The sequence below is a fragment of the Impatiens glandulifera genome, chromosome 4, assembly GCF_907164915.1.
Source record: "Impatiens glandulifera chromosome 4, dImpGla2.1, whole genome shotgun sequence".
NCBI lineage: Eukaryota > Viridiplantae > Streptophyta > Magnoliopsida > Ericales > Balsaminaceae > Impatiens > Impatiens glandulifera.
In genome coordinates this window covers 54,736,016-54,880,194 of record NC_061865.1, presented here as the reverse complement: position 1 = coordinate 54,880,194, position 144,179 = coordinate 54,736,016, and the positions used below count along the sequence as shown (strand labels likewise).

At 31.0% G+C, this 144,179-nt stretch overlaps 8 protein-coding genes and 2 long non-coding RNA genes across 17 annotated transcripts; 8 read left to right on the top strand and 2 right to left on the bottom strand.

The window, feature by feature from the left end:
• Positions 1 to 11,493: 11,493 nt before the first annotated feature.
• On the bottom strand, positions 11,494 to 12,411 carry LOC124935423. Its single transcript, XM_047475857.1, has one exon. The coding sequence runs from the start codon at positions 12,409 to 12,411 to the stop codon at positions 11,494 to 11,496; it is 918 nt and encodes a 305-aa protein (XP_047331813.1).
• A 24,915-nt stretch (positions 12,412 to 37,326) lies between these two features.
• Positions 37,327 to 37,902, top strand: LOC124935422. The gene has a single exon (XM_047475855.1). The coding sequence runs from the start codon at positions 37,327 to 37,329 to the stop codon at positions 37,900 to 37,902; it is 576 nt and encodes a 191-aa protein (XP_047331811.1).
• Positions 37,903 to 45,444: 7,542 nt separating this feature from the next.
• LOC124936171 (E3 ubiquitin-protein ligase UPL3-like) lies at positions 45,445 to 70,283 on the top strand. Of its 6 annotated transcripts, none has more exons than XM_047476637.1 (19): positions 45,445 to 45,647; positions 45,731 to 46,710; positions 47,010 to 47,120; positions 47,227 to 47,343; positions 47,442 to 47,612; positions 47,692 to 47,853; positions 48,434 to 48,667; positions 48,747 to 48,868; positions 48,964 to 50,350; positions 51,120 to 51,215; positions 51,608 to 53,113; positions 53,407 to 53,631; positions 53,733 to 53,837; positions 53,951 to 54,031; positions 54,206 to 54,274; positions 54,367 to 54,495; positions 54,592 to 54,717; positions 54,824 to 55,018; positions 70,010 to 70,283. In XM_047476637.1, the coding sequence occupies exons 2-18, from the start codon at positions 45,817 to 45,819 to the stop codon at positions 54,887 to 54,889; spliced, it is 5,601 nt and encodes a 1,866-aa protein (XP_047332593.1). In that variant the 5' UTR covers positions 45,445 to 45,647; positions 45,731 to 45,816; the 3' UTR covers positions 54,890 to 55,018; positions 70,010 to 70,283. The 6 variants fall into 6 exon arrangements, with proteins under 6 accessions (XP_047332593.1, XP_047332591.1, XP_047332592.1 ...); XM_047476635.1 differs by having other exon boundaries at positions 45,722 to 46,710; XM_047476636.1 differs by lacking the exon at positions 70,010 to 70,283 and adding an exon at positions 55,216 to 55,486 and having other exon boundaries at positions 45,722 to 46,710.
• On the top strand, positions 55,032 to 55,486 carry LOC124936174. The gene is made up of 2 exons (XR_007099095.1): positions 55,032 to 55,142; positions 55,190 to 55,486. It is a non-coding gene; the product is annotated as an uncharacterized LOC124936174 (long non-coding RNA).
• A 5,529-nt stretch (positions 70,284 to 75,812) lies between the features above and the next one.
• On the top strand, positions 75,813 to 86,360 carry LOC124936172 (E3 ubiquitin-protein ligase UPL3-like). 2 transcript variants are annotated; one of them, XM_047476644.1, is made up of 18 exons: positions 75,813 to 76,461; positions 76,764 to 76,874; positions 76,981 to 77,097; positions 77,195 to 77,365; positions 77,445 to 77,606; positions 79,339 to 79,572; positions 79,652 to 79,773; positions 79,869 to 81,249; positions 82,035 to 82,127; positions 82,516 to 84,021; positions 84,408 to 84,632; positions 84,734 to 84,838; positions 84,937 to 85,017; positions 85,195 to 85,263; positions 85,356 to 85,484; positions 85,578 to 85,703; positions 85,819 to 86,013; positions 86,164 to 86,360. In XM_047476644.1, the coding sequence occupies exons 1-17, from the start codon at positions 75,826 to 75,828 to the stop codon at positions 85,882 to 85,884; spliced, it is 5,334 nt and encodes a 1,777-aa protein (XP_047332600.1). In that variant the 5' UTR covers positions 75,813 to 75,825; the 3' UTR covers positions 85,885 to 86,013; positions 86,164 to 86,360. The 2 variants fall into 2 exon arrangements, with proteins under 2 accessions (XP_047332600.1, XP_047332599.1); XM_047476643.1 differs by having other exon boundaries at positions 76,764 to 76,898.
• Positions 86,361 to 90,282: 3,922 nt separating this feature from the next.
• On the top strand, positions 90,283 to 92,337 carry LOC124936491 (rac-like GTP-binding protein 5). Its single transcript, XM_047476995.1, has 7 exons — positions 90,283 to 90,507; positions 90,601 to 90,688; positions 90,765 to 90,874; positions 91,028 to 91,091; positions 91,717 to 91,781; positions 91,874 to 91,939; positions 92,039 to 92,337. Exons 1-7 carry the CDS (start codon positions 90,409 to 90,411, stop codon positions 92,153 to 92,155), a joined length of 609 nt encoding a protein of 202 aa, XP_047332951.1. The 5' UTR covers positions 90,283 to 90,408; the 3' UTR covers positions 92,156 to 92,337.
• Positions 92,338 to 96,267: 3,930 nt separating this feature from the next.
• On the bottom strand, positions 96,268 to 106,455 carry LOC124936490 (E3 ubiquitin-protein ligase UPL3-like). Of its 2 annotated transcripts, none has more exons than XM_047476993.1 (20): positions 106,280 to 106,455; positions 106,091 to 106,175; positions 105,033 to 106,015; positions 104,659 to 104,769; positions 104,435 to 104,551; positions 104,165 to 104,335; positions 103,924 to 104,085; positions 103,177 to 103,410; positions 102,976 to 103,097; positions 101,501 to 102,878; positions 100,496 to 100,591; positions 98,621 to 100,123; positions 98,033 to 98,257; positions 97,829 to 97,933; positions 97,641 to 97,721; positions 97,396 to 97,464; positions 97,175 to 97,303; positions 96,957 to 97,082; positions 96,649 to 96,842; positions 96,268 to 96,526 (listed from the first exon to the last, which is right to left on the bottom strand). In XM_047476993.1, the coding sequence occupies exons 3-19, from the start codon at positions 105,918 to 105,920 to the stop codon at positions 96,777 to 96,779; spliced, it is 5,583 nt and encodes a 1,860-aa protein (XP_047332949.1). In that variant the 5' UTR covers positions 105,921 to 106,015; positions 106,091 to 106,175; positions 106,280 to 106,455; the 3' UTR covers positions 96,268 to 96,526; positions 96,649 to 96,776. The 2 variants fall into 2 exon arrangements, with proteins under 2 accessions (XP_047332949.1, XP_047332950.1); XM_047476994.1 differs by having other exon boundaries at positions 105,033 to 106,006.
• Positions 106,456 to 118,877: 12,422 nt separating this feature from the next.
• On the top strand, positions 118,878 to 119,371 carry LOC124933446. The gene is made up of 3 exons (XR_007098969.1): positions 118,878 to 118,963; positions 119,061 to 119,117; positions 119,200 to 119,371. It is a non-coding gene; the product is annotated as an uncharacterized LOC124933446 (long non-coding RNA).
• A 13,284-nt stretch (positions 119,372 to 132,655) lies between these two features.
• LOC124936248 (myb-related protein 308-like) lies at positions 132,656 to 134,175 on the top strand. Its single transcript, XM_047476732.1, has 2 exons — positions 132,656 to 132,960; positions 133,702 to 134,175. Exons 1-2 carry the CDS (start codon positions 132,698 to 132,700, stop codon positions 133,988 to 133,990), a joined length of 552 nt encoding a protein of 183 aa, XP_047332688.1. The 5' UTR covers positions 132,656 to 132,697; the 3' UTR covers positions 133,991 to 134,175.
• Positions 134,176 to 140,543: 6,368 nt separating this feature from the next.
• Positions 140,544 to 142,088, top strand: LOC124936247 (myb-related protein 308-like). The gene is made up of 2 exons (XM_047476731.1): positions 140,544 to 140,893; positions 141,596 to 142,088. The coding sequence occupies exons 1-2, from the start codon at positions 140,631 to 140,633 to the stop codon at positions 142,017 to 142,019; spliced, it is 687 nt and encodes a 228-aa protein (XP_047332687.1). The 5' UTR covers positions 140,544 to 140,630; the 3' UTR covers positions 142,020 to 142,088.
• Positions 142,089 to 144,179: the final 2,091 nt, after the last annotated feature.

Here is a 144,179-nt window from a genome sequence, read left to right as displayed (position 1 = left end):
GACTCGCCCATAAACTTTAAATGGTTAAAAATAAAATTAAAAAAACTATAAGTATGGTTCAAACTTGCAACCTAACGAAACAAGTACAACACTTTAACCAACTAGGCTAATAACACTTTATATTTTAAATTTAACACCAAATTTGATGAACGCGAGACATTTTAACAATATAAGTTCAAATTTTTAACTAACTAATATATATATATATATATAATTAATGATGCTTAACTTTTAGAGTGTCCGGATTGTCGGGTCGAGAAATGTAGTTAATTTGGATATATATGTGAGAGTAAATGGATATTTGGGTCAGATTGTGAGTTAACCCGCCCATAAACTTAAAACGGTTAAAAATAATATTAAAAATGCTATCACATTTTTACCGTAATATTTTTTTCACGATTTTTTATATCATTACCCGTGCAAATACACAGAATACATGCTAGTTATATATAATATAGAGAAATAAGTAATATATATTATTATATAATATCGAGTGAGAAAAAATATATTATTATATATAGAGAAAAAAATTAATGTATTATAAAAAAATATATATAAAAAATATAATATTATATGATAAAATATATATTTTATAATATAAATATATATCCATCCACAAATAAGCCTTATAAAAAACAAAGTTATTAATTGAATATAAAATAATATATATATATATATATTAATTAAATATCAATCTAATTCCTTGTAAACGTAACTTTCCATAAAATTTCCTTTTCATAATATATTTAGTCAAAACTTGCTAGCATATAAATAACTCTCCAATCTTCTTTTCTTTAAACTTTTAACCTAGATCAAATTTAAGATGGAACAATTATCATATTCTTCTCAATATATTTATGTCGAGGTTGAGTTTGATGATACTTCCAAAATTAACGAACTACCCACATATAACCTCTTTCTTTATAGGATAGTTGTTAAGAAAGTATATGGTCGTTCAACTGAGGGCGAATTGATTATTTATGAAAGAGATATTATCCCCGGAGTTTGGAAATATTTAGAACACATTCAAAGTCATGAGATGGCGGTGTATGTTCACGATTGGCTCCGAGAATTAAACGTGCAGTTAGATGAAAGAGAAAAAGTATGTGAAAAGATTAACAACATCTTACGGGAGTGTCCAAACATGTGTTATTTCTCGTTTTACGCCAATCTAGAATACGATATTTATATGATCATGGAAGAGAGTAAATTGACCTCAGATAAGGACGAGAATGGTATTTGCGCAATTTGTTTGGAAAATTATAATATTGGAGATAAGATTAATTCGATGATACATTGTCCACATCTTTTTCATGATTGTTGCATTTGGCCTTGGATAAAAATTAACAACTCTTGTCCTTTGTGTCGTGAACCTATATATATGCATCATATGTATTAGAATTATATATGCATGTTTTTCTTCCACAATCATATAATAGTTTATCTCCTTTCTTTTTTATCTATATATAAAATTATGAATTTTTTAATTATTTAGTTTTTGATGTGAGAAGATAGTCATACTTATGAAATAAAAAATTTATTTATATATATATATATATTGTATTTAAGAATAAATAAACACAAAACCTTGTCTATCAATATATATATATATATATATATATATATATATATATATATATATATATATATATATATATATATATATATATATATAGATTTTGTCCTTCAGATTTCAATACACTAAAATGTTTAATTTATCTTTCTAATAATACATGTGTATTTATCATGCTTATATTTATTTTATCATTATTAGAAAAAAGATAACTAAAATAAGATTTTCGTTGATGGTTTCTTAACAATTTAGTGAATAAAATCTTAAATTTAAAACAATTCATAGATCCTTATTATTAGTTCTCAAACTAATTAAATATTTAGTATCCTTAATAAATTTACCTAAAATCAAGAAATCATGGAAAGAATAAATATATATATGCCAATATTTTCATATTGTAGAAAAAGATAGAAACTCATGCATTACATTACTTTAAATACAAATAAAGTTATTTTAAATACAAATATAGATATAAAAAAAAGTATACAAATAACTATTTTTATTAAATTTTTATTAAAACTAGATAAAAATTGAATAAAAAATAATAAAATATTAGTTTATTTATTTATAAAACCATTTAGACTTAATCTAGTAATGGTAGTCATGGCCCGATCATGGGAGTTCCGGCATATCATATATATTTTAAGTCGGTACAACTAATTATCATTTTAAAAAAACAAAAAAAAAAAGTCGATAAATATCTATATTTATTTTTATAAAAAAAAAAAAAATCAACCAATTAACCTATTAAGCTACAAGTAGAAAAGAGATATTTTACAAAAATAATCTCTCCAAATTACTTTTCAATATATATTTTAAATTTATATAAATATTCTCTTTTCTCATATATATATATATATATATATATATATATATATATATATATATATATATATTTAAACAATATATTGATCACCTATATATATATATAAAAAAAGAACTAATCAAATTGATCTTAAAAGAAAAAAGTTTAACTAATTTCATATTCATCCACAAATCACGTCAAAGTTATTAATTATATATATAAACCAATTTTAATATTAAAATATTGTTTTAATAAGATTTGTTGATCCCTCAGAAAATTAGGATATATATATAAATATATAATTATATCCAAATTCTAATTTAGAAATAAAAAGAAGATACATTTTAAGAATATATATAATTATATCCAATATCTAATTTATGAATAAGAGAACATTATATTAAAGAGGAAACTAATTCCTATTTCTTTCCAAAAAAAACTTCCATAATATAATTAATTCATATTTCTAATTCATTCCATAAAATTTCCATAATATAATTAGTCAATCACTAGCCTATAAATAATATTGTCTTATATATATTAAATATATATCTCATTAATATAAAATCATATGTTTTTCTTCCACTGTCGTATAAGAGTTTATCTAATATGCTATTTTTTTTATGTCTATATATTTAATTACAAATAAAGATATAAAAAAGTATACAAATAATAATTTTGATAAAATCTTTATTAAAACTAAATAGTAAAATAATAAAAAATAACATTTTTTTAAATGGTTTTTGTATATTAAAATAATAAGAATTCTTTAAACACAAAAATAAAAATGACATGAGAATTTTTTTGTATTATACATTCACGTTTATCGAATTAGTAGTTACTCAAGAAAATAATTAACTCACGACGTACTAACTATCTAGAATATCTCAGAAAATGTCATTATAGACACTTAAATTTTATGCCCTCTAACTTTATAACTTTAAAAATCCAAATTTATATAAAATTTATATTTTTTAAAAATTTATAAACGGGCTAATGGCACGTAATTAAAAATAAATAAATAATTCTAAAAACGGACATATTTTCAAATTAATTATATTCCGTACTAATTCTTAATACAAAAAAACAAAGATTATAAAAATATTAGTATAAGTACTAAAATAAAATGATATTAATAAATATATAAAAAACATTTGCAAGACATCATGATTTGATAGATGATTACGCTTTTGAAAATAATTGGAACGTGCGAAGCCGAGGATCAACATAAGAATACTTCTGATGACTAACGGTTCGGTGTGACGAGCTAGTCTCGAACGGTTTCTAATTAGATTTTAGAAACCTAAATACGTTGATAGAGACTTCTGAATAGAGAATTTTGACATAACTTCTCTAACAATTCCAAGTTGCTTAATATCTATTAAAAGCTTTAAATAACTAAAACTTCCTATTTCGACTTCAATACTTGTTCATAATTTCATTCTTATGTTTGGTAACCCCTGAAATTGGTATTGGAATTGAAATTGAAGGATCCAATTCTAATTTTTATGTTTTGTAGACACTTTAATATTAAGAATTTAAATTTGAATTAGAATTCCAATGAAATTGGATATAGTGTAATTTTATACTTCTCAAATTTAATTTTTTTTAGTTCTGAATTGTAATTCCAATTTTTTTTATATTTTTTCAACAAAATAATTTATTTTTTATTATTTAAAACACGATTAAAGTTTTCAATCGATAATATTTATTTTTGGAATTTAGGATGTTAAAATATTGAACCGATATTGGGTTACGTTTAACACGTTTTTTACATTTTTGATATGTTTAACACGTTTTTCACACATTAAACACATTTATCACATTTATATAACGTTTAACACATTTTTAACACGTTTAACATGTTTCCAAGTTTAGCACGTTTAACACATTTTTACATTTTGACACGTTTAAAACGTTTTTTTGACACGTTTAACACATTTTGACACGTTTTTCAATTTTTGGCACGTTTAACAAAATTTTCACATATTTGGCACATTTAACACGTTGTGACACGTTTTTATGTTTTTGACACATTAAACACGTTTATCATGTGTTTTGACTCGTTTAACACATTTTTGACACGTTTAACACGTTTTTCACATGTTTAACATTTTTCACATTTTGACACATTTAATACGTTTTTTACATGTTTAATACGTTTTTAACACATTTAACACATTTTTCACATTTTTGACATGATTAACACGTTTATGTCACGTTTAACACATTTTCACATGTTTAACATGTTTTCACGTCTAACATGTTTTTCTCCATGTTGAACACATTTAACACTTTTAACAAGTTTTGACACGTTTAACATGTTTTTCACGTTTTTGACACATTTAACACTTTTAACACGTTTTGACACGTTTAACATGTTTTCACGTTTTTGACACGCTAAACATGTTTAACACGTTTTTCACATTTTTGACACGTTTAACACGTTTTGACACGTTTTTCACGTTTTGGCACGTTTGACACGTTTTTCACACATTTAACATTTTCAAGTTTTGGCACATTTAATACGTTTTTACATGTTTAACACGTTTTTCACGTTTTGGCACGTTTAACACGTTTTTCACACATTTAACATTTTCACGGTTTGGCACATTTAATACGTTTTTTACATGTTTAACACATTTTGACACATTTAACATGTTTTTCACTTTTTTGGCACGTTTAACACGTTTTGGCATGTTTAACACATTTTTGGCACGTTTTTTACATGTTTAACACATTTTGACACATTTAACATGTTTTTCACTTTTTTGGCACGTTTAACACGTTTTGGCATGTTTAACACATTTTTGGCACGTTTTACACGTTTTGACACATTTTGACACGTTTAACACATTTTGAGACGTTTGATAAATTAATCTGACACATTTACCACATTTTGACATGTTTAATATGTTTTGACTCGTTTAACACACTTGTGACACATTTAATATTTTCGGTACGTTTAATGAATTAATTTATTTTTTAAAATTAACAAGGTTTACTCTCACATTTATTATTTAGTATGAATGATTTAAATATTATTTAAATAATTCATATTAATCTCACATTTTATTTCTTCAACTAATTTAGAATTAAAATATTAAAATAATATCAAAAAATCAAAACTATGTTAAACGAATCAAAAAAAGGTATAATAATGTAAAAGAAATATTAGACGGAGCTAAAAATAAATTAAACGAACTGAAAAATTTAAATGTTTCACAAGTATGTTATAGGGCCAAAATGTGTTAAACATATCAAAAACGTATTAAACATGCCAAAATGTGTCAAAAGTGCCAAAACGTGTTAAATGTGCCGTTAAACATGTCAAAACGTGTTAAGTGTGCCAAAACATGTTAAATGTGCCAAAATGTGTTAAGCATGCCAAAAACATGTTAAAACTTGTCAAATGTGTTAAACGTGCCAAAACGTATTAAATGTACCAAAATGTGTTAAACATGTTAAAATGTCAAAAACGTATTAAACGTACAAAAAAACGTGAAAACATATTAAAAGTGTCAAAAGGGGTTTAATGTGCTAAAAATATATTAAACGTGTCAAAAATGTATTAAACTTGTCAAAACGTGTTAAACATGTTAAAAACGTATAAAATGTTTATACGTTTTTTTGAGCGTAAAATATATAAAAAAAAAATGTAGATTGAGTCAACTATATATTTAAATAAATTTTGAATGAATAATATATAAATATATTAATTTTAAATAAATTATAAATCTATTTTTTTTTTTATAAAAGTAAAATAATATAAGAAAATACATAAATATTAATATATTATAAATGGTAACCTTTGCGAATTTTCATGAAATTTATTGGTTAAATTTTCAAATGGAATTAGATAATTTATAAGAATAGTGGTCATCACTTAGTTACATGTAAGCAAAGGTCGAAAAAAAAAACTGAATAAAAATGAAAGTGATGATGAATGTTATAATTGGAGTCAGACTTTGTTTATAAAGAAGAATTTTGGAAACCGACCTAAGGCGGACGTAGAGGATATAGCGTAAAAATCATTTCTCGAGCATAAATAGACAACGAAACACCTTTTTTTCTTCCAGAAACTATGGTATAAATACGTTTGTACACGTATCATTTTTATTAGTTTTCATAAAAAATTTTGGTAACTCTGATTTTCAAATAAATAATCTTTAAATTAGTTATGCTTAAATGATTTAAACCGGGTTCAGGTTAAATTGTTATTTAGCCTCCCAAATTATTTAAAATTTGAACAAAGGATTAATTATTTTTACATAATTAATTTTTTACTGCTCCAGGTATTTTCAAAATCTTTTAAAAACTAAATGTTTCATTTTAAAATATGTTTGACATGCAAACCAAGATTGAAACGCGTCGAACCTCGAACCATCCCACTATAGGATTGACTCTAAGTTGATAGAAACTTCTAAATAAGGAGTTTTGGCATAGCCTTCTCTTACAAATCCAATTCAATTGTAAGTTGCTTAATATCTATTAAAAGCTTTATGAATAAAAAGTAACTTCCTAATTCGACTTCAATACTTGTTCATAATTTCATTTTATGTTTGGTAACTCTAGAATTTGCATTGAAATTGAATGGTCCAATTTCAATTCTAATTCTTATATTTGGTAGACACTTTAATATTAAGAATTGAAATTTGAATTAGAATTCTAATGGTATTCAATATAGTGTAATTTTATACTTCTCAATTCCAATCTTTTTAGGTCAGAATTGTAATTTCAATTTTTATTTTAATATTTTTTCAACAAAATAATTTATTTTTTATTATTTAAAACACTATTAAAGTTTTCAATCGATAATATTTGTTTTTGAAATTTAGGATGTTAAAATATTGAACCAATATTTTTTTAGTTGAGTAAGTTTAACACGTTTTTCACGTTTTTGACATGTTTAACACGTTTTTGGCACATTTAACACGTTTTTATACATTTTTGACACGTTTTCACATTTTGAAACGTTTTTCATGTTTGTGACAGTTTAACACGTTTTTCACGTTTTGGCACGTTTAACAAGTTTTTCACATATTTGGCACATTTAACACATTTTTGACACGTTTAACACATTTTTGACACGTTTAACACATTTTCACACGTTTAACATTCTTCACGTTTTGACACATTTAATACATTTTTCACATGTTTAACATGTTTTTGACACGTTTAACATGTTTTTGAGACATTTAACACATTTTTACATGTTTAACACATTTTTTCACTCATTAAACACGTTTATGTCACATTTAACACATTTTTAACACGTTTAACACGTTTTCACACGTTTAACATGTTTAACACGTTTTTCAAATTTGACACGTTTTTTACACGTTTTCACACGTTTTTCACATTTTGATACGTTTTTCACGTTGTGACATATTTGGCACATTTAACACGTTTAACATTGTTCACGTTTTGACACATTTAATACGTTTTTTACATGTTTAACACATTTTTTACACATTTAACATGTTTTTAACTTTTTGGCACGGTTAACACATTTTGGCATGTTTAACATGTTTTTGACACATTTTGACACATTTACCACATTTTGACATGTTTAATATGTTTTGACCCGTTTAACACACTTATGACACATTTAATATTTTCAGTCCGTTTAATGAATTATTTATTTTTAAAAATTAACAAGGTTTACCTTATTTAGTATGAATGATTTAAATATTATTTAAATAATTCATATTAATCTCACATTTTATATATTCATCTAATTTAGTAATTAAAATATTAAAACAATATTAAAAAATCAAAATTATGTTAAACGGATAAAAAAAGGTATAATAATGTCAATGAAATATTAGACGAAGTAAAAAATAAATTAAACGGACCAAAACTTTTAAATGTTTCACGAGCCAAAACGTGTTAAACATATCAAAAACGTATTAAAAATGCCAAAATGTGTCAAAAGTGCCAAAACGTGTTAAATGTCCCGTTAAATATGTCAAAAATGTTAAGCATGCTAAAACATGTTAAATGTGCCAAAATTGTGTTAAATGTGTTAAAATCGAGTTAAAACTTGTCAAATGTGTTAAACGTGCCAAAAATATATTAAATGTGTCAAAATGTGTTAAACGTGTTAAAATGTCAAAAACGTGTTACACGTACAAAAAACGTAAAAACGTGTTAAACGTGTCAAAACATGCTTAATGTTCTAAAAATATGTTAAACGTGTCAAAAATATGTTAAACGTGTCAAAAATATGTTAAATGTTTATACGTTTTGTTGTGCGTGAAATGTACAAAAATAAATAAAAATAAATGTAGATTGAGTCAACTATATATTTAAATAAATTTTGAATGAGTAATATAAAAATATATTAATTTTAAATAAATTATATAAGCTAATTTTTTTTTATAAAAAATAAAATAATATCAGAAAATACATAAATACTAATATACTATAAACGTATAAACGGTAGCCTTTGCGAATTTTCATGAAATTTACAGGTTAAATTTTCAAATGGAATTAGATAATTTATAAGAATCGTGGTCATCACTTAATTAGTTATATGTAAGCAAATGACGAAAAAGAACTGAATCAAAATGTAGTCTAATTAATTGAATAAAAATGAAAGTGATTCATGCATATACATCAAATAAATCTAAACAATTAAAATGAGATTGATATTTATGAATTTCTTAAACAAAATATTACTACTAATATCCATTGATTATTTATGAAAATTTTATTTGGACAAAAAGAAATAGTAATACACTACTCCAACAATCATTATTGTCTTGATGACAATCTTAAAACAAAGACATAGAGGTTGTTCAACTCTAAAATTTACAAATTATATATTATAAGTTGTGGAAATAATATCTGGAAATCGCATTGTACGGAAGCGAATCAGTCGTCGCCGAAGTGGTGGATAACATTTCTAGTCGTGAGTAAGGTATGATCGATCTAACATCTTCTGCAAACCTCGTTTAAGATCATCCGCATAATTTTTAACTATGTATCATTGGCAATTCCAGCTGCTATATATAGATCCCTGACTGATCTCAGTTATACATTTCTTCTCTATGTCTATGAAAGACTCTCCATCCGTCTTGTTTTAAATATATACGTGTTTCTGCTATATTCTCGCTCGTTGAGTGTCAATTTTGAAGCGTTATGCTTTCTCAATTTCTAGATGTTTAGTTTCTTTAAGCTTTGAGTTACCAGACTGTGAGGTTGAGATCGGCTTGATTTAATACTAATTGTGATTTCACAAGAACATGTTATTCCTCAAATCAATAGAAATATATGATTATGTTCTGTTGAGTTGATTCTATTACTACACATTTTGACTAGGAGATTGCATTGCTGATAGGGTAACAACTATGTTTGTGTTCGGTTGAATAATCCATTGAATGTAAATGAGTAATATAAATGATAGATAACCACTATTATTTGTAATTTGAAATCTTTTTTGAGTTTTTTTTAATTCTAGAGGTTAATTTCAAACGTGAATTCTTTTAGGCATTTTTACATCTCTTATACAAGAATTAGGTCATTCCTACTTAATTAATCGAAACGAAACATTGAACTATAAATTTCAACTTTAATTTCGGAATTTTAGTTATATTTCTTATGCTTAATTCTAAACTTATAGGGCAAACATAGATTTTGTGATTATGAAGTGAGAAAATGGGGAATTTACTGAGTTCATTCCTTTCCGGATTTGGTAATATTTTATCAGCTCTATTTGTCTCTCCTCTATATTTTCTTTTAGGAAAGTCATGTATAAGGATGACAATTTTAAACCGCCCCGTAAAAATCGAACTGAATTGCCTCATTTGGGACGGTTTTTCCCTAAAATCAAATGGGGATGGGGAGAGAATGATATTTGTGTCTCCCGCCCCGATCTCATCCCGATTCTGCCCCGAACACTATATTTTATAAAAGTAATAAGTTTGTTTCTTTATAATAATATAAAATTTCAATATATTACAATATATATTATATTAAAAATTTGCTTATATAATTATTTTATTGTATAATTTTATTATTTTTAAAATATATTTTATTAACGGTACCCTACAGGGATTCTCCGAAACCGAACAAACCCGAACGGGGCAGGGATGGTATTAAAAAAATCCCTGAAATAAAAATGGGGCAGGGATGCTAAATGCATTCCCCTCCCGAATCGCTCCATTTCCATCCCTAATTATGCAGATATTTAGTTTTGGATCTAATTGAACAAAGTCTTTTTTATGGTATTTAGTTTTATCATTTTTAGCTCAATATGTGGAACAACTTGTGATTTCATCTGTTACATAGAGAATTTTTATATTAGTCATTTGTTGAACCTAGTTGTTGTCTCTGTTCTTGTATATCTTGGTGAGTTTTCAAAATGTTGGTTGGGGAGTTTGGTTTTACTAATAATCTTGATTCATTCATATCATATCATTTTTTTTGGTTGGTGTTAGAAAATTTGGTTTTACTAATAATCTTGAAATAGTTGTAATTTTCAATATGAATTACTAAATCAGAACTGTATTTTATCTATTGTTGAATTTTGTTTCATTAATAATCTTGAAATAGTTGTATTCTTTAATTGGGGAGTTTGATTTCATAATTTTAAGACAATTGTATTTTTCATACAATATCAATATTTAACTATCGATGGTTAAGTATTTTATCATCTTAATCATTGATTATCAATATTTAAATATTATGTACTTTATGATCACTAATAATATTTTACAGTTAGATCTAAGGAATTAGTATGATGATTAAAGATAATGTTAAAAGAAGATTTTTGGAAAAGGGAGAAAGTTATTATCAATATTCAAACTTATATTTGATTTTTTTTTTTTAATTCCTTTTATGAGATTGGATAATTTATAATTAACAAAAAGAAATAAAAATAAAAAAATCCAAGAACAATAACGATAATAAAAAAGTGTTTATATATGAGACATTCAGGTGCAACCCTAACTCAAAAGTTTTAACTTGATAAATGTATACTAGCACTATTGTTCAAAATCAAGATTATACATGGATCAAGAACTTGCTGTATCTGTCTGTCTCTGGGTTCAACAAAACAATTTTCATCTAACTATAATTCAATAAAAAAAAATATCTAACTTAACTTAACTTAGGCTTGGTAGAAAATGGGCACAGCATTTGGAATTTGAGCCAAGGTGTTAGAGTAGGAATACATTATAAAATTCCATCCATTGCATCCATGGTTATTGCTTATAAGAGTCGCCGTCTTTTGTTTGACACCATCACTCACCAGATTGTAAGAGTAAACCTTTTTGTTTTCCATTACAATAACCAACGTCTTTTCATTCATTACTGTAAAACCGACAACATCAACATGCTCTAGTATTCCAATATCCGAGAGTGTCTTCCTCAAAATCTGAACCCACTCTTGTTTCTCACCTTCTTTATTCCATACCCATATTGTGAATTGGCCTTTACAAAACTTAACAAGACACATCGTCGTCGTCTCGCACTTGTCCCATGAAAATATTTTCATTCGACAAGTACTGTGGTTTCGCCCTTTATTTGCATTCCTCGGTAATCTCAAATATTGTGTTTTTTCCTCTTCTATATTGTAACACAATATAAAGGGGAAATAATATTCACTCTTACGCGTGAAACCACCGTAAAAGTCCGACAAAAAACAAATACAATCATCGAAGAACACATGATTTTCCACGAATAAATTTCTTTCTCCAATATCAATACCTCGTTGACTCTTCCCTCTCCACTTCTTTTCTTCAAAGGAGTATACCATTAACTTATATATTGCATCCCAACCATCAATATCTATCATAATAATCATAAGAAAAGGATCGCCATTATTATGATGACTGAACACAACCTTTAAATTATTATCTTTTTCTCCTCTTGACAAACCAGAAGGTTCAGATACTTCAACCTTCATTCCAGTGGCCGGGTTAATGACCACAAAAGGTTCGACATGATTGGGTCTCCTTTGGGAAGTTCTACAAAAAAGAAGACCACCGCTCGATACAAGCAGTCGAACATCTCTCAAAAACTCCATAGATTGTGGTTGAATAACCGAGCTTAATTGTTGGTCTGTAAGAGACAAAAGATTTATTCTGTCCTCGTCGGGAATGTGGGGAAAGTGCAGTACAGTGTTTGCTTGAATAAAAAATTCACTATCGTCCTTAAGTATCATATTTTGTACTTGTCGTTTACAAAATGATATGTCTTTCATAAAATTCAAGCATTGTTGGGAAGTTATTGCCAACTTGAATATAGATTTTGCAGTCAACCATTTAAAAATCTCCCATGCCAACATGTAGAAAGTTATTTCATTTAAACTAGTCATAACTTCTTGATCTGTAATTGAGAAAAAAAATACAAATAAAATTAGAATATTGAATAAAATTAGAATACAAATACCCAAGGCTGTGTTACTGATAAAATCAATGAAATTAAAGGAGGTATGCAGGGATTGGTTTCTGATCCTCGGGTTAGCAAGGACATAATTCTGGAATTAGGCTATAATGATGTGCTAAAAGAGGATTTTCCAGTTCGTGTTTCTAGCTAGCATTGATGGGAAGAAGGAGGGTTCTTCAGGATTTGGTTGTGGTTCTGGTGTTGTTTCTGATATGCTGAAAACAATGGATTGCTTAGATCTGTTTAGCTTGAAGGATTTAGGATACATAGATGTTGATCAAGAAGGTACTAGGCTGGATTTTGTAACAGTAACTGATGGTACTGACTCTGATGATGATGTGTTTGCAGTATGCTGCTAATGTTTCTAAAATTATTGCTGGAAGCAACAACTCTGCATATGGAACTACAGATTTAAGCTCTGCAGATTTTGAATGGATTGTTGTGATTAATGGGAAACTTCAGCAGGCTTCAACTGAGAAACAATTTCTGTTGAATTTGTGCAAACTGCTGTTACTAAAGATACATACAGGTGGGGGACTAGTTTCTAGCAATGCTGAGGGAAATCCTCCCAACGTACCGGGAACAATAGCTGAGCATGATTTTAATGGATACCCAAATAATTCAGTTACCATAATTGCCACAGAAGTAAAAGGGAAAGACAATCACATTTATGGAAAAGATTCTACTGCTACCGGAGATAATTCCCAAGGACAGTCAAGTGATGTTGAGAATGATACTGGAAGAAAGAAGTGTGCAAATAAAGATGTTGATTTAAACTCTGCAAAGGTTCTTGGTGATGGGAAATTTAAGCAAGATTCAATTGAAGGACATGCTTCTGATACTGTTGCGGTTAATGATGTAGAGAGGGGTCAATTACTGGAAATAAACTGCAGGATCTTGCTGCATGACATCTTCGGAATGTACATAAATTAACAAATGGGCATAATTCAATTACTACAGTTGTTACTAGAGTAAAAAGGAAAAATAGTTTCATTGATGCTAAAGGTTTTGCTGCTACCGGAAATAATATGCAAGCACAGTCAAGTAATACTGAGAATGAAAGGAAATGGAACAGGGGAAAAACTGAGATTGCCAATCTTGCAGGAATGAGAAATCAGATTAAAAAAAATGTTGTTCCAGATTCAAAGATAAGAGTTAGTAATGAGCAAGGAAAGAAATAGTCAACTCAAGATACAATTTAATGTCTATTATCTTCAAGATTGGAATTTGCTCAAGAACGAGGAGTATGATGAAATGGTCAGCTGGTCTGTTAAGGCATGGAAGGAAATGGGAAAATGTACAAGGATAAGGGTCTATCCTGCCTTTCCTGCCATCTTTCTTGATTTGATTTGGGAGATTTCTACAATGGCAATAGGGGTGCCTTAGAAACTCTTTAACTGAGATACGTGAAAGATATTGTGTATTCTTGCACCAGCTCCTAGCTCCCGTTTGTAAGCCACATTACTGATCCTTTCCAGCACTTTGAATGGTCCAAAAAAATTTGGAGACAGCTTGTGAAAGCATTTTCGGACAGATAACTGTCTGTATGGCTGCTGTTTTAACAGCACCCAAGCTCCTACCTATAATTTCACATCTGTTATTTTTCTTACATTGCACTTGTTTCATTCGGTTGTGTGCTCTTTGCAGGTGAAACTTCGGTAATTGGAGAGTTGCTTCTCGTACAGAGAGAGTTAGATCCACTTCTTCAACTTTTGAATCCCCAACAACATATGGGATGTGAATTGGTGGAGGATACCCATAGATAGCTTCAAAGGGTAAAGTTTTGATGACTGAATGGAAGTTGGTGTTATACCACCACTCAATCAATGACAACCAATAACCCATTCCTTGGGGAATTGTCCAGCCATACATCGTAGGTAAGTGTCTAAACATTTGTTTACAATTTATGTTTGTCCGTCTGATTGAGGATGATATGCTGTGGACATAGATTGTTGCACCTGCTGTATCTTCAGAAATTCTCGCCAAAAGGTGCTGAGGAAAACCTTATCTCGATCACTGACTATAGATAGGAGCATCCCATAAAGTTTGGAGACGTTGCTGAAAAAAGCTTCAGCGACTGTTTTGGCTGAAAATGGGTGTCGCAAGCTAATGAAATGTGTCATCTTGGACAGTTTGTTTACCACCACAAAAATGACAAATTTTCCCTGTGATTTTGGGAGATTTTTTTATAAAATCAATAGAAATTGATTCCCAATATCGATTTGTGATTGTTAATCACTGTAACCTGCCTTTATATGCCATATTGTCTGACTTATTCTTTTGACATGTCTCGTAGGTTCGAACAAACTCTGCACATCCTTAGTCATTCATGACCAAAAGTATATTAGCTGTAATTTCTTTTGTGTGACCAGTGAGCCTAAATGCCCCCTTCTGCACCACAATGTATTGCAGCTATCAGTGTGGTCATTAGTTCATCGTTTCGTCCAACTACTAATTTTTCTTTTCTTCTCAATGTGTCATCGATATAAGTGAAATCTGGGTGAGAGTTAGGTTCTGAACTTATTTCTTAAACAAGCCTGACTAGATTTAGATCTGTTACATAAGTTTTTTTATTTGTTTTTGCACAGCTGTATGGTATACCGAAATTCCTGCGCATTGAATCCTATTATTTCTCCTGGAAAACGCATCTGCCACCAGGTTCTCTTTCCCTTTTTATATTGTACTATACTGTAAAATCATAACCTACCAATTTGTAAAGTCATTTTTTTGTGCAAGAGTCTGCACTCTTTGTTTTAACAGGTGTTTAAGAACTTTATGATCTGTTTTTATCACAAATGGTTTATATCTGAGGTAGGTTCTCCACTTTTGTAGAGCAAACGTCAAGGACATTAATTCATTTTCATAAGTTGATGATGGCAGCTTCCAAGATTCAATAGCTTTGCTGATAAATGCTATTGGGCGACCTTCCTGCATCAATACCGCACCAATGCCTGCTCCGCTTGCGTGCGTCTCTACAACAAATGGAATCTGAAATTTGGGCAATGCTAGAACAAAAGGAGATGTCATCATCTGCTTCAGCAACTGAAATGCGTCATATGCATCTTTGTTCCAACCAAACTATCCTTTTTCAGCAGGGAAGTAAGGGGTCGAGCAATGCAACCGTATTGCTTGATGAATATATATGGTAATACCCGGTTAAGCCTAAGTACCCCTTCAGTTGCTTTGCTGATCGTGGAATGGGCCATGCGCTAATTGCTTCCAATTTCTATGAATCTGCAGTTATTCCCCTTTCGTCCAAAGTGTGCCCCATGAATGTAATTTGACTATAGTTTTGGCTGCATTTTCCTTTATTTAAAACTAATTGATGTTGTTGTAATGTGAGTAATACATATTTCAGATGAAATAGGTATTCCTTCCAATTTCGACTGTAAACCAGAATATCATTAAAGAAAACCAGAACAAATTTCCTTAGAAATGGCTTCAACACATCATTCATCAAACTTTGGAAGGTGGAGGTGCATTTGTCAAGCCAAATTGCATTACCAGGAACTCATACAGGCCTTTGTGGGTTCAGAATGCAGTCTTATGGTTGTCTCCTATGTACATCAGTATTTTGTGAAAACTAGATTTCAAATCCAATTTAGAAAAACCTTGGATCCATACAACTCTTCCATCAGTTCTTCTATCACCTGAATTGGAAATTTGTCTTTAATGGTGGTTGAGTTCAGGTGGATGAGTTCAGCCTCCTATAGTCGATATACATCCTCCAAGATAAGTATTTTTTCTAATAAACACCTCGAGAGTAGCAAATGAACTATGACTCTTTCTAATTATTCCCCTATCCAGCATATCATTGATTAAGTTCTCAATTTCTAACTTCTGTAGGGCTAGGTAGCGATATGGGTGTAAGCACACAGCTTCGGTGCCTTCTTTTAGTGTGATCTGATGATTGTGCTCTCTTGTTGGTGGTAAGCCTTCTGGTTGCTGGAACAGGGTGCTAAAATCATCAAGCAGCTCCTAGAGATCTTCAGAAACCTCTTCTTAGACCTTTGTGATAAGTGCAAAGAACTGGATTTCATGCTCTTTTTTTCTTGTACCATGGCAATAATCATGCTTCCCTTACTTAACAATTTCTCTAACTGGTAATCCTATATAAGGTTGATTTGTGTCTGGGGTATTCCTTGAAAGATAATGGTTGTACCCTCCCTTTCAAAAGAAATGTAAGGTTTTCGAAATTACAAGATGAAGTGCCTAAAGTGATTAGTCACTCTATGCCTAACATCATATCATAACATGTCGTAGTAAGAACTTTCATATTCACTTGGTAATCTTTACATTCTATAGACCATTTCAGGTTTTTGTAACGCTGGAACAAAATAGGGTTGAACAGTCTGCCATTTTTACCAACAACATTTGGGTTTTCATGGCCTCGTGGCCTATATTCCTTAGTATCCTGATGTTAATGAAGTTGTGAGTGTTGTCTGTATCAATAAGGATCACCACCGACAGACTCCCAATTTTGCCCCGGATCTGGAGAGTTTGGAAATTTTTGGAACTAGTTAAGGCATGCAGGTAAATGACAGGTTCATCCACTGGGTTGAGCTGCAACACTGAAGGATCGTTAACAACCATTTCTTGAACTAATCCGCGGATATCTGGTAAGACATCTTGGTCATTAGCCGAGATCATGAATAATTTTGTTTTGCACTTGTGATTTGGATCCCATTTCCGGTCACATTTGTAACAAAGGCATTTCCTCCTTTTCTCATGAAATATAGCAGGTTCTAATTGTTTCATCGATCCTTGATTCACATAGGAAAAAGATGTATGAGGATTGCCTGAAAAGGAAGTCCGGTTGGTACTTGACCCGACTGGTTTGAGTAGTAAAGGGGCAGTTTTACTATACAATTTCCCTCTGCTCCACAGGGATCTGTATATTGATTCTTGGGCTTTGGCAATCGACATTGCTTCGTGCAAGGCTTCGGGATTTCTAGTTTGATAACATCTGCAATCTTCTCGTTCAGGCCTTCCAGGTAACATTCTATCACGTACTCCATGGGAAAGTTAAGCAATTTCTAGGAAATATTTATGTATTGCTGATTATAATACAGAACTAATTCTTCATCTTGTCATGGGTGCATAAGTTGTCTCATGGGGGTGTTAGAGGGACCAAAATGCGCTAAGAGGTCCCTCCTGAACACTTCACACATCAAGATTTCCCGATAATTGCGTTGTTACAAGTAGGAACTATACCACATTCTGGCGATGCCCATAAAGTGGATGGGAGCAATGTCTATCTTGGCTTCATCCTCCGTCTTATCAACCCTAAAAAAATTGTTCTACGGATATGAGTCAGCCCTCTACTTCAGTTCCATCAAATCGAGGGAAATTGACCTTGGTGATCCAGGTTGGAGGAATATTTCGGATGTTTCTATCAAGTGGAGGATTCTAACGACCATTACCCTCGTACCTCCTATGGCGGTTTTCTTGGCCAAGAATACTAACTTGTTCTTTAGTGGCCATCATACGAGTTTCAATGTCATTGAACCTATGATTCATTCTAGTGTTCAAATCGAGAAAGGAGGCAGTTAAGGATTCGATGGAAGCACGAAGGGCATCTAGCTCTAACTATTTTTGGGTTTCTACCATGGTAGGATTGTCTGACTCTGATACCAAGATGTTACAGGTTATGATTTGATAAGTACTAAATTATATGAATTTATGGCAGCGGAAGCAAAGTCTTCAAGAAGAAGAAGAGATTTGAAAAAAAGGAGAAATCTGTCTATTGATTAACAGCCAAGAAGAAGGAAAGGTACATAACAATCTTTTTGATTTTCCATATATTGATAAAGAGATTTGGGAATTTTATACCAAAACATTAACTATTACATAACTTTCCCACATATTCACTATTTCCATAACTATCTTCCATAACTACCCACTACACAAATAGTTACTAACTTCCATAACTGTCAACTACCCCACTACACATAACTGCACATACAATATAATTAAACCTATCATATAATTATACATGTAACATATCCATGCATATAGAAAGTAAGAAATTGGCATTCAACCAACCCTTAAACTAACAAGAATATGTATCGAGGCATTTCATCGAACACATAGAGTGAGAGAAATCTCCAAATAGGTTATACAATGAACAATGTTATTCAATACAAACGACTCAACAACACACATATACAATACTCTATGAGCCGAGAAACTAGCTCGGAATCTCGATTGGTCACCGCACCAAAATCAGTGAATGTAGGAAGAAGGAGAATAGAGATTGCATAAGAAAGAAGAGAAAAAGAACTTACTTGGAGCGGAGACTTCAGACGTTTGAAGATGAACTTTGAATGTTGACGGCCGAATGGAGGACTATGAATGAAAACCTAATTTTGAAATTTGAGTTGTTGATAGTCGAATGAATTTAGGATTTACAGAGCCTTACACTTTTTACTTTTTAATATTATAAAAATAAAATAAAAAATTCATATTATATGCTCGAGTAGCTTAACGAGTACTCAAGTATATAATTACTCGAACTCGGCTCAATTATGTAACGAGTCAAGCTCGATTGAGTCCCATATTGTGAAAGACCTTGTATATTTTTTTGCTAAGAGAGATTTTGAAAACTCTATGACCTTATTTAGATTTTATTTTCTTTATTTTACAACTCTATTTTAATGCTCTTTATTAAAATTTTAATAATATATCCTAATAAAACTTTATATTTCTTAAAAAATATTGAAAATTTAAAATCTCAACTTCTCATTTAATAGAATAATAATAGTAATAGAATAAAAAAGGTCATTGAGCGTCTTTTCTTTCAATATTTTCCACAACATATTATCACTATATATCACTAGGAAATTTTATGTGCGATGTACACGGAGGATAAGATTAGAAACAAAATAAATTTAAAAAATTATAATAATATTTATTCAATGTTTAAAATTATTAAAATAAAAATATAACGCTCTCATTTCATATTTTATTCACTTCGATAAAACAACTTATTTTCTCACATGTTTCATCACATATTTTTTCCGAATGAATCTCTCATCTCGTGACTTTATACTTTCACTTTATCAATCAAATATCTAATTCATATTTTTTAATAATTAACATCGTGACCTCACACTTTGGTCAATCGAATATTTGATTCATATATCTTTAACCACTTTCAAATGATACCGGTCTATTATCCATCGGCAAACCACATCACAATCACACTTGGTTAAAGGTTGTACTTGTTTTGTTAGGTTGCAAGTTCGAAACATAAAAATAACATTTTTAATTTTATTTTTATCGTTTTAAGTTTATGGGTGGGTCAACCATTTCAAATGATATAGTTCTATTATCCATCGGCAAACCACATCTCAGTCACACTTGGTTAAAGGTTGTACTTGTTTTGTTAGGTTGCAAGTTCGAAACATAAAAATAGCATTTTTAATTTTATTTTTAACCGTTTTAAGTTTATGGACGGGTCAACCCACAATCCGACCCAAGTATCAAATTACTCTCACATAAATATCCAAATTAACCACAACTCTCGACCCGGCAATCCGGACACTTTAAAAATTAAGCATCATTATATATATATATATATATTAGTTAGTTAAAAATTTGAACTTTTATTTTTAAAATGTCTCGCGTTCATCAAATTTGGTGTTGAATCTTAAATATAAAGTGTTGTTAGCCTAGTTGGTTAAAGGGTTGTATTTGTTTTGTTAGATTGCAAGTTCGAAACATACAAATAACTTTTTTAATTTTATTTTTAACCGTTTTAAGTTTATGGGCGGGTCAACCCACAATCCGACTCAAGTATCCATTTACTATCACATAAATATCCAAATTAACCACATCTCTCGACCCGGCAATCCGGACACTTTAAAAATTAAGCATCATTATATATATATAGATTAGTTAGTTAAAAATTTGAACTTTTATTGTTAAAATGTCTCATGTTCATCAAATTTGGTGTTGAATCTTTAATATAAAGTGTTGTTAGCTTAGTTGGTTAAAGAGTTGTTCTTGTTTTGTTAGTTTGCAAGTTCGAAACATACAAATAGCATTTTTAATTTTATTTTTAACCATTTTAAGTTTATGGGCGGTCAACCCATAATCCAACCCAAGTATCAATTTAGTATCACATAAATATCCAAATTAAGCACATCTCTCGACCCGACAATCCGGACATTTTAATAATTAATCATAATTATATATATATATATATTAGTTAGTTAAAAATTTGAACCTTTATTGTTAAAATGTCTCGCGTTCATCAAATTTGGTGTTGAATTTAAAATATAAAGTGTTGTTAGCCTACTTGGTTAAAGGGTTGTACTTGTTTTGTTAGGTTGTAAGTTCAAAACATACAAATAATATTTTTATTTTATTTTTAACCGTTTTAAGTTTATGGGCGGGTCAACCCACAATTCGACTCAAGTATCCATTTACTCTCACATAAATATCCAAATTAACCACAGCTCTCGACCCGGAAATCCGGACACTTTAAAAATTAAGCATCATTATATATATAGATTAGTTAGTTAAAAATTTGAACTTTATTGTTAAAATGTCTCGCGTTCATCAAATTTGGTGTTGAATCTTAAATATAAAGTCTTGTTAGCTTAGTTGGTTAAAGAGTTGTTCTTGTTTTGTTAGTTTGCAAGTTTGAAACATACAAATAACATTTTTATTTTTAACCGTTTTAAGTTTATGGGCGGATCAACCCACAATCCAACCCAAATATCAATTTACTCTCACATAAATATCCAAATTAAGCACAACTCTCGACTTGGCAATCCGGACATTTTAAAAATTAAACATAATTATATATATATATATATATATATATATATATATATATTAGTTAGTTAAAAATTTGAACTTTTATTGTTAAAATGTTTCGCGTTCATCAAATTTGGTTTTGAATCATAAATATAAAGTGTTGTTAGCCTAGTTGGTTAAAAGATTGTACTTGTTTTGTTAGATTGCAAGTTCGAAAAATACAAATAGCATTTTTTTTTTAACCGTTTTAAGTTTATGGGCGAGTCAACCCACAATCCGACCCAAGTATCCATTTACTCTCATATAAATATCCAAATTAATCACATTTCTCGACCCGGCAATCCGGACACTTTAAAAATTAAGCATCATTATATATATATATATATATATATATATATATATATATATATATATATATATATATATATATATATAAATTACTATTACATGATATACACTTAAAAAACTAATTTTCTTCTAAAATCATTTTTTTAAATCAATGTTTTATCCAAAAATAAAATAACCAGCAAAAATAATTAAATACATAATTGAATAGGTAGAAAATATCAATTTCATAAAGAGATCAAAATTAATGATAGACAACTTTTAATAGAAATAATAAAAAATTATTTCACACCTTTTTAAACTTAAATTTACAATAGTAAAAAGAACACATTTGCCAAAAGTGAAATAAAGCTCATGGTGACATTAATATCACCAAGAGGAGAGCAATCAGTGAAAGTTATTTATATTACCGAGAGCATGAGGTAGTTCTCGGTGATAAGTATGAGCATCTGGTTAAATCCCAGATTTGTGTTAGTGATGATGCAGGATTTCATTATAATTTATTCCCTGTTTTTGTTATATCATATCACTGAAGAAATCAGCTTAGATTTGTGTTTAATGGTTTTAATTTTTTACTTTGCTTATTAGGATTATCTATAGTAAGTAGAAGTATATTTGATGGAAGATGAAAAGTAGGGCAGTCGATACTCTATTGTAATTCTTAACTACTTAATATTAAAAGGTATTTCTAGAAAATCATTCAGGTATAAGAATTGTTGTGATTTCAAATTGGTATTTGATTTTGGTATGTTTACAATATTTTTGAGAACTATAGTTATTACCTACATGATGATTACATTCTTAAAAGGATATGGATTTACATCCAGATGATGTTTTATTGTCATAGTTATTCTAATAGGTAAATCATCCCAAACTTTTTCTTGGGTTTAGTTTGTTACTGGTTTCTCTCTGGGAAGGATCATTAACATAGCATCAATTATGGGTTTGGTTAGGAATGTAGGACAAGCCAATTATAGTGCTGCAAAAGCTGGTTTAATTGGTGTAACCAAAATTTTCACAAAGGAATGTGGAACTAGAGGCATTAATGTCGGTCAATTTTTCTATTTTTGTTTCTGTTCATCTGAAAATTTTACTATTTGAAAATCCGATGATGATTATTTTCTTTGTGAGACAGGTTAATGCAGTAGCTACCATTGGTGATGACATTGAGAAGAAAATATTACAAATCATCACATTAGGTAATGAAATGAAACTAGAATTTTCTTACAATTTTTGTCACAATGACATTGAAAATCGTAAAAAAGGAAAATTTGATTGTTTCCATTAGAGGATTGTGATAAGTGAAGATTTTATTGTTTTATATCAAGTTTATAAAAAGCAGTACATAGAGCTATCAAAGTGGATTTGATTTTATTCACATAGTTGTTATTGGGTTTTACAGAAAGGTATGGTCAGCCTGAGGAGGTCGTTGGTCTGGTGGAATTCTTGTCACTCAATCCTGTCTAAAGTTACATCATCGAATAGTGATGTAGGAATAGTGATGTAGATTGTCTCTTTTTATTGATCTTCTTGTAGTTGAATGAATCAAAGAAAGGGATAATTTTATGCAAATAAAGATATATGTAAGGTAAAATTTGAAGAAGTTCACTATGTCTCTGATTAACATTACCATAAAAACTATTGAATTTTTAAGATAAATGAGATTTCATATATTTTGTGATGTGTAATTGTTCAATTAGTCTTTTTGTTGGAAGATAAACAACCCAATTGAGCCTTTTCTAATCCATGGTCAGTCTGTCATCTATATATATATATATATCATATTTTAATCCATATGTGATCATCTCTTTGGGAGAAACCAATTTAAAAAAAACCTCTACTCTCTCCATAAAAGATTGGAATTATTAGTACTCTCGGCAATAATATTATCTCCGAGAGCATTAAATGCTCTTAGTGATATTATTTTCTTCTTTACCGACAGTCAAATTACCGACACCTTCCGAGAGCATTTGTCACCTTCGGTAAAAACTATCACCGAGGGAAAATAGGCTTTCACCGAAAATTTTTGTCCTCGTTAAAAATCATTTTTTTACTAGTGTTAACTTATATATATTCTTATATTTCAATTAATAACAATGAATATAATATTATAATTTATCATATTTTTGTTTAATTGTTTCAACTACCTCTTTTAAATAAATTTAACTAATTAATTATTTTTCTTCTCATTTCAATTTTAAGTTTATAATTAAACCTAAAATATCACTCAACCAACTTTTCATCTTCTTTAAATATCAAATTTATCATTTTTGAAGAATGTTACACCGCACTTATGTAACTGGACCGACCTTGCGTATATTACGAGCGGAAGCCTTTAATATTTGACCCGACTATGGAGAATTATGAAAAGGACATCCGAAGCTAGGGTTAAGGTAGACACTAGCAAAAGAAGGGTCAATGGCGACAGTAAACACCGTCGATAAAGAACCTTTTATCGTCGCTAATTATCAATAGCAACAGGAAAGCCACCTGTCACCAGCTATTGCTTCTGTCGCCATTTTTTTAGCCACATGTGACATTACCGTCGCCATCAAAAATATATGCACATCAAATTACCGTAGTTAAAAGTGCTATGACAAAAATAATGAATTTCACTAATATTATTTTTAATTACTAATTTTTTATTTATTTCTTTTTAATATATGCACATCAAAATATTATAATAAGAAAATTATACATTTATATATATATATATATTAATTTAATTCAACTACAAATATAAAAGTAAAAATTAAAGAGAAAATGAGAACATTCAAAGGGGGAAAAATAATTTTTAAAATCATGCCTTAATTATTTGAATTCTTCATCAAATAACTTATTTGCTGCAAAATCAAGACAATAAGAAAGTTCATTATGTTAAGAATACCTTTTAGTGGAAATATTGAAAACAAAATATAATTATTATAAATACTTGATCAATAACTATTTAAATAAAATAACTTAACATAACATTCTTTTTCCTTAAAAAATCACAATATCACAAATATATATAACTTATATGATATGATCGGGATCGCCGACAGAGGACCGGGGTCCGGCTAAAGGAGAACGCTTACACACTCACAACGGTTGGTACTAATCCGGTTATAGATTAATATCGGTCTCAACACCACACAAGTTGTCACAAACTCTTGAACCAAGTTCAAGTGCGGAAGTAGTTTGTTTGAACTTGAAGCAACACACACGGATTGGATAATAAGAATGAATGGAATGAAAAAAGAACACAACACAAGATTTATGGATGTTCGGAGATAAAACTCCTACGTCACCCCTTCTTCTCGACCTCGAAAAGGATATTCACTAAGAATATTCAATCACACTTTACAATACGTCAAATAACCGAGGCTTATTTACTGCTCGTTATTGACTTACAACTCTCACACAGAATGAATATAATTGTAATACACTTTGATACTCTTGAGCAGATTTGAAATGTAGAACAGTAGACTTAATAGATTTAGTAACTCTCTAAAAGACTGTTTTGTAATTGTGACTTCACTTGTAACTGCTTTGTGACCTTGTGTAACCCTTGTTTCTGTTCTTCAGCTTCTCCTTTTATAGTGGAAATATGACAACGGTCATATTTCTCTTTCAACGGATACCTGCATGGTAATCCTTGAATCTGATTGGTTTGTCAAAAGGAGCTGTAATGCATTAAATGTGGTTGATGCTTCCCAAGAAATAATACAATCGGCCAATTTGTCTTCTATTGAGTTTAACAGTTGGTCGGTTGGACAGATCTCTACTCCTTGGAGGCTGCTTTTGGACTTATACCAAAATAGGTATATTTGTTCACTTGACAGTCTTTTGCAGTTTACCGTCTATCAACAGACTTGTATCAAATAGGAAATAGCACAGTCTGCATATTTGAAAATCTCCTTCTGCCTATTCCCAAAGAGAACTTATTGCATCAAAATGGAAACTTCCATCAGTTCCATATCTTTGATTTGATCTTGATTAATCTTCCCATTAGGATTGTACGGTCATTCAGGATTTTCCAGGAATTGAACCAACCGGACATCATGTTGGTTTGCTATTTTGACCGGTTGACCGGTCCTACCGTCGAGGAGAAGAAACTGATTTTTAAGGAAAAGTTCACCAATCCTGAAGTTGAGCCTAACCGGTCTTCTACTGAAACTTATAGGATAGATTAATTTGGGAGTTCAGGTTTGTGCTGCTTTTCTGATATCGGTTTGACCGACCAATTTGAGAATATGACCGCTCCCAGCTTTTCCTACACAAAAGGTTGAGTTTGATTAAGTTCTTTAGATAGTTAATTACTTATTAATTAACCATCTAATTTATCTAACATTATATACTTGGCTAAATAGTATTTTCAATATAATCAAAGTTACTTATTAATAAGGGTTTAACAAATAGCTTTCATTTGTCATGATGTTAAGCATAACACAAATATACATGTAGCATTATTATGTCTCAACCTAATCACACTCATATATCAATAAGAACCATGTTTGTGACCTTCTTTTTCATCAATTTGACAACCTAAATGACAAGAACAACTACTAAGAAATCATGTACCCTTATTTTTCATCAATATCACAACCTAGATTATAAGAACAACTACTAAGGAATAAAAACATGTAACTTTGAAAATAAAAATATATTTGATACCTTGTAATAAATATCCTAAAAAAATATATACATAAATGGACTCTTTTAATCTTCTAATACTGAAAGCAAGCAAAAAAATAGAGAACAATTAACATAAATTGTTTGCACTAAATAAAAAAATGCATGCTTTTTGAGGGGATCTCACCTGATGATTCACTGGATTCAAAGCACTCAGCATTTCCATTAAAACATCTGTCAATCCATCAACATTCTAAATCTCAGACAAGCTCCATATAAAACAAATATTAAAACTCTAGCCAACAACACAAACAAGCTCCATATGATACAAATATTAAAACTCTAGCCAACAACACCAACAACACAGACAAGCCCCATATGAAACAAATATTAAAACTCTAGCCAACAACACATATAATAACTAACCCTGAAATAAAAAAAATATTCATGGAACTGAGGCATGTAAATTAACCTATCAAATAAAGAATAAATGTACATTATTAATGTTCAACTAGACAACCAGCATGTTACACCTTTTACATGGTTCTTTAATATGAAATTAGTTACAGACCTCATGTTCTATAGCTTTTCATCCACAGACAAAATATTTCAAAAAAGTATAAACACATTCTCTAAACCGAGGCTCTAAACCAAGATAAAAATCAGGAGAAGTTTGAATATATAGAGAGAAACTTAATGTATGAAAACTTCCTTTATGGTATGTCAAGTAAAGGACAGACAAATGAAAAAATCAAAAATCATAAGTGACAAAGTATGGAAAATAAATAATGATATAGATGGACATGTCAGCATTACCTCATTCCAACAATATCAGTCTGAAGAGAGGCCTGACCAGCTGCTTATTCATATATACTGAGTGAGGGTAAGCTGCAGAAGGAGGGTGACTAATTGATTGGGTCTGTGTTGGAATAAATATCGACACAGTGTTCTCTTCTCGTGGAGGAAATTCCACTCCAGTAGCCTGCAATTTACAAAGTATCTAGTGAGCTTTAAAAGATAATGTATAATCACACATACAAATTATATTTTAGATCATGATCCAAATTATAATCTATTTTGTTTTTATTTCATTTGGTATATAGACTTTTTTAACGATCATGATCATATTATTATTTTGAACAAGAAAGTGTTATGATTCCTTTGAAATTTTTTGGAACAAGAATAGTAGGGATTTGACAAAAAAAAATAATATGTGCAAATAAAAGACTCTCATCCAAACCGACAAAGTGTCATTACTCAAGTTTGATACGAAAAGAGAAACTGAACATTTGTGCACTAAGTCAATATGACAAAAGAAATTTGAAATTCGTGAAAAACATATCATGAACCGAAAAAAGTGTAATTAATGCATTTACCCTCAGTTCAATGAAAGCACCATAATATTGGGTAAATTTCCCTCTTGACCCTCCTAAAGCTTCTTGCTATGTATCAATCAAAATCAATATATTCTCTCTTATACTTAAATCTGGCTACATAGTATAAGATAGTAGCCACAGTGTTAGTATCAAAAACATTTTTGCATCTATAGATGAGTTCTAGAGTAGGAGGTGAAAGAGTAGAGAGAAATAAGAAAGTAGAAATTACACCTTCTTCTTTACTATCTTCACCATTTCAGGTAAGATATCTCACTCAATAATTTGCTGAAAAACATGCTCTTGAAATTTTTAATCAGGTCTCCAATACCTAGTCAATGTATTTAAAATTTTACCACACTAGCTTCCCGTATCTTTATTTAGGAAGGAAAAAATATTGTATAAAGATGCTCACAAAAAGAGAAGTATTGGGGTTTAGGACTCTTACTGCCCAACCATTTCTTTAGCAGCTTCCGAACATCTTTTGCTTGCATACAAGCAAGAACACAGAGTAACAAGGTACATAAATCGTATCATTTTCACAAATCAAATGAAACCAAGAGAATATATGATGCATAATTAGTGAAAAAAGAAAGAGGCAAAGAAGAGTACCCAAGAGTAGGATCCATGTTTATGATGCCACATAGCTCAATGTTGATCGCCCAGTCTGGACCAATCAACATATCACTCGTTAGTCATTATCCTTTCAACACATGCGACTGCATTATTAACCATATATGCGCTATCACTAATCTTCCTAAAATCAAGCAAAATCCAATTCACAACTTAATTCTCTAAATTACGAACTCATAAACTCATACAAACAACAATTACCAAGGAAAAGGATGATCCACCGGAAGTGCTACGGTTTAACCTAAATTGAACCGAGAATCTAGCAATAACTCAAATCCTAAGTCGATGAAATGATCCTTAACCACACCAATAACAAGAAAGAGAAACTCCTTCGACTAAGACAATCAATAAAGAAGATGATCAAATCAACAAAGATGATTAGTTCTTTCCAAAATGCCAATTGCAGTTTGTAATTTGTGAATAGGACCAATAAACCCTAGGTGAAAGTGATCGAAGAATTATGATTTCTTCATTCTTTCTGAAGATATAATTGGATAACCAAACAAATTTCTTATGTGAATATTTAAAGAAGAAGGTCACAACCCTGAAGACTAGCCAGGGATAAGTTGGAAGTAGTATAATTTGGGATACTTCTCTTCCAAATACTGCCACAAATTGTTCCAAAATCAGAATTCAATCAAATGATTGAATCTAAAGCAATAAAATTGTTAATTACAAACCAGAAAATTTTGAAGAGAGACAAATAGGGGTGAGAAAACGGGTAAATTCAACCCGTATTACCCAACCCATATTCAACCCAAATTAAATTTACCTAACCCATAATTCAACCCATATTATATACTAATATAGATTGTGTATGGGTTGAGTAACCCAAATTAATTTTTTATTTTTTTATTTAACATGTATTTGACTCGTTTAACACATTTTTATTCGCTTAACACGTTTTTGATATATTTAACAAATTTTTAACATGTTTTCCACGTTTCTCATATTTTGACACGTTTAACACGCTTTACATGTTTTTGAAACGTTTAATACATTTTTCACTCGTTTAACACGTTTTTCATATTTTTGGCACGTTTAACACGTTTTTGACACGTTGAACACGTTTTTCATGTTCTTGGCATTTTAATACGTTTAACATGTTTTGACAAGTTTTTGACACGTTTTTCAAGATTATGACACATTTAATACATTTTTGACACATTTAACATGTTTTCACGTTTTTGAGACGTTTAACACGTTTTTAACATATCTAACACATTTTTCACATGTTTAACACGTTTTTGGCACGTTTAACACGCTTTGACATGTTTAAAATGTTTTTGACATGTTTTCCACATTTTCACGTTTAGCATGTTTTTACACGTTTAACACGTTTTTGACACGTTTAACATGTTTCTCACATTTTAACATGTTAAATACGTTTTTCACACGTTTAACGTGCCAAAAACGTGAAAATCTTGTTAAACGTGCCAAAACGTGAAAATGTGTTAAACGTGCCAAAAACGTGAAAACGTATTAAACATGCCAAAACGTGTTAAAACTTGTTAAAATGTGTTAAACGTGCAAAAAAACATGTTAAACATGTCAAAAATATGTGAAATATGCAAATACTTGTTAAACGTGTTATAATGTCAAAAACGTGTTAAAAATGTCAAAAACGTGAAAACGTGTTAAACGTACCAAAACATGTTAAATATGCTAAAAATATGTTAAATAAGCCAAAAACGTGTTAAACGTGTTCAATTTGTCAAAAACGTGTTCAATGTGCCAAAAATGTGAAAAACGTGTTAAACGTGTGAAAAACGTGTTAAAATGTCAAAAACATGTTAAAAATACGAAAAACATGAAAAAAAATATGTTTAAGGTATGAAAAATGTGTTAAACGTGTTAAACATATCAAAAATGTGTTAAATATGTTAAAGTATCAAAAACGTGTTAAACATGTCAAAAACGTAAAAATTGTGTTATACTTGTCAAAAACGTGTTAAACATGTCAAAAACATGTTAAACGTGTCAAAAACGTGAAAAACGTGTGAAAAACGTGTTATGTATGAAAACGTGTTAAACGTATGAAAAATGTGTTAAACATGTCAAAAACGTGTTCGACTTGAAATTGGAAGATGATTAGTTTATATTGAATTAATAATAGATAATTAAATTAAATTTTTATAATTTGGGTAATTTAGGTAACCCTAACCCAACCCAAATTAAACTCAACCCAACCCATACTCATCCCAACCCAAATTAATATTTTGGGTTTGGGTTTAGGTTGGGATTGGGTAACCCAAATTATGCTCACCCCTAGAGCCAAATATCTAAGGCATAAAATACCATACTTTTAATACTAAGAAAGTAAATATATAAAATTAGTTAAATGAACAAATGCATATAATACATTCTTCTGTCCATAGAGATTAGTTAAATTAGTTGGATGAACAAAGTTTAAATCAAATGAATTTGACTCGAAAATTTTCCCTTTCTTCAAATCCAAGCGAATTCAGCAACTACACAGCTAAATAATCGAATATGGGATACCCCACATCAATATTTTCATCTTAACTCAACCGTCTTCAATTTCACTCAAAACCTTCTAAGTATTGAGTTGTTTATAATTGTAGCAGATTTTATTTCTATAAGCACGAAAAAAAATCAGAAGAACTCCAATAAATATATATCCTAATTTAGATTAAAAATTATAGTTTATATCACCTCTCAAAGATGGCTAGTATTTTTCGTTCATCGTCATTAGAAAACTCTTATTCCCTCTTCACGCTAGAAGAATAAAAAACTAATACAAAACTAACACAATGAGTCTTCTTCTTCATGTTATTATACTTTTGGTTCATTTGTGAAGCATTAATGTACACATAAAACAAATATCATAATGAACATTTTGATTACTATCACAAACATCCACAACTTGAGCAAACTCTTTTATTAATCTAGCATTTTGTTTTCTAATAACCAAATGTATACCAAATAATAAATATTGGAAATGTACTGTATTATTAGTATGTTGGTCTTTAAAGAGTCTGCACTTAATGTAAGAAGATGTTAAAATTTGATTCATTGTGAAGATTTTTCATTATCAAATACAATAAAACCTCTGTTTCAAATATATACTTTTAACATTGAAATTGATTGAATAGAAAATGAAATACCAATACTTAAGACAACAAAAATCATGTCAACAGAAGAGTGTATAAGAAATTATGTGTATTTATATTGACAAATCATGTGAACTGGGTGTGTTTGATGGGGGAATTGGAATTGGGGAATTGAAATTCTAATTCCAATTCTATAAGAATTGGCATTGAATTAAAATTCAATTCCTATGTTTGAAAACATTATAGAATTGTAATTTAATTACAATTCCTATGTTTGGGAAAATGATAGAATTGAAATTCAATTCTAATTCCTATGTTTGTAAAATAAAATATCGGTTCAAAATATTAACTTCTTAAATAAGTTTTCACGTTTTTGACATGTTTAATACGTTTTTGACATGTTTAACACATTTAACAAGTTTTTGACATATTTAACACGTTTTTGACATGTTTAACACGGTTTTTACACGTTTAATACGTTTTTGACATGTTTAAACACATTTTGACATGTTTAATACGTTTTCACACTTAAAACACATTTTCACACGTTTAACATGTTTTTCACGTTTTTGGTGTGTTTAACATGTTTTTGATATTTTTAATACGTTTAATATGTTTTTCACACGTTTTGACATGTTTAACATGTTTTCACGTTTTTCACACGTTTAACATATTTTTCACGATTTTTGCACATTAAACACGTTTTTGGCATGTTTAACACGTTTTACACATTTTTGACACATTTAACACGTTTTTCACATTTTGGCACGTTTAACACGTTTTTCACATTTTTGGCACATTTAACACGTTTTTGATATTTTTAATACGTTTAACATGTTTTTTACATGTTTTGATAAGATTAACACGTTTTTACGTTTTCGGCATGTGTAACATGTTTTTTATATGTTTAACATATTTTTCACACATTTAACACGTTTTTGGCACGTTTTACACACTTTTGGCACGTTTTACACATTTTTGGCACGTGTAACACTTTTAACATGTTTAACACGTTTTTGGTACATTTAACACATTTTTGGCACGTTTAACACATTTTTCAAGTTTTGGCATGTTTAACACATTTTAAATATGTCACAAGTGTGCTAAACGGGCCAAAATGTATTAAACATGTCAAAATGTGGTAAATGTGCCAAAAATATTCAAGCGTGTTAAACATGCTAAAAATGTGTTAAACATACAAAAACGTGGTAAACGTGCCAAAAACATGAAAACGTGTTAAATGTGTCAAAAACATGTTTAACGTGCCAAAAATATGATAAACGTATTTAATATGTTAAAAACGTGTTAAACATGTCAAAAACGTAAAAATGTGTTAAACATGCCAAATAAGTGAAAAACTTGTTAAATGTGCCAAAACGTGTTAAATGTGTCAAAACGTGTTAAATGTGTTAAAAATATGTCAAACGTGTCAAAAACGTAAAAAACATGTGAAACGTGTCAACAACGTATTGAACGTGTTTAATATGTTAATAACATTTTAAACATGTTACAAACATGAAAACGTGTCAAAAACATGTTAAATGAGTCAAATATGTGAAAAACTTGTTAAACGTGCCAAAACGTGTCAAAATGTGGTAAATGTGTCAAAAACATGTTAAACGTGTCAAAACATGTTAAACGAGCCAAATATGTGAAAAAACTTGTTAAACGTGCCAAAATATGAATAATGTGTTAAACGAGTCAAAATGTGGTAAATGTGTCAAAAACATGTTAAACTTGTCAAAAACGTATTATACGTGTCAAAAACATGATAAACATATTTAATGTGTTAAAAACGTGTTTAACGTGTTAAAAATGTGTTAAACGTATCAAAAATGTGTTAAACATGCCAAATAAGTGAAAAACTTGTTAAACGTGCCAAAACGTGTTAAACATGTCAAAATGTGTTAAATGTGTTAAAAATGTGTCAAACGTGTCAAAAACGTAAAAAAACATGTGAAACGTGTCAACAACGTGTTAAACGTGTTTAATGTGTTAATAACGTTTTAAACGTGTTAAACGAGCAAAATATGTGAAAAACTTGTTAAATGTGCCAAAACGTGAAAAGCGTGTTAAACGTGTCAAAATATGGTAAATATGTCAAAAACATGTTAAACAAGTCAAAAACATGTTAAATGTGCCCAAAACATGATAAACGTGTTTAATATGTTAAAAACGTATTAAACGTAACGTGTAAAAAACGTAAAAACTTGTTAAACGTATCAAAAATGTGTTAAACATGCCAAATAAATGAAAAACTTGTTAAACGTGCCAAAACGTGTTAAACGTGTCAAAAACGTTTTTAAAATATGTCAAACGTATCAAAAATGTGTTAAACATGCCAAATAAGTGAAAAACTTGTTAAACGTGCCAAAACGTGTTAAACGTGTCAAAAACGTGTTAAAAATGTGTCAAACGTGTCAAAAACGTAAAAAAACATGTGAAACGTGTCAACAACGTGTTAAACGTGTTTAATGTGTTAATAACGTTTTAAACGTGTTAAAAATATGAAAACGTGTCAAAAACATATTAAACGAGCCAAATATATGAAAAACTTGTTAAACGTGCCAAAACGTGTTAAACGTATCAAAATTGTGATAAATGTGTTAAAAACATGTTAAAACATGTTAAATGTGTTAAAAATGTGTTAAACGTGCCAAAAATGATTAAAATGTTTAATGTGTTAAAAACGTGTTAGATGTGTCAAAAACATGAAAACGTGTTAAACGTGTCAAAAACGTATCAAAAACGTATCAAAAACGTGTCAAAACGTGTTAAACGTGCCAAATATGTGAAAAACTTGTTAAACGTGCCAAAATGTGAAAAACGTGTTAAACGTGTTAAAAACGTGAAAGCCGTGTTAAACGTGTCAAGGACGTGAAAAACGTGTTAAATGTGTCAAAAAATTGTTAAACGTGCCAAATACGTGTTAAACGTGCCAAAAACATAAAAACGTGTGAAAAACATGTTAAACGTGTTAAACATGTTTAATGTGTGAAAAACGTGTTAAACATGTCAAAAACGTGAAAACGTGTTAATTTGGAATTACAATTCCGACCTAAAAAGATTTGAATTGAGAACTCTCAAATTACACTATATTGAATTCCATTGGAATTCTAATTCGTATTCCAATTCTTAATATTAAAGTGTCTAACAAACATAAGAATTGGAATTGGACCCTCCAATTCCCAATTCCAATGTTAATTCCAATTACAGAGTTATCAAACACACCCTAAGACAAACACTTGGCGCACATACTTAAATTTCTCAGAAATTTGATATTTGTTATCTAACCAGAGCTAGTTGGTGCTTTCTAGAATTTAGAAGGAACATGAAGTCCTCTTCAAACTATAAATGTAAAAGACCTTAGAAATAATTAGAAATAAATAGATGAGAAAGATGATTCAAGGAAGAAGAGCGTATCTAATGATGGTTGATGTAGTCATCAATGTCGACGGATGTTGGCTAGATTAGCCGTTCGAGGTCAACGACTGTAGAAGAATTCATTGCGAGTTGCGACAATAAAACATGCGAGAAGAACATTCTTATTTAATAGGTATATATCTAAAATACAATTACATAATTAAGTTTATTCAATATATATAATGTATAAAATCATATAGAATAATATTAAATTAATGTAATAATTAGAATTATTTATCCCATCAAACAATATTTCATATTTTAACTTATTATAATTATTATTTTTTTACATAAATATAAAAATAATTTTATAGAAATAAGTGATTATTATATATATATATATATATATATATATATATATAAATAAATAAATAAACTATCTTCATTAAACTTGACGAATTTATTCGAATTTGAGTTAAAATTATAATTTGTGTTATTTGAAAATAATTATTTTGAAGAGGTATATAATATTTTTAGTAAAATTACTTTAAGTATATTAATATACAAATAAAAAAATAAAAATTTAAAATATAAGATATTTTAGTATTTTGTTTAATAATTTTAATGATATTTAAAAAAAAGTGTTAAATGATATTTTTAAATATAAGTTATTTAAATAACCCTTACTCATCCCAAAAACTAAAAACTGTCCACCTACTTTATTGTAAATTCAGGTAGTTCCAAGTGAAATTAATTAAACATATTAATGTCTTAGAATTTTAAAAATAAATTGTAATGGATAATGAATAATTACAAGTTTCATGGTAATTGAGTCAATCCTAATGGAAAATTTTAATCCAACAAACAAATATGAATCTCTAATCATTTCTAATTTCTAATTGATTCAAAATTTTACTAATCAACTAGTTTTTCCTAAATTTAATCTAATAAAAAAGATTTCTTAATAAAAATTAACAAGTTAATTTGGTATTATTTAGTTAGTTACAGATATTAGGCATTGATACACATTAATTTATTTAGATAAGAAATTGGTTTATTTATTTAATTGTTTTAACTATTACTATCTCTTCAAATCAAATAATTCCAAAAATTGAAATATAAAGGTAAATTTATATTTAGGGTTAAAATTTTAGAAAACTAGTTTCCAAAAATTTAGATGGATTTTTTTTGGATTTGAATTAATTATTTGGAAATTGCATCAGATATAAATAGTTTACTTATAAATTATTTAACCAAAATTTTCTCTAAATAAATGAGTTAAATGTATTTTAAATAATTTTGATTAAGTAATAGATAAAAAAAAATTGAATTTTAAATAATTTATATATATATATATATATTTGTAATAAAAAATAATATCATAAAATATAAAAATAATAATTTATTATATAATTTATATTAATAATATAAAATTATTATGCGCTTATTATATGTTTATAATATTTTGGTAAACAATTTAGAAGAACTAGGGGACAATAAATTTAAATATTTTATTATATAGTCTTAATTATTAACTTATGTAAATAAAACTATTTAAATAATCTGATGATATCAGACAAGCCCTTATTAACTATATATTAATGAAAGTTACAGTGTGTAATGAGCTAAAAAAATATATATATTAAATATCAAAATCTTTCCTCTTAATCGTTAAACTTATTTTTTTTTAATTTGGTGTATTATTTTAAATAAATTTTAAATTAAGATTATTCAAAACAGTGTTCAACCATATATTTCATATTTCTTTGACAATAAAATATGTTTTATTTATCATAATCATAGTTTAAATTTAAAATAAATTTAATTATTTTTATATTTAGGCATGACTCAAGTTATTAATATCTTTAAATTTTAACTAGATATATATAATATATATTAGAATGTCAATATATAATAAAGAAATGTATATTTTAACAATATATAAATCACCTATAAAAAAAAACTAATCAAATTGATCTTATATTACAAAAAAAATAAAGTCCAGCTAATTTCATATTCATCCACCAATTACATCTTATATAAATTAACCTGTATTTATAAAAACAAAGTTATTAATTATATATAAACGAATTTTAATATTAAAATATTATTTCAGTAAGATTTGTTGACATCCCTCATAAAATTAGGATATATATCCAATATCTAACTTATCATTAAAAGAGCATTATATTGAATAATAGGAAACTAATTCCTATTTCTAATCCTTTCCATAAAAACTTCCATAATATAATTAATTCCTATTTCTAATCCTTTTCATAAAAACTTCATAATATAATTAGTCAATCATTAGCCTATAAATAAACCTTAATTCTTCTTTCTCTCTACACTTTTAACAACTCTAAATTTGTAATATCAAATTTTATGATGGAACTATTTGCGCGTTCTTTTCAACATATTCATGCCACCATCAAGTTCGACGACACCTTCAAAATTAATGAACTACCTACATATAGCATCTCTCTTCATATGATAACTATTAAGGAAGAATGGAGTCGTTCAATAGAAGGCCAATTGATGATCGATGAGGAAGATATTGGCCCAGAAGTTTGGACAAATTTAGAGCACATTCAAAGACATGAGATTGCAATGTATGTTCAAGAATGGCTTCGAGAGTCAGATGTGCAGTTAAATGGAAGGAAAAAAGTAGGTGAAAAGATTAATAATATCTTACGAGAGTGTCCGATCATGTGTTACTTCTCGTTCTGCGCCCGTTTAGAATACGATATTGATGAGATCATGGATGAGAATAAATCAATGGCATCAGACAGGGAGGAGAAAGATATGTGCGCGATTTGTTTGGAGAATTATAATGTTGGAGATGAGATTAATTCGATGCACCATTGTCCACATCAATTTCACTATGGTTGTATTAAGAATTGGATGAAGATTAACAATTCTTGCCCTTTGTGCCGTGAACCTATATTGTCTTATATGTATTAAATATATCTCATTAATATAAAATCATATGTTTTCCTTCTGCTATCATATAAGAGTTTATCTTTTTTGTGTTATCTATATATAAAATTAAGAATTTGTTATTTTATTTTTTTGTTATCTATATAATTAAATACCAATAAAGATATAAAATGTATACAAATAACAATTTTGATAAAAAAAAAACCTTATTAAAACTAAATAAAAAAATTATTTTTTTAAATGGTTTAAGTATATTAAAAATAATAAGAATTGTTTAAACACAATAACAAAATATGATATGAAAAAAAAATTATTATACATTCAAGTTACCCAATATATTATCGAGCTCTTAGTTACTCAAGAAAAACAATTAACTCCCCGACCCAAGGGCGGAGCCACCCATGGGCTAGGGTGGGCTCCAGTCCCACCTAACTTAATATATTTTTTTAATTATGGTGGGTTCTACCCAATTAAATTAAAAAAATAAATAAAACAAAGTGAATAAAAGTCCCTTTAAAGAATGATCAAACTTCTCATCCGGTTAAAATATTTTTTATTATGGTGGGCTCCACCCAATTAAATTTAAAAAAAATAAAACAAAGTGAATACAAATCTCTTTAAAGAATGATCAAACTTCTCATCCGGTTATTGTTATATTATTATATTATATAATATAATATATTATATTATATTATAGTTTTTTTTATAAATATGCACAAAATTATTCTTTTTTTTCTTAAACGTTTAATACATTCATCAAATCTTCCGAACACATATGATCGATGATTGTTACCGGAGGAAGTGGAAGTTGAACTAATGTTACGCATTGCAAGATCGACTTAACTAAAGACAACTTTATACTTCTTAATGTTGATCACATCTATCAACTTGCTGAGAAATTCTATCATCTAGATTTTGATGCACAAGATTTGCACAACTTGAGAACACAATATGCTCACTATGAGCTTGACATGCCCGTCAATGAAAGATTTCAGAATTTATCAACTATTTCTGAATTATGTCGAAGATTAGTTGAGACAAATAAGTCAAAAACCTACAATTTGATCGATATGTAATTTTATCATTTGTTATAATCTATGAAATATAGCTATATTGTTTACTTATACTAATATATTTATTTAATTGACAGGTTGATTCGTCTTGTTTTAACTTTTTCCGTTTCTATAGCAACAACGGAACGAGCATTTTCAGCTATGAAGCTCGTGAAAACAACTCTTCGTAACAAGATGGAAGAAAAGTTTTTAACAGATTTTATGATCGTCTATATTGAACGAGAGTTGTCTGAAAACATTGATAATGATACAATAATTAAATAATTTTATTTTAAGAAGAATAGAAAGGCACAACTTCAATAATGTGTGTTTTAAATGTTTTGAATGTACTATTTTGTTTCATAATTTTATAAAGTAAATGTTTATACATCTTTTATTTTATATGTTTGAATTTATTAATTTATTGTATCAATTACATGGGAAAAAACGGAGGATAGAAAGATAAATATGAGATGCAAGTTGGAGTCAGCCCCAGGTAATTTTTCATCCTGGCTCCGCCTCTGCCCCGACCTACTAACTATCTACAATAATCTTTGAAATCGTCGGTGTAGACACTCAAATTTTACACCCTTCAAATTTATAATTTTAAAAATTCACGTCTATAAAAATATATTTTCTAAAAATTTATAAACGGGATGATTGCACGTAATTAAAAATATATAATTAACTCGAAAACAGAATTGCGTCGACCAATTTTCGAATTAATTATATTCCGTACTAATTCTTAATAAATAAAGATAAAGATTATAATAATATGAGTAAAATGATAATAATAATAATAATAATAAATAAATAAAAATATTTTTTTTTCAGAAAAATAATGGTCAAAGTAAAAAAAATAAGGTAAGCTAATTTGGTCTTTAAAAACATTGTAAGACATTGTGACATAGTTTTCTTACTTAGCTATTCTCGACTAAAATCCGACAAATAAAATAGGGTGTTTTGAGAAAATTTGGAACTTTTGATAGAGTTCACAGTTTGTGACAAATAATACATTGAAATGACCGCACATAAGAATACTTTCGGACTGTGACTCACGGCCCGTGTGACGAGTTAGTCTCGGACGGTTTCTAACTGAATTTTAGAAACCGTCGAATAACTACTCCTGCATCATAATCGCGGATAAATATATGATTGGCTTCTAAAGACGATCATAACCTATGGAGAGAGTGTTTCAATATATAGTCTTCTCTTACCATTCCAAACGGTCATATAAAGCCGTTACTAATATTTATTATCTGTAACGACTTTATAAGGCTGTAAATGTTATCGAGGATAGTCTAACGAGATTAACACATACTTTCTCCATAAAGTTTCTTTTCAACATTGTTTATGTCACCTCCCCTGATTTCTCTTCAATGACAAGCATCAATATTCATTTTTCTAGTCTATATATTGCTCTTCCCTAGGGCGTTTAGGGATTTGAAGAAGAACGTCTCAAGTTGCAGAAACCTTTTATCCACGAGTAGGAGTGAGCAAACGGGTAAACACAACCCGTATTACCCAACCCATATTCAACCCAAATTAAATTTACCCAACCCATAATTCAACCCATATTATTTACTAATATGGGGGTTGGGTATGGGTTAGATTGAGTATGGGTTGGGTAACCCAAATTATTTTATTTTTATTTTTTTATTTAACATGTATTTGACTCATTTAACACATTTTTATTCGTTTAACACGTTTTTCACGTTTTTGACATTTTTAATACGTTTTTCACACGTTTAACACGTTTTTGACACGTTTAACACGTTTTTGGCCCGTTTAACACATTTTTGACACGTTAAACACGTTTTTCATGTTTTTGGCATGTTTAACACGTTTAACACGTTTTTGACACGTTTGACACGTTTTTGACACGTTTTTGACACGTTTTTGACACGTTTTTTCACGTTTTTGACACGTTTAACACATTTTGACACTTTTTTGGCACGTTTAACACGTTTTAATACGTATAACACGTTTTGACACGTTTAACATATTTTTCACATTTTTGACACGTTTCACACGGTTTTGGCACGTTTTGACACGTTTAACACGTTTTCGACACGTTTAATACATTTTTCACATTATTGACACATTACACACGTTTTTCACATTTTTGGCACGTTTAACACGTTTTGACACGTTGAACACGTTTTCCACGTTTTGAGACGTTTAACACGTTTTGACACATTTTTCACGTTTTCGACACGTTTAATACGTTTTCGACATGTTTAATACGTTTTTCACACATTCAACACGTTTAACACATTTGACACGTTGGACACTATTTTCATGTTTTGACATGTTTAACACGTTTTTAACACGTTTGACACATTTTTCATGATTACGACACATTTAACACATTTTGACACATTTTCACGTTTTTGGCACGTTTAACACGTTTTGACATGTTTAACATGTTTTTCACGTTTTTCACATTATTAACACGTTTAACACGTGTGTAACATGTTTAACATGTTTTCACACGTTTTTGGCACGTTTAACACGTTTTGACACATATTCCACGTTTTTGGCACGTTTAACACGTTTTCCTCGTTTTTGGCACATTTTGATACGTTTAAAACGTTTTTGACACGTTTGACATGTTTTTCACATTTTTGACACGTTTAATATGTTTTTCACACGTTTGACATTAAACGTGTGAAAACGTATTAAACGTGTCAAAAATACCAAAACGTGTTAAACGTGACAAAAACGTGTTAAAACTTATCAAAACGTGTTAACGTGCAAAAAAATATGTTAAATATGTCAAAAATATGTTAAATGTGTAAAACGTGTTAAAATGTCAAAAACGTGTTAAACATGCCAAAAACGTGAAAAACGTGTTAAACATGTTACAAACATGTTAAACGTGTTAAGAATGTGAAAAACGTGAAAAACATGTTAAACATGTCAAAAACGTATAAAATGTACCAAAATGTGAAAAACGTGTTAATGTGTGAAAAACGTGTCAAATATGTCAAAAACGTGTCAAATATGTCAAACACGTGTTTAATATACCAAAAACGTGAAAAACATATTAAATGTGTGAAACACGTGTTAAACGTGTGAAAAATATGTTAAACATATCAAAAACGTGTTAAAATGTTAAAAACGTGTTAAACGTGCCAAAAACGTGAAAATCGTGTTAAACTTATCAAAAACGTGTTAACGTGTTATATTTGTCAAAAACGCGTTAAACGTATTAAACATGTCAAAAACGTGTTAAACGTGACAAAAACTTGTTAAACGTGCCAAAAACGTAAAAATGTGTTAAACGTGTGAAAAACATGTTTTAAGTGTGAAAACGTGATAAAAATATTAAAAACGTGTTAAACGTGCCAAAAACGTGAAAATCGTGTTAAATATGTTTAAAACGTGTTAAACGTGCCAAAAACGTGAAAATCGTGTTAAACTTATCAAAAACGTGTTAACGTGTTATATATGTTAAAAACGTGTTAAACGTGCCAAAAACGTAAAAAAAGTGTTAACCTTGTCAAAAACGTGTTAAACGTATTAAACATGTCAAAAACGTGTTCAACGTGACAAAAACGTGAAAAACGTGTTATTAGTGTGAAAATGTGTTAAACATGTCAAAAACATGTTAAACGTGTCAAAAATGTGAAAACGTGTTAAACGTGTCAAAAATGTGAAAACGTGTCAAAATGTGAAAACGTGTGAAAAACGTGTTAAACGTATGAAAAACGTGTTAAACGTGTTAAAAACGTGTTAAACGTGTGAAAACGTGTTAAACGTGTGAAAAACATGTTATAAGTGAAACGTGTTAAAAATATTAAAAACGTGTTAGATGTATGCAAAACGTGTTAAACGTATGAAAATATGTTAAACATGTCAAAAACGTGTTCGACTTAAAGTTGGAAGATGATTAGTTTATATTGGATTAATAATAGAGAATTAAACTAAATTTATATAATTTGGGTAATTTGGGTAACCCTAACTTAACCCAAATTAAACTCAACACATACTCAACCCAACCCATATTAACCAACCCAAATTAATATTTTGGGTTAGGGTTGGGTTTGGGTAAACCCATATTATGCTCACCCCTATCCACGAGTCCATGAAATCGAAAGTGCGTTTATTTTGATTATTATGTAATGAACAATTAGGTTGCCGTTACCATTTGATTATTGTGTATTTCTTGGTGTCTCAGACTTCTAAATACAAACTTTACCGGTTTAGTTTTAGGTGAGAAGCTAAATGACACGTTTAATGAGATTAAGAAGGGGAATCCATAGAATAGGAGGTCGGGCCTGGGGCGTAAGCAGCCATGTTTCTCTTTGAAACCAAATTTGATGTTTGGTGGTTTTGGTTACATATAAAATTGACTGACATGGCTTGATATTTGATTTCATTCACTTGACAACCAGCCAACTGCAAGTCTGGAACCAAGTTTGGACATTGATCAACTAGAAGACCGGGAGGATTATTTCTTGGCATGTGAAAAGCTTGAAAGTAAGTAAATATTACCCAATAAACATGCTCACGTTGATGGCCAAATATTGACGTCCTCTTGTGGTGGCGGACCCAAAAATATTTTCTCGGGGGCCAAATGTATATACATAGTAACCTAGCATTTATTTGGCGATCAAATAAATGCATTTTCTAATTAAAATTTTACCTGGTAATTACATAAAAATACTAATCAGCACGATTACTACATTATTTTTGTCCATGAGTCGGTACAGAAGAAGACAAATTTATTCTACGAGATTCTATTTCTTGGATGAACTATTATCTGATAAATACTAAATACGATAATTAATTGGTTGGACGATAATTAATTGGTTGGAAATGAGCATTATCCTTCTTGCACGAACATTTATACTAATTTGATAAGGGTATTACCACCCGTCAGCTCGATGAACTAGTCGCTGAAACTTCTGCTGCTTTGACAACGAATCATCCTAATTATGCCTCTCTTAGTCCCCTCCCTATGTATTCTCTTTATTATCTATTGGTTAGTTTTGATATGTTAACCTTTTATTGGCGATTGGATGTTCCGTGAGTGTTTTGGCTAACGGAGCTAACGCTTGGTTAGCTGATCTGGTGTCATTCGCGAGCATTCTGAAGCGTTGGATGAGTATTCGATGCTCATCTCTAACATACGCGGTTTCAAATGTACCTATCTCACAAGATTTCGGGTACATTCGATTACGAATTTTATTTTTATTTTAAAACCTTAAGGGATTGTTTGAAATTGATTTTTCTTTCACATTTTTGTCTTTAATTTTAAATCTTTTTAAATACACAAAATATTAAAATAGACAAATATTTTACTAATTTTTTTATTTATTTATTCTATTATATTTTTAAGGATAAATAAATAATTATGGGATGAAATAGTACCTCATTTTATCTTAAATTATTTATTTTTATCTTTGATTTTTTTTCTAAAATTATTTTAAAATAAAATAAGTAAAACATTTATTCCAAATATATTTTTTTTTTTACTATTTTCCATAATTAAATTGATTAATTATTACAATAATTAATTGTTTTAATTGAGTTTTTGTCATGGAATTATTATTTTAATTTTATTTATTTAAAAATAATTAATTTAATTTTATTAATTGGTGTGTAGATTTTGAGTGTTCACACCAATTTATTTTTCTTCTTCATTTATCACAAATGTACAATGAGCAACAAATCTTATTAGTTTTATCTGCATAGGGTCTATAAATGAAAACTATGTAAAATGAGATTGAAACATTTGATTAAAGTCCTTTAAACTATACAATGACAGATCCAAAATTCAGAGTTTGGGTGGGCTCCAAATTTTTTTTTTTGGGTGGGCTTAAAATAATAACAATAAAATTTTGATTAAAACAAGTGAATAAAGATAAATTTTATCATCATAAACAAAAAATAAATATATTGATTTTTTTTAACAGTTAAATGATAAAGTCATATTTTCACCGTAAAAAAAAGAATTCGGAACGGGCTGCCTACATAGATCCGCATATGACTAAAGATTCAAACGAATAAAATTTGAAGGAAACAAAAACACTCAATAAACTAATTGTATTCTTTAACAAATTCATTTATATGTTTTCGCGCCATGTCATTTTTAAATTATAGTTAACCGTTATAAAATTTATCCATTTTTGAATAAACTTATTATATTTTTTAACAAATTCATTTACATATTTTCGCGCCATGTTTTCGCGCTATGTCATTTTTAAATTATAGTTAACCGTTACAAAATTTATACATTTTTGAATTTGATTGATACGTTTAACTCGATAAGTAATTGATATACATGTTTTATAATTAGAAAAGCATTATATATTTTTAAAAATTCAAGAAATCAATTTCAATTTAGTAAGTTTTTATTAGGAATCTGGTCATAATCATAATAATTTATTTTTAAAGTTGAGATTTTTATTTTATTTTCAATGCTAATACTAAGATTAGCCCATTTTCATGTTTCTCTAGATAAAATGAATGTGAGCTCAATTCAAGGGAAAATAATTCACAGACCAAAGAAACAAAAACAAGTTCTAGGTTTTCTCTCTTTCTCTCTCGTACTATTTTACTCTGCCCCTTCTCCTGCCTGTCTAAATCCGATTACTCTGACGACCCGTTTCATTTTCATTGATAGGATCTGCAAAGCCATCCACCTCGATCGATCGGCGGTGTTTTCTCATTTTGGGTTGAAGTTTCGAATTCCATTTTGATTCTAAGGTTCTTCATTTAACCATTTCAGAGTTTCTTGGTGTTCATTTCTGTGTTGATTGATCGGATTTGTTTATTCTTAGGATTTTCAGATGAACAGTAATTGTGGAAAAACGATTGTTTGATCGCCGTTCATCGGCGAGTTGATTAGCGGTTCTGAGTGGGGTTGAGGTTTTTTATGGAAACTCGGAGTCGGAAGCGGGCGGAGGCTACCTCATCGGCCCCTTCTTCCTCTCCTGTTACCCGTTCTAGTAAACGAGCTCGTACTTCTGCCGCCGCTGCTGCTGCTGCTGCTGCTACACCTTCACTAGCTGTATCTACAACGTCCAAGGTTGCTGTCACTGTCACTACATCCGATCGAGGTCGATCAATCTCAACTAGGTCTCGTGGTGGTAGGTCGAAAGAGCTATCTGTTTCATCTACTAAAATGGATTCGACAAATGAACCTTCGGGTTCTGGAAACCGCGGAGGGAGAAGAGGAAGGAACAACCCTGCGGAGAAAGGGAAGGAGAAAGAGCATGAAGTTAGGGTTAGGGATAGAGAAAGAGAAAGGGAGATTGAAAGGAACATACTGGAGATGGAGGCTGGTGCGGATGAAGATGATAACGACAGTGAAGGAGCTGCTGGCTTATTGCACCAGAACTTGACTTCTGCAAACAGTGCCCTTCAAGGTCTCCTAAGAAAGTTGGGTGCTGGATTAGATGATTTTTTTCCTCCATCAGCCATTGCTTCATCCTCTCAACAGAATGGGAGGCTTAAGAAGATTTTATCTGGGCTGAGGAGTGATGGAGAGGAAGGAAAGCAAGTGGAGGCATTGACCCAGCTCTGTGAGATGCTTTCCATTGGGACTGAAGAGTCACTCAGTTCATTTTCTGTGGATTCCTTTGTACCAGTCCTTGTTGGGCTTCTTAACCATGAGAGTAATCCGGACATCATGCTTCTAGCTGCACGAGCATTAACTCATCTCTGCGACGTGCTTCCATCTTCATGCGCGGCAGTTGTGCATTATGGTGCAGTATCTTGTTTAGTGGCTCGGTTGCTGACGATCGAGTATATGGACTTGGCTGAACAGGTTATTTCTGAGAGAATATTTGAATCATAACTCTTTATTCTTATTTTTTCTCAGTTGTTGCTGAAAACGAACAAATTTTATACAGAATATAATAGAGCATTACCCAAATTTAGAGGATTAAGTGAGAATATTAATTAGCAAGTATGTATATGTTCCTGAAAACTAGAAGACCTAACCCATTTATTGAGTTCCTGAGTATTGTGAACACATTTTCTAAACAGAAAAGTAATGAAATGAACTATGAAGATCATAACATTACTATCAATATCTCTTATTACATTGTGTTTGCAACTCAACAGTCACTGCAAGCATTGAAGAAGATTTCACAGGAGCATCCAACTGCTTGTTTAAGAGCTGGTGCTCTCATGGCTGTGCTTTCATATCTTGATTTCTTCTCTACTGGTGTCCAGGTAGGTTTAAATCCTATTCTTAAGGTGGATATAATTTTTTTTGCCAAGTTTTCATATTATCATATTATACTAATTTGATTATGAAATTATATGTTTCATGTTCTAGCGTGTAGCATTGTCTACTGCAGCGAATATGTGTAAAAAACTCCCTTCAGATGCTGCTGACTTTGTGATGGAAGCTGTTCCATTGCTGACAAATCTCCTTCAATATCATGATGCAAAGGTTTTTTTCTTGTTTTAAGGCAATAGTTCAAATTTATATTGTTTGGCTACGTTTTAAGATTCTCTTTGAAACATATTTGTTTGCTGCTCAATTTATAGGTGCTAGAGCATGCTTCAATCTGCTTGACTCGAATTGTTGAGGCATTTGCATCCTGTCCTGATAGGCTGGATGAGCTATGCAATCATGGTCTGGTTACTCAAGCTGCCTCACTGATTTCAACAAGTAATTCTGGAGGTGGACAAGCATCACTTAGCTCATCTACATACACTGTATGTTTGATTCCTCTCCTTAATTCTCATTGCACAGTTTTATTAATACGAGGGGTTTTAATCTTACAAAGATGTTCAGGGCTTAATTCGGTTGATTTCCACATGTGCTAGTGGCTCGCCTTTGGGGGCAAAATCTTTACTGCTCCTTGGAATTAGTGGCATCCTTAAAGATATATTATCAGGTTCAGGGATGGTTGCTAATATGTCCATTTCTCCTGCTTTGAGTAGGCCACCAGAGCAGGTAGGTGGTTCATGTTCTTTATTTCATTTTACTTAACATGTATGCTTACTTGCTTAGATTTGAAGATGTTGGACCTGTGGCGTCATCTTTTATATGTATAATAGCATTTAGTTTTTGCTTTGTAATTGTGATCTGCGTGCGAGAAAAATTCAAAGTGCTTTTCAAAGGCAAAGTGTTCGATTGGGCTGTGGTATTTCGTATTATATTTAACTTAGTGATTGCTCATCAGTTTTCACTGCGTAATAAAATGTGTTTTCTGCATACCTAAACCAACCATCTGGTTATAGCTCTCTTGCTTCTTTTCAGACTGTTTCAGTATAATGAAACGGGAAATAAATATCATATAATTCTGAAGTAATATTGTAATGTCAATCTGTAGTATGGACTACTTATGTCATTCTATTAACTGAATCAGTTTTGTTGATCCTTTATCTGTTTAGTTTTAACTTCACATCTATTATTCCATTTTATTTTCATATTTTCTGTTTATTTCATAATAAATGTAGATGCTTTTCTTGTTTCTAGTCATATGATTCTCGGTAATCTGTAATGTTCATCTGAAAATTAACGCGTTATCTAGATTTGTGAGATTGTGAACCTTGCGAATGAGCTTCTTCCGCCACTTCCTCAAGGAACCATATCTCTTCCATCCAGCACTAATCTATTGACCAAAGGATCTCTTTCAAGGAAGTCTAGTAAACAGGAGGACACAAATGGAAGCACTGTTGAGATTTCAGCTCGAGAAAAGTTATTAAATGATCAGCCGGAGCTTCTGCAGCAATTTGGGGTGGATCTTCTTCCGGTTATGGTTCAGGTTAGCCTTTTGGAATTCTCATTTCATCCATTCTTTTGACTGAATCCGTCATATAATAACATTATTGACTGTAATACAGATATATGGCTCTAGCGTTAATAGCCCTGTCCGCCACAGGTGTCTTTCCATTATTGGAAAGTTGATGTACTTTAGTAGTTCAGACATGATCCAAACTTTAATGAAGGTGACAAATATCTCCAGGTATTTCTTTTGTTCCTTTTATGCATCAGATGCATACAAGATCCTTTTTGTTTGATGCTGGTATTGATAGTTGCCCCTTTTTCATTGACTGGTAGCTTCCTTGCGGGTGTTTTAGCATGGAAAGATCCTCAAGTCTTGATTCCTGCTCTTCAAATAGCTGACATTTTGATGGGAAAACTTCCTGGAACTTTTACTAAGATGTTTGTGAGAGAGGGTGTCATTCATGCTGTAGATATCCTTATATTAGGTGGTAGCACAATTGCCTCTCCTGCAGAGAAGGATAGTGATTCTGTTTCTAAAACAGCATCACGCTCTAGGCGATCCCAGCGCTCAAAACCAGATTTGCATGGTACTGATGATTCCAAAATTCCAGTTTCCACTGTTGGTTCACCTCCTAATTCAGTAGAACATCCAACTGGCAATTTGAGTATGCGGGTGACAGTAAGTGCATCTGCCAAAGCTTTCAAGGATAAGTATTTCCCTTCAGCCCCTGGTTCCAGTGAAGTTGGGATTACAGATGATCTTGTGCATCTGAAGAATCTTTGCTTGAAGTTAAGCTCTGGTGTTGACGATCAAAGAAGTAAATCAAAAGGGAAATCTAAAGCTTTTGTGTCTAGCAGCTTATCTGATATTCCTTCTATTAAAGAGGAGAACTTGATTGTTGTGGTGTCTGAAATGTTGTCGGAGTTGAGCAAAGGGGATGGTGTCTCGACTTTTGAATTTATTGGTAGTGGTGTTGTAACAGCATTACTGAACTATTTTTCTTGTGGATATTTCTCCAAGGACAGGATTTCAGAAGCTAACCTTTCCGTGCTTCGCCAACAAGTTATACAGAGATACAAGGCATTTATCACCATTTCTCTACCAACCAGTCTTGATGAGGGGAGATTGGCACCTATGAGTGTCTTAGTTCAGAAGCTTCAGAATGCGTTGGCCTCACTGGAAAGATTTCCAGTTGTGCTTAGTCACTCTACACGATCCTCTGGTGGAAGTGCGCGACCTTCTTCTGGTTTAAGTTCCTTAGCACAGCCATTTAAGTTGCGTCTTTGCAGGGCCCAAGGAGAAAAATTACTCCGTGATTATTCTTCCAATGTGGTACTTATTGATCCATTAGCAAGTCTTGCAGCTGTAGAAGATTTTCTTTGGCCTCGTGTACAACGTAACGATTCCAGTCAAAACCCTTCACTCTCTGCAAATAAATCTGAATCAAAGAGTACACCTACAGGGGCTAGTGCTTCGAATCCCTCTTCTGATGGTCGTCGTCATTCCAGTCGATCCAGAACCTCTGTCAATATTGGAGAAACAACAAAAATGGATTTATCACAAGAGAAAAAAGCTGGTTCATCAAAAGGGAAGGGTAAAGCTGTCCTAAAGCCAGCCTCAGAGGATCCAAAAGGGCCTCAAACCAGAAATGCCCGTAGAAGAGCAGCTCTTGATAGAGACATACAAATGAAGCATACAAGTGGTGATACAACTTCTGAAGTATGCTTTCTTTAACTCTATGTACATGAACAATTTCATGGACTTGTTGATTTTAATTCTGTGGAGTTTTCATCTTGGAAATACCCATTTCCATTTTAACATAATCATCAATATAGAGACAATATGGTTTTGCAGTGTGATTCTGACATGGAGATGATATCATTGTAAATTTTGTTGTATGCTCTGGTTGTTTTTTCTGCACTAAGAATTGTCCTAGGAATCTATTGGTTGGAGCTTTTTACATTACCATGTGTTGGTCCTTTTCACTTCTAAAGATCCACTTAAGATTGTCCTACTTCCTTCATCACAATGGCTTTCCTAAAGTTCAACGTTCTCAATGTCTAGAACAACTTCTAGATTATCATAGCTACCCTGCTAAGGATAAGTTGGATTGAGTATTTACCTAATTTTTTATTCCTAAGTTTCATTATCATGGATGCATGCACCTAAAAGGGACTGTTTGGATTTCACCACGCAAATCAAAACTGCTTCTCATTGGAGTGAGATCTTGAAAATGCTAAGCTGGACACTACTTCAAAAGGGTGACTTATTGGGAAAATATATGGATATTTTGTTGCAAGATTTAGCATTTCTTCGTTTTTTTTATACTGTGGTGGTCTTGATAGAACATGATCAGTGCTGCCTTTATTGTTGTATAGATAAAAATACTTTTGAGAAGTTTATTTAGAAGTATTAGAAGACCTGATCATTTGACTCATCTGATGTTTCATTCTAACAATATGCTTACCTGGTTTGGCCTGATATGCAGGATGATGAGCCAGATGTGTCTCCCATTGACATGGATGATGCCCTGGTGATTGAAGATGATGAAATCTCGGATGATGAAGATGATGACCAAGATGATGTATGTCAATGTATTGCATTATGCATTTATTTTTGAACTGCATTTCTCTGGCTAACGGATTCTTAGTCATTGTGAACTAAATTATTGAAGTGGCTTGATTTTGCAATATTCATCTGATAAGACTTTAGTGCTTCAAGGAACATATTTGAACCAAATTTTACATTATTCTCAATATGCCCATGAGGAACTTGGTGTTAGTATTTTCTTTTTCATGTAATATTATTTGCTCTCTGTTGATAAAGAATTCCCATGTGGATTAATGGATCGTAATAGAAATGAACAGACATCTATTCTTGCATGGAAAAAGAAATGGAAAGAATGAATTGATTGACCAGTCACTTAGCAGGACTGGCTTATTGTTTATAGTCTGATGCTGTTATCATCAATTTCAGGTACTACTTGACGATTCCCTCCCTCTATGCATGCCTGACAGAGTACATGATGTTAAACTCGGGGACCCAATTGAGGAAAATTCAACTGTTCCTGTGACAAGTGATAGCAAGACCAACCCTGCTCCTGGTTCCAGTAGTAGAGTTGGTGCGGTTAAGGATTTCGATTCTACTGAGTTTAGGAGTAGTACCTCCTTTGGTTCAAGGGGTGCAATGTCATTTGCTGCTGCTGCCATGGCCGGGCTTGCATCTGCAAATGGTAGAGGAATTAGAGGAGGAAGGGATAGATTAGGGCGTCCTTTGGTTGGTTCAAACGATCCTCCCAGATTGGTATTCTCTGCAGGTGGAAAGCAGCTCAATAAGAACCTGACAATATACCAGGCCATTCAACGTCAGCTTGTTGTGGATGAGACTGATGACGAGCGCTTTACCAGCAATGACTTCATATCTAGTGATGGAAGTCGCTTTTGGAGTGATGTTTACACTATCACGTATCAGAGGGCTGACAATCAAAATGAGAAAGGTCCTGCTGGAACATCTAATTCTCCAAGCGCATCTAAATCTAGCAAAATCAATTCAAACTCCAATGCGGAGCCACCTCATCGTGTGTCATTACTTGATAGTATTTTGCAAGGGGAGCTTCCTTGTGATCTTGAGAAGAGCAATTCTACCTACAACATTTTAGCACTTCTTCGTGTCTTAGAAGGTTTGAATCAGCTTTCTCCTAGATTGAGGGTCCAAGCATTAATGGATAGTTATTCTGAAGGAAAAATATCTAACCTTGATATTCTTGGTGTGACTGGGGTTAGAGTCCCTGGAGAGGAATTCATTAACAGTAAGCTTACCCCAAAGTTGTCTCGTCAAATCCAGGATGCTCTTGCACTTTGTAGTGGAAGTCTTCCAGCATGGTGTTCCCAGCTGACAAAATCATGTCCTTTCTTGTTTCCTTTTGAGATTCGGCGTCAGTACTTATATTCAACTGCTTTTGGATTATCGAGAGCGCTACATCGTTTGCAGCAGCAGGGTGCGGATGGTCATGGATCATCCAATGAAAGGGAGGTGAGAGTTGGTAGGTTGCAGCGCCAGAAAGTTCGTGTATCTCGTAACCGTATTCTGGATTCTGCTGCAAAGGTTATGGAGCTATATTCGAGCCAAAAGACTGTTTTGGAGGTAGAGTATTTTGGTGAAGTTGGTACAGGATTGGGTCCTACTTTGGAATTTTACACCCTTTTGAGTCATGATTTACAAAAAGCTTCACTTGGAATGTGGAGGTCAAGTTTTCAACCTAATAAACCTCCTACAATGGAAGTTACAGATATTGCTCACTCTCCACTTGGCTTGTTCCCTCGTCCTTGGGCACCAAATTCTAATACATCTGATGGAAGCCAATTTTCAAAGGTGGTTGAGCATTTTAGATTGCTAGGTCGTGTGATGGCTAAAGCTCTTCAGGATGGGAGACTTTTAGATCTTTCATTCTCAACAGCTTTTTATAAGCTTGTCCTCGGGCAGGTATTCAAGTTTTCCATTTAAACATGTTACCCTAGTCCCTAGCACCTCCATGTCATAATCTGTTTTTAACAATTTAGTTATCTAAATAATGAGTTGTAGAATAAAAGCTTACAAGATTATCAGATTGAAATAGATTTTCAGATGCTATTTTGAATCCCCACTGTAAAAAAAAATACATTCCTTTTTTTTATAATAATTTTGAGCATGACGACCAATAAAACTTGGTTTCTGTTATGATTTGAACATTAGTAGAAAATAATATGCTTGTAACTACTTTCTTGGTCCCTCTACAGGACCTTGAATTGTACGATATTCTTTCTTTTGATGCTGAACTGGGGAGAAATCTACAAGAATTGCAAACCCTAGTATCCAGAAAACATCTTTTGGAATCTTCTAGCAGTCTAACTAATGAAGATACTATGAGCTTACATTTTCGTGGGGTTCCCGTAGAGGATCTTTGTTTGGATTTCACCCTTCCTGGCCATTCAGACTATGTCCTGAAATCTGGAGAAGAAACTGTAATTGATCAATCTCTCTTTGAAAACTGTTTCGAACTTGTACTTTTATTGATCACTTGAGTCTTGATGATGCTACTAATTCAATATTGTATGTATGCCAGGTGGACATTGATAGTTTGGAGGAATACATATCCTTAGTTGTTGATGCCACCGTAAAGACAGGGATAACAATGCAAATGGAAGCATTTAGAGCTGGATTCAATCAAGTGAGTAACTTCTGTGTTTACTATTTTATATATCTTGATAATAGGTCCATTTGAATTGTTTTGTAGTGCTAGAATCTGACAATTTTTATTAACTTCTATGTTGTAATTATCAGGTTTTTGACATTTCTTCTCTACAAATCTTTTCACCCCATGAATTAGATTATCTTCTTTGTGGACGCAGAGAATTGTGGAAGGTAATCTTTATTTATTTTTATTTTTTATTTTAAAAAAGGTCACTTTTCATTAAAAAGAAACGCACGATGCTTTCAATCGTTGCAAAATTTTTATTTTGATCTTCTTTCAGAGAATGAATTCTATAGTAAAGCTTCCATGATTTATTGATGTATATATATTCTCTTATTATGCAGGCCGAGACACTGGTGGAACACATCAAATTTGATCATGGTTATACCGCGAAGAGCCCTGCGATTGTTAACGTATTTCCTACTAAATTTTCTTCTGATTTAGATTGAGGAGTTAATAATAGTTTGTACTATCATCTGATTTCTATGGTTTTATGTTATTTTAGTTGCTGGAGATTATGGGTGAGTTCACTCCAGAGCATCAAAGATCCTTCTGTCAGTTTGTTACTGGTGCACCTCGCCTTCCACCTGGCGGTCTGGCAGTTCTGAGCCCCAAACTAACAATTGTCAGAAAGGTTTGGAAACATGGACTTATTTGATTCAGAATACTTTGTTGTATTATTTGGGGTCTTCATATTTTTTTTTTGTTTTTTTCTTATGATTTATCGCAGCACTCATCCGTGGCTGGAAATGCATTGACCAGCAGTGGCAACGGAGCATCGGAAACTGCAGATGATGACTTGCCCAGTGTAATGACGTGTGCCAACTATCTCAAGCTTCCTCCATATTCTACCAAGGTAAATTACTTGTATATAAATGGGCAGAACCTACACCTGAAGTTTGTGCCAATCTGCTTAGATATTAATGTGTATATTTCGAATTGATTGTTTTGTTTGATGGTAGGAAATCATGTACAAGAAGTTGCTTTATGCAATCAATGAAGGGCAAGGATCCTTCGACTTGTCATGAGCAAAACTAATTTCAATATGGGTTTTGTACATTCCATGGAAGAGATTTCTGTCATTTCCTAATTGGCCTAATCTTTAGCTAATTACACAACATCTTAGTCATCTCCCCAAACCAAAATGATGGATATAGGTACGTATTTACCTTTTCTTCAAAGTGTGCGATTAATGATATTAGGTTTCTTTTGAGTTTTTCCCGTGGCCCATACCATATTTGCGGTGCTGTGAATCTGTGAAAATAATTTTGCTGCTAAAAGGTGAACTGAATGTTGTTCTTTCCCAGGAATAATTTTGCTGCTAAAAGGTGAACTGAATGTTGTTCTTTCCCAGTTGGAAGATGGATGGAAGTTTTCCATGGTAGTAGGGCTTGGAAAGAAGGAAGTTGATGCTGTAATTGTGGTGCAATTTCTGGTGTAAATAATAAATAGTGAAAATGAGATTTCATCAACTTTTTATTTTAGTTTTAAATCATGATACTATTTGTTTGTTTTTTTTCTTAGGTTGATGATGATACAAAGTGTGTTGATGACATGATTTTGGCATGTCCAATGTTTTATGAATTTAGTAGAGTTACAAAATCATTTAAACAAGTTTTGTTGTTTAATATTAATCTACAAATGGATTAAAAATGAAAATTGCTCATTAATTGGGTTTGATATAGGATATGATTTTTCTAATTATTATTTCAACTGGGGTTTATTTCTTTATTTGATTAAGGTTGTTACATTTTTTTATTTAAATTTTATCTTTTTAAATTCATTAATTTCATATAAATAATGTGAATTTACATTTATATATTTAAAAAATATGCATATTATTTATTTGAATTATTAATATATGAAATCGATTTTATAATATAAATATTTTTAATGTTATTTGTTTGTTATTTTTAATTTTTTTTATATTTAATTATTTAATAAAATAAATATATATAATGAAAATCAATAATATATATATATATATATATATATATATAATGAAAATTAAATCAAAAATTTTATATTTAGTTTAAAATTTAAACGGTTCTAACCTAATTTTTCGTAATTTCTAGATTTTATATAAAAGAATACTTTATTAAACTAATAATAAAAAATCTATAAACCATTCTAAATTTAAAATTATATTCAACAAATTAATAAGAAATGATCAACAACTTTTACAAACTAATATATATGGCTTAATACAAAATAATTTTAATCTAATAATCAGTAAAAATTTATCTAACTTAGCCTTAGCAGAAAATGGGAACCCCCTTTGGAATTTGACCCAAGGTATTAGAGTACGAATACATTGTAAAATTTCGACCCGGGCATTGATGGTTCTCACATATTAGAGTTGCTGTCTGTTTTTCCATTTTAAGATTGTCACCATCACTCACTAGATTGTAAGAGTAAACTTTTTTGTTTTCCATTACAATAACCAACGAATTTCCATTTATTACTTTAAAACCGGCAACATTAGATAGCACATGCTCCAATAATCCAAGATCCGAGAGTGTCTTCTTCAAAATTTGAATCCACGGTTTTTCACCCTTTTTAATCATTTTATTCCATACCCATATCGTGAATAAGCCTTTACGAAACTTAACAAGACACATCGTTTTGCATTTGTTCCATGGGAAGATTTTGAGTTGACAAGTTTTGTGGTTCCGCCCTTTATTTGCACGCCGGGGTAATCTTATAATTTGTGTTTTTTCGTTTTCTACATTATAACACATGATATAAGGGAAATAATTTCCACTCATACGCGTGAAATAACAATAAAAGTCGGACAAAAAATAAACACAATCATCGAAGAACACGTGATTTTCCACTGTTAAATTTCTTCCTCCAATATCGATACGCCGTTGACTCTTCTCTCTCCACTCCTTCTCTTCGAGTGAGTATACCATGCATTTATATATTGGATTCCAATCATCATTATCTTCCATAATAATCATAAGAAAAGGATCGCCATTTTTATTATAATTGAATATAACCTTTAAGCAATTATCTCTTTCGCCTTTTGACAAACCAGAAGGTGCAGATACTTCGGTCTTCATTCCAGTGGCCGGATTAATTATCACAAAAGGTTCGACCGAATCGTGTCTTGTTTGGGAAGTTCTACAAAAAAGAAGACCGCCGCTCGATACGACTAGTTGGACATCTCTCAAAAACTCCATAGATTGTGGTTGAATAACCGGGCTTAATTGTTGGTCTGTAAGAGACAAAAGCTTTATTATGTTCTCGTTGTCAAAGTGCAGTACAATGTTTGCTTGGATAAAAAATTCGCAATCATCCTTTAGTATCATATTTTGTACTTGTCGTTTACGAAATGGTATTTCTTCCATAAAATTCAAGCATTGTTTGGAAGTTATTGCCAACTTGAAGATAGATTTTGCAGTCAACCGTGTAAAAATCTCCCATGCCAACACATAAAAAGTTGTATCATTTAAACTAGTCATGACTTCTTGATCTGTGATTGAGAAGAAAAAAAATACAAATAAAATTAGAATAATGAATAAAAAATTTTAATAATCTAAAATTATGATTAGTAATTTTGAAATTTTATAATAATTATAATATATATTTCCAAACAAACAAACAATCATACACTTACCTCCTTGTGTGAAATACTTCTCCTGATAAATTGGTTTATTTGGCTGAAAACTTTACTCCAAGTTGTTGAATAAGATCGTAAGTTTTTGTATGAAAGAGATGAGAACTTGCTTCTTTTTATAGAGGAAGAAATTATTTGATTCAAAGTAATATTTTATATGCGGAATCTTTTTCAAATAAATAATATATATATATATATATACATAATTTCTATAAATTTCAATTTAACTTCCAAATATATATATAATGTATTCATTCTTTTCGAATAATTATGTTGGGTGAAATATTGAGAATAAAATATTAGAAATTGTTCTTTGAAACCAAGTATCCTAAAGTCTTTCTATACTTTCTAATCATTGGAGGAATATATTGTATTTATCATTATAATAATTTAGATTTAATTATTTTTATATTTAAAAGTGACTCAAGTTATAAACAATATCTTTTAATTTTAACTATATATATATATATACTAAATTATCAATATATAATAATTTAGAAATATATATTTTATTATATGCTTAAAAAATATATATATTCAAATTTATATATTATATTGATAAAATATTATTATAATATTATAAATTTTGATAATATTATTATTAAATTATATTAACTTTTTTATAAATCAAATATAATGTTTATAGACCTAATTTATATAACTCAAGAAATAATCATTAAATATATTTTTTCTCTCTTATTCTAAAATTATATTTTTCCAAATATAAAGTTTAACTCATCTCATATTCATCTACTAATCACATCTTATAAAATTGATATGTATTTACAAGATTAAGATATTAATTATATATATAAACCAATTTTATTATTAAAATATTGTTTCAATCAGATTTGTGTACAGCCCTCATAAAATTAGGATATATATAAATATATAATTATATTCAAAATCTAATTTAAGAGTAAAAAATAACATATTAAATATAAATCTAATTCTTTTCCATAAAATCTCCTTTCCATAAATAATTAATCAATAACTAACATATCAATAAACCTCCATTCTTCTTTTCTCTACACTTTAATCATTCCAAATTTGTAATCTCAAATTTTATGTTCGTTTAATAAAAAGAAGAATCAATTGTTCGTTTAGGAAAAAGTTTAAAGTAACTATTAAATCAAATAAGAATTTACGTATAAAATGTTAATTTTAATAATAAAAAATAACAACTAAAAAAATAACAAAATAAACATTAAATTTCTAATGAAAATGACCCACCAATCATCAATCACAAAAGTTCTTAAGGGTGATTTTGAACTCATTTGAAATCAATAATAATAAGGGATAAAAAATAGCAAGTCGAGCAAATCAATTAATGAATACCGAAAATTTATCTTTGTCTGAGAATTTATAAGTAATGTCGGAAAAAATTCTTCTACTAACCATCTACAATAAGGTCAAAATAGTTAGAACAATATCAAATTGAATCTCGATTTGAAAAATTTCAGCACAACAACGAAAAACACTAGGCTCAATATCGATTTATTAAGTTTTAGTTAGCAAATAAAACTAATCTAAACACGAGATAAAATTCGACTTTAAGAACTAATGAGATGGTTTGATAAAAACGAAAGAAGGGACCTTTCATGTATGAAATCGCTATAACAAAATAGATGGTTGATGATGATTATGGCTAGAATGAAAAAGATTCAATGGGTTTCGCTCCTTAGACGGGTTCCGGAAGTGTAATGAGTTCATTAACATATCAACAACATTCATTTTTAAGAGAGGGTCTATGTTCATGTGAAGCCGAGGAAAGTGGAAAGCTTATTTCCAGCAAAGTTTGGAACGTTATTCGAGAGAGAGGGCAGGTTGTTGGATGGGCTCCACTTGTTTGGTCTTCGAAGGTCATCCCGAGGCATGGTTTCGTTCTTTGGTTAAGCTTTTCATGTGAGACTTAATTTACGGGATCGTATACGAAGATACATGGATATATCGGATGTTAGCTGCCTATTATGCGAGGAGAACGAGGAGTCCATTTATCACTTACTTAGGGGCTGCCCATTTACTAAGCTAGTGTGGAGTGAATTTGTCTCGACTATGGGTTTATTTAGCTTTCTGGGAGCGTGTGAGGATATCAAAGTTATTGGCCTAAACAAAGGGAAAGACAATAAATTTCCAGCGAATGTATTCAAGTGCGAATTTCTTTCAATAGTCTACTATCTATGGGATGAAAGAAACACGCGAGTATTTAAAAGAGTTCGTAGAAGTGTAAGCGATGTTTGGAGTGATATTGTGTTTGATTGTGGAGCGCTTATAAAGACTTGTAGGGGAATTCCTGAGGGTGAGCGAGAATGGAGCCTATGTCAAAAATGGAGAATCCCTTATGAAAAAGTCACTAGTCTCGAAAAAGTCAAAATGAGATAAAAGATCAAGTGTTTGATTGTTTGTAATTTATTTGACTTGTTTCTTTGATTTTTCGAACATTTGATTATTCTAGGTTGTTAGATTAAAGCAAATAAACTATTTTCGGTTTTTTTCTTCTTTTTTAATTTTTTATAAAAAAAAAATTAAGTCGTTTTCCAAAATAAAAATTCAAGAATCATACCAGTTGCCTCGACTGTGAGGGTGATTGATAATGTGGAAATGAATGATTTAGGGATAAACGTTATTCTCAAATCATATCGATTGTTGTGAGGTACAAAAATGTCAACAAAAAAAATTAAGGAATAAACCATTATTCTCAAATCTCATCCTTAATTTTACGTATCTTCAATAATTCTAAATTATCTTAACAAGTTTGATGCGTTATTCCCTAAAATTATTCTCTTGACATTTTTATACCAAAATTATGGTAAAGTTTGCTTATCGAGAATGGTCCTGACTGGTGTCCCTTAGTATTAAATTTTGCCTTTTAAAATATAACTATAACTTAACATTAAAAAAAAGTACCAATATAAAATATTATGAATCATATACTAAACAAATACATTATTAAATTAATAACATCAATCATAATGAATTATTATAAAATCACCACCAATTTTCAATTCATCAACTTTGTTTGATTCTTTATTTGTCGCAAATGTACAAGGTGCAACCAAATTCCAAATGAAAAAACATTTATAATGAAAAAACATTTAAAATGAGATTATAATTAAAAAGATGATCTTATATTTTTTTTTTAATTTAAGAAATCCATTTAATTTAGTAACTTTTTATCAGGTTTCTGTTCATAATCATTATGATTCTTTTTAACGTTGAGATTTTTATTTTATTTTAAATACGAAGATTAGCCTAATCTCATCTTTCTCTATATATGATGAATGTGAGCTCAATTCGAGGGAAAATAATTTCGATTTTCTCTCTTTCTCTCTCGTACTATTTTACTTTGTTCGACGACCGTTTCATTTTTATTTTACTTTGTTTCTCATTTTTATTTTGAATACAAAATTATGATCCAAACTTTAATGAAGGTGACAAATATCTTCAGGTATTTCTTTTGTTCCGTTTTAAAAGTATGTTCCTTTTTGTTTGATGCTGTTATTGATAGTCTTAATCGATAGCTTCTTGAGTGTGTTTTACCATGGAAAGATCATCAATTTTAATAAAATATAATAATCTCACCATAACAAAACAAAATATTTCATAGATCAAATCTAGTAAAGATATATGAATTAATAATAGGATACGTTCATAATGTGTAAAAGAAATAATAATATATAATTGGTTCAATAAAATAATTTCAATGTAATAATGTAATAAGAAATTTATTTAATTTAGTTTTCGTGAACCATGAGACTTTGAAATTTGAGCAAGTTAGTTAGAGTAAAAATGCATTATAAAAGATTTTTTTGGTGCATTTATGGTTCTCGCATAAAAGAGTCGTCGTCTTTTGGTTGTCCATTGTTAGATCGTAAGAGTAAACTTTATTGTTTGTCATGGCGATAACCAATATTTTTTCATTTATTATTGTAAAGTCAACATCATATAACACTAATATTCGATAATGTTTTCCTTAGAATTTGAACCCACGGTTTTGTCACCCTTTTCAATAATATTATTCCATACATATTGTAAATAGACCTTTACGGAACTTAACCAAAAACATTGTCTTGCACTTGTTCCATGAGAATATTTTGAGTCGACAAGAACAGTGATTTTTCCATTTATTTGCTCGTCTCGGTAAACTCAAAAAATTTGTTTTTTCGTTTTCTATGTTGTAACACAAAATATAAAGGAAATAATTTTCACTCATACGCATGCAATAATAATAAAAATCCAATAAAAAATAAATACAATCGCCGAAGAACACGTGGAAAATCATGTGTTCTTCGATAATTATGTTTAATTTTTATTGTTATTTCACGTATGATTGCAAATTATTTCCTTTATATTTTGTGTTGTAACATAGAAAACGAGAAAATACAAATTTTAAGATAATCGAGAGGTACAAATAAAGGACAAAATCACATTACTTGTCGACTCAAATATTCTCATGAAAAAAGTGCAAGTCAATGTGTCTTGTAAGTTCTAGAAAGGTGGATTCATGATAGAAGTTAGAAATAAATTATTAAAACGGGTGACAGACTTGAGTTCAAATTTTGAGGAAGACATTATCAAATATTGGATTACTGTAGCAATATTTAAAGAAATATATGTAAAAATATTGGTTATTGTAATGGAAAACAAAAGACGACAACTCTATTATACGAAAACTATGGATGGTGGACAAATTTTACTCTAAAATATTGTTTCAAATTTGAATGGTTGTGCTCCTTTTCTACAAATACTAGATTAGATACAAGTATAAAATTTGTATTCATTATTACAAGGAAATTGTTTCATTGAACCATATAATATAATATTCTATAGTGAAAAATGACTGCTCTTTTTATTTTATTGTAATATAGTAGCTAGTCCTAGTTTGTTTATTATTATTGGGAAAAACATATATTCTATTCCCTACTTGATTGAAAAACTTAGGAGCAGATAAAACACAAGTAAAAACCGAAATAAATAACACAATGCACACACGATATTTGTACGTGGAAAACCTCCTCAAATCAAAGAGTAAAAACCATGGGACTTTACGTTCAATTCAAACTTCACTATAATCAGAGTCGGGAATACAAACAAGGTATAACAACCTTTTAATACCGCAGAAAGATAAAAGGGAATAACAAAAAAGATATAACATTTGGTCCCAAACAAGTCAAATAAAAAACTCAAATTAGGAAGAACCTTTAAGTCCCAGAAAAATTCCGTTTGAATCTCCGATCGTGAGTTTGGTGAACCTGCGTGGCTGTAAGCGAAAATTTGCTACAAGATTTTCTCTTTCTTCCTCTCTTTTAATTTTTGACTTCTGTTTCTTGATGACGGCAGCCGCTCTTTAAATACTATAGCAATTAGGTTATAACATAACCCTTTAAAATATTATAATACCCTTAATAAATTAAAAGTGAACTTGAACCACTATTGGGCATTTTTATAGTTGGGAGCCCAAATAAAACTCAACAATCTCCCCCCTCATAACTATGGGAAATATGTTGTCAACCCAGCGGTTGAACAACAAACTTGAACTTGCTTTGAGGTAGTGCCTTAGTCATCATATCGGCGCCATTATCTTCTATATGCACTTTTTCTAAAATCAACAACTTTTCATCTAACGCATCCCGTATCCAATGATATCTTACATCAATGTGTTTAGATCTATAATGAAATGTTGAACGCTAGATAAATAGACTATCACATAGAAACATATATATAAATATAAATATATATATATATAAACTAATTTTAATATTAAAATATTATTTCAATATAATTTGCTACATTCTTTATAGAAAAAATATACTTTTAAGAAAAAATATACTTTTAAGAAAAAATATTTATAATTATATCCAAAATTTAATTGATCATTAAAAGAACGTTATATTAAATAAAAAATTAATTCCTATTTCTAAACTTTTCCCTAATAACTCCATAATTTAATTAGTCAATCACTAGTATAGAAATAAACCTCAATTTCTGTTCTAGAACACCTTCAAAATTAACGAACTACCCACATATAGCTTATCTCTTCGTATAATAACTATTAAGGAAGAATGAAGTCGTTCAGTCGAAGTCGAAAGAGAATTGATGATCATCGATGAGAAAGATATTAGCCCATGAGTTTGGACATATTTGGAGCACATTCAAAGACATGAGATTGCAGCGTATGTTCAAGAATGGCTTTGAGAGTTAGACGTGCAGTTAAATGGAAGGAACAAAGTTGGTGAAAAAATTAACAATATCTTACGGGAGTGTCCAAGCACGTGTTACTTCTCGTTTTGCACCCGTCTAGAATATGATATTGATAAGATCATGGATGAGAATAAATCAATGGCATCATATAGGAAGGAGAAAGATATGTGCGCCATTTGCTTAAAAAATTATAATGATGGAGATGAGTTTAATTCGATGCTACATTGTCTACATCAATTTCACTATGGTTGTATTAAGAATTGGATAAAGATTAACAACTCTTGTCTTTTGTGTCGTGAACTTAAATTGTCATATATATATATATATTCGATATATTTGATTAATTATATGTCTTACACTATCATATGAGATTATCTATTTGATTAATGTAAAATTACTTTATTTATTTTTTTTTGTTATTTATATATAAAATTAAGAATATGTATTAGATATATAATATATTTGATTAATTATATGATTTTCTTACACTTCATAAGAGATTATCTATATTTGATTAATGTAAAATCTTTTTATTTATTTTTTGTTATTTATATATAAAATTAAGAATATGCTAATTATTTAAGCATTGAAGTGGGAAGATGTGGTCATAATTATGAAATAAAAATAAATATATATTTTATATTTAAGAATAAATAAACATAATTTGTCTTAATTTGTCTATATTTTATTTTTATCAAAAGATTTCCCAGATTTCAATAATCACCAACATAAAAATGTCTTATTTTATATTTATTCATGCTTGTATTTATTTATTATTATTTTAGAGAAAGAGAAATAAAATAAAGTCATTGATCCTTTTTTAAGGATTTGGTGAATATAATTTTAAATTTAGAGAATCCTTTTATTATTAGTTTTCCAATTAATAAAAAAAATTAATCTTAACAAATTTAAATAAAATCAAGAAATTATGAAAAATGTTATATATATATACACAAAATTATTTTAACATGTTAGAGAAAGATATACATTATATTACTTTAAATACAAATAAAGATATAAAAAGTATACAAACAGCAATTCTTATAAAAAATCTTATTAAAATTTAACAAAAATTGAAAAAAAAATAACAAAAACACTATTTTTTTAAAAATGGTTTCATATATATTAAAAATGACAAGAACCATCTTAAACCTAACAAAAAAAAATATGATATGAGAAAAAAAATAGAATATATTCACGTTACCAACATGTTATCGAACTCGAAAGTTCTTGAGAATAAAGATTAACTTTTCGATCGACCCATCAGTTTCCTGAACGAATCTCAGAAATCATCATATTTTGAATGATACATATTGTATGACTATAAATGTTAAAATTCGTCGATTTATGTACAAGATTATTATGGAAAAGTTGGTAAACATTGTTTTGACTCAGCTCTAAGATGACTGGCATGAATGACTTCAACACAACTGTCACTCTTAATTATAGACAGATCGATCAACAAAAAAGAAGAGTAAACCCCTTATAACCTAAAAAGTCATGATTAATTCTCAACTAACACCACCAAAAATCATATGGAATAATGAAGCAAAATCAGTCCTAATGAAAATATAAAAATATATCATTTCTCTTGTTCCACTTCCATAAATGAAAAAACACTTAAAATGGAATTATAATTAAAAATAATATTATATTTTAAATTCAAGAAATCCAAACTTATTAGAAATCTGTTCATAATTATTATAATTCCTTATAAGAAGATTTGCCCAATGAATCTCATCTTTCTCTATATAAATAAAATGAATGTGAGCTCAATTCACAGAAACAAGTTTTAGGTTTTCTCTCTTCCTCTCTTCCTCTCTTGTACTATTTTACTTTGATCGATCGACGAGCCGTTTCATTTTTCATTTATAGCTAGGCTGTGTTTCTCATTTTGAGTTGAAGTTTTGAATTCCATTTTGATTCTAAGGTTCATCATTTATTAAACCTTTTCAGGGGGGTTTCTTGGTGTTCATTTCTGTGTTGATTGATCGGATTTGTTTATTCTTAGGGTTTTCAGATGAACAAGAATTCTGGAAAAATGGGTGTTTGATCGCCGTTCTTCGGCGATTTGATTAGCGGTTCTGATTTGTTGAGGCATTTGCATCCTGGCCCGATAGGCTGGATGAGCTATGCAATCATGGATGGGCTGGTTACTCGAGCTGCCTCACTGATTTCAACGAGTAATTCTGGAGGCGGACAAGCATCACTTAGCTCATCTACTCTACATATACTGTATATATGTTTGATTCCTCTCCTTAATTTTCATTGCACAGTTCTATTCAATTAATATGAGGGGTTTTAATCTGAAATTAACGTGTTAGGTAGATTTTTGAGATTGTGAACCTTGCGAATGAGCTTCTTCCGCCACTATCTCAAGGAACCATATCTCTTCCATCCAGCACTAATCTATTGATCAGCGGATCTCCTTCAAGGAAGTCTAGTAAACAGGAGGACACAGATGGAAACACTGTTGAGATTTCAGCTCGAAAAAAGTTATTAATTGATTGCAGCAATTTGGGGTGGATCTTCTTCCTGTTATGGTTCAGGTTAGACTTTTGGAATCCTCATTTCATCCATTCTTTTGACTGAAATACAGATATATGGCTTTAGCGTTAATAGCCCTGTCCGCCACAAGTGTCTTTCCATTATTGGAAAGTTGGATGTACTTTAGTAGTTCAAACATGATCCAAACTTTAATGAAGGTGACAAATATCTCCAGGTATTTCTTTTGTTCCTTTTATGTATCAAATGCATACAAGTTCCATTTTGTTTGATGCTGGTATTGATAGTTTCCCCTTTTTCATTGATTGGTAGCTTCCTTGTGTGTGTTTTATCATGGAAAGATCCTCAAGTCTAATAAAATATGATAATCACTCCATGACAAAACAAAATATCTCAAAGATCAAATCTAGTGAAATATGAATTAATAATTGGATCCGTTCATAATCTGTAAAACAAAATACTAATATTTATATATGGTTCAATCAAATAATTTCAATGTAATAATGTAATAGAAATTTATTTAACGTAGTCTTCGTGAAAAAGGGACAGCCTTTGAAATTTGAGCCAAGTTAGAGTAAGAATGCATTATAAAAGATTTTTTTGGTGCATTTATGGTTCTCGCATATTAGAGTCGCCGTCTTTTGGTTGTCCATGTTAGATTTTAAGAGTAAACTTTATTGTTTCCCATGGCGATAACCAACATTTTTCTATTTATTATTGTACAGGTAATCTAATATTTGATAATATTTTCCTCAGAATTTGAACCCACGGTTTGTCACTCTTTTAAATAATTTTATTCCATACCCATTTCGTAAATAGACCTTTACGGAACTTAATCAGAAACATTTTCTTGCACTTGTTCCATGGAAATATTTTGAGTCGACAAGTACGTTGATTTCTCTCTTTATTTGCATGCCTCGGTAATCTCAAAAAAATTGTTTATTCGTTTTCTATGTTGTAACACAAAATATAAAGGAAATAATTTTCACTCATACGCGTGAAATAAAAATAAAAACTAGATAAAAAATAAACACAATCACCGAAGAACACGTGATCTTTCACGGTTAAATAAAAATCATCGAAGAATAGGGTGAAAATTATGTGTTCTTCGGTGATTGAGTTTATTTTTTGTTTGACTTTTATTGTTATTTCACGTATGATTGCAAATTATTTCCCTTATATCTCGTGTTTCAACATAGAAAATGAAAGCACAAATTTTGAGACTATCGAGACATACAAACAAAGGGCAAAACCAAGTTACTTGTCAACTCAAAATATTCTCATAGAAAAAGTGTAAGACAATGTCTTGTAAATTCTGAAAAGGTTGATTCATGATATGATTGGTAATAAATTATTAAAACATGTGACTTATCTTGAGTTCAATTAGGAGGAAAACACTATTGAATTACTGTAGCAATTGATATAAGATGTTGTCGTTTTTAAATAAATAAATGCACCATTCAAATTTGAATGGTTGTGCTAATTTACTACTAATACTAGATACAAATATAAAATCCGTAATTATTAGAAAGAAATTGTTTTGTTGAACCATAATATTATTTCATAGTGTGAAAAATGATTGCTCATTTTATTTTATTGTAATATAATAGTCCTAGTTTGTTTAATACAGGTTTTGGAATGTATCCTATTATTATATAACATTTTCACTAGATTTAATCTTTTAAATAAATAGTCTGGCTACTTTAATACTTTAGTAAGTACAAAAATATATTGGAGTATATTTATGAATAAAATTGGATTGATATGACTATTTTAACAAAGTTTTGCCTGAAATATTTTAAGACAAAAGAATTATTTTAATAAGGTTTTGATTATGCAATCATGGGCTCACTGATGTCAACGAGTAATTCTGGAGGCTGAAAAGCATCACTTAGCACATCTACATATACTGTATGTTTGATTCCTCTCCTTAATTCTCATTGCACAGTTCTATTAATACGAGGGGTTTTAATCTTACAAAGATGTGCAGGGCTTAATTCAGGAATTAGAGGAGGAAGAGATAGATTAGGGCGTCCTTTGTTTGGTTCAAACGACCCTCTCAGACTGGTATTTTCTCTGCAGGTGGAAAGCAGCCCAATAATAACCTGACAATATACCAGGCCATTTGGAGTGATGATGAGCGCTTTACCAGAAATGACTTCATATCTAGTGATGGAAGTCGCTTTTGAAGTGATGTTCACACTATCACGTATCAGAGGGCTGACAATCAAAATGAGAAGGGTCCTGCTGGAACATCTAATTCTCCAAGCGCATCTAAATCTAGCAAAGTCAATTCAACCTCCAATGCGGAGCCACCTCATCGTGTGTCATTACTTGATAGTATTTTGCAAGGGGAGCTTCCCTGTGATCTTGAGAAGAGCAGTTCTACCTACAACATTTTAGCACTTCTTCGTGTCTTAGATGGTTTGAATCAGCTTTCTCCTAGATTGAGGGTCCAAACATTGATGAATAGTTATTGTCTCGATAAATCCAGGATGTGCAGTGCAGTGGAACTCTTCCAGCATGGTGTTCCCAGTTGACAAAATCATGTCCTTTCTTGTTTCCTTTTGAGTTCAAGTTTGTGGACGTTGAGAATTATCAGGTTTTCGACATTTCTTCTCTACAAATCTTTTAACCCCATGAATTAGATTATCTTCTTTGTGGACAAAGAGAATTGTGGAAGGTAATCTTTATTTGTTTTTATTTTGTATTTTACAAAAAAGGTCACTTTTCATTAAAAAGAAATGCGTGATGCTTTCAATCGTTGCAAAATTTTTATTTTGATCTTCTTTCAGAGAATGAATTCTATAGTTCAGCTTCCCATGATTTATTGATGTATATATATTTTCTTGTTATGCAGGCCGAGACACTGGTGGAACACATCAAATTTGATCATGGTTATACCGCGAAGAGTACTGCTTGTTAACGTATCTCCTACTAAATTTTCTTCTGATTTAGATTGAGGAGTTAATAATAGTTTGTACTATCATCTGATTTCTATGGTTTTGTGTTATTTTAGTTGCTGGAGATTATGGGTGAGCTCAGTCCAGAGCATCAAAGATCCTTCTGTCAGTTTGTTACGCCTTCCACCTGGCGGTCTGGCAGTTCTGATCCCAAAACTAACAATCGTCAGAAAGGTTTGGAAACATGGACTTATTTGATTCAGAATACTTTGTTGTATTATTTGGGGTCTTCATATTTATTTTTTTGTTTTTTTCTTATGATTTATCGCAGCACTCATCCGTGGCTGGAAATGCATTGAGCAGTGGTGGCAATGGAGCATTGGAAACTGCAGATGATGACTTGCCCAGTGTAACGACGTGTGCCAACTATCTCAAGCTTCCTCCATATTCTACCAAGGTAAATTACTTATATATAAATGGGCAGAACCTACACCTGAAGCTTGTGCCAATCTGCTTAGAATATATTGATATTAATGTGTATATTTCGAATTGATTGTTTTGTTTGATGGTAGGAAATCATGTACAAGAAGTTGCTTTATGCAATCAATGAAGGGCAAGGATCCTTCGACTTGTCATGAGCAAAACTAATTTCAATATGGGTTTTGTACATTCCATGGAAGAGATTTCTGTCATTTCCTAATTGGCCTAATCTTTAGCTAATTACACAACATCTTAGTCATCTCCCCAAACCAAATTTTTGGATATAGGTACGTTTTAACCTTTTCTTCAAAGTGTGCGATTAATGATATTAGGTTTCTTTTGAGTTTTTCCTGTGGCCCATACCATATTCGCGGTGCTGTGAATCTGTGAAAATAATTTTGCTGCTAAAAGGTGAACTGAATGTTGTTCTTTCCCAGGAGGAAGATGGATGGAAGTTTTCCATGGTAGTTGTGCTTGGAAAGAAGGAAGTTGATGCTGTAATTGTGGTGCAATTTCTGGTGTAAATAATAAATAGTGAAAATGAGATTTCATCAACCTTTTGTTGTTTTAGTTTTAAATCATGATACTATTTGTTTGTTTTTGTTCTTATGTTGATGATGATACAGAGTGTGTTGTTGACATGATTTTGGCATGTCCAAAGTTGTATGAATTTAGTAGAGGTACAAAATCATTTAAACAAGTTTTGTTGTTTAATATTAATCTACAAATGGATTAAAAATGAAAATTGTTCATTAATTGGGTTTGATATAGGATATGATTTTTTTTAATTATTATTTGAAGCTGGGGTTTATTTTTTTATTTTATGAAGGTTGTTACATTTTTTTTATTTAAATTCTATCAGTTTAAATTCATGATTTTCATATAAATAAAGTGAATTTACATTTATATGTTTAAAAAATTTGCATATTATTTATTTGAATTATTAATTTATGTAATTGATTTTATAATATAAATATTTTTAATGTTATTTGTTTTATATTTAATTATATAATAAAATAAATATATATAATGAAAATTGAATAAAAATTGTATTTGGTTTAAAATTTGATTACGATAGCAATTGCTATTAGATAGTGTTGTTTTTAAAGAAATAAATGTAAAAATATTGGTTATTGTAATGGAAAACAAAAGACGACAACTTTATTATACGAAAACTAGGGATGACGGACAAATTTTACTCTAAAATATTGTTTCAAATTTGAATGGTTGTGCTCCTTTTCTACAAATACTAAATACAACTATAAAATTTGTATTCATTATTACAAGGAAATTGTTTCATTGAACCATATAATATAATATTTTATAATGAAAAATGAGTGCTCTTTTTATTTTATTGTAATATAGTAATTCTAGTTTGTTTATTATAGGTTTTGGTATCTTATTATTAAATATATTTTCACTAGATTTGATCTATTTCTTAAAAGAAATATGCATAGCTACTATAATAATTTAGATTTGTAAGGACAAAAATATAATGGAGTATATTTATGAATAAAATTGGAATGTTATTACTATTTTAATAAGGTTTTGACTAAAATATTTTAAGACAAAAAAAAATATTCCTTTTTTAATTCTTTAAATATTTTAATATTCCTATTTTAATTGGATTGATCTTGGGTATTTAAGATTTAATAATATGCATATTAAGTCTCCTTTTTTTTCCTTAAATATTTTTTAAGTGTATTTTAGTAAAATAAATTTAAATAACATATTTTAAAAACAATTATCAAATTATGTGAAATTTACCTAAAAAAGCACTTAAGTTCATAAATTAACCCTGAAACTTAATTAATATAGAATGAGGGGTAACAAAGAGAGATGAACAATTTATTATATTAGCCAAAAAAAACCTAAATTTTATGTGCTCATTCTAAATTACAAAGGAAGAACACTAATAATAGTTAAAATACTTATTTAGATTCTCCAACAACATTTAATTTTTCTTTATCGTATTTTTGCACCATTTTTTAACATATTAGAATCACCTATATTTTTCAGTCATTAATTGTATCATCATTTTTCACCAAACAATTTATTAATTAAGTTTCATTACTTGAAAATTTGTAATTATAACACAATATAATCTTGACTGTGCGTAAAATTTCATACTTTTATGAAGTTAAAACTATTTTATTTAAGGTTTATAAAAGATCTATGCAAGAAAATATAACTTATTATATATTATAATATTTAATTAAGTCTCAAAACAACACAAAGCTCGTGAAGAAAATATGTTTAAGAAGTAGATTTATTAAAAAATAAAAAAGTGAAGCAAATTAAAAAATTAAATATAACTTATTAAATTTTAAATTATATATATATTTTTATATATTTGAATTCTTTTTAAATATTTTTATTTTTAAATATTTAAAAAAAAAGGTTATAATGAATCCCTTATAAAAATAATAATCTTTTATTTAATTTATGTGATTTAGAATTAATAAAAAAAAATTATCCTTGTACATTTATAAAATTTAAATCACATATAAAATTAGAAATAATTTTATAAATATATAAATATTTTATTTAATATTTTCATGACATATAACCATGTCTTTGTTGTATTTTAAAATAATTTGATAATATCATACCAGCTTATAGCTTATGAGTAGACTAATATTTTAGTATCTCTTAATAATTAAACTTAATTTTAAGTTTAGAATATTATTTTATATTATTTCTCAAATATTCAAAATAACAACTTGTTAAATTATTTAATATTTATTTGATAATAAAATATATTTTATTTATTATTATCATATTTAAATTTAATTCTATATTTAATTATTTTTATATTTAGACATAACACAGTATAACAATATCTTTTAATTTTAACTAAATATATATTAAAATATCAATATATAATAATTTAAAAATATGTATTTTAACAAAAAAGAAAATGAATCACTTATAAAAATAAACTAATCAAATTAATCTTATATATTACCAAAAATAAAATTTGATTAATTTTATATTAATCGACGAATAACATCTTACAAAATTTTAATATGTATTTATGAAAACAAAATAATTAATTATATATATACATATATAAACTAATTTTAATTTTAAAATGTTATTTCAATATGATTTGCTGACATTCTTTCTAAACAAATGATATTTTTTAAGAAAAAATATTTATAATTATATCCAAAATCTAATTTATCATTAAATGAACGTTATATTAAATAGAAAATTAATTTCTATTTCTAAACTTTTCCATAAAAACTCGGTAATATAATTAGTCAATCATTAGCATAGAAATAAACCTCAATTTCTCTTCTCTATACACTATTAAACACCTTCAAAATTAACGAACTACCCACGTATAGCCTATCTCTTCATATAATAACTATTAAGGAAGAATGAAGTCGTTCAACCGAAACCGAAAGAGAATTGATGATCATCGATGAGAAAGATATTAGCCCATGAGTTTGGACATATTTGAAGCACATTCAAAGACATGAGATTGCAGCGTATGTTCAAGAATGGCTTCGAGAGTCAGACGTGCAGTTAAATGGAAGGAACAAAGTAGGTGAAAAAATTAACAATATCTTACCGGAGTGTCCAATCACGTGTTACTTCTCGTTCTACGTCTTTGTGGAAAACGATATTGAACGTGTTACTTCTCGTTCTACGTCTTTGTGGAAAACGATATTGATAAGATCATGGATGATAATAAATCAATGACATCAGATAAGGAGGAGAAATATATGTGTGTGGTTTGTTTGGAGAATTATAATGATGGAGATGAGATTAATTCGATGTTACACTGTCCACATCAATTTCACTATAGTTGTATTAAGAATTGGATGAAGATTAACAACTCTTTCCCTTTGTGTCGTGAACAAATATTCTCTTATATGTATTAGCTATAGTTTATTATTAGCTATATTTTATTAATGTAAAATCATATGTTTTTCTCACACTATCGTACAAGAGTTTATCTGTCGGGTTGTCTTAAATTTATTAAATATATTTGACTAATTCATTTTTTTCTCACACTATAATATAACTCCTTATATTGTTTTTTATTTAAGTTTTAAAGTGGGAAGATGTGGTCATGAAATAAAAACAAATATAATATTTAAGATTAAATTTAACAAAATTTGTCTTGATTTGTGTATATTTTGTTTTTTTATCAATTTTTTTCCTCAGGTTTCAATAATGAATCAGTAACATACAAATGTCTTATTTTGTATTTACTCATCCTTGTATTTATTTATCATTTTTAGAGAAAGAAAAATAAAATAAAGTCTTTGATCCTTTTTGGTGAATATAATCTTAAATTTAGAGTAATTAATAAATTCTTTTATTATTAGTTCTCCAATTAATTAAAAATTTAATTGAACAAATCCAGCGAGATCACTTTGCTGAATTAATCAAGAAATCAAATCGAAAGTAAATTGTAGAGAGAAGGCAGAGAAAACTTATCAACTTCATTGATCAATCGGTTGTTGAAGTTACAAAGTGTCAATCGGTTAAAACCCCCAAATTAGTTTTTACTAAATTAACAAATAGCCCTTACACTTTATATATATTACAATTTCAATCAACTTAAAACATTATATTAAAATATTAACATATACTTATTTATTTGTATTACAATTACAAATTTACAAATCTTCTTGATCATTTAGCTTGATATTAATCCTTCATAAATTTATCTAAAATTAAGAAATTATGGAAGGTGAGTTCGGGCCGAATTACCAACATTGCATGTACATGCGTTAAATGTGATAATAGAGAATGTTTTGACAAACAAGGTATAAGAAAACATTTAATTTTGTATGAAATAAGGAAAAACTATACATTTTGTAATTGTCATGGGGAAAAACGACGAAGCAATGATAATATTGTTGTATAGATTGATACTAGTACAATGTATAAACTGAAAAGATAATTGGGAACAATTTCATAGGATGTGAACTCGGATCGCAATAATTTTGATGAGGATGATTGTATGATAAATAGCATAAATGATTTCTATCCACATTGTGTTGATGCATCAAAATGTGAGTCTTACGGGCAATATTGATTCGAGTAAAGATGGGGCAAATGAGGATGCTAAAAAATTTTATAGCCTCTTAAATGAATATAATGAAACGGTATATTGAGTCTTCATAATTTCATAAACATCAACATTATTAAAATTACTCAAGCTCAAGAATATTGGGCAATGGACAAATTCTTCATTTAACATGTTAAAATTGTTAAAGGAAGAAATATTGCCGGTCAGTTCTAATATTTCCGATTCATATTATCATTGTAAGAAGTTTCTTAAAAAAGTTTGTCTTTCTTATAAAAAGAAAGATGTTTGTAAAAATAGTTGTATGCTGTATCGAAAAGATGATAAACTTTTGAATTCTTGTAAAGTGTGAAGTTTCTCGGTGAAAAATTGAAGAATCGAGTAAAAAATCTAAGAAAAAAACAAATGGAAAACTATCACAATAAGGTGCTACGTTATTTCCCATTAATACCGATATTGCAAAGATTATATATGTGTTCTAAAATTGCTTCGGCCACAAAGATACAAGGATTGATGATGAAGTTTTGCGACATCCCACTGATTTTTTGGCATGTAAATCATTCGATAAAGATTATCCTGATTTTGCTATTGAGCATCGTAATGTAAGACTTGATCTTGCAAGTGATGAATTTCAACCGTTTGCAAATGGAAAGACATCGTATAGCATTTGACATATGATCCTCATTTCTTATTACGTTCCTCCGATAATTTGCATAAACTCTTCTAATTTTATACTAACCATATTAATTTCGGGTCTAGAAAGTCCAAGTGATACAATTGATGTATATTTACCGCCGTTATTTAACGAATTAAATGATTTATGGAGTAATGACGTAAATCAATTAGTTAATTTATATGCTCAAAATATTTTGTATATATGACAATAACGACATAAAAATATTTCGTTGTTGATAGTTTTTTGTCTTGTTAGGTGTGGTGTAGGGCAGAAGATTTTAAAGTAGACTCCCCATTCATTAGATAGGAAAGATCATCCAACTTCGTGATTCAGTTGATTTTGTTTGTTACGATAAAATGATGAAACAATAGCAAGTTTTATATCTTCATGAAGAGCTTTTGCTTGGGACATATTTATATTTTTTCACAATATCTTATAAAAGGTGACATATAATTTGAAAAATAAAAATGTCACGTTCATTGGGGAGTTGATTAGCGGTTGGTTCTGAGTGGGGTTGAGGGTTTTTTATGGAAACTAGGAGTCGGAAGCGGGCGGAGGTTACCTCATCGGCTCCTTCTTCCTCTCCTGTTACTTCTGCTGCTGCTACACCTTCACTAGCTGTATCTACTAAAATGGATTCGACTAATGAATCTTCGGGTTCTGGAAACCGTGGAGGGCGAAGAGGAAGGAACAACCCTGCGGAGAAAGGGAAGGAGAAAGAGCATGAAGTTAGGGTTAGGTTTAGAGATAACTTGACCTTTGCAAACATTTCCCTTCAAGGTCTCCTAAGAAAGTTGGGTTCTGGGTTAGATGATTTACTTCCATCATCTGCCATTGATGCCTCATCCTCTCAACAGAATGGGAAGCTTAAGAAGATTTTATCTGGGCTGAAGAGGGATGGAGAGGAAGGAAAGCAAGTGGAGGCATTGACCCAGCTCTGTGAGATGCTTTCCATTGGGACTGAGGAGTCACTCAGTTTATTATCTATGGATTCCTTTGTACCAGTCCTTGTTGAGCTTCTTAACCGTGAGAGTAATCCTGACATCGTGTTTCTAGCTACACAAGCATTTACTTATATCTGCCATACGTTTCCATCTTCATGTGCGGAAGTTGTGTTTCCATCTCCTTCACTGACGATTGAGCCTATGGAGTTGGCTGAACAGGTTATTTCTGAGAGAATGAATATTTGAATCATAACTCTCTATTCTTATTTCTCTCAGTTGTTCAACAAATTTTATACAGAATAAAATAGAGCATTACCCAAATTTAGACAAGAGTAAGTGAGAATATTAATTACCATGTATGTAATATGTATATGTCCCTGAAAACTAGAAGGCCTAACCCATTTATTGAGTTCCTGAGTACTGTGTACACATTTTCTAAACAGGAAAGTAATGAAATAAACTATGAAGATCATAACATTACTATCCATATCTCTTATCACATTGTGTTTGCAACTCAACAGTCACTGCAAGCATTGAAGAAGATTTCACTTCAGCATCCAACTGCTTGTTTAAGAGCTGGTGCTCTCATGGCTGTGCTTTCATATCTTGATGTCTTCTCTACTCGTGTCCAGGTAGGCTTAAATCCTACTCTTAAGGTGGGTATAGTTTTTTTTTGCCAAGTTTTCATATTATATATTGTACTAATTTGATTATGAAATTATATGTTTCATGTTCTAGCTTGTAGCATTGTCTATTGCAGCGAATATGTGTAAAAAAATTCCTTCAGATGCTGCTGACTTCGTGATGGAAGCTGTTCCATTGTTGACAAATCTCCTTCAATATCATAATGCAAAGGTTTTTTCTTGTTTTAAGGCAATGGTTCAAATTTATATTGTTTGGCTATGTACTAAGATTCTCTTTGAAAAATATTTGTTTGCTGCTCAATTGATAGGTGTTAGAGCATGCTTCAATCTGTTTGATTCAAATTGTTGAGGCATTTGCATCCTGTCCTGATAGGCTGGATGAGTTATGCAATCATGGGCTGGTTACTCAAGCTGCCTCACTGATATCAACAAGTAATTCTGGAGGTGGACAAGCATCACTTAGCTCATCTACATATACTGTATGTTTGACTCCTCTCCTTATTTCTCATCGTACAATTCTATTAATACGAGGGGTTTTAATTCTACAAAGATGTGCAGGGCTTAATTCGGTTGATTTCCACATTTGCTAGTGGCTCGTCTTTGGGGGCAAAATCTTTATTGCTCCTTGGAATTAGTGGCATCCTTAAAGATATATTATCAGGTTCAGGGATGGTTGCTAATATGTCCATTTCTCCTGCTTTGAGTAGGCCACCAGAGCAGGTAGGTGGTTCATGTTCTTTCTTTCTTTCTTTTTACTGGATATGTATGCTTAGATTTGAAGATGTTGGACCTGTGGCATCATCTTTTATATAGATAATAGTTTGCATTTAGTTGTTTTGTAATTGTGATCTGTGTGCGAGAAATATTCAAAGTGCTTTTCAAAGTGTTCGATTGGGCAGTGGTATTTCGTATTATATTTAACTTAAGAAATTGCTCATCAGTTTTCACTTCGTAATAGAATGTGTTTACTGCATCCCTAAACCAGCCATCTGGTTATAGCTCTCTTGTTTTTTTCAGACTGTTACAGTATAATGAAACAGGAAATAAATATCATATAATTCTGAAGTAATACGAATTATATGATATTTATTTCAAGACATGCATTTATTTATATATGTTTATCAAGACATGCATTCTTAAATAAGTGATAAAGGAAAGAAAGAAAAGAAGAGGAGGAGGAGGGATAAGAAAAGCTAGAGATAAAAGTAATAAGAGAAGAAATGTGGAAAGGGGATTAGAGGAAAGAAGAGAAAAGAATAGGAAGAGGGATAGGAAAAGTCTAGAGAGAAAAGTAATATGAGAAGAAAAGAGGAAAAAAAGTGTGTAAAGAAGAAGAAGAGGCAATTTTTTTTTTTGAAATTTAAGTAAGTCAAAAATTAATATTAATTTTTGTAAAAAATGAACGTCGCTTTTTGGGGGAATAGCTTTCGGCGCTATATGAGCTATAGCGACAAAAGAGGGGTTATTTGAAAGTGCGTATCCTATTGCGCCTTATAGCTACATATGGTCGCTACGCTATTCGCCATAACTAGCGCTACGAGCGCTATTGACAACTACTAGTATTGTGAAGCCAATCTGAATTATGGACTACTTCTTGTGTTATTCCATTAACTGAAGCAGTTTTGTTGATCTTTCTATCTGTTTAATTTTAACTTCACATCTAATATTCCATTTCATTTTCAACCCACTAAGGTAGTTCAAGTGGCAATTGTCAAAAGTGGCTTATGTAGCACGGATACTCCAAAATATTTTTTTTTGGAGTATCGGATACGGATACGATACGGCAAAACGGGTATCGGATATGGCAAAAGAAGTGTCGTTGACTTTTTATGGAGTTGACCAATCCGATACGGTTTGGATACGGCTTGGATACGTTTTTGGATACGTTTTGGGTAATTTTTAAAAAGTAAAAATTTTAGGAGGACTGAAATGTTTAAAACAAAACTAACCCTAAACTAACATTTCCTCCTCTTGACTCAAGCTTCCCTTATCTTATTTTGTTTATCTTATGTGTTTCTTAGATAAACAAGATAAACTTAAGATTCACATCAAGTTAATAACTAACTATTAATATTTTTTTATTATTATTTTATATATTTTTTTAATAATTTTTAATAATATGCGTATCCTAAACGAAATCCTATATTTTCAAAATTTTCCGTATTGCCGTATTCGTATCGTATTTGATACGATACCCGTATCCGTGCAACATAGTTTATAAGAGACCAAAGGTCACGGGTTCAATTCCCACTTAGAACGCCTTAAGTTGAAGTAGATGTCATGATAGTAAAGGTCATGCTAACATCTTACATTAAGAAAAAAATAAAAAAATATTCCATTTCATTTTCATATTTTCTGTTTATTTTGTAATACATGTAGATGCTTATCTTGTTTCTAGTCATATGATTCCGATTAATCTGTTATGTTCATCTGAAATTAACGCGTTATGTAGATTTTGGAGATTGTGAACCTTGCGAATGAGCTTCTTCCCCCACTTCCTCAAGGAACCGTATCTCTTCCATCCAGCACTAATCTATTGATCAAAGGATCTTTTTCAAGGAAGTCTAGTAAACATGAGGACACAAATGGAAGCACTGATGAGATTTCAGCTCGAGAAAAGTTATTAAATGATCAGCCGGAGCTTCTGCAGCAATTTGGGGTGGATCTTCTTCCGGTTATGGTTCAGGTTAGCCTTTTGGAATCTTCATTTCATCCATTCTTTTGACTGAATCCGTCAAATAATAACATTATTGACTGTAATACAGATATATGGCTCTGGCGTTAATAGCCCTGTCCCCAACAGGTGTCTTTCTATTATTGGAAAGTTGATGTACTTTAGTAGTTCAGACATGATCCAAACTTTAATGAAGGTGACAAATATCTCCAGGTATTTCTTTTGTTCCTTTTATGAATCAGACGCATACAAGTTCCTTTTTGTTTGATGCTGGTATTGATAGTCGCCCCTTTTTCATTGTTTGGTAGCTTCCTTGCAGATGTTTTAGCATGGAAAGATCCTCAAGTCTTGATTCCTGCTCTTCAAATAGCTGACATTTTGATGGGAAAACTTCCTGGAACTTTTACTAAGATGTTCGTGAGAGAGGGTGTCATTCATGCTGTAGATGTCCTTATATTAGGTGGTAGCAGAATTGCCTCTCCTGCAGAGAAGGATAGTGATTCTGTTTCTAAAACAGCATCACGCTCTAGGCGATCCCAGCGCTCAAAACCAGATTTGCATGGTACTGATGATTCCAAAATTCCAGTTTCCACTGTTGGTTCACCTTCTAATTCAGTAGAACATCCAACTGGCAATTTGAGTATGCGGGTGATAGTAAGTGCATCTGCCAAAGCTTTCAAGGATAAGTATTTCCCTTCAGCCCCTGGTTCCAGCGAAGTTGGGATTACAGATGATTTTGTGCATCTGAAGAATCTTTGCTTGAAGTTAAGCTCTGGTGTTGACGATCAAAGTAAATCAAAAGGGAAATCTGAAGCTTTTGCGTCTAGCAGCTTATCAGATATTCCTTCTATTAAAGAGGAGAACTTGATTGTTGTGGTGTCTGAAATGTTGTCGGAGTTGAGCAAAGGGGATGGTGTCTCGACTTTTGAATTTATTGGTAGTGGTGTTGTATCAGCATTACTGAACTATTTTTCTTGTGGATATTTCTCCAAGGACAGGATTTCTGAAGCTAACCTTTCCGTGCTTCGCCAACAAGTAATACAGAGATACAAGGCATTTATCACCATTTCTCTACCAACCAGTCTTGATGAGGGGAGAGTGGCACCTATGAGTGTCTTAGTTCAGAAGCTTCAGAATGCGTTGGCCTCAATGGAAATATTCCCAGTTGTGCTTAGTCACTCTACACCATCCTCTGGTGGAAGTGCACGGCTTTCTTGTTCCTTTTCCTTTAGACAAACATTTAAGTTGCGTCTGTGCAGGGCCCAAGGAGAAAAATTACTCCGCGATTATTCTTGCAATGTGGTACGAATTGATCCATTAGCCAGTCTTGCAGCTGTAGAAGACTTTCTTTGGCCTCGTGTACAACGTAACGATTCCAGCCAAAACCCTTCACTCTCTGCAAATAAATCTGAATCAAAGAGTATACCTACAGGGGCTAGTGCTTCGAATCCCTCTTCTGATGGCCGTCGTCATTCCAATCGATCCATAACCTCTGTCAATATTGGAGAAACAACAAAAATGGATTTATCACAAGAGAAAAAAGCTGGTTCATCAAAAGGGAAGGGTAAAGCTGTCCTAAAGCCAGGCTCAGAGGATCCAAAGGGGCCTCAAACCAGAAATGTCCGTAGAAGAGCAGCTCTTGATAGAGACATACAAATGAAGCATACAAGTGGTGATACAACTTCTATAGTATGTTTTCTATAACTTTATGTACATGAACAGTTTCATGGGCTTGTTGATTTTAAGTCTGTGGAGTTTTCATCTTGGAAATACCCATTTCCATTTTAACATAATCATCAATATAGAGACAATATGGTTTTGCAGTGTGATTCTGACATGGAGATGATATCATTGTAAATTTTGTTGTATGCTCTGGTTGTTTTTTCTGCACTAAGAATTGCCCTAGGAATCTATTGGTTGGAACCTTTTACATTACCATGTGTTGGTCCTTTTCAATTCTACGGATCCACTGAAGATTGTCCTACTTCCTTCACTACAATGGCTTTCCTAAAGTTCAACATTCTCAATGTCTAGAACAACTTCCAGGTCTATACATCGCATCTGGTGAACTATCATAGCTACCCTGCTAAGAAAAAGTTGGATTGAGCATTTACCTAGTTTTTTTTTATCTAAGTTTCATTATCATGGATGCATATAAAAGGGACTGTTTGGATTTCACCAGGTAAATCGAAATTGCTTCACATTGGAGTGAGATCTTGAAAATGTTATGCTGGACAGTACTTCAAAAGGGTGACTTATTGGACAAATGTATAGATATTTTGTTGCAAAATTTAGCATTTCTTCTTTTTTTATACTGTGGTGGTCTTGATTGAACATGATCAGTGCTGCTTTTTATTGTTTTATAGATAAAAAGCTTTTGAAAATTTTATTTAGAGTATTAGAAGTCCTGAGCATTTGACTCATCAGATGTTTCATTCTGACAGTATGCTTACCTGGTTTGGCCTGATATGCAGGATGATGAGCCAGATGTGTCTCTCATTGACATGAATGATGCCCTGGTGATTGACGATTATGACCTGGTGATTGAAGATGATGACCATGATGATGTATGTCAATGTATTGCATTATGCATTTATTTTTGAACTGCATTTCTCTGGCTAACGGATTCTTAGTCAATGTGAAATAAATTATTGAAGTGGTTTGTTTTTGCAATATTCATCTGAAAAGACTTTTGTGCTTCAAGGAACATATTTACCAAATTTTACACTTGTCTCGATATGCCCATGGAACTTGGTGTTAGTATTGCTTTTTCATGTAATATTATTTGCTCTTCTGTTGATAAAGAATTCCCGTGTGGATTAATGGATCGTATTCGAAATGAACAGACATCTATTCTTGCATGTAAAAAGAAATGGAGAGAATGAATTGATTGACTAGTCACTTAGCTGGACTGGCTTATTGTTTATAGTCTGATGCAGTTATCATCAATTTCAGGTACTATTTGACCATTCCTTCCCTGTTTGCATGTCTAATGGAGTACATGATGTTAAACTCGGGGACCCAAATGAGGAAAATTCAACTGTTCCTGCCACAAGTGATAGCAAGACCAATCCTGCTCCTGGTTCCAGTAGTAGAGTTGGTGCGGCTAAGAATTTCGATTCTACCAAGTTTAGGAGTAGTAACTCCTTTCGTTCAAGGGGTGCAATGTCATTTGCTGCTGCTTCCATGGCCGGGCTTGCATCTGCAAATGGTAGAGGAATTAGAGGAGAAAGAGATAGATTAGGGCGTCCTTTGTTTGGTTCAAACGACCCTCCCAGACTGGTATTCTATGCAGGTGGAAAGCAGCTCAATAAGAACCTGACAATATACCAGGCCATTCAACGTCACCTTGTTGTGGATGAGGCTGAAGATGAGCGCTTTACCAGCAATGACTTCATATCTAGTGATGGAAATCGCTTTTGGAGTGATGTCTACACTATCACGTATCAGAGGGCTGACAATCAAAATGACAAAGACCCTGCTGGAACATCTAATTCTCTAAGCGCATCTAAATCTAGCAATGTCAGTTCAACCTCCAATGCAGAGCCACCTCATTGCGTGTCATTACTTGATAGTATTTTGCAAGGGGAGCTTCCTTGTGATCTTGAGAAGAGCAATTCTATCTACAACATTTTAGCACTTCTTCGTGTCTTAGAAGGTTTGAATCAGCTTTCTCCTAGATTGAGGGTCCAAGCCTTGATGGATAGTTATTCTGAAGGAAAAATAGCTAACCTTGATATTCTTGTTGTTACTGGGGTTAGAATCCCTGGAGAGGAATTCATTAACAGTAAGCTCACCCTAAAGTTGTCTCGTCAAATCCAGGATGCTCTTTCACTGTGCAGTGGAAGTCTTCCAGCATGGTGTTCCCAGTTGACAAAATCATGTCCTTTCTTGTTTCCTTTTGAGATTCGGCGTCAGTACTTATATTCAACTGCTTTTGGATTATCGAGAGCACTACATCGTTTGCAGCAGCAGGGTGTGGATGGTCATGGATCATCCAATGAAAGGGAGGTGAGAGTTGGTAGGTTGAAGCGCCAGAAATTTCGTGTATCACGTAACCGTATTCTGGATTCTGCTGCAAAGATTTTGGAGCTATATTCGAGTCAAAAGACTGTTTTGGAGGTCGAGTATTTTGGTGAAGTTGGTACAGGATTGGGTCCTACTTTGGAATTTTACACCCTTTTGAGTCATGATTTACAAAAAGCTTCACTTGGAATGTGGAGGTCAAGTTTTCAACCTAATAAACCTCCTCCAATGGAAGTTACAGATATTGCTCACTCACAACTTGGCTTGTTCCCTCGTCCTTGGGCACCAAATTCTAATACATCTGATGGAAGCCAATTTTCAAAGGTGGTTGAGCATTTTAGATTGCTAGGTCGTGTGATGGCTAAAGCTCTTCTGGATGGGAGACTTTTAGATTTTTCATTCTCAACAGCTTTTTATAAGCTTGTCCTCGGGCAGGTATTCAAGTTTTCCATTTAAACATGATTTGGTTTCCTTCGCATCCTCCATGTCATAATCTGTTTTTAACAATTCAGTTTTCTAAATAATGAGTTGTAACATAAAAGCTTACAAGATTATCATATATAGATTTTCAGCATCCTCCATGTCATAATCTGTTTTTAACAATTCAGTTTTCTAAATAATGAGTTGTAACATAAAAGCTTACAAGATTATCATATTGAAATAGATTTTCAGATGCTATTTTGAATCCCCACTGTTAAGAATTACGTTCCTTTTTTTCGAATAATTTTGAGCATGGTGACCAATAAAACTTGGTTTCTGTTATGATTTGAACATTAGTAGAAAATAATATGCTTGTAACTATTCTCTTGGTCCCTCTACAGGAGCTTGATTTGTACGATCTTCTTTCTTTTGATGCTGAACTGGGGAGAAATCTACAAGAATTGCAAACCCTAGTATCCAGAAAACATCTTTTGGAATCTTCTAGCAGTCTAACTAATGAAGATACTATGAGCTTACATTTTCGTGGGGTTCCCGTAGAGGATCTTTGTTTGGATTTCACCCTTCCTGGCCATTCAGACTATGTCCTGAAATCTGGAGAAGAAACTGTAATTGATCAATCTCTCTTTGAAAACTGTTTCGAACTTGTACTTTTATTGATCACTTGAGTCTTGATGATGCTACTAATTCAATATTGTATGTATGCCAGGTGGACATTGATAGTTTGGAGGAATACATATCCTTAGTTGTTGATGCCACCGTGAAGACAGGGATAACAAGGCAAATGGAAGCATTTAGAGCTGGATTCAATCAAGTGAGTAACATCTGTGTTTACTATTTCATATATCTTGAATTGTTTTTAATGCTAGCATCTGACATTTTTTTATTAATATGCACTGTTGTAATTACCAGGTTTTCGACATTTCTTCTCTACAAATCTTTTCACCCCATGAATTAGATTATCTTCTTTGTGGACAAAGAGAATTGTGGAAGGTAATCTTTATTTGTTTTAATTTTGTATTTTACAAAAAAGGTCACTTTTCATTAAAAAGAAATGCGTGATGCTTTCAATCGTTGCAAAATTTTTATTTTGATCTTCTTTCAGAGAATGAATTCTATAGTTCAGCTTCCCATGATTTATTGATGTATATATATTTTCTTGTTATGCAGGCCGAGACACTGGTGGAACACATCAAATTTGATCATGGTTATACCGCCAAGAGCCCTGCGATTGTTAACGTATCTCCTACTAAATTTTCTTCTGATTTAGATTGAAGAGTTAATAATAGTTTGTACCATCATCTGATTTCTATGGTTTTATATTATTTTAGTTGCTGGAGATTATGGGTGAGTTCACTCCAGAGCATCAAAGATCCTTCTGTCAGTTTGTTACTGGTGCACCTCGCCTTCCACCTGGCGGTCTGGCAGTTCTGAGCCCAAAACTAACAATTGTCAGAAAGGTTTGGAAACATGGACTTATTTGATTCAGAATAATTTGTTGTATTATTTGGGGTCTTCATATTTTTTTATTTTTTTCTTATGATTTATCGCAGCACTCATCCGTGGCTGGAAATGCATTGAGCAGTGGTGGCAATGGAGCATTTGAAACTGCAGATGATGACTTGCCCAGTGTAACGACGTGTGCCAACTATCTCAAGCTTCCTCCATATTCTACCAAGGTAAATTACTTATATATAAATGGGCAGAACCTACACCTGAAGCTTGTGCCAATCTGCTTAGAATATATTGATATTAATGTGTATATTTCGAATTGATTGTTTTGTTTGATGGTAGGAAATCATGTACAAGAAGTTGCTTTATGCAATCAATGAAGGGCAAGGATCCTTCGACTTGTCATGAGCAAAACTAATTTCAATATGGGTTTTGTACATTCCATGGAAGAGATTTCTGTCATTTCCTAATTGGCCTAATCTTTAGCTAATTACACAACATCTTAGTCATCTCCCCAAACCAAAATGATGGATATAGGTACGTTTTAACCTTTTCTTCAAAGTGTGCGATTAATGATATTAGGTTTCTTTTGAGTTTTTCCCGTGGCCCATACCATATTCGCGGTGCTGTGAATCTGTGAAAATAATTTTGCTGCTAAAAGGTGAACTGAATGTTGTTCTTTCCCAGGAGGAAGATGGATGGAAGCTTTCCATGGTAGGGCTTGCAAAGAAGGAAGTGAGGCTGTAACTGTGGTGCAATTTCTGGTGTAAATAATAAATAGTGAAAATGAGTTTCATCCCAACTTGTGTTGTTTTAGTTTTAAAATCTTGATACTATTTGTTTGTTGACGTTATGTGTTTTTAGGTTGACAGGGACGGATATAGGCAGGGGTTCGAGTGAGTTGAAGTAAAAAAAATATATATATTGTTTTTTTAATGATATATGTGACATTATCTCTAATTTCTTAAATATTTTAATAATTCATTGTTTGTTTATCTCATTATAAAAAAAATGATAAAAATTACGTTTATCTGTTCTCGTCACTCTAATGATAGGGACGGATATATGTAGGGAGTTCGGGTGGATTGAAGCTTACCAAAAAAAAATATATTATTTTTTAATGATAATGTCACATTACCCCTAATTTTTAAAAAAATTATGAGTCCAAATGACTTGGACGTCCGTTAACTTTTTAGTTATTAAAATATTATTTTTTTTATATTATCTTTAATCATTATTTTTTATATTTATATATATAATTATTAAATTGTTTATATATATATATTATCATTAATTTTTATATTTATATAATTATTAAATTTCTTTTATATATAAATAATATATATATATATTATTTATTTTTATCTATACATATCTATCTCTAAATTATTTAATTTTTTCTCCAATTTCTCCCTAATCATTTCTCTAAAATAAATTAAGGTCCATTATTAAACTATCAAAATAATTATAACATTACTTTATTCTTTATTATATTTAGTCCAAAGAAAATTAAATAAGGTAAAACAAAATTGATTTGACGGGAATTGATCCGTTATGTCTCGTCCCATCGAGATTCAGGTAGGTCTGAAATTGGATCAATCTTCTCTTCCTCTGAAATCGCCTATTCTCCATAGAAACTAAAATGCCGACAAGAAATGGATTCGCATTCAATGACGGCTTTACCCTCTCTATTAATCTCATAGATTGTTGTTCTCTTCCTTTTCCTTCCTCCTCAACAAGTCTTCTCTCAATTTCCAATTTTGTGTTCGACAACGCGTTACAATAAAATTTCTCTCTATCATAAATCACCTTGTAACCACGCCCGAAATCACCGCTATGGATAAAAAATAAATAATGTATATATATTTTTTATCTATATATAAAAGAGATTTAATAATTATATAAATATAAAAACTAATGATAAAAGAAATATATATATATATATATATATATAAGCGATTTGATAATTATATATATATAAATATAAAAAATAATGATTAAAAATAATATATATATATATAATATTTTAATCTTAACTCCTTATGTTTAACTAAAAAGTTAACGGAATGTTCATTGGCGATTTGTTGTAAAAATTAATTTAAGGGCTAAAAATGAGCGATGACGATTTGTTGTAAAAATTAGTTTAAGGGCTAAAAGTGAGCGATCGGAGTAATTAAATGACCAACCAGATAATTTGTCCTTTCAATAATTCAGTGTTCGTTTGTCTAATTATTAAAAAATAATAAAAATTATGTTTTTATCCAAAATTTTATCGTTTTTTTAAGCTCATCCTAACTCTAAATCTTGGATCTGTCGTGTTGGTTGACGATGATACCAAGTGTATTGATGTCTATGTTGGTTGACGATGATACCAAGTGTACTGATGTCTATGTTGGTTGACATGATTTAGGCGTGTCGTTGACATGATTTAGGCATGTCCAAAGGTACAATATCATTTAAACAAGTTTTGTTGTTAAAATATTATTAAACAATAATATTAATTTACAAATGGATTAAAAATAAAAATTGCTCATTGATTGGGTTTGATTATTGGATATTTTTTAATTATTATTTTAACTAGGGTTTATTTCTTTATTTGATTAAGGTAGTTATATTTTTTTTATTTAAATTTTATCATTTTAAATTTATGAATTTTATATAAATAAAGTGAATTTATATTTATATATTTTAAAAGTATACATATCATTTATTTAAATTAATTAATTTATGTAATTGATTTTATAATATGAATATTTTTAATGTTATTTAATTTTAATTATTTTAATTTGTTTTATATTTAATTATATAATAAATAATAATCATATATAAATAATATTTTTTAAATAACTTTTTAAGAAAATAAAATTTTGATTTTACAAATTTATAAATGATTATGATTTTATATGAAGGGGTGAATATATTTTAAGAGTGATCACCAACTAGAAAAATACTAAAATTTGACCAAAAGTTATTGTTATTTTTTAATAGAACGAAGATTTTCTCGTATTAAATTTTTAATACATTCAAGCAATGACTTGTGAATTTTTTGATAATATTTTTTTTCCAAATATTTTTTCTTAAATTATAGTGTTTTATAAAGATATTGAAACATACAAACAAATCTTACTTTTGCCACTTAGAACTTTATCTTAGTGTATATAGACTTTGTATAATTGATCTTACCTTTGGCATTTGAGTTATTTATATATTTTTCTAAAATTTAAAACGTGGCTAAAAATGGTTAAGCAAATTATCCGCAAACATATTTATTTATTTATTTAACCACACCTTATTTATTTATTTAACCACACCTAATTTATCGTTTTACTGGCTGAATGCAAAACCTCTGAATATTCACTTTTGTTGCCTGAGCACTCTTTGTTAGCCTTGATAGAGTTTGCATAATTGATTTTAATATTATTATTATATTAGTATAATCATGGACTTAAATTATTAATAAAAGATTGTTTAATCAATTTATAACTATCCAATCCAACTATAGTTCATCATTAAGCATGCTTTTTTATTTTATATTTAGATATTGGCTTGTCCTTGGGAAGCCATCATATCCCCACATAAATCAACAATACGTTTTTGTAAATAAATAAAAATTCACATTTTTATATCTAGATATTTAAAAATGTTTATGCAATTATGCAATCTTAATCCCATTTTTTAACTTGTTCTATAAATCTCAATATTTTTTCTACATCAACTTTCTCTTTTGGAATGCGATTAATTCTCGCAGATTAAACACATAACTTGTAAATTCACTTAAACAATTAATCATTTGAGCGAAACTTACTGAATAACAGATTCGAACTCAAGACCTCTAAAAAGATTGAGGATATACATCTATTTCTGCCGCTAAACAGAAAATAAGATTTCTCTACACCAGGTGAGTCTTAAAAAAGAGTATGTTTTACCTAAAATTTACTCAAATTTCATTTTGTTCGATTTGAATTTTTTAAATAACCCAAACAAAATCAAATATTATTTCACTCCATTCTCATTCATCACATCAATCAAATGATTAACTCAGATACTAAAATATCATATATTTTAAATTATTATTTTTTATTTTATTTATATATATCAATATCCTTTTAAGTATTTTTATTAAAAATAATCACTGCCTTCTTAAAATTATGGACAATCATTCTTTTTTCTCCTAAACAAGAATAAAGTTATAGTAATTTTTTTTATAACATCTAATGTTATAATAATAATACATTTTATAATTTTATTAAATATTTATATATATATATATATATATATATATATATATATATATATATGTTTGTGAATATAATAACAAATAAAATAAAAATAAAGTGATAACTAAATGTTTGTATTTGAAGATTTTATAAAAAGGAAAAAGAAATTTCTAAAAGTACTTTATTATTATGTGATTCTTTTTCATTTTAATCAATATTTATTCATTCAAACAAATGAGTATTATTTTTTTTTTTTTTTAGTAATTCTCTCTTAAATTCAATGATAGTCATATGATATAATTTTCTTTGATAAAAATTAAAAATTAAAAAAAATCATGCATGGCCTGCCTGTTAGGTACACTGTAGTAATCACATGCCATTATTTTTTCCTTCTTCTATAAGGTTTAACTAATTAAATTAAAATATTATTATTTTAATATGTTTTATAAAATTAATATTATAAAAAATATTTGAATAATTTAATATAAATAATCTTTCATCCAACATTATTTTAAATTTGAATTTGAATTTGATTAAAATCAAACCCAAATCAAAAAAGTGAAAAAAGGTTGTATCTTTAATAAAAACAGCTGTCTCTACTCTGTATAGAGCTAAAAGCTAGGCCAATAAGAAACCAAACCCAACAACCAAAACCAGTATTAAAGTTTCTTGGCCGGAGGAATTCGCCGGCGAAGAAGAAAGATAAAAAGAAAAAATGAGTGGTTCTAGGTTTATCAAGTGCGTCACCGTAGGCGATGGAGCTGTTGGGAAAACCTGTATGCTAATCTCCTACACCAGCAACACCTTTCCTACTGTAAGAAGTTTATTTGTCTGTAATTAATTAAGGGTTTTGATAGATCTCCTCTATTTGAGCAATGAAATCTGTCATTTTTGTATTTCTTTATAGGATTATGTGCCTACGGTTTTCGACAATTTTAGTGCAAATGTTGTAGTTGATGGAAATACTGTAAATTTGGGATTGTGGGATACTGCTGGTAAGTAATGTTTCATTAGGGTTTCTTTGTTGAGGTTTCTTTCATGTGGGTTTTTGAGTTACCCTTGTTTGTATAGGTCAGGAGGATTACAATCGATTAAGGCCTTTGAGTTATCGTGGAGCTGATGTTTTCATACTTGCATTTTCTCTCATTAGCAAAGCAAGTTTTGAGAATGTTTCCAAAAAGGTCTCCCCTTTTTTTTTTCTTAATTTGGTCTCTGCAAACTTCGATTTCCACTGAGAATGGCTTAACTTGAAGTGGGGTTTTCCTGAGAATAAACTCTGGTTTCAGAAATGAAAGTATTAGTTGTTGATGATTTTATTGTTTTGAATTCTCCAGTGGATTCCAGAACTCAGGCACTATGCTCTGGGAGTTCCGATTGTTCTTGTTGGGACAAAGCTTGGTTAGATTTCTCTCTGTCATTTTGTTTTGTTAATTTCCTTTTCTTGTGAAGAAATTGAACTATAAGAAGATGAAAAATATGTAGAAGAGATCAATGTTGCAGATATGATTCTCTCTGAGAACACACTAAGTTGAAATAGGGGGTCATGACTGTGTGTTAGTTTCCTAAATTCAAGAAAAAAGAAAAAAAAGATTGATATTATGAATTGATTTACCTTATCTGCAATATATAGCAGATTAAAAGAAAATAAATGCTATTATAAAACAAGTTATTTGTCAATTTACAATATATAACCTGAATTAATTACAAAGTTCATGAGCTGGTTGAAGATGTATATAATTTATAAGATTACAAAATTGAAGTTGCATCATCCCCTGAAGTTGCATCAGTTTGAGTAAATTACAGATATTCGTCGTGTTGAGTGCTTCTGATATATCTGAGTACTAACTGGATCCATATCAAGACTTGGCAAATAAGATATTCCATTTGAAAACCTTTCTTAGCATCATTTTGAGAAGAAAACTTGTTTTTAGAGTATCTTATTTGTAATGAATTCATTAAATTCCAATTCAAGTTTTTCCATGTATGATTTGAAAGATTTGAATTCCCTTAATGTTTATTGTAGATCTTCGTGAAGATAGGCAGTTTTTGATAGACCACCCTGGAGCCGTGCCCATATCAACCTCTCAGGTATTATTCTGTCATCTACATTCAGCAATCGATAGAGATAGAGATTATATAAAAGCAGTGCTGACTGATCTTCATTTTTTGTTTTTATGAAGGGAGAAGAGCTAAGAAAGCAGATTGGTGCTGCCTATTTCATAGAATGCAGTTCAAAATCCCAGCAAGTGAGTATACATATGGAATAATAATAACGTCTTTCTGTTTTGTTTTTGTTTTTTATGGCACGGGCATGATTAACCGACGTTTGTCGATCTGAAATGAAGAACATAAAGGGTGTTTTCGATGCTGCCATCAAGGTGGTTCTTCAACCACCTAAACAGAGAAAGAAGAAGAAGAAGGGTGGTGATGTTAAGGGGCAGAAAACATGCAGTATCTTGTGAGGGACATACAGAAAACAATCGAAAGAGAAACAAATCAAGATTTGTATTTTACTTTGAAATCTTCTTCGTGTTTGTAGTCTGACTGAGTTTTCGATATGTATATTTTTAGTATTCTGATTCGCTTAATACACATTATACATATGTTTCCACTGGTTTATTATCCTTAGTTTCATTCAATTTTCTACTTTATTTCTCTGTTTTTTTTCCTTCTCTTGAGATTGCCTTGTCCATAAAACATTTTTTTTAATGTATGCCTATTTTAAAAAATTAGTTATCCTGTTTTCTAATTGTGGCAGTGTAAGGAATAATAAATTTTAAATAAATTATGTTCAATATTGTAATAGTTTATGATAATATGTAGCATAACAAATCAAATAAGGATTGAAAAAGCTAGAGATGCTTAAATTAAAGCAGCCAAAATAAGAACCAAATGCTTTTTCTATAAAGGAAAAAATATGCTTAGATTTTTGTATTTTTTCTAATTTACAATCCCAATTAGGGACTTTATAATCAATAGACAAAAACAAATAACTTAGTATTGTATTCTAATGTCCTTAATTGTATTTTACTTACAATTTATAATATATAAAAAGAAAGTTTAATACATTATTCTAAAGTAACTAAGATTGAAAAAGAAGTTTGAAAGGACAATCTTATACTAATATATACTCAATCACAATTGTAAAAAGGTCCTCAATATCTTCAAACAATTGAATTTTCTATCAATAACGAGGACATTAATGTTAACAAAGTCACTAAATCTACTAGACCGAGTCAAGATAATATTTTTGAATTGCTTTATTCACATTGTTTCATTCGAAGAGCCATTGGTAACTCTGAAAGTTTGAAAAACGATTTATTTTAAAAAATAATTCGAATGGTTAAAGGTAAGCGATCAGAGTAATTGGAGGATCACTCTAATAATTTTTCCTAATATGATGCAAATCATTTTAGAAAATAAAATTAGAATTAAAGTTTACTATTCCTTAGTTAGTTTCAACATATAGCATGAAAACATAATTTCAAATTAGTAACTCCTCTTTCTTGTGAAAGAATTCCTAAAATTTAGTCTTTCAAAGAAAAAACTTGTACAATTTGAGGAATGGTAACTATTTCTTCTTCTTTTGCTAAAGAATTAAAAAAAAATTCATTGATGAAGAATGTTTCCCTTAATATCAAACCAAATCTCAAATCCCTAAAGAGAGGATAAAACAATTATTGGAGAAAAAACTAGTCATTAACAAAACTCACAAATATCCAACTGGTGAAGGGTTCTAAGATGGATTTAATGCAGACATCCTATTTTAAATAGGCAAGAAGGGATTCATAATTCAAGATGGCTTAGACATTTTTAAAATAATATATGCATTTAGAAATATTATTTAAAAAAAAACCTTTGTTGAATTATAGCATGGCAAATAAATGTCAATATATTATTACAAAGTTAAGAGGCATGTTTAATGATGAACAATAATTGGATGAGTTATAGTTACAAGTTTATTAATAATTCTTTTACCAGTCAATAATTATCCTAATATAATACTAAAATGAATTATGCATACTCTATTCTATATAGACTAAAGATAATAACTTCCTAGCCTATAATCCAATCACCCTAGCAAACTCTTTTTTTTCTTTGTTTTTTTGCTCAGAAAAAAATGTAATTACAATGAAGGGCAAATCATAGAATCCACCAAATAAAAAATATTTCAGTTGTTTGATTCGAGCTTCCCTCTTTGATTTCATACATGTCATGGATTGCTCGGCCAAAGAAGAAACAATTTCATAAATTGAGCTTTTTGGGGAGGTATATTTCTTTATCAAGCAAGTTTATTTCTTTCCAAATCTGCTAAAGATGAACCAAATGGCTTTAGCAAAAGAATGTATGAGATGCCGATTATTTCAATTCGTCGCAAAGACAACAAGTTCGTTTGTTGAATAATTTTGTTGTAAGTTGGAAAACTACTCATAGAATTCGCCAAAACTAGATTTTAAGCTTGTAATGAATCTGACCAACTAGGAGGATTTTCAGTCAAGAGTGTATCTATTATGGTTAGAAATGAATTGATAAACTGAGTTTTTGTCACGAGTCCTGAATTTGATTCTCTCCAAAAAAAATTATTGTTATCAATTTGAGGTATTGTAATTGGGATTTCTAAGTATGAGTTTGTGTAGAAATAGTAAAAATATAGAACATACCTTATGATGATTTCATTCGTAAAGCTCGAGGAGAGTAGTGGTGACACAAATTTGTTTTTGATTAGATCAATTTCCTATGCAAATAACAAAAACCAATGGAAGAATCTTGTTTTTAATAACAATCATATCTTTGCATGCTTTGGAATAAGTAAATTTTGTTTTAATTTTAAGAAAGTATGAAAGACTACATGAGTTTTTAATGTGGATGTATTTATTATCAAGGATCTTAATCTATGGTGGACCTTTGATTGCATTATTTGGTTGTTGGATAGTTTTTATCTACAAATTTAGTAAGGAGAAAATGTTAGTTTTTCAACTTTGAAGTTTTTGTTGCATTTTTTCTGTGATAAAGCTTTAACATTTGGTTTTGTTTATACCAAAAGAGATTGGAAGTCCAATGTATTAACTCGTTTTTGTTCCTTTTTCTAATATAAGCGAATCAGAGGCAAACTCAATAAATTGTGGTCGGCATGATTTTGAGTAGATCATGAGATCTTGTCTTTTATTGATTCTTGCCCTGATAGAAGCTAGAAGATTTCAAAATGTTGGCAAATGAATGAATTGTGCTTAAGTTTGCCTTGCCAAAGATGAAAATATCATTTGAGAAAGAAGATAGGAAAGCATGATGTTCTACCCTTTTAGATTGAAATTTCTTGCAATAACTTCTATTGTTCTTTTTTCTCACAACATCAAGGAAGAAACTCCATAACAGTAAGGAAAAGATATGTGAAAGTGGATGAGCTTGACAAATACCTTTTGATGGCTTTAGTGTCTTAAATGGGGAATAATTAACATAATGTCTCACTAAAGGGAAAATTTGAGTTGAGGTTGTGTAGATGTATTGATGAATTATGTCAATAAAACATTTAACAAACCCAAATGCTTTCAATTAAGGACTATTCAAGCTTGTTAAGGGCTTTTGATATACCAGTTTTGACAGTAAATGTTCCAGTTTAATTTTTTGATTTGTGGAGGTGAAAAAATAGCTCCCTAGCTAGAATTGAGATATGAGCAATAGTCTCCAATTTGAGGAAAGCTTCTTGATTGGGAAAAATAAGAGTATTAATGAGTGGTTTGAGTCTATTTGCAGTTATTTTTCATATGATTTTATAGGATATATTGCATATAGACTAAATGGCTGAAAATACTCATCTTCTTTTAGAAATTTTAAGATGTGACAAATGTAAATAGAGAAGTTTTTTTGAAAGAATGTTTAGTTTAAAAAAATTGAATAATCATGTCAAAGACACGTTCGATTGACATTATATCACGAACGAGTAATAATAGAGAAAAAAATTATCATGTAAAAAGTTAGAAAGAGAAGGTTAGATAGAGAAAGACATGTTCGGGACCAAATGCTCCCAAACATAACTTTCTTATCGTATCTTATTTTTTTTACGTGACTGATAGGTGAGGATGATAAATCTCATTGTATCTTAACTTACCCTGTTTTTATTCATCACAAATTAGGACTTCAAATGATATAGATCTTATTGAAATGATGATCTTAGTTATATTAAAATAAACTAAGGGAAATACAAAAACTTTTAAACCATCACTGATTTGGATGAATGATACTTTTGAATCATCACGAATTTGGATGGGCAACCCATGATAGACAAGTCAATCCTTGATTTTGCTACCATTTCATTGAAATCATTCTTGACAAACAACCAAAATTACTGTTTTGAATGCTAGCAAGTTTATGAGGGAAGATTCTAAAATAACCCAAGAGATTTTACTCTAGCTACAAAGATGATCCATTAACCATTTGCTTTTGAAACTACTTGGTTGGAAAATAGCTTAGTTCACCAACATGTTATAGAAAATATCCCATATAAAGAACATTTCATATAATAACTATCCATTTTCTAGATTATTATTATAATTTGATAATAGTTGAACAACAAAACTTGTTTAAATCATTCTGTACCTCCATCTACTAAAATAATAAAACTTCTGACATGCCAAAATCATGTCAACACAACTTTGTATCATCAACCTAAGAAAAACAAACAGCAGTATCATGCTATTAAAACTAAAACAAGAAAGGATTATGAAATTTCATTTTCACTATTAATTATTTACAACAGAAATTGCACCACAATTACAGCCTCCTCCTTCCTTCCCTTCCTATTCCAAGCCCCACCCATGTAAAGCTTTCCATTCATCCTGGTAAAAAACAACAATGAGTTAATCAAAGAATTGGGAGCAAAAATGGACAGTATTTCACCAAAGAAGAAAACCCCATCTAGTTAATCATAATACACTTTGAAGAAAAGGTTGAGACATACCAATATCCATCATTTTGTTGGGGAGGAGATGACAAAGATGTTATAATTAGCTAAAGATTAGGCCAATTAGAAAATAACAGAAATTTCCTCCATGGAATGTAACAAAACCCATATTGTAATGAGTTTGCTTATGACAAGTCAAATGATCCTTGCCCTTCATTGATGGCATAAAGCAACTTCTTGTACATAATTTCCTACCATCAAACAAAACAATCAATTCAAAATTTACACATGAGATATCCAATTCCAAGCAGATTGGCGTATACTTCAGGTTTAGTTCTGCCCATTTATATCAAGTAATTTTTTACCTTGGTAGAATACGGAGGAAGCTTGAGATAGTTGGCACACGTCATTACACTGGGCAAGTCATCATCAGCAGTTTCCGATGCTCCATTGCCACCACTGCTTAATGCATTTCCAGCCACGGATGAGTGCTGCAATAAATCATAAGAAAAAACAAACAAAATATGAAGACCCAAATAATACAACAAACTATTCTGAATCTAATAAGTCCATGTTTCCAAACCTTTCTGACAATTGTTAGTTTTGGGCTCAGAACTGCCAGACCGCCAGGTGGAAGGCGAGGTGCACCAGTAACAAACTGACAGAAGGATCTTTGATGCTCTGGAGTGAACTCACCCATAATCTCCAGCAACTAAAATAATATAAAACCATAGAAATCAGATGATGGTACAAACTATTATTAACTCCTCAATCTAAATCAGAAGAAAATTTAGTAGGAAATACGTTAACAATCGCAGGGCTCTTCGCGGTGTAACCATGATCAAATTTGATGTGTTCCACCAGTGTCTCGGCCTGCATAACAAGAAAATATATGTACATCAATAAATCAAGGGAATCTGAATTATAGATTCATTCTCTGAAAGAATATCAAAATAAAAATTTTGCAACATTTGAACACATCTTGTGTTTCTTTTTAATGAAATGTTTACCTTTTTAAAAAAAACAATATAAAAAAAAATAAAGATTACCTTCCACAATTCTCTGCGTCCACAAAGAAAATAATCTAATTCATGGGGAGAAAAGATTTGTAGAGAAGAAATGTCGAAAACCTGAGAATTACAACAAAGTATATAAATGTCAGATTCTAGCATTACAAAACAATTCAAATGGACCTATCATCAAGATATATGAAATAGTAAACAAAGAAGTTACTCACTTGATTGAATCCAGCTCTAAATGCTTCCATTTGCCTTGTTATCCCTGTCTTCACGGTAGCATCAACAACTAAGGATATGTATTCCTCCAAACTATCAATGTCAACCTGGCATACATACAATATTGAATTGGTAGCATCATCAAGACACGTGATCAATAAAAGTACAAGTTAGAAAGAGTTTTTAAAGAGAGATTGATCAATTACAGTTTCTTCTCCAGATTTCAGGACATAGTCTGAATGGCCAGGAAGGGTGAAATCTAAACAAAGATCCTCTACGGGAACCCCACGAAAATGTAAGCTCATAGTATCTTCATTAGTTAGACTGCTAGAAGATTCCAAAAGACGCTTTCTGGATACTAGGGTTTGCAATTCTTGTAGATTTCTCCCAAGTTCAGCATCAAAAGAAAGAAAATCGTACAAATCAAGCTCCTGTAGAGGGACCAAGAAAGTAGTACAAGCAAATTATTTTCTACTAATCTTAAGAAGTTTCAAATCATAACAGCAACTAAGTTTTATTGGCAGCCTTGCTCAAAATTATTTGGTAAAAAAAAGGAACTTATTTCTTAACATTTGGGATTCAATATAGCATCTGAAAATTATTTCAACCAGGCTACTTGTAACTTTTTATGCAACAACTCGTTATTTAGATAACTGAATTGTTAAATTCAGAATAATATAAAATAATAAAGGAAAAACATGAATACGAAAACGATTATGACATCGAGGATGCAAAGGAAACCTAGTTTATTTCTATATGCTAGGGTAGCATGTTCAAATGTAAAACTTGAGTACCTGACCAAGGACAAGCTTATAAAAAGCTGTTGAGAATGATAGATCTAAAAGTCTCCCATCCTGAAGAGCTTTAGCCATCACACGACCAAGCAATCTAAAATGCTCAACCACTTTTGAAAATTGGATTCCATCAGATGTATTAGCATTTGGTGCCCAAGGACGAGGGAACAAGCCAAGTGAAGAGTGAACCATATCTGTAACTTCCATTGGAGATTTATTTGGTTGAAAACTTGACCTCCACATTCCAAGTGAAGCTTTCTGTAAATCATGACTCAAAAGAGTATAAAATTCCAATGTAGGACCCAATCCTGTACCAACTTCGCCAAAATACTCGACCTCCAAAACAGCCTTTTGGCTCGAATATAACTCCATAACCTTTGCTGCAGAATCCAGAATACGGTTACGTGAGACACGAACCTTCTGGCGCTGCAACCTACCAACTCTCACCTCCCTTTCATTGGATGATCCATGACCATCCGCACCTTGCTGCTGCAAACGATGTAGTGCTCTTGATAATCCAAAAGCAGTTGAATAGAAGTATTGACGCCTAGTCTCAAAAGGGAACAAGAAAGGGCATGATTTTGTCAACTGGGAACACCATGCTGGAAGACTGCCACTGCACAGTGCAAGAGCATCTTGGATTTGACGAGACAACTTTGGGGTAAGCTTACTGTTAATGAACTCCTCTCCAGGGACTCTAACACCAGTAACACCAAGGATATCAAGGTTAGAAATTTTCCCTTCAGCATAATTGTCCATCAATGCTTGGACCCTCAATCTAGGAGAAAGCTGATTCAAACCTTCCAAAACACGAAGAAGTGCTAAAATGTTGTAGGTAGAATTGCTCTTCTCAAGATCACAGGGAAGCTCCCCCTGCAAAATACTATCAAGTAATGACACTCGATGAGGTGGATCCGCATTGGAGGTCGAACTGACTTTGCTAGATTTAGATGCGCTTGAAGAATTAGATGTTCCAGCAGGGCCTTTGTCATTTTGATTGTCAGCCCTCTGATACGTGATAGTGTAGACATCACTCCAAAAGCGATTTCCATCACTAGATATGAAGTCATTGCTGGTAAAGCGCTCATCATCAGCCTCATCCACAACAAGCTGGCGTTGAATGGCCTGGTATATTGTCAGGTTCTTATTTAGCTGCTTTCCACCTGCAGAGAATATCAGTCTGGGAGGGTCGTTTGAACCAAACAAAGGGCGCCCTAGTCTATCTCTTCCTCCTCTAATTCCTCTACCATTTGCAGATGCAAGACCCGCCATGGCAGCTGCAGCAAATGACATTGCACCCCTTGAACCAAAGGAGGTACTACTTCTAAACTCAGTAGAATCAAAATCCTTAACCGCGCCAACTCTACTACTGGAACCAGGAGCTGGATTAGTCTGGCTATCACTTGTGCCAGGAACAGTTGAAGTTTCCTCATTTGGGTCCCCGAGTTTAACATCATGTACTCTGTCAGGCATGCAAACGGGGAGGGAATCGTCATGTAGTACCTGAAATTGATGATAACCGTATCAGACTATAAACATATGTGGGTCAGGTTAACTAGGAACCTAGTTAGTCATTCTTTCCAATTCTTTTCCATGCAAGAATAGATGTATGTTCATTTCTAATATAATCCATTAATAACTAGGAATTCTTTGCCAGCAGAAGAGGAAATAATATTACATGAAAAGCATTAATGCACCAAGTTCCAATGAGACAATCAAGAAAAATGTAAAATTTGGTTCAAATGCGTTCCTTCAAGCACAAAAGTCTTTTCAGATGAATATTGCAAAAACAAGTCACTTCAATAATTTATTTTAATCGGTTAGCCAGAGAAATGCAGTTCAAAAATAAATGCATGTTGCAATACATTGACATACATCATCATGGTCATCGTCTTCATCATCCGAGATTTCATCATCTTCAATCACCAGGGCATCATCCATGTCAATGGGAGACACATCTGGCTCCTCATCCTGCATATATCAGGCCAAACCAGGTATGAATATTGTTAGAATGAAACATCAGATGAGATAAATTTTCAGGTCTCCTAATACTCTAAGAAAAATTCAAAAGCTTTTTATCCATATAAAAAGAAAAGCAGCACATGATCATGTTTTATCAATACCACCACACTATTAAAAAAAATAGAAATACTACAGTTTGAAGCAAGTATCCATATATTCCCCCAACATGTCACTCTTTTGAAGTACTGTCCAGCTTATCATTTTCCAGATCTCACTCGAATATAAACAGACGTCTTTGATTTACCTGGTGAAATCCAATAGTCTTTTTTGTATACATGCATCCATGACAATCAAACTTAGGAATCCACCAGACCCACCATCTATCACGGAATATTGATTGGGATTCACTACCGTTAAGAACATGAGACTATAACCAATAATTAGATATATGATCAATTCAACTTAACCTTAGCAGGGTAGCTATGATAACTTATAAGTTGTTCTAGACATTGAGAATGTTGAACTTTAGGAATGCCATTGCAGTGAAGGAAGTAGAACAATCTTAACTGGATCCTTAGAATTGAAAAGGACATGTACATGGTAAGGTTAAAGCTCCATCCAACAGATTCCTAGGACTCCATATACCATCTAAAAGGTGTATTTCTTAGTGCAGAAAAAACAACCAAAGCATACAACAGAAGGAATGTGAATCAGAAAATAACATTGACTGTTTTAAGGTGCTCAACAAAATTTACAATTACATCATCTCCATGTTAGAAATAAACTGCTAAACCATTTTGTCTCTATAATATTCTGTTTAAAAGGGAAATGGGTACTTTTAAGGACGAAATCTCCAAAGAACTAAAATCAACATGTCCATGAAATAGTTCATGTGCATCAATTTATAGGAAAACATACCTCAGAAGTTGTATCTCCACTTGTATGCTTTACTTGTAAGTCTCTATCAAGAGCGGCTCTTCTACGGGCATTTCTGGTTAGAGGCCCTTTTGGATCCTCTGAGGCTGGCTTTAGAACAGCTTTACCCTTCCCTTTTGATGAACCAGCTTTTTTCTCTTGTGATAAATCCAGTTTTGCTGTTTCTCCAATATTGACAGAGGTTTTGGATCGACTGGAATGACGACGATTACCAGAAGAGGGATTCGAAGCACTAGCCCCTGTAGGTGTACTCTTTGATTCAGATTTATCTACAGAGAGTGAAGGGTTTTGGCTGGAATCGCTACGTTGTACACGAGGCCAAAGAAAGTCTTCTACAGCTGCAAGACTGGCTAATGGATCAATAAGTACAACATTGGAAGAATAATCACGGAGTAATTTTTCTCCTTGGGCCCTGCAAAGACGCAACTTAAATGGTTGGGCTAAGGAACTTAGACCAGAAGAAAGCCGCGCACTTCCACCTGAGGATCGTGTAGAGTGACTAAGAACAACTGGGAATCTTTCCAGTGAGGCCAACGCATTCTGAAGCTTTTCAACTAAGACGCTCATTGGTGCCACGCTCCCCTCATCAAGACTGGTTGGTAGAGCTACAGTAATAAATGCTGTGTATCTCTGTATTACTTGTTGGCGAAAAACAGAAAGGTTAGCTTCTGAAATCCTGTCCTTGGAGAAATATCCACAAGAAAAATAGTTCAATAATGCTGATACAACACCACTGCCAATAAATTCAAAAGTCGAGACACCATCTCCTTTGCTTAATTCCGCCAGCATTTCAGACACCACAACAATCAAGTTTTCCTCTTTAATAGAAGGGATATCTGATAAGCTGTTAGTCAGAAAAGCTTTTGACTTCCCTTTTGATTTAGTTCTTTGATCGTCAACCCCAGAGCTTAACTTCAAGCAAAGATTCTTCAGACGCACAAGATCATCTGTAATCCCAACTTCGCTGGAACCAGGGGTTGAAGAGAAATACTTATCCTTGAAAGCTTTGGCAGATGCACTGACTGTCACCCGCATACTTAAATTGCCGGTTGGATGCTCTACTGAAGTAGGAGGTGAGCCAACTGGAATTTTGGAATCATCAGTACCATGCAAATCTGGTTTTGAGCGCTGGGATCGCCTGGAGCGTGATGCTGATTTAGAAATAGTATCACCATCCTTCTCTGCAGGAGAGACAACTGTGCTACCACCTAATATAAGGACATCTATAGCATGAATGACACCCTCTCTCACAAACATCTTTGTAAAAGTTCCAGGAAGTTTTCCCATCAAGATGTCAGCTATTTGAAGAGCAGGAATCAAGACTTGAGGATCTTTCCATGCTAAAACACCAGCTAGGAAGCTATCAATCAAAGATAAAGGGTGACTATCAATACCAGACATCTAACAAAACAGAAGTTGTATGCATCTGATGCATAAAAAGGAAGCAACAGAAATACCTAGAGATATTTGTCACACTCATTAATGTCTGGATCATGTCTGAACTACTAAAGTACATCAACTTTCCAATAACAGAAAGACACTTGTGACGGACAGGGCTATTAACGCTAGAACCATATATCTGTATTACAGTCAATGATGTTATAATTTGACGGATTCAGACAAAAGAATGGATGAATCGAGGATTCTAAAAAGCTAACCTGAACCATAACCGGAAGAAGATCCACCCCAAATTGCTGCAGAAGCTCCGGCTGATCATTTAATAACTTTTCTCGAGCTGAAATCTCAACAGCGCTTCCATTTGTGTCCTCCTGTTTACTAGACTTCCTTGAAAGAGATCCTTTGATCAATAAATTAGTGCTGGATGGAATAGATACTGTTCCTTGAGGAAGCGGCGGAAGAAGCTCATTTGCAAGGTTTACAATCTCAAAAATCTACATAATGCATTACTTTCAGATGGACGGGAATCATATTAAGAAATGAAGAGAAAATGTGAAAACGGAATGGCATAGTAGATGCGAAGTTACAACTAAACAGATAGAAAGATCCACAAAACTGCTTCAGTTGGTACAATAACCAACTTCACCATAATGAAGACAATAATTTGTCCATACTACAGATTGGCATTATACTGAAAACAGTCTGTAAAAAAGCAAGATATCTGTATTTGAACATCTGGTTAGTTTAGGCATACAGTAAACACATTCTATTTCGAAGAGAAAAACTGATGAGCAAGTTCTTAAATTAAATATATACAATACCACTGCCCAATCGAACACTCTGTCTTTGAAAAGCACTTTGAATATGTCTCACAGACTCACAGAACACAATTACAAAACAACTAAATGCACACTACTAGGCATATAAAGGGTGACCCCACAGGCCCAACATCTTCAAATATAAGACATACATGTTAAGTAAAGAGAGAAATAAAATGAACCACCTACCTGCTCTGGTGGCCTACTCAAGGCAGGAGAAACAGACATATTAGCAACCATCCCTGAACCTGATAATATATCTTTAAGGATGCCACTAATTCCAAGGAGCAGTAAAGATTTTGCCCCCAAAGGCGAGCCACTAGCACAGGTGGAAATCAACCGAATTAAGCCCTGCACATCTTTGTAAGATTAAAACCCCTTGTATTAATAAAACTGTGCAATGAGAATTAAGGAGAGGAATCAAACATACAGTATATGTAGATGTGCTAAGTGATGCTTGTCCGCCTCCAGAATTACTCGTTGAAATCAGTGAGGCAGCTTGAGTAACCAGCCCATGATTGCATAGTTCGTCCAGCCTATCAGGACATGATGCAAATGCCTCAACAATTCGAGTCAAACAAACTGAAGCGTGCTCTAACACCTATAAATTGAGCAGCAAACAAATATGTTTCAAAGAAAATCATAGACCGTAGCCAAACAACATAATTTGAACCATTTTTTTCCTAAAAATAAGAAAAACCTTTGCATCATGATATTGAAGGAGATTTGTCAACAACGGGACAGCTTCCATCACGAAGTCAGCAGCATCTGAAGGGAGTTTTTTACACATATTCGCTGCAGTAGACAATGCTACGCGCTGGAATATGAAACATATAATTCCATAATAAAATTAGTGCAACAGGATAATATGGAAAATTGGGGGAAAAAACTATATCCACCTTAAGAAGTAAGATTTAAGCCTACCTGGACACCAGTAGAGAAGAAATCAAGATATGAAAGCACAGCCATGAGAGCACCAGCTCTTAAACAAGCAGTTGGATGCTCCTGTGAAATCTTCTTCAATGCTTGCAGTGACTGTTGAGTTGCAAACACAATGTATTAGAGATATAAATAGTAATGTTATGATCCTCATTAAGGAATGTTTAGAAAATGTGTTGGCATAAACTCATTAAATGGGTTAGGTCTTCTAGTTTTCAGGGAGAGATACATGTTAATTAATAATCTCACATACTCTTGTCTAAATTTGTATAATGCTCTATTTTATTCTGAATAAAACTTGTTCATTTTCGTTTAAAAAAAAAAGAAAGTTATGATTCAAATATCCTCTCGGAAATAACCTGTTCAGCCAAGTCCATATACTCAATTGTCAGCAACCGAGCCACAAAACAAGATACTGCACCATAATGCACAACTGCGGCGCACGAAGATGGAAGCACATCGCAGAGATGAGTAAGTGCTCTAGCAGCTAGAAGCATGATATCAGGATTACTCTCATGGTTAAGAAGCCCAACAAGGACTGGTACAAAGGAATCAACAGAAAATGAACTGAGTGACTCCTCAGTCCCAATGGACAGCATCTCACAGAGCTGCGTCAATGCCTCCACTTGCTTTCCTTCCTCTCCATCACTCCTCAGCCCGGATAAAATCTTCTTAAGCCTCCCATTCTGTTGAGAGGATGAGGCTCCAATGGCAGATGATGGAAGTAAATCATCTAATCCAGCACCCAACTTTCTTAGGAGGCCTTGAAGGGCACTGCTTGCAGAAGTCAAGTTCTGGTGCAATAGGCCAACAGCTCCTTCACTATCATTATCATCTTCATCCGCAGCTGCTTCCATCTCCAGTATGTTCCTTTCAATTTCCCTTTCTCTTTCTCTATCTCTATCCCTATCTCTAACCCTAACTTCATGTTCTTTCTCCTTCCCTTTCTCTGCATTGTCTGATGGGTTGTTCCTTCCTCTTCTCCCACCACGGTTTCCAGAACCCGAAGATTCATTAGTCGAATCCATTTTAGTAGATGGAACAGATAACGCTTGTGACCTACCACCACGAGTCCTAGTTGAGATTGATCGAGCGGATGCAGTGACAGTTGTAGATACAGCTAGTGAAGGTGTAGCAGCAGAAGCAGCAGCAGCAGAAGTACGAGCTCGTTTACTAGAACGGGTAACAGGAGAGGAAGAAGGGGCCGATGAGGTAGCCTCCGCCCGCTTCCGACTCCGAGTTTCCATACAAAACCTCAACCCCCCTAAGAACCGCTAATCAACTCGCCGATGAACGGCGATCAAACACTCCTTTTATCACAATTCTTGATCATCTGAAAACCCTAATTATAAACAAATCCGATCAATCAACAAAGAAATGAACACCAGAAAACCCTGAAAATGGTGAAATGATGAACCTTTTTTGAAATTGGAATTCAGAACTTCAATCCAAGAGGAGAGACAACACCGCCGATCGATCGAGGTGGTTGGTTTATGCAGATCCTATAAATGAAAACGAAACGTGTCGTCAGAGTAATCGATTTAGAAAGGCATGAAAAGGGGGTAGAGTAAAAAAAGAAAGAACACGAGAAAGAAAGAGAGAAAACCTAGAACTTGTTTTATGGGTCCTCTTCTTTCCTTCAATCGAGCTCACATTCGTTTTATCTAGAGAGAAATGGAGAAGGGGGGTAATATTGGTATTGAAATATAGTATAAACGAAATCAGAGCATCCGTGGCGATGAATACTTCTCTCGGCTCTCCGGCAACTATCCCGTCCTTATCGGGCTGCGTGTCTGCCCTAACCCTAAGCTGTTGTGGTCAAGTATGGCTTATGGCCCTTGTTTGTCCGAACCCACATCTAAATATGGACCCAAATGCTGTTTTTCAACTATTTTTTAACTTTTTTTGGGGCCCAAAAGACCCCGAATTAGAACCGAATCGAACCAAATCGAACCGAAATATAAAAAAATATATGTATATTTGTATAGCTTATAGTTATAGACAGCTTTAGAAATTTGAGTTGGGTGGACTTAAAAATATAACAGGAAAATTACCGATAAAATGAATGGATAAAAATAGGTTTGGTTCCATTTTCTATGAATTAGATAAATAAATATTGAATTAAATTAAAAAAATTAAAAAATTAAGGGTAATGTTTTTTTTTCTCTCGGTTTTAGTTGTATAAAAGAAATTGCATCCAAGAATATGAATGGGGTGTGCTTAATAACATATAAGGAAAACTAATAAAAGTAGGTTTTATCCTATTTTCTATGAATTAAATAAATAAATAGGGAATTAAATTTAAAAAATAAAAAATTAAAGGTAATATCAAATTTTTATTGTAAAATAAACTGTTATTTTTCGGGGTGAGTTTTAACCCAACCGAGCCCTAACATAGATCCATTCAAATTTTAAATTTTTAACATTTAATTTAGCTTGTTATTATAAAGGAATGGGCTAAACATATGAATTGAGAATGATAATTCAAGATAATGTGATTAGTTTAGATTGGTGGAAGAGAGAATCTACATATGATTATGATATGAATTTTAATGTAATGTGAAAAAAAAATGGTAAACAATAAATAATTTGTTTATAGCATTATGTAGTTCTTTCAACAATCAGTTTACCTAATTTATAAATTTAAATACTAAATTATTTCTATTTTTTTATTAAATTTAAAAGGATTTATTTTAGTAATTTAACATAAACAATCTTAATTCCACATTTTTTAAATAACTTCACATCAATTCATATAAGTCATTTTCTTAGATTTTTTTGTTTGTTTGAAAATGGTCCCTTATAAAAATATTTGTTGACTCTCTTTTAGGTTCACATGCAACTTTTATTAAATAATAATGAAATGCATAAATGTCATCATCTTTTATTAAATAATATTTTGGTGATAGATCATTTGTATTATATTTATTAATGGCTTGTTTAGTTAGTGTATTGATTCTGATAATAAGTGTGATTAAATTTATTTTAGTTGTAAGATAAACTTATAATAACACTTAGAGATTATAATTCTTAACTTTATTCTTATATTGGATTTGGTCGTCTCATTACTATTTTGTTAAAATTTTTATTATTATTTGATGTTATGCCTATTATTGATTGCTACATGGAACCAACTTGAAATAATTTGTATAATTATTATTTTACATGTTATTTGTACAACAATTCTAATAATCATTTCAATTCTCAAAAAAAAATTCTAATAATCATTTCTCCATGCATGTTTTGCTTATCCTTATAATTGGAGTTTTATAGTCTATATCTCATTACTAGACACTTTTTTCATCCTCTTAAAAATTTCTTGAAGAGATATATGAATTGATCAACTATCATTATTTGGTAGTTGTTTTTCCATGTTTCATTTAATTATTATTGTTTATTTTTTTCATATTCTTGATGTTTATTTACAAGATTTGTTCAACTTTTAACATATGTTAACAAATAAAATAGTTTCTTTTAGCAAAAACCAAAAAAAGAATGATGAAAATAACTTTTTTAGAAGCTGAGTTTCGATTATCCTTTAAAATGCGACTAATCTCCGCGGGTTAGGCACATAACCTGCAAACACACTTAATCATTTAACTAGACGTTAAACTTGTCGTCTGACGGGTTTGAACCCATAACCTTAGAGAGGCCGGGGATATTCATCACTTGTTGTCGCTAAGGTCTAAGCTAGAAGAGTGGATAAAAACTTATAAGTGTATAAAAAGATAAAAGTTCTTAAATTAAAGTAAGTATAGTAAAATTGTAACAAAAATAGTTTAAAACAACTAAAATTGAGTTAAAATATATATAACTTATAAATTTATATTTTCTAAGTTAAGATTTAAAATTAGACTAACAAGAAAATTAGTCAAACAAATAACATTAATAAATAAACACATAAATTTTACCTCTCGTTCATCACCATGAATATTCCCTTACACATTATAGTTATCGTCATCATCATAATCGTAATTGTAATCCTCATAGCTAGAGTAGTTGTTTTTGTTTTCACCATTGTCATCTCCACCTTATGTCGTTATCTCCACCTTTGTCAACGACATGAGGTCTTACAAATTTGTGTAAACACATAGTTGCTACAACAATATGTGTTTGAGCTTTTATCGAAAATTTACCACAATTCTCTAGAATTCGCCATTTTTTTATACTCCAAATGCATGTTCGATTGTAGTACTTAAACATGAGTGTATATTGTTAAATGTTTTAAGTAATGAACTTGAAGGCGGGCCTTTGAAATTGTTCCATGTGATATCGAGTTTGTTTACATGGAATTAAATAACCTCTTTTATTTTTATAACTAGAATCAATAAGATAATATTTGTCTACACATAATTAATATAAACAATCATAACTTTAATATGTACAAAATATTCTTTAAATGACTTAAATTACTTATTTGTCAAAGGAGGTGGAAAACGAACTGGCATATGTGAAACACGTATCAAAGTCACACCGCCACTTGATAATTTTCTTCTTAGGCCCATAAAATTTGACGTGCGTACGTTTTGGTGCACGTATACAACTCAATATGATAAAAACATTTATTAAAGTTATAATATTCATAATGTTTAGTTTTTAAGAGTTTTACCTTAAAATATTTATATCTCTCTTCTCTTAATTTTGTTTTATCCATAGGTAAGATTTGGTCATTAGCCTTCAGAACTATTGATTTTAAGACACGATGAAAATATCTATTGATTGTTTCAGTGCTATACTTGAGTAACGACTAGTTTGACAAGGTTACTGTATGTTGTCTGACTTGCATTAAAAACATTGTGAGCGATTTTTCTAGAAAAAAGTCTGTGAAATTGGGCCTAGGGTTTTGAGGCTCAATTTGGTGCGCATCGATGTTATGTACAAAAAGAGAAGAAAGATATGTGCGATTATTTGTTGGATTAAAAAATGCATGAAATCACATAATGATGAATATGTCAATCAAATCGTATTATTATGAAATGTCAACTAAATAGCCACGATATCATATCATGGTGGAGATGGCAATGACATCACATGATCTTTACCCTAATTATGAATTATAAAAGCATCTATATATTATAAACGAGAAGAGGGAGTGTGACTAAAACCTAGAACAAACAGAGAGAGTTAAATCTTTGTAATTCCTATTATAACTCTATTGAATCAATTCTCACAAAGTAAGACATAAGACATTGTTGGTCCGAACCTGGGTAAGATTCTTGTGTCGTTATTTTGTTCTTTTTTACTTTTACGCTATTGTTCAGCATCCACTACGATTGCTATTATTCTGGTTTCATTCTTAGGGTGATAGTTTTCACCACAAAGTCTCTTATTTTGATTAGACAATTCATACTTAGTAGTGAGCACGTTTACCAACGTATTAAAAGTAATAACATCCATACGAAACTTAAATAAATATTTTCTGAATTACTAATAAAAATCCGCTAGTATAAGCTCGATGATACATTCTCTCCAAATAGATATTTATGTCATATATTTCTTCTACAATCATGTCAACTGCTTCTTTGGCACATGAATGAAAAATTGACCGTATAAATATGAGGAGTAATAGAGAGAGAATTTAAAAGAGGGAATAAAGGAGGAAATGACATGTCACCACATCACTGACTTGAAAAGGGGTAAAAGGTGAGAAGAGGGAGAAGAGAGAGAAAACTTGTTATTTTTTCAGCTAATCAGATTGCGATATGTCATCCCTCTAAAATTTCATCTCTTAAATTCTCTCTCTCAATCATTTCTCATAAAATATATGTCGGTCATTTAATACCTATAAAAAATAATTAAGCAAAAACATAAATTTAATATTAATACAAAATTAAAATTAAAACCTGATTAAATATGACAAAGTTCACGTAAGAGTTCAAAACTAGGTAAACATAAATAAAAGTAGTATATTAAGGTTTCAATAGAATTATGGTGGATTAGTTAAAACCAAGAAGTGTCATTCATATAGTTCTTTAGAAATGCAATGAAATTAATCTCTTTCAAATAATTTTAATGCTTCTTTATAAGCTTGTGGTGTACTTGTAGCAAACCGGTCATGCATCGATTCACTCGATCCACGTGGTCATCCCATATATTTGTTAATTTTCAATAAAGCTTTGGACTAAAGTAGGGTCTTAGATTGTTGGGTTCAAAGCGCGACTAGAATGTTAGTGTGAGTGTGGTGATTATATATAACACGTTCATTGTCTTGCTTGCGGCTTGATTTCACCTTCTCCTTCCCACTAGTCCTAATACGATTACTCCTGCTACTATTTCTAAACTTCCTTGAATGCATCACTCCGTCAACATCCATAGAAGTGAATTGATTGTCCTCGGAATCACTCGAACCATCGGCATTTGTGTCCACTCCAACAATAAACACGATTGCACCTATTGGTGTGATGTCGGCGAAAAGTCCACCCAACTTAAACTTATGAAGTTTGATGTGATTCTATAAAACACAAAATAACCAATAATAAATAAATTTAATTTAACTATTTATATTAGTCTAACAAATATTAAACATAAATCAATCTAATTATTTTTTATGAACTAGTAATAATAATACAATGTCTAACAAATATACATATGAAAATGAACCAGGAATAGTGATTACCTTACGCTCTTTTTTTCACCATGAATTTGGAGCTATTATGGTACTTACTATCACAACTCATGCCGCTAAGTTTAGAACTATTTTTTTTAAAATATTCAATCATTCCACGTTTTCTTTTTGAATGCCACATATTTTTCAAAATTTTGTGGTCATGATAAACACTCAAAGGACTCATAAACCCTCACTCACGTTGTTATAACCCCATGGGTGATTGGCTTTTGTCACTGAAAATTTCTTTTAGTTTCTCATCGCCACATAGTCATAAAAACATCTCAATTCTATTTATTGAATTCTCAGTCCACCGGAGAAATGAGAACTCTGAGATTAAAATTGTTATTTATTGACATTCTAATATAATTCAAATATGCTTGAAATATAACATAAAAATATGTTTTCTCAACATGAATAGCTCTATTTTCTCATAACATTAAATATGTTTTCTCAGCATGAATTATTATATTTAGAATGATTATAATCTTTGTTATATAGAGAAATAGAAACTCAATTATAATGCATTTGAAAATAGATTTAATTGTACAGGTTTCAATAAATACATGAATGTCTAACTAAATTTATTTGGAAATAGGCTTAAAATAAAGAATTCTTTTTGAAGCTTGGCTCTTATTGTCTAAACTAATATATGACTTATGACTTTCTTCTAAAATAACTTGGATCATACTATCTAAACTAATATATGACTTATGGCTTTTTTCTAGAAATTTGGGAAGGTTAATTATAGATTGTGGATAAAAAGAGAACAAAGCCAGAGTGCACAAAATTATGTAAACGATTGATTTGGCCTGTCCGAAATAAGCTTATTTAGTTTATTTTGGCTAAAGTGGCCAAAAAACTTGTATAAAATATGATTAGGTTTATTTGGATAGATAGGGTTTTGGGACATTTAAGTTCTCGCAGTTGTTTAAAAATTACGGAGTGTGCCATTGAATAAAAAGTACTAGGCATGCTCCTCCAGCCATTTCCCCGCTCCTCTCACTCTCTCTAAAGACGCTTCCTCCAACTTCAGATCGATCATCTCCAAACTTGTTTCTGCGGCTATATCATAGATCAGGACGCACGCGCCTAGGAAACGGTTAGATTCAACAGATCCATGCTTCCTTCAACTTTTCGCCGCTTCTCTTTGTATTTGGATCTGAAAATCGATTGAGCCACTAAAAAATGGATGGTAAGATTTCTATTTTGATAAAAAAATGTGACATCACAATTTGATTTGTCAAATAAAATGGTAGATGGATAAGATAAAAAAACTGAATTCTAGAATGGATCAATCGTGAGTTGCATTCAAAACCTTCATTCCAAACAAAAGATGAGATTCATGCCTCTTTTGGGATACCAAATCGGATCAATCAAGTACATTATGTACTGAAATTTTGGTGTAATTCTAGGGTCGCGGCTAAATTAATTTCTTTTTGTTATTAGGACACTAGAAATGTTCTATAGGCTAGTTGGGTATCGATATCATGATGTCGCTCGTTAGGATGCACATCCATAACGGTCAACGTTCTTCCTAGAATTGTTAGGAAAACAAAAGAGGGAAGGGCGACTCCTGTTAGGAAATCTCACGACCACTCATTATAATATAATGATTAAAGCTTTTTGGGATGAATTTTATATTCACCACGTGATGGCCTAATTGAAGAACCATTTCTCCACCAAGAAGCAATTAAGAAACTTGGTGTGATGGACCCAAAATTACACTAGTATCTCATGGGACCATGAAAAGAAGATGATCATAGTGAGTCTTGAGTGGTGGGATGCGAACAAGGTAATCTCAATGATTGTATGTGTTCTACTATACAAATTCAATTTGATTTTTAATTATGCAGGAGCATAAGGGGTTATCATCTTTGAAGGATAAAGTTATACCCGACTATGATCTGCTGGAAGAGGTTTTCAAAGGCCAGCATGATGAGGGACTTCACTTGCGTGATCCATTGGTTCCCTAGGTTCCCCCAAACTAAGGAGTATGGGATTATTCGCATTCAGAGGATGTCCATTTCAGTGATCCCCAAAAAATTACAAGCCCAGACAAGACATTGAAGATCGTAGGAGAAATAATACTCCATCATTTGACAACCACATGAAGAAGCATAAGGGCAAATCCTCAGACGTCAAGTCCTCCTCTCTAGTTGTCCAGCACATTGAAGAGCTCATGTGAGGATTCTTTGACAAGTTGGATGATAAGAGATCACATAGACAAGTGGAGATGTCCAAGACCGTTGAGAGTGTAACAACTACACCTACACTTGCACGTGCAACCTTTGAGGAGGTGGTAGTTGTTATCTTGAATAAAATGATGAAATGTTACTTCGACATATTCCCATGGGCACATGATATGTTCATAGAAAACAAATACATGAGGGTGGTCTTGCTCCGTCAAAGGCTAAAGACAAAGTGGGCATGTCTTTCGAAAACTCTAGACATGCGCAAGACGCAGGTTCCAACCCCTTCCAAAAATCCTGGCCCATCAAGTAGTCATTGATGTTTGTTTTCCCATCCAATTGTGTGTTCACTCCGAGACAAGTTTAGTTCGTCATGTTTAAATGTTTGTTGTTTAATTGTTGTGTGTTGAGAATTTCCGGTTATTTAATTTTGTTTAGTATATTGTCTGATTGTTGTGTGTTGATATAAATTCATGAAAACAAAAAGCTAATTCTCCAATTAATAAACAATTCAGAATTTAGCATTGCACGTAAAAGCATACACAATTTTAATAGATGATAATTCGTCATGGTAAAGTTACAAGTTCATCACTAACCAAAATTAAAATTATAAACAAAATTAGCTATACATCAATAATTCAAAACATTACAAAAACCAAATTAAACATTAAGAGCCATCATCTGAACTCATAGATTGTCCTTGCTATATTGACACGATCCACATCCAATCCTCTTCACGAAGGGCCTTAGGGGGAGGTGATTTATTGAGGTCAATGTAAACATCGTCCTCTTCCTTCTCGTTGTTCAATAGGCTCTAGGTACATCATTCATGCATCTACGAACAAATTGATTCAAAACTTCAAAGCCAACAAGAGAATAGCCTTTATGAACAATGTGCCACTTGTTTTTCCAGACGTCGAACGTCCTCTCTAGTGTATTGTGTTCAAATTCATGAGGATGGTAACGCCTATATTGATATGGCGCCATGAACCCCGTCTTGTTCACATAGCCGATGTCACATAAGTAGAATTTACCTACAAAATACATCATTCAACTTCATGAAAAGGCATATGAGGCTATACGTGCGACACATTTACTTGGGAGTGCTCTAGAAAATGCAATATTTTTTGTGGTTTTGCACGTATTCAACACATGAGTGTCATGATACGACCTCACAACATCGACTGTGAACTACGTGAACAACAAATCGTGATTACAAATTAGCGAGCACATTGGTAGTGGGGATACGTGGACGACCACATCAATTTATGAATTCATGTGATGGAGGCATGGGAACACGTATTTCGTCGAGCGCCCTGATACATCCCTACACTTTACACCATTAGAAACAAACTGAAGACAATGGTTGTCCAAATACGTACCTGGTATGCACGGCGGATGGACGAATGGAGTGTGAACTTGTGGTGCACCCTAGTTTGATCCACGGGTCTTACCTCGTCTACGTATAGTTAATGGAGAGGTACTAACATCCTCGATAGAATCCTTGACATGGTATCATTTACGTGTCTGAACATGATTGAAACTTTAACCATGCCTCTGTCATACACAAAGTAGTTCAGCATCATTACAACTTGCTCTTCTAGACATAAAGCAGCGCGTAGTGCTGACATGATACTAATTTATGAAGACGTCCACAAGTTCTCGCAAGCATTTGGTATCCATCCTTGTGGTCTCCATACACCTCTTGTCGCTTTGAAGGCACTCCATGACGATTTCGTAACCACAATAAGAGAGCAATCTCGATTGGGGGATTGACCTTGAGCTGGAAGGAAGACTTGCCTCAAGAGTTGCGAGTACACATATCATCACAGCCACATGGTAGCCCAATTCGATATCCTCGTCTTCATTGTTGTCCATCTTTCATAGTGATTTCAATAGTGTGAGTGGTAACAATTGCCCCCAACGAGGATAACATTGGGTGTTGTGGTAGGTGTGGAGGTAGCTAAATTTAATAATCATCAAATCTTCTACAAGTACAAAAAATGGTAAGTGAAGAAAATTAAAGGGGTGTTCCTAAGGGGGGGGTTGTAAATGAAAGTGAAAAATTAAAGGCGGTGTTCCTACATGGTGGTAAATGAAAGTATAATGACCTGTTTGGTCATTTTTTTAGAAAGTGATTTTTCATTATAAATTTTATTAATATAAAAAAATTAAAAGAGAAGCGAGTATAAATTTTAGGGTTTAATAATTTAAGATTCAAGAAAATTGGTAAGGGTGAAATGATATTTTAAATAGAGGAATAAAATGGTTGAAAAGATTGAAGTGATGGAAAGAAGAAAAAAAAAAGAAAATTTAATCCCAAAAAAACCATCTAGGACAAGTAAAAATAATAAATAAATAAAAACATATACGAAAGAGAATAAAAAATTATATTTTACAATTATAATAAGATCCTCAATTTAGTATAGACAGAGAATGAGAAACAAGTAGAGCAAGAGATTCAAGATGTTTTTCAAGAGAAATCTCCGGGACATCATATTTCTTAACTACTATAAAGATCGGTGAAAGGTGAAAGAGAAGACTTATATATAAGGAATCTCAAGAAATTTCACTATTAATCAAGAATCTAAAAAAAATTTCCAATATGATCGATTCTTCAGAAATCTCAAATAAAATATCTAGTCTAATCGATTCTTCATGAATCTCAAAAAAATATGCCTTGTATCTGTTGAATGCTCAAAAATCTCAAATATTCCTAATGTAACTAAGTTATAAAAGAATTTGGAAGATAAAAGCAAAATTTTAAGATAAATTAATTGAAAGATATATGGTCTGTCTTCGTAAACCTGTAAAAGAGAAAGAAATATATAGGCGTCTAAATAAAAGAGATATATTTTAGAGAAAAAAAAAATAAATGAATAAACATGTGAAGAACCGAAATAAAATAAGAGATATGTACTTAACTGAAGTCTCAAAATAAATAAAAATGGAACAACCGCTTCAAACAAAATAAATGGCATATGTACTTTGATATAATTAAGAGGGACAGAGAGAAGTACTTACTTGAAGTGAGTCTCATTTCTAGTTACACTTTATATATTTTGGTTACACATTCATATATAATTTAGATTCCAAATATGCTCGTAACTAGAAACGTGTCTATTTAGTTACGTGTTTGCAAAAGAACTAAGATGTTTGACTAGTTAATCGGTTTCTCTTAAATTCTGGTAGAGAGCACTAAAAAAACTGTGAAATGGATATTAAGATATCTAAGAGGTACTTCTAAAGTGTGATTGTGTTTTGACGATAGTCTTCATATGTTAGTTAGGTATACATATTCAGATATGGTAGGGGATGTTGATTTTAGGAAGTCTATTTCAAAATTTCTGTTGACTTTTGTAGGGAACATGGTCGACCCTAGAGTAAGGCTAGTTAGGTGACCGTCTAGGGTAAGGCCAGTTAGGTGGCCGCCTAGGGCCCTCACCCACAAGGGCAAAAAAAAAATTTAATAACACAAAGTTTAATTTGTGAATCACTATATGTTAACATATCATCTAACCGTCTAAACTATGTTATATTTATTAAAAATAATACACACTTATTATATTTATTTAATAAAACACAAATATAATTACTAAATTAAAAAAAATAAGAATAAAGTTTTATTTTTCACTTAGTGCGCCCCAATTATCGGGGCCACTACTAGTAGGATGAGTTGTTTCATGACAATTAAATTTGAAAAAATGTGTTGCCACCACAGAAACTGAGTACATTGTAATCTCTGAAGGTTACAAAGAAGCTTTGTAGATGAGGAAATTTCTCGATAAGTTGGGTTGTAACCAAGAGAAATTTATTGTGTTTAGCGATGCTAAATCACTATCCACATCTCTAAAACTCGTCATTTCATTCTAGGTCGAAGTATATTGATGTGATATACCACTAGATTTAAGACATGGAAAAAGTGCACACTAGTGAAAACATATTGAACATGTTGACGAAGACTTTGTCGAGTGAAAAGTTTAAGGCTTGTCGGCAAAGAGAGGGTTTGTCAGAGCCCAACATATGAGTCGAAGGGGGAGTTTATTGGGAAATTTGATCAAATGACCCTCAAAAGAGGGTCATTCTCAAAAATAACCTTCAAAATTTCAATTTTTATTTTTAACCTTTTTTTTTATAATTTTGGACGACTTTACCCTTACTAACCTTTTTCTTCTTCTTCCTTTCCTTTTCCCCCCATTTCTGCCCGTTTTCTTTCCCCCTCTCTTCCCCCGCGACGATTGTTCTCCCCCTCCCTACGTTCCCACGCCCCAAGCCGACTCACCCACGATCATCGGACGCCTACCCCTCGATCCCGACTACCTGTTGATCGCCAAACGCTTCAAGCCAACTCCCGACGATCGCCAAGCCCCAGAGACGCTGAGCCCGATGTTTTCCCAGCATTACTGAGGTTAGTTCGACTACTCCTTGATGATTTTACTATTTTTGCATGTTAAGTATGAAGGTTTTAGGGTTTTAGTTTAGGTTTTAGGCTTTAGTTAGTTTTATTGTTTTGGTTTGAAATGCTTTGATTCGAGAAATATATAGTCTTTTCTTATACCGAATGGTTTGTGAACATTTTCACATGGGTAATTGAAATGTGTGGTACGCAATTCAATTACGAGGGTACGCAATTGAGTGGGTCGTGGGGTGGGGCGTGGGAGTGGGGCGTGAGAGTGGTGCGAGGGGCGTGGGGCGTGGGCTTGGGCGTGGGCGTGGGTGGTGCGTGGAGCATGGGCTTGGGCGTGGGTGGTGCGTGGATTCAATTGCAATTCAATTGCGTACCACGCAATATGTAAAACTAATTTAATAAGCTTATTAATAAGCGGGAATAGTTCAGTTGGGAGAGCATCAGACTAAAGATCTAAAGGTCACGTGTTTGATCCATCTTCACTGCAAAAGTTTTTTTTTTTCTATTGGAAATTTTTAAAAAACCATGTGACATCCCTGGTAAAACAGAGTGATGTCACATGGTTTGTTTAAAATTTCTAATAAAACTAATGAAACTTGTTTATCATTCAAGAGAACCTTTTTATATCATCAAATAGTCGGATAAAGTGATGGCAGTATTTCCCATTCGTTTTAAAGAAGACACTGATGTGATTATTGCAACTGTCTTCTTTCAGGTTTGTGTCATATGAGCTGACTAGGAAAACTACAAGAAAACCAAAAAATCTATAAAAAAAATAGAACAAATTATGGCAGGAACTCACCGTAGTGCGAAGTTTGAACAAATGGGAAGAAGCTCCTCCATGTATGTGATCCCCAATTCCACTTCCCGAGCTAAGAGGAGAGACCTTTGAAGACTTGAGAACCAATGGAGGATTTGTATCATTTGGTAATAAAATGTAATTATTTCAGAACAAATAAATGACAACGAATCATATAATCAATTTAATGTTTCAACAGAAATCCACGACATGTTGAAGGCAAAAGGCTAGACAAGACAGTATGGAGCCTATTGAACTTTTATGCATTCATTAAACATCATGTGAAGGTAAAGTTTTATTTAACAAATACACTTCTTTTTTTGTATTTTGACTTAGGCTATTAGTGTTAGATCTTGAATTCAATGATGGGCTTTTCTCAAACAGTGTACACGAAGTTTTATTCAGCGCAGGATGAGGAGTCGTCTACAAAATTTGGTTGAGGTATAAACAAATATCATAAAAAAAGTGAAAATATTGAAATAAACTTCATTTAATCTTCCTATTGATCTTTGGAAACACCCAGATACTGCAAACTGGAAGAGTAGTTGAGGAGCAACAACAAGAAAAGAAAGAAAGGGGTATGTTTCCACTTCAAACTACATACTCTCCTGGTTTCTTTTTTCTTGAACTGTTTTAAGGCATAATAATAAAAACAGTGGCATGAATTCACAGATTCAATTTGATTTAGTGCAGAGAAAGGGTGTATGGGAAACTAGTGAGCTTCTCAAAGAGACAAATATTACATCATAGATCCAATTTCATGAAGAAGCCCATTCCCAAATTAAAATTCAAGCTTTCAGTCAGCTTCGGCGACAATGCTCGACATTACCCAAATTTCGCTCTGCAATGAGATATAGAAAGCTGGACTGAGCTTTTGCCAATACTAAAACGTTGATACATGAAAATACACGTTATGATGAAATAAATTTCAGTTAAAAATTTGATTCACAATGCTTAACTTCTGAAATTATTGAGAATATATTTATTCAATCTCAATCACATATAGAGATATATACTCAAATTGTATCCATCAATACCTGGAGATTTCAGAAATATGGTATGTCCATGAAGATCCCATATCACATTTCTCGTATTATGTATCTGCATCTGTCCCAAGTATTGAAATGATTTTGATATGTATGAATTATTCTTTCAAAAGGGTTGTATGTGCAATTTGATTTAAATTGGATTTTATTCATTTATGTTTTGATAAAGAAATGGGTATGTTAATGAAATTCTATACTCTTCAATTTTCATATTCTATTAGAATGTCCAAATCAAGTTCCTTAAATTTTTTATTATATGAAATGAATAATGTACATGATGTGTTACACAAATTTCCTCTTGTTTATTTGATGGAACTAATTACACACATTTTCTCTATAAAGTTATCCTTTTAAACCTAACTAGAATTCTCTTGATGACAAGAACCATCTATCCTTTGATTGCGTGCATGTGTTCAATCGTTTGGCTTCATTAAAACCTCAGCACAGACTGGAGAAATTGGAAGAAACAAACAGAAGGGAATTAGTTATTTTTCTTAAACAAAACAACAAAAGTAAAAGGTTGAAATAATCTATGTTTACCGTGTTGAGAAGACGAATTGCTGCAGGCCTAGTGAATTTTCTCGCAAAAAGGAATCAAGGAGAAGGCTTGCCCTTGCTAGTGCACCATTCTCTTCTATATTCTGTCTGATAATAGATGTTATCGGTCTGCAAGTTAATTGCATTAATTATTAATGGATCTAAACACTATATATAATAAGCAAAAAAAAAAAAAATCTTTATAGACTTGATAAGATTAGGATTAGCATCTGTTAATTTATAAATTTGCAATTAAAAAAAATCATTGCGGTGAAGGTGAATAAAACACCTAACCTTGAGATTTTCAGTCTGACGCTCTCCGAACTGAACTATCATCACTTATTAATAAGCTTATTAAATTAGTTTTACATATTGTGTGGTACGCAATTGAATTGCAATTGAATCCACGCACCACCCACGCCCCACCCACGCCCAAGTCCACGCTCCACGCACCACCCACGCCCAAGCCCACGCCCCACGCCCCACCCCACGACCCACGACCCACTCAATTGCGTACCCACGCAATTCAATTACATACCACGCATTTCAATTACCCACGTGAAAATGTTCACAAACCATAAAACCATAAAACCTTCATACTCAACATGCAAAAACAGTAAAATCATCGGGGAGTATTCGAATTAACCCCAGTAATGCTGGGCGAACGTCGGGCTCAGTGTCTCCGGGGTTTGGCAATCGTCGGGAGTCAGCTTAGAAGCGTTTGGCGATCAACGGGTAGTCGGGCTCGAGGGGTAGGCATCCGGCGATCGTGGGGGAGTCGGCTGAGGCTGGAACCGTCGTGGGGGAGTCGGCTTGGGGCGTGGGATCGTAGGGAGGGGGAGAACAACCGTCGCGGGGGAAAGAAAACGGGCAGAAATGGAGGGAAAAGGAAAAGGAAGAAGAAAAAAAAGGTTAGTAAGGGTAAAATCGTCCAAAATTATAAAAAAAATGTTAAAAATAAAAACTGAAATTTTGGAGGTTATTTTTGGGAATGTTGAGGGTCATTTGATCAAATTTCCCAAGTTTATTAGGGTGTCCGACCTGTTGGTTTTGGACTAGTAATATATATTATATTATATTATACTATTATATATTATATAATATAGCGCAATAATTTTCGGTCAAGATAAACAATCAAGAATGAAACAAAAAAATAGACAAAGAGAGCAAGACAAGAGACATAATGAAGAAAAACTTGTTTTCTTCAACTACCTTCTCTTCTCTTCTCTTTCTAGATACATAGGTTTAGATATTTTTAACATTGGTGAAGATACATTATGTATGTGTCATCTTTAACGATGATGATTAAGGTTGTTAAATGGGTCGATTAATCGGTTAATTAGTTGCGGTTAACTCCAGTTTTGCCCTTTATTTTATAAATTGGTTAATCAATCAGTATTTGTATCATTTTACCGGTTCTGGTTCTTCGATTAGTTAACCGGAAATCGATAATTCATTTTTTTTAAATTAGGTATTAAATTTATTTCAATTGTTTTTTAGTTTATCTTTTTATAATTTTATATAATATAATTTTTTTTTTAAATAATTCTATACAAATTATAATTTAAAAATAATTAATATATAGATTATTAAATATTATAATATATATAATATTTACAAAAATAACTAATATAAATATATAATTAAATTATTACTAGTTACCAGTTAAATTGGTAAAAAAATAGTTAAAACGAACCATTTAACCGGTAAGAGATCGGTTAACCGGAACCGCTAGAATCGGTTAACCGGAACCGCTAGAACCAGTTAACAATAAACTAGTAAAATGAAATTGGTAAGCTATTGGTTCGGTTCAGTTATTAATTTTTCGATTTTTTTTGCACCGTCCTAATAATGATATTTTTAAAGATTTAGGTAATCTGTTAGATTCCAAACCTTATTTTGTAAGAACATTGTGTAACTTATTATAACTGATATTATAGTGGAGGGTTGAAGTGGCCTAAGGGTCTCATGATTTTTACTTGGTTGAAGGGATTTTCACGCTAAAGTTTACGTCTATTATAAACTGATCACTAAAACTAAAATAATCTTTTATGCATTGCTTTTTTTTATTCGTTTTTATCAAAAACCACTACCTACTTAGATCTAATCAATTTAGATTCTCATATATATATATATATATATATATAATTTTAAAAAATAAAATATTATGAAATTCATAATACAATTTTATTAGCATTTAGTACGTGTTACAAATTATTAGGGGTGAGCATTTGGTAGATTAATCCGAAATCAAATCCGAATCCTAAATACTAATTCGGATTGAATTGAGATCGGATCGGATTGAATTCGGATTGAATTAAATCGGATTGGATTAGGATTATCCAAATTATCCAAACTACTTAAATAAAAATATATTTTTTAATTTATTTTTAAAATTTCATCTCAATATAATATATATTTTACTTATCATCACGTTGACAACGATAATTATTTTTTTTATTATTTTTTTCAGATTCAAATTTAATAATAATAAAAAATTCGATTTTTTTTAAAAAATAAAAAATAAAAAAAATTGTTGACTAATTTGAAGTTGATATATATAAATATTTTTTAGTTTGGATTATCCAAACCATTTTCAATCCAATCCGTATGCGATCCGTATTAATTAGTAAAATAGTTTGGATTACGGATTGAATAAATTTAGTTTGGATTTAATACGGATCGGACAAAACAGATTGGTTTTACCCATTTTCTCACCCCTACAAATTATATAAGGTATAAGTTGTATATAAGTATAAATTGTAACGATATATAAATTATAAAAGGTAGTATAAGTTATATAGGTTATTGATGTTTGGTATGAATTATAAGAAATGGTATAAGTTGTATATGATTTATAATTTTGTGTTAATATATAATATAAGAATATAGTATTAGTTGTATAAACATGAATTTAAAATTAGAGAAATGTTTGGAAGAGAGGGAATTTGGTTGAGGAAATAAGAGAAGGAATGACGTGGCGCAATATGATTGGCTGAAAAATCAAATAATTTATCTTTCTTCTCTTTTTCCTCTCACTTTTCTTTTTTTCCAACGAGGTGATACCAAGTCATTCCCTCCCTCAAATTTCCTCCCCTATCACTCCTCTTAAAATTATTATTATTATTTTCTATAGTTATTTATATCAGAAATAGTATTGTTTATTATTATAAATGATTATACAGTTATTATTTAATAATTAATGTAATTTTAATTAAATTATAAAAAAATAATTATAATATAAGTTATAGATTATATTTATTTAATTTTAATATTATTAATAATTTTAATAAAATAAACTTAAACTTAAAATAATATATAAAATAAATAATATTATTTATAATAAGTAAATATATAAAATAATAATTAATAAAATTATTGTTATAAAAATAAATAAATATTTTTTAATTAAAATATTGAATTATTTACAAAAATATATATTAAAAATAATAATATATAATAATAATAATATTAAAACTAAATAAAATATATTTAATATATTATATAATAATAAGTTATATATAATATTAATAAATGGATATATAATGATAAATTAAAAATTAAGTGATATAAGAAAAATATTGTACTTAAGGTACTTGTTATAATTTTTATACCAAATATGAGTTATAAATTATATAGATGTATAAATTTATATCAATAGTAAAATGTTAACAAATACCATATTAAAACACTATTGGTATACCAATAGTGTTATACATAAGGATGACAACGGGTACCTTGCCCGTCGGGTAGTGAAGTACTTATCCCCCGAATCAGATATTTATTTTATTACCCAACTCTGAACCCGAACTCGAAGAGTATCTCTATTTGTATCTCCATTCTCGATTCATCGGGTACCCAATCCCCGACGGATACCCATTACCCGATGAAAATATGAATTTTTATTTATTGTTTTCTAAATATTAAAAACACAAATGAAAATATTACTTATTAGTATTGTTATATTAGAGAAGTTCAATCAAATATAACAATTTTGTTATTATTATTATTACTTAAAATTCAATAAAAAATTATAGAGAAGTTGAAAATGTTGAATAAATATTAAACTTGAAAACAAAAATTAGAGAAAAATTGAAAAAAATTAAATAAATGTTAAACTTGAAAATAAAAGATAGAGAGTAAATAGATAGATAATATATTTTATTATTAAATAAATAAAAAATTAAGAGTCAAAAGGAAGATAAATTGAAATGATGATGGCGTGGGATGTGTAAATAAATAATATATTTATTGTAAATTTATAAGGATAGTAATGATATGGAATTTGAAAAGATATTTTAAACTTTAATATATATATATATATATATATATATATATATATATATTTCGGGTATCGGGTTTGGGTTTTTACACACTCCTCATTTCTGACCTTGAATTCGATCGGGTAATCATTTTTACTTCCCATTCTCGACTCCGATCCCGATTTTAAATTCTCAAATCCGAACTCGACCATCGAATACCCACATGTATCGGATATACGGGTACCCATTGTCATCCCTAGTTATACCTTTTTGATGCGGTGCGAGTCGAAGAGGCGTTTATGCGAAAGTTGCAGCATCCGAAAATATCTCGCAAGTGTCAGATTTCGACGATTGCCTAGTGTTTTTCGGGCGGAAACGTTTAGGGGCTCAAAATCGCATTTTTATTAGTTTCGGGTGTTTTTTTGCAATTTATTAAAAGTTGTTTATTTCTTTTGCAAGCTAGGGTTTGAGTATTTAAAAGAATCTTAAAACACTTTGTTAGGGGAAGATTATTAATCAGAAAACGAGGTTTCCTCAATATCTATCAACTTTTGGTATTCGTAAGAATCAACGAATCTTGATAAAGGTTCATCCTAGCCACGCACGCTGCATCAGTTGGTATCAGTTTCCAGTCGACCCTGAGGTATGCCGCCCCGAAGACAGCCGCGCAACCCTACCCCTGATGCGGATGATGGTGACCTTGCTGAGTTGCGACGTGAAAACGCTGAGTTTCGCCGTGATAACGACGATTTGAGGCGGCAGGTTGAATGGTTGACGCAACGGATGGATGCATCTATGCACATGCACCACCCTGAAGATGATGTTACGATGACAGATGAAAACCCTCTCGGTGGTCTTCGGAATCGATCCCCTGAACGCCCCAATCATCGCTGGGAGCAGGCTTTCAGGGTGGACATCCCTAAGTTCGATGGTAGTCTATCACCGGAAGAGTTTATTGATTGGCTTTCTCAGGTTGAAGAGATTCTGGATTTCAAGGAAGTTCCTGCAGATCGTCGTGTACCCCTTGTTACGATCCGCTTACATGGTCGTGCACAAGCATGGTGGCAGCAGTTGAAACAGACACGTGTTCGTCATGGTAAGGCAAAGCTCACGAATTGGGACAAATTCAGGAAGCATATTAGGGCTGCGTTTCTACCATATAATTACGAACGTAACCTGTACCAGCGGTTCCAGAATCTTCGTCAGGGTTCTCGTTCCGTGGATGACTATTCCACTGAGTTTTACACCTTTGTGGCTCGTGTTGACCTGTCTGAGTCCCCTCTCCAGTTGGTTTCTCGTTATATTGGTGGCCTTCGCCTCCAGTTGCAGGATATTTTGAATATGTTTGATCCCTTGACTGTTTCTGAGGCACATCAGCGTGCTTCACAGGCTGAGAAACAGCTAGCCAGACGCGGTTCGGGTAGCTTTGGAAAACAGGTTGTCCCCACTAGTGGCATTGGTTCTTCTTCCCAGCCGGCCCATCCCACCCCAGCCCCCCCTCGCGGCACTACAGCCCCCCCGCAGGGACGTCCCGGTGGCTTGCGTTGTTTCAATTGTGGTGAAGTTGGCCATCGCCAAGCAGAGTGTCGCAACCCAAAGTCCACCAATCGTGGTCTTTTTACTGAGGTGGATGATCCTGACTCTGCTCTTCCTTCAGATTCAGCGCCAGTGTATGATGTTTATGATGATGAGGCAGCGGAGGAGTATGTTTCTGGTGATGTTGGCCCCCTTTTGGTGATTCGTCGATCATGTTTAACCCCTCGTACTCCTGACAACGAGTGGTTACGTAATAATCTGTTCCATTCCACTTGTACCATCGGTGGCAAAGTTTGCACCTTCATCATTGATGCTGGGAGTTGTAAGAATGTGATTTCTGAGGTTGCAATTTCGAAGCTGGGTCTGTCCACTGAACCTCACCCCAAGCCTTATCGTCTGTCCTGGCTGAGTCAAGGTACGGATGTTACAGTTTCTAAGCGCGTACTTGTTAATTTTTCCATTGGTTCCCATTATCGTGATGCTGTATATTGTGATGTGGTTCCTATGGATGCTTGTCACCTTTTACTTGGTCGCCCTTGGCAGTTTGATCATTCTGTTATACATGATGGGCGTGCTAATACCTACACGTTCTTATTTCATGGTACCAAGATTGTGTTGATGCCAAATCAGCCCAAGAAGGGTGCTGCCCCCACTCATCATGCGCCCCCCCCTACCACCTTGTTGTCTCGGGGTCCTTTTCAGACCGCCATGGTCGAATCGGGCATGGTGTTTGCTCTATTTTGTTCGCTGATTACCTGTGGTGCTAGTTCTGAGGTGCCTATTCCAGTGCAGCCGCTGTTACATGAGTTTGCAGATGTTTTTCCTGAGAATCTGCCTTGTGCCTTGCCTCCTTTGCGTGATATCCAGCATCACATTGACTTGGTTCCAGGTGCTGCCCTACCCAACCGTCCTCATTACCGCATGAGTCCCAAAGAACATGAAGAGTTGCGTAGACAGGTGGAGGACTTACTGGCTAAGGGACACATTCGAGAAAGCCTTAGTCCCTGTGCTGTCCCGGCCCTTCTTACCCCAAAAAAGGATGGGTTCCTTTTCCGCGGTGTGCAGCTGTGCATTCCAGATTGCAGCCTGCGTTTGAGGATGATTCAGGAACTCCACAAAGAAGGCCATGTTGGCGTGATTGTACCTTCCAGCTTCTTGCAGCTTCTTATTTCTGGCCTTCGATGCGCAAAGAGGTGGGGCGTTTTGTTGCTCGTTGTCGTGTTTGTCAGTTGGCTAAGGGCGCTTCGACTAATGCCGGGTTATACTTGCCTCTACCTATTCCCACTCAACCATGGTCTGATGTCAGTATGGATTTTGTCCTTGGGCTGCCACGTACCCAGCGTGGTTCTGATTCGATTTTTGTGGTGGTTGACCGATTCTCGAAGATGGTTCATTTCATTCCCTGCAAGAAAACCTCTGATGCTGTGGCTGTTGCACAGCTTTATTTCAGGGATGTGTATCGCCTTCATGGACTTCCTGCCTCCATAGTTTCTGATCGGGACACTCGCTTTGTGAGTCACTTTTGGAGGAGTCTTTGGCGTTTGGTTAATATTCAGCTGAATTTTAGCAGTGCCTATCACCCGCAAACTGATGGCCAAACTGAAGTTGTTAATAGGTCTTTGGAGAACCTTCTGCGCAGTTTAGTTGGGGATCATCCTAAGGCTTGGGATCTGAAGCTGCCTCAGGCCGAGTTTGCTCACAATCATGCTGTTAATCACTCCACTGATTTCAGTCCTTTCCATGTGATTTACGGGCTGTCTCCGCGTGCTCCTCTTGATTTGTTAGCGCTGCCCAGCAAGGTGCGTCCTCATTCCACTGCTGCGGATTTTGTTGGTCAGTTGGCTCAGGTTCATCAGACCACTCATGACCGCTTGGTTGCTGCTACTGCCAAGTACAAGGAGAAGGCTGATTCGAGAAGGCGTGCTGTTGATTTTGAAGTTGGTGACTTTGTGTGGGCTATTCTGACTAAGGATCGTTTTCCAGCTCATGAATATAGCAAGCTTGCTGCTAAGAAGATTGGTCCTGTTGAGATTGTGGAGAAGATCAACCCCAATGCTTATCGTTTACGCCTTCCCAGCCATGTGCGTACCTCTGATGTGTTCAATGTGAAGCATCTTGTTCCTTTTGTGGGTGAGTCTTCTTCTGATGAGGATGATGCGGTTCCAGATTCGAGGACGAATCTTTTCTACCCTGGGGGGAATGATGCGGTGCGAGTCGAAGAGGCGTTTATGCGAAAGTTGCAGCATCCGAAAATATCTCGCAAGTGTCAGATTTCGACGATTGCCTAGTGTTTTTCGGGCGGAAACGTTTAGGGGCTCAAAATCGCATTTTTATTAGTTTCGGGTGTTTTTTTACAATTTATTAAAAGTTGTTTATTTCTTTTGCAAGCTAGGGTTTGAGTATTTAAAAGAATCTTAAAACACTTTGTTAGGGGAAGATTATTAATCAGAAAACGAGGTTTCCTCAATATCTATCAACTTTCGGTATTCGTAAGAATCAACGAATCTTGATAAAGGTTCATCCTAGTCACGCACGCTGCATCACTTTTATTACCCCATACCAAATACTATAGTTCTAATGCTCGTTATTACAATTAATTTTGTTACTTCCTCAACAAGGAGAAACATGACTTAGATGGGCGGAGAAAAGAAAAAATATTAGGAGAATACGAAGATGGTTGATAAATATTGAGAAAATTCATAGTAATAATAATGGCTGAATAATTTTTCATTTTTCATTTTTCATTTTATTTGTCACAATAAATAATCAATCAAACCAAATTAAATAGTAAATAATAAAATCAAACACATAGAGATATATCAATTTTAGTGTAAAAAATATTTTTATATAATAAAAAAGCATATGCCCTATCTTAAAACAATCATTAATATATTATAGTGAGTTACATTAAGATCTTCTCTAGCACACACTAATACAAAGTATTCACAGTTAACGGTGGATTACAAAAACAAAAATAATAACAATTCTCACCGAAGTGAAATATTTAAACGAGTATCGGAGAAAAGTCCAAACAAATGTCTAGACTAGTTGGATTATAGAGAACGTCACGAATATTCACAACCTTTGCTGAAAACCGATATCGTTCGCTGTCTGACGTCTCGCCGAAACTCTAAATAACTATTACCTTACTTTTGTTAATTCTTACCTTTTTTATTATTTCTCAATAAAACCATCAAAATAATTAAAATATTAAGAAAATAAATGATAGTATTCAAATGAAAGATTCACAATAATGTCAACTATTATAATAAATTCAAAGCCCCACTACATTAAGGGCATTAAGATCCCTTTCATGACGGTTATTTTGTTGACATTAGTATCAATATAATATTTTATATGTTGTCACAATTTTGTTTATCAAAAAGAAATGTGAACTTCACACTAAGCAAGATAAAATGAACAATGAGTAAAAAATAAAATATGTAACCGAGTTGGAGAGTTTACATGTGTTAACATATATCAAATGTTAAGGAACCAAACTAGATTAGACGAGTAATATTAATAATGTTAGTGATTTTAGTTCCTCTATATATAGCGAGGTCCGGTTAAAGAGTTGAGAAGCCCAATTCAAATTCAAATTTTTTTTCCTATAAAATTTGAATAAATATAATAATTATAAATTTTATAAAAAACATATTAAATATATAACAATATTAACAAGTATACAAAATGAAAAATATATAGAGTGCCACTTGGGACAGCGAATGCCCCAGCGATGCCTACGTGGACAAGGGTGAAATTTAAAAAAAAAATTAATTTATCTCTCTCATCTCTAACTAATTAATTTATTTAAACATTAAATTCTAAATCCTAAATTCTAAACCCTAAACCCTAAAATTTAAACCGTTTAGGGTTAGGAATTAGAGTTTAGAGTTTAGGGTCTAGAGTTTAGAGTTTAAAGTTTAGAGTTTAAGATTTAGGATTTAAGATTTAGGGTTTAGAGTTTAGGGTTTAAGGTTTAAGGTTGAGAGATATCAAATATCAAAGAAATGAATAAAATAATTATAGTGAGAATAGGGATAAATGCGATAAATTAATAAATTAATTTGTAGAGATAGAGAGAGAAATTATTTAATAAAAGTAGAAAGAAATTAATTAATAAGAGGAGAAAAAATATTTTACCTGTGATGAAACGTGTTTTAATTATTATTATATTTTTATTTATTTATTAATTTTACACGTAGACCATCGCTCCTCAGTCACTTTCTCCCAGTAGAGATATGTATCATTCTCATGATACAAAATATATATTAAAAATATGAATATAATATGTTATAAACAAAAAAAAATATACTCAATTAAGCACTATTTGATTTAACAAATACAATTCTCTTTGCATTTTTTTAGGTAAAAATTTAATGAAGTCATTACACTTTAACTATTCTAAACACTTTTTTTTCAATTGATATCATCACATACATTTAATCTTTCTTGTGACAATATTATACTTAGTAAGTAATTTTTTTTTATCAACTTTAACTTAGAAAAATTTCTCTTATGCAGAAGCATTGTCTTAAAATTAATAAGTTTTTTAAATAATGCATCACCATCAATATCAATTTGTTGGTTGTGTTTCAATAAAAATTTTAATTTAGTATAATCCTTCAACAATTGTTCTTCACTAACATTTTGAATTTTCCATTGAATAAAAATTTAAAGAGTTCTTCGTATCGTTCAAATTGCTCAATTTAAATAAATTTAAGGGCATTAAAATGTAACCTCGAAATGATTTTCACAATCTTTTGTAAACTTAAAGATAATTTTTAATTAATATTTTAGGGTTGAATTTATGATAAAATAAAATAAAATATTAGAGATAGAATGAATAGATACAATATAAATAATATAATTATGATTAGTGATATAAAAAGGTTACAATATCATAGATAAAAAAATAGTTAATATTAAGGATAAAAAAATATTATAAAAAAAATAAAACACTTACAAAATGCAATATAGAGACAAAATAAATTAGTATATTATTATATTATATATAATATAAAAAAAAATAAGTAATATATTATTATATAATATGGAGAGAGAGAGAAAAATAACATATTATTGTATAATAATATGGATTATACGGAGAAAGAAAATGTTAACCTATTATATAAAAATAAATAAAAAATGATATTATAGATATTTTATAATATATAATTAATAATATTATATATAAAGAGACCCTACAAAATAAAGCATATGTAATTGCAAAGTCTATATATATATTATATTATATACAAATTAGGCATCATTCTAAAGTTGAATATATACATTAATGAATTACTCAAACATAACTCCAACCACCTCTTTCCCTTTTCACATTCATTTCAAGTATTAAAACAAAGTTAAAATATATAAAAAAAAAAAAATTGGAAAAAAACTTACTTAGACCTATATACTTATACTGTATACTTATAGGCAAGTAACTCATTTAATCATATGTATTAATAAAATGTCATTTAAACCTACTCGTACTATCAAAAATTAACTCATTTAGCCTTTTTTTTAATAACCATAGTTATTTTTTATTTTTAAATTTATATATATTAATTAAATATTAATATATTTTCATTCTCTTTTTTTTTACATTAATTAAACCAGAATTAAACCAGATAGTTAATTTCATTCTTAAATTTTTTTTATTTTTATATTAGTTTTTTTTTTTATCTACATATTTTTTACCCGTTTTTATTTCTCATAAATCTTAAATTCTTATTTTTGAAAAAACTTTAACAACTTATTTATGTTTTACTATAATATTTCTTTTAAAAAAAATTCTTATTTAATTTAATATGAATAAAAATAAAATTAATAATTTTTTATTTAATTTTTATTCATAAATTATAGTAATAGTAAGTGACATTGTTTTGTCTAATATTTGATTATTATTATTTTGGTGTTTTAATGAATGGATTGCTATTATTATCTAAATATTAATTAATTTATTTTTGTGATAAAGAATTTTTATTGTTGAAAGTATAATCATTGAGACCAAACAATTTTAAAATAATTAATAATTAATGTTAATATAAGAAAAAAATATAAAAAAGAAGAAAAAATATAAAATTAAAATAATTAATAACAATGCCCATATATATATATAATAAAATTAAAATAATCAATAATAAATACTCATATAAAAATAAAAAAATAAAACATTTATAAAAAAGATAAAAATAAAGGATTTTTTATTAATGAAAAATGATGAGAAAGAAAATATATTAATATTTAATTAATAAATATATAAATTAAAAAATAAAAATTAATCATGATTTACTAAAAGAAGCTAAATGAACTAATTTTTGATAAGACATGTTTAAATGAGCTTATATTAATATGTACGTCTAAATGATTTTTAATTCATTTTTCAAAAATTTTTCAAAAATTTTCTTATATAATAAGTTTTTAATGTCAAAATGAAGAAAATAAAAATGATATTTAAATTCTTTACACCTACCATAAATAATAAGCACTTACTCTCTCTCTCATGCCTGTCTCACCAACTCAGATCTAAAAGCAATTAGGTTTATAAAATGGCAAATGGTACCTCACCCTTATTTAGACTCAAAAGAGCAAATTAAACACAACCCACATCAGAAAAAAACACAAGAGAGAACAAATGGGAAGGTCTCCATGTTGTGAGAAGGCTTTTACAAATAAGGGGGCTTGGACTAAAGAAGAAGATGATAAGCTAATTGCTTACATAAGGGTCCATGGTGAAGGTTGCTGGCCGTCACTACCTAAAGCCGCCGGACTCCTCCGGTGTGGTAAGAGTTGTCGCCTCCGGTGGGTCAATTATCTCCGTCCTGACCTCAAACTGGGTAGCTTTACTGATGAGGAAGATGAACTCATCATCCAATTGCATAGTCTCCTTGGCAACAAGTACATAACTAACTCTCTTTCTCTCTACATTTTTTAATTTAAATAAAATACATATTTGTACTAGTTATATTTTATTTTTAAGGAAATCAAATATAAAATCTAAATGAAGTTAGTAACTTAAAAACTAGAATTTGTTGAGTAGCTGGTATGAAAATTGATATTTAATTGTTTGAGTTGTTACTCTTTTTTATTATATATATGGGTGATTTTTGAATCAGTTATAGATAATTTATAATCATGATGTTTTTTATGGGTTTTTTAATATTTAGTTGAGACATTGGAATAAATTTTATCCTCATAAAATAAAACTTTCTCTGACATTTTAATTTTATTCTTGAAATAACTTTTAAGTGATGCCTCTTACAAATCAAATTATATAATAATTTGAGACAAATTTAAACACAAATAAGATCATTATATTAAGCCCAAGAGGAGACAATTGGAGAAAAAAATGTTTCACAAAAGAAAACCACATTATCAATTCTACAATCTCAATCAATAGATCTCAAACACAACGTGAAGCTATTCTTTGAAGTTCTCAAAAGAACTAAAACTGACTTGGATCTAGATCTTGTTTAAGATTTCATTACTTTTATAGTTTTGTATTCGATTTCACAATCATTATTTTTGTATCATTTTGCGTTCTTAATCATCATGAATCTTCTTGCATTTTCTCATTACAAATTTCATAAAGTACAATCTAACTCTCGTTAATATCATTTAATATGCTTACTCCCACAGATGGTCCCTTATATCGTCAAGACTGCCTGGAAGAACTGATAATGAAATAAAGAATTATTGGAACACTCATATCAAAAGAAATCTTTTGAATAGGGGAATTGATCCAGTGACTCACTGTCCCGTTTATGACCAAGGAAGGGTGCCCGAGGTAGAGAAGGCGACGACGTCCTACAACATTGATCCAGTGACTCACTGTCCCGTTTATGACCAAGGAAGGGTGCCCGAGGTGGAGAAGGCGACGACCTCCTACACCATCTCATTTTCAATGGCACGTCCCGATTTTAAATAGATTAATATAATGAAATGGTAAGAGATAATAATAATAATAGTTGGCTTGCCACAGCCCATATGCTAATAGGATCAAGTCTCCCTATTCCCTTGGCCCTTTTGTACTAGCTTTGTTTGATATGTCTGTAACTATTTGAAAATACCCTAGTTTAATATTGAGTTATTTGAAAGAAAAATAATGGTTATAAATTTAAAATATTATTAAATGGAAAGCTAATTATTTGAGATTATATGAGTTAAACTATTATAAAAAAATATATATTTAAATTTTGTAAAAAAAATGTAAGAATATTTTGATGTTTATAGATAAATTTAGTGATTTGATTGTTGAAAAGATATATAATATGATGTGATGAAATTTATTTGGAAATAATTCAAACCCAAGATCAAATAAGCTCTTATATAAAAATATTTAAATTAAAAAATATCTTAAATAAGAATATATTTAAAAAATAAACTTATAAGCAAATATTCAAACTTTTATTATTTATTTTCAGTCTGAATTTGAATAAGGATATAAACACATAAATTTTGAAATGACCATAGTTGAGAATATGTTATTTTTCATCAAAATAATAAGGATATAAACACATAAATTTTAAGTATTTTTAAATGGGAGTATTTTTCATTTTATGTTATTTTGCTTAATATTTTTTAATTTTAATCTGAATTCGAATAAAGATCCTGATATATAAATTGTAAGTGTTTCTAGAGTTTTTATTATGCATGCCATCACAGTATATATGACAAGTTGTTTAATTCTTCTTATAAATAAGTCACATGTTTGAGTTGTACTATTCTCCTTAACCAATAAAAATATATATATATATATATATAATATATATATATATATAATATACAGAAGGATGCTTTAAGCACTACATTAATCTATGTAATCAGATTTTATAATTCACATTGTATTTTTTCTCTCATCTCCTTCTCCTTTTCTTAATTAAATTTTATTTTTTAATTTACACATATTTTATATATATATATATATAATTTCCTTACCATATATCATTTAAAAAATTATCTATATTAATATTAATTCAAGATATAAACAATTTTTTTTATTATGATTGCACATACCTTTCATAATTTTTATATTTATTTTATATATATATAAACAAAATTATTTTTTTGTTATAAATGCACGTATTTTCGTAATTTTATATTTATTTGTTACCTTATATATATATATATAATATATATATATATATATATATATATATTATTTTTCATCAAAATTTTATATAAATACATTTTATCTTTTATCATACATTTTTTCTCTCATAATAAAATTAAATACAAAATATATATACATATATAAAATAATAAAATTATTTTAACAATCATAAATGGTCTAACGGTTCAAGTGTTCATATTTCATACTTAAGACTAGAGTTCGAATCCCAAAACATGTAAATAGGTATCTGAAATTGTGAGGTCGGAATTAGAGGTTGGTTTGACGAGCATTTGAAAGTGTGAGGTCATGAGATGGAGGTCGGATGGTGAGTGTTTTTTCGAGTGTGAGGTCACGAGATGGAGGTCGGGTGGTGGGTGGTTTTTCGAGTGTGAGGCCACGAGATGGAGGTCGGGTGGTGGATGGTTTTTCTAGTGTGAGGTCGGAATTAGTAGTTGGTACGAACATTTAATAGTGTGACTTCACGAGATGAAGGTCGGGTGGTGGGTAGTTTGTCGAGTGTGAGGTCAAAATTAGTGGTTGGTTTGGCGAACATTTAAAAGTGTGAGGTCACAAGATAGAGGTCGGGTGGTGGTTGGTTTGTCAAGTGTGAGGTCACGAGATGGAGGTCGGGTGGTGGATGATTTATCGAGTGTGAGGTCTGAATTAGTGGTTGGTATGATGAGCATTTGAAAGTGTGAGGTCACGAGATGGAGGTCGGGTGGTGGGTGGTTTGTCGAGTGTGAGGTCGGAATTAGTGATTGGTTTGACGAGCATTTGAAAGTGTGAGGTCACGAGATGAAGGTCGGGTGGTGAGTGATTTATCAAATGTAAGGTTAAAATTAATGGTTGGTTCGATGAATATTTGAAAATGTGTGGTCACGTGATGAAAGTATGTTAATATTAACTTTAAGATTAAACTTAATTTTTACAAACTAAAACTAATTTTAAATTAATTAAATTTAAATAATATTAATTTTATTTAAAATATTTATAGATAAATTATATTTTATATATATTTTTATATGTGTAAATGCACTTTGAGATAACCCTTCTAATAATTATATAATGGTTAAAATGCAGTAATAAAATTATACTCATTTTGAATAACAAAATAATACAGAGATAAAAACGCAAAAATTATCGCAATTATACACAAAATAAGTTGTCGTGAATCGTTTGAAGTTCTAAAATAAAAATAAAGAAATTCAGTTGTCTTATATGTGTATAAAAAATCTTAATAAATTATTATAATAATAATACATATATGTTATAAAGTTAAAATATATAAATAATAATATAACATCATCAAAATTGTCATTGTGTGATATTAAATGATTAGTTATTTACAATATTTTAAAATAAGAGATAAAATATTTGGATAACTCTTTTTGTTAACAAGTCTTATAATATTGTTGATTTTTATGTTAGTCATGTTGTATTTGTTTTAATTTTCTTAAAATTAATTAAATTTATTTATAAATAAAATATCAAAATTTAAAGAGAAGTTGAATTGACAATATTTCACTATTTATTCTCATGGATGAGATTCAAATATAGAAATATGTTAATTTTAACTATTAATTATTTATAATTGTTAAATTTATAAATTTAGAATATATTCTTTTAAAATAAATTTTAAACCATTGGGAGTTATATGTACAATACTTCACATAAATATCTAGTCTTTGTATAATAAGTTATCAATTAAATTATCAAAATATTATTTTTTCTAAATACCTTTTAATTAAATAATAATATTTTTAATTTTTTTAACAAATAACAAAAAAAAAAAAAGAAAAAAAGAAAAAAAAAAAACTATAACTTATACTTAAAAATTAAAATTATTTAAATAATCCAAATCTGAAACTAGAAAATAAATAAATTGAATGTGGGAGGTGGAGCCAGCAATGTACCACAAGAATCGGGAAAAGGTAAAAAGGTAGGTAGCATTTACCATAGACACCACTTATTATTATTATTATTATTATTATTATTATTATTATTATTATATACAACAAGTGGGGATGTCTTATTAATTAATTAATAATGCAAGTTGGTGGCAGTAAGAGTTTCACAGGCAACTGTTGTTTTCAAACCCTTCATTTTGGGATGGTGGGTAAGTTTTTTCAAGTAGCTTGATAGCTTGGCATTTAATTTAATTTTAATTAGACTATGAAATATGAATGAATTTTACAAACAAACAAAAAAATAAAAAGAAGCATCTCAAGTTAGGATAAAGATGGAAAATGGAAAAGTTACTATCATCAATTATTTTACATTAATATACTAGGGGGTGACAGCAGATGGGTGGATAATTTTTTTATTTTATTTTAATTTAAAAAAAAAAATCAATAAGAAAAAAAGAAATTAATGATAAAAAATTAAAAGGTCAACAATTCAGTTCTCACTTAAAATTTTGTTATATATTAATTTTTTTCTTTTTATTTTACCTAAAAATCCAAACATCATATTATCTTTTTTTAGTTAAAATCAATCTTATAATTATACAACAAATTAAAATACCTCATCATTTAAATATTTTATTATTAGTTTATTATATTATTATTTAAAGTGATTAATAAATTAGCATTTTTTAAAACTAGTTTTTTTTTATAATTTAATTTTTACACCAAATAAGATGAGCTCTTAGAATTTTTTAAAACTAGTTTTTTTTTATAATTTAATTTTTACACCAAATAAGATGAGCTCTTAGAAGTTATAAGGATTTAAATGATAGCTTCTTATATTCAAACAAAAATGGATAAATTTTTAGCTTTAATACATTTTCTTAATATTAGAAGTTAAAGTAATGGCATATAGGATCATAGCTTTTTTTTTTATTTGTTAGATGTATGTTCTTATATATTTAATAATTTATAGGACAGTTTATAAATTATGTTTTATCAACTTCATTATTAGTAAAAATTAATAATAACAAATAAATAAATAAATCTTATTAACAATACAGAAAAAATAAGTGACTAAAAAAATACATAAATTTTTTAATTAATATATTCAAATTCAAATTATATTATTTATATAAAATCCCAACATATTTCCATCTAATGATTTTCGGTATAAATTAAATTGGCTGGATTCAGTTCGAAATATTGTCCCTAAGAAGGATGATAATGGAGCGGTTCACAGGAGGGATGCTACTATTCTTGTACGTCCCATTTTACTTCTGAAATTTTTTTTACTACCATTCTAACTCGTTCGGTTTTGAAGAATTCATCTTGAAATTTATATTATTATAAAAAAATAAACTTAAAACTTTTATAAAATGTAATGAATAAATAAATATATTGATAATTTTATATATTTAATTGTGTTTATAATATTCGGGGCAAAAACAAGGTGGGTCGGAGACACAAATAGCATCACCGCCCCATCCCAAGTTAACTACCGATCAAATTGTGAGAAACCCGACCCAAACAGAAGAATTCGATTCGATTACCGCGAAAGGATATTAACTTGCCAACCTTATCCCTGTTTTTACTAAACATAAATTAAGTCTATTAATTTTTTTTTTCAAATTATATTATTTATAATTTCATACTAAAGAAAATTATATTTTCATAATCCAGGATGAATAAAATTGTTTGACTAATTCTATAGTTATGCAAATAACTTGAATTCTAACTAGCCTTTTGTTCGATTTAGGGTTAATCCAAATAACATTAATCAGATTATATATAAAATCTTTCAATATGTAGTTTATTTATAAAATCATTTAAAGTATTTTACGATCTAAGTTTATATAATAAATATAAAATAACATTTTAATAATTTAACATATAATCTCAAATAATTAAATACTTTTATATCAAATAAAAAAAAAGATTTGTAAAGCACAACCCAATCTATCTTTTGAGGAAATATCAAACAAGGCCTTGAAAACAAACAAGTGGAAGATGAACACAACCACACGATGTACTAAACTTAACCCCTTCATTTTCTTCTTCACTTCAAAGTCTTCTAGAAATCTCTTTCTTTAAGAGATAGAGAGAGAGTCCAATATAATCCATTCATCTATTGTCATATACCTCATGCATAAAAATAGCCAAACCCACTTATATTTTTTTTTTTCATTTCCCCCACTTACCACTACCAACTAACATAGATCTGATCAATTCAGATTCATATATATATAATTTTTAAAAATAAATTATTATGAAATATTTTCAAACAAATTCATTAAAATCATACCAATCACTATAGTTTTATCCCACAACATCACAATTATAATTGTTAAACTCGACTTAATTAATGGACAAAGAAACAAGGTTAGAAGAATACAAAGATGATTTGAAATAAAATCACCTAAATGATTGAAATATTTATAAAAAGTTATGATGAAGAACGCAACACCATGAACATGTGCGAATTTACGTTAGGAATGAGGTAGGCTCAAGCTCACCTCGAACAAAAATATTTTATGCTAAAAATGTGATATAACTTCCTGTTTTTCTAACCTTTTTAATTTAAATTATTATTTATTTTTCTAATTATCAAAATAGGTAAAATCTATGCTATCCTACCAATTTCTTAAAATATTTTAAGCCTTCCCAACTTCAAATTTTGGATTTGTCTCTGGTCACGTTCTTTTCTTAATATATGTAGCTAAATCACAACATGAATAATACTATTCTAACGAAAGATTAACAACAATGTCAACTATGATAATAACAACTTGTGCGACTAGATTGAGGGCATTAAGATCCATCTCGACTTCATGACATACATTTGTTATTTTGTTGACGTTAATCTTCGATATTTTGTATGCTGTCACCATATTGTTTGTATTATTTTTGTGAAAAAGAAATGTGAACTTCACATTACACGCTATAAAATGAACAATTTATGAAAAATAAAACATGTAACCGTGTTAGGAGAGTTTCCATTTATTAACCCATATCAAATGTTAGGAAACCAAACCTAGATGAGTATTATTAAAAATGTTAGTGATGTTAGTTCCACCAAATAGATATATATGTGGTATATATTATATACAAATTAGGCATCATTCTAAAGTTGAATATATACATTAATGCATGACTCGACCATACCTCCAACCACCTCCTCCCCTTTCCACATTAGTCATTTCAACAATTCAAATAAATTAAAAATATAAAGAAATTTCTTATATAGTAACCTAATAATAATATTAAGAAGTTTCCAAGTCAAAAATAAAAAATAAAATAGTATTTGTAAACTTTTGCACCTACCATAAATTTTACAGTCATGGTCAATTTCTAGTCTTACTTACCATCTACCAAAATAATAAAACATTTACTCTCTCCCCCTCTATCTCTCTCCTACCCATCTCACCAACTCACATCTAGAAGCAATTAGGTTTATCAAAGTAATATAAAATGATACCTCAGGCCGTTATTTAGGCTCAAAAGAGCAAATTAAACAAAACCCACATCAGAAGGAACACAAGAGAGAGCAAATGGGAAGATCTCCATGTTGTGAGAAGGCTCATACAAATAAGGGGGCTTGGACTAAAGAAGAAGATGATAGGCTAATTGCTTACATAAGGGCTCATGGTGAAGGTTGCTGGCGGTCACTACCTAAAGCCGCCGGACTCCTCCGGTGTGGTAAGAGTTGCCGTCTCCGGTGGATCAATTATCTCCGGCCTGACCTCAAAAGGGGTAATTTTACTGATGAAGAAGATGAACTCATCATCAAATTGCATAGCCTCCTTGGCAACAAGTACAAAACTCACTCTCTTTCTCTCTCTAATTTTTTTAATTTAAATAGAATACATATTTTTGTACTAGTTATATGTTTCAATGAAATTAAAAATAAAATCTAAATGAAGTTAGTAACTTACAAACTTGTATAATGAGAAATTTGTGAGCTGCTACATGAAAATTGATTTTTAAGTGTTTTTGAGATATTCTTTTTTATCATGTACATGAGATTTTTCGATGATGTTTGAGTTGGTGATGTCGCCTTGAATTGTACTTTTTTCGATGGATTTTCAGTTTAGTTGCGACTTTGTTGATTTTTTTGGATCGAATATTTTTTTCTTAATTTCTTGTGATTTTTACTTTATTCTTGATTTTTTTTAAAGTTATGTCTCTTACCAATCAAATTATAACATGAGTTTGAGATAAATTTAAACACAAATAAGAGCATTATATTAAGCCCGAAAAGAGACAATTGGAACCAAAAAAATGTTTCCCAAAAGAAAACCACATTAGCAAAAGGTCTTCAATCCCAATCAATATATCTCAAACACACCTAGAAGCTATTCTATTAGTTTGAGGTTCTCAAAAGAACTAAATCGACCTGGATTTAGATTTGTTTAAGATTTCATTATTTCTATCATGTTGCATTCGATTTCACAATCATTATTGTTTTTTTATCATGTTGTATCTTAATTATCATAAATTTTATTGCATTTTCTAGATGGTCCCTTATAGCGGCAAGACTACCCGGAAGAACAGATAATGAAATAAAGAATTATTGGAACACCCATATCAAAAGGAAACTTTTGAACCGAGGAATTGATCCAGTGACCCACTGTCCCGTTTATGAACAAGGAGGGGTGCCCGAGATGGAGGAGGCGACGTCCTGCACCATCTCATTTTCAATGGCACGGCCAGATTTTGAGAGAAAAGAAGAGAAATGCCCGGATTTGAATCTTGAGCTTACAATTAGCCTACCATCTATAGAGAAGCAACACCAAGAAGAAGATGATGATGATGATGATGATCAGTCAATGAAGATATGGGAGAGGGATGTCACCAAAACTAGAAATGGTAAAACCCTAATTCAGTGTTTTTCATGCAGTTTGGGAATAGAGAATAGTAAGGATTGTATATGTTTATGAGTTAATCAATTAGTATAACTCTTTTTAGGTCAAATTAAAAGGAAGAAACATTAGAACTAATTAATTTTGTGTATTGGTACAAGTTTTAAACTTGTTTTGGCATTATATTTTTCAATTAACCTTCATAAAATATTTTTACAAAATGATCTAATTAAATTCATATTTATTTTTAAAAGATGTAACAGATTTTCATGAAGATCAGAAATTTGGGGTAAAATCCTACAAACAAAAACAAATTGTAAATATTTTCACAAAATGATCTCTTGGATCTATCTTGTATTGTTTTTTATAGAAAGATAAGTTAGTACATTTAATTGATGGACACCAATAATGCATCAGAAAATACTCATAGCATCAAAGAGGAAGGTAGATAACCTCCACAAATAAAGGAGTCATCCACACCAACCAAAAAATATGATAAAAAAAACATTTGGAAACTACTTATTAGTATAAAAAAATCTTCTCAAATAATTTGTGTTTGATTTTCCTTTTTTAACTATCATTTTTATGAAGAAAATATTTTCTTATAAATATAGGGAGGGACGAATTTACATAACAGTTGTAATGATTGAAAAAAATCAGTAAAAAAAGATTTATTATATATCAAGTCTGTATATATTAAAATCTCTTAACCAAAATAATAGTTATATTAGTTCATAAACTTAAATTACATTCTCAGTTCAATAATTCTCTCTGACTATGTATTAATTTTTTTCCTACCATTTTATCAGTGCATCCCAACTTTTTTTAAATATTTTTTCAACCTATTATAACTCAACTATTTGTTATAATTATATTTGAAAATTCTTAAAATAAAATGTGAATGTTTTGATATTTGGTAATCAAAGTGTATAGAATTGAATTAATTGAATTAGGTAAAAACAAATGGATGAAAATATATGAAAACACTATTTTTTTTTGATAAATCATTTGATCATGGTAATTTTGGATGAAAGTTTTTGACAAATTTTGTTCGACCAAGTGATTAAATTGCAAACCCAAAAGCCTTCATAATCAACTCACATTATAAAAATTACAACTAGCTAGAGGTAATATAATGTTACCAACTAGTATAATCTCATAATAATGACTCGTGATTTTATTTTATAATGCTGAGTTCTGCTTCTCTTTCGGGGTACAATTAATCTCCGCGTGTTAAATATATTGTCCGCAAACACACTTAACAATTTAACAAGGCACAGAATTTGCCGTCTAACGGGCTCGAACTCAGGACCTTAGGAAGACTGAGGATATCAAACTTTTGTTGTCGCTATGCTAGAAGAGAGGATAATAACTCATTATTTATATTAACATCTAAAGTGTATTTACTAAAAATAAATATATTTTTTTGGTTTTTTATCATCCAATTATATTATACTTTAACAATAATTGTCATATATTCAAAATAATTTTCTTTTATTTATTATCAAACACAAAATAATAAAATTCATATAAATAACCTTCACTGTTATACATTTAATCATCAACAGCAATATATATTAATTTAAAATTTCTTATTCAATTTGTAATGGGCATTCATATCATATATAAGTAACATTGCATGGGAAGAAATGACAATAGTATAGTAGAGATAGGTGGTTGACCATTTATTGGTAATAAATTAGGGGTGGGCATGGGGTCCATCAATGAATATTATATATTTTAAAAACAATCCTAATGTTGTATTATTGAACTAATCCCTATTAGATCTTACTTCAAAATTTAACTAGAAAAAAGAAGAAGAAGAAAATAACTAGTTGTCTCTAAAATTATTTATATTTTAAGTTAATTTTATAAATAATATTAATATATACAAGTAATACCAATACCTTATAAAATAATAAGATTAACAAATATCTTTGGCCCTTGAAATATGGAAAAAGATGTTTTGAGGGGCCACTTATCAATCACACCATCTTCTTACTTACTTTTTTTTCAAAGGGGTTAGGTAAAGACTAGAGACACTAGTAGTCTAGAGCCTTCATGAACTTTTGATAAAGATAAATAACTAAACAAATATTCACACTATTTATTTGTTTTTGCTAAATTATATTCACACTATTAAATAATCAGCATGGTCTATTTATATTCTTAATTTGAAGATTAAGATTTTGACCTAAATGCAAAACCAACATGAAAAAAGAAGGGTAATAGAGGACA

Bases quoted from the DNA above. Each gene is read 5' to 3' on its own strand.
- LOC124935423 (XM_047475857.1), bottom strand. From the start codon at position 12,411: ATGGAGTTTTTGAGAGATGTTCGACTGCTTGTATCGAGCGGTGGTCTT.
- LOC124935422 (XM_047475855.1), top strand. From the start codon at position 37,327: ATGGAACTATTTGCGCGTTCTTTTCAACATATTCATGCCACCATCAAG.
- LOC124936171 (XM_047476637.1), top strand. From the start codon at position 45,817: ATGGAAACTCGGAGTCGGAAGCGGGCGGAGGCTACCTCATCGGCCCCT. The intron at 54,032-54,205 runs GTAATCTTTATT...CTTATTATGCAG, and splicing joins GACGCAGAGAATTGTGGAAG to GCCGAGACACTGGTGGAACA. The intron at 54,275-54,366 runs GTATTTCCTACT...ATGTTATTTTAG, and splicing joins AGAGCCCTGCGATTGTTAAC to TTGCTGGAGATTATGGGTGA.
- LOC124936172 (XM_047476643.1), top strand. From the start codon at position 75,826: ATGGAAACTAGGAGTCGGAAGCGGGCGGAGGTTACCTCATCGGCTCCT. The intron at 79,774-79,868 runs GTATTTCTTTTG...ATTGTTTGGTAG, and splicing joins AAGGTGACAAATATCTCCAG to CTTCCTTGCAGATGTTTTAG. The intron at 81,250-82,034 runs GTATGTTTTCTA...CCTGATATGCAG, and splicing joins GTGGTGATACAACTTCTATA to GATGATGAGCCAGATGTGTC.
- LOC124936491 (XM_047476995.1), top strand. From the start codon at position 90,409: ATGAGTGGTTCTAGGTTTATCAAGTGCGTCACCGTAGGCGATGGAGCT. The intron at 91,782-91,873 runs GTATTATTCTGT...GTTTTTATGAAG, and splicing joins TGCCCATATCAACCTCTCAG to GGAGAAGAGCTAAGAAAGCA. The intron at 91,940-92,038 runs GTGAGTATACAT...TCTGAAATGAAG, and splicing joins GCAGTTCAAAATCCCAGCAA to AACATAAAGGGTGTTTTCGA.
- LOC124936490 (XM_047476993.1), bottom strand. From the start codon at position 105,920: ATGGAAACTCGGAGTCGGAAGCGGGCGGAGGCTACCTCATCGGCCCCT. The intron at 104,770-105,032 runs GTTATTTCCGAG...GCAACTCAACAG, and splicing joins ATATGGACTTGGCTGAACAG to TCACTGCAAGCATTGAAGAA. The intron at 104,086-104,164 runs GTATGTTTGATT...AAAGATGTGCAG, and splicing joins TTAGCACATCTACATATACT to GGCTTAATTCGGTTGATTTC.
- LOC124936248 (XM_047476732.1), top strand. From the start codon at position 132,698: ATGGGAAGGTCTCCATGTTGTGAGAAGGCTTTTACAAATAAGGGGGCT. The intron at 132,961-133,701 runs GTACATAACTAA...TTACTCCCACAG, and splicing joins CATAGTCTCCTTGGCAACAA to ATGGTCCCTTATATCGTCAA.
- LOC124936247 (XM_047476731.1), top strand. From the start codon at position 140,631: ATGGGAAGATCTCCATGTTGTGAGAAGGCTCATACAAATAAGGGGGCT. The intron at 140,894-141,595 runs GTACAAAACTCA...TGCATTTTCTAG, and splicing joins CATAGCCTCCTTGGCAACAA to ATGGTCCCTTATAGCGGCAA.